This window comes from Vicugna pacos, chromosome 13 (genome assembly GCF_048564905.1).
Source record: "Vicugna pacos chromosome 13, VicPac4, whole genome shotgun sequence".
Taxonomy (NCBI): Eukaryota; Metazoa; Chordata; class Mammalia; order Artiodactyla; family Camelidae; genus Vicugna; species Vicugna pacos.
Window position 1 is genome coordinate 28,847,071 of NC_132999.1, and position 141,094 is coordinate 28,988,164.

At 49.0% G+C, this 141,094-nt stretch overlaps 4 protein-coding genes, 1 long non-coding RNA gene and 1 other non-coding gene across 15 annotated transcripts; 4 read left to right on the forward strand and 2 right to left on the reverse strand.

Annotated features, from left to right (window-relative positions):
- The first annotated feature begins 12,133 nt into the window (after positions 1-12,133).
- On the forward strand, positions 12,134-86,418 carry LRP8 (LDL receptor related protein 8). Of its 9 annotated transcripts, none has more exons than XM_072974424.1 (20): positions 12,478-12,790; positions 13,579-13,698; positions 47,653-47,775; positions 55,301-55,429; positions 58,547-58,936; positions 59,876-59,998; positions 60,696-60,818; positions 64,058-64,177; positions 64,251-64,376; positions 67,417-67,591; positions 69,590-69,817; positions 72,723-72,841; positions 73,094-73,233; positions 74,664-74,805; positions 75,274-75,426; positions 76,283-76,504; positions 78,121-78,189; positions 81,346-81,518; positions 82,450-82,626; positions 84,917-86,418. In XM_072974424.1, exons 1-20 carry the CDS (start codon positions 12,682-12,684, stop codon positions 84,953-84,955), a joined length of 3,000 nt encoding a protein of 999 aa, XP_072830525.1. In that variant the 5' UTR covers positions 12,478-12,681; the 3' UTR covers positions 84,956-86,418. The 9 variants fall into 9 exon arrangements, with proteins under 9 accessions (XP_072830531.1, XP_072830525.1, XP_072830526.1 ...); XM_072974425.1 differs by lacking the exon at positions 60,696-60,818 and adding an exon at positions 62,790-62,828; XM_072974426.1 differs by lacking the exon at positions 60,696-60,818.
- Positions 46,711-46,784, forward strand: TRNAS-AGA (transfer RNA serine (anticodon AGA)). The gene has a single exon. It is a non-coding gene; the product is annotated as a tRNA-Ser (tRNA).
- On the reverse strand, positions 47,162-49,047 carry LOC140700635 (uncharacterized). Its single transcript, XR_012079101.1, has 3 exons — positions 48,982-49,047; positions 47,684-47,879; positions 47,162-47,238 (listed from the first exon to the last, which is right to left on the reverse strand). It is a non-coding gene; the product is annotated as an uncharacterized lncRNA (long non-coding RNA).
- Positions 86,419-92,546: 6,128 nt separating the features above from the next.
- On the forward strand, positions 92,547-99,819 carry MAGOH (mago homolog, exon junction complex subunit). Of its 2 annotated transcripts, none has more exons than XM_006200505.3 (5): positions 92,547-92,715; positions 95,130-95,188; positions 96,315-96,425; positions 98,472-98,554; positions 99,579-99,819. In XM_006200505.3, exons 1-5 carry the CDS (start codon positions 92,628-92,630, stop codon positions 99,676-99,678), a joined length of 441 nt encoding a protein of 146 aa, XP_006200567.1. In that variant the 5' UTR covers positions 92,547-92,627; the 3' UTR covers positions 99,679-99,819. The 2 variants fall into 2 exon arrangements, with proteins under 2 accessions (XP_006200567.1, XP_072830533.1); XM_072974432.1 differs by having other exon boundaries at positions 92,649-92,786.
- Positions 99,820-101,991: 2,172 nt separating this feature from the next.
- On the forward strand, positions 101,992-109,243 carry CZIB (CXXC motif containing zinc binding protein). The gene is made up of 8 exons (XM_015236168.3): positions 101,992-102,058; positions 102,279-102,362; positions 105,158-105,214; positions 105,557-105,638; positions 105,851-105,882; positions 107,186-107,263; positions 108,006-108,071; positions 108,990-109,243. The coding sequence occupies exons 1-8, from the start codon at positions 102,053-102,055 to the stop codon at positions 109,065-109,067; spliced, it is 483 nt and encodes a 160-aa protein (XP_015091654.1). The 5' UTR covers positions 101,992-102,052; the 3' UTR covers positions 109,068-109,243.
- A 6,577-nt stretch (positions 109,244-115,820) lies between these two features.
- Positions 115,821-130,871, reverse strand: CPT2 (carnitine palmitoyltransferase 2). The gene is made up of 5 exons (XM_006200504.4): positions 130,562-130,871; positions 123,808-123,888; positions 122,181-122,287; positions 117,442-118,746; positions 115,821-116,463 (listed from the first exon to the last, which is right to left on the reverse strand). The coding sequence occupies exons 1-5, from the start codon at positions 130,711-130,713 to the stop codon at positions 116,132-116,134; spliced, it is 1,977 nt and encodes a 658-aa protein (XP_006200566.2). The 5' UTR covers positions 130,714-130,871; the 3' UTR covers positions 115,821-116,131.
- Positions 130,872-141,094: the final 10,223 nt, after the last annotated feature.

Consider the following 141,094-nt stretch of genomic DNA (forward strand, 5'->3'; position numbering starts at 1 on the left):
CCCCTTGCAGCAGGAGCAAGGAGACCCCAGGATGGGGTGGGGTCTTTTTCTGGGTCTGGGGAGGCAGTGAGGTAGATTTTGCTGAGGTGCAGCCCAGCCTTTCTGCCTCTGGGAGGTCATCTTGATGAACCAGGAGAGGGGCACCAGGCCAGAAAGCCACAGACATCAAGGAAACAGTGTTTACTTGTCCTCCCAGCCCCATTTCTGGGCCCTAGCTGGCTATGACCCAGCTACCAGCTAGAGGCAGCTGCCCCGGCAGGTTCCTGTGGGATCCCAGTCTCCTGAAGCACCTGATTGGCGGGGGATTGCGTCTCAGGCTATCCTGGGCACTGCAAGGGAACGGCCGAAGCTGGCGCCGAGGGTTTAAGAGATTACAACAGGAAAAGCTGATAGCTGAGAGACCTTCATGCCAGGCTGAGTGCCTTTAAGAAGTAGGCAAGACAGCCAGGAACAGACAGAGCTCGGGTTTGGAGGAAGCAGGAAACTGCCCCAGGCCTGGCCCCCCCACCCCGGGTTGCTAGACTGTAAGGAAATTTTCAAATATGTTCCCCATTTGTGCGAGGGGTGTTGGGTAGAGTGCTGCCAGCTTTGGGGCTCTAGGGTTCCTCTCCGCCCTCCAGTAAAAGCACTCAGTGTGACCACAGGCTTGCCAGTCTTATCTCTTCTTCCTGGATCCACAGCAAGACTGCATTTCTCACCTAACTTGCCAAGGTGTCAAAGGCTGGTAACTGGGAGTGTGGACAGAAGTGAGGTACACTGTTTCCAGGCCCAGCTTTAATTCCCTAATGTGACACTCTTTGCTCTTCTCTTTGTTTCCCACAGTGACAGCATATGGAAATTACATTATATATAGCAGCACTGTGAGAGGGAAGGGTCGAGGATCCCTGAGTCATCAGGTGGAGGAGAGATACTCAGAGGAGACACTAACCCACATGATACATGCGTGAGAGAGTAATAAACATTTACTGTCCTACCCATTGAGATTTCAGGGTTTATTTGTCACCTCAGCAGAGCCCAGAATTGCATGGCTGATATATTCCTCTTTGATGGATTTTATATCTTTAGGTTGTACATAGAGTTTTATTGAAGAAAGAACTCTGGCAATAAAATCCCACATCCAAGATGTCCTCTCCCAGAGTCTTCCAGCTCCAGCGTCCAGAGAGTCTGTATTCACACAGCTGTGGGCAGTGGAGGTCAGGCGGCTTGAGCTTGGTCATGTACCCTGACTCTGTGACTTTGGCAGGCTTCACACTTTCCTAAGCCTCGGTGTCCTCACCTAGAAAGTAGAGGCAAAGGTGCTTCACCCACAGGGCTGCTGTGAGGATCAACCAGGAACTGTAAACTGTAAAGGGGGGAGATTTGCTTCAGGGAATGCGCTGTCATTTTGTCATTATGCTCATCCCACCCACCACAGGCAAGGGCAGGGGAAAGAGACTTCAAGGCTTTATTTATAAGGGCGACTGGAATTTCATTCATTCAGCGGGGGGACTCACCAGCCCTGGGTGGGGTCCTGAGCCACAAGGCCAGGCTGTGCCGAGAGACCTTCCCTCTTCTCAGCTGTATCTCCAGTCTTGGAGGGGATGGTGTCTGCCCGAATCACAGGGATGCTCATTGACAGGTTACTAGTTCCTGTTCCTGGCCCTTTTTGATTCAATTAAATCTCATTGAGGCAGGTACTTTCCTCATCTTCCTTTTACAGAGTGGGGAGCTGGAGGCACAGAGAGACTGAGACGCTTGCTCAAGGTTACACAGGTAGGATGCGGGGCAATGCTGGGATCTGAACCCAGGGAGTCCTACAGCAGTGCCTGGACACAAGACCCCTGAGCTCTTCCCGTCTCTTAGCAAGTGTGGGTGGTGGATGCAGGATGGAGGACAGAAAGCTGTCAGGGCAGTGGGCTTCCAACACTAAGCAGAAGAGCAAAATCTCTGTTGCTTTGGCCCCTTCTGTCTCTCTAACTCTCTCTCCCCAATTTCCTTCTTAACCTCATTTGATACCACTCTTCCCAGCTTCACAGTTCTCTTTGCCCCACTCTAATTCTTACAGTGTCTCCTTGCTGCCCTCAGGGTACAGGCAAGATCCTGAGCTTGGCATTCAAGGATCCCAGGAGGTGCCCTTTCCAATCTTGCCTCCTGTTGTTGGGTGGCCCTGTTGTCTGGTGTCCTGTACTCTACTTGGGCTGAACTATGTACTGCCTTCCCTGAGCCCAGCCTGCTCTTTTCCAGCCCACAGCTCTCTCCACGTTCTTGCTGCCCCAAGCATTCCCCCTACTTCTCCACCTAGCTCACTCAGCTTCAGGCAGCCCACCCTGGGTCTCCAGATTGGGCCATGTTCTGTCTGTGGTGCCACAGCCTGGGACTGTCTCTGTGCTGATCCTCTGGGTTGTCACAGTCTCTCTCTCCCACTAGGGCAGGGCCTAGGCTGAGTCCCCAATGTTGCCCAGTGCAGGGCCTGACACAGAAGGGACGTCAGTGACCCTGGATTGCAGGTGAGGTTTCAAGGACTCTGGAGGGTGACCCCACACAGCGTGACATGTGGAGAGGAGGGTAGGGTGGGACCGAGGTAGGGTGGGCAGTGAGGACTAGGGTATTGGGAGATCACAGTGGCCAGAGGGGGTCATCTGAGGCCCTGAGGGCAGATGCCCAGACTGCTTCAGAAGGATGCCAGGACCAAACCACAAACATCCATTAGACCATGGCCAGGCCACGGCCCTGGTATGAAAAATTACATATATTATGTAATAATAGATTTATACAAAAGAGACATATGTTGCATTTTTATAAGAAATAAACAGTCTAGTCATATACTTTATTACATAAACCAGGACTTTCTGAGAAAAAAAAGAGATTGCAAGGAATAATTATGTGGAGCCACAGGTATAAATCAGACCTGTCCTGGGAACACTGGATGTATGGCACCCTGGGTATGGACCACAATAGTGAACACCTTTGAACCCAACTTAAACAGGAGAGCATGACTAATACCGTGGGCTTCTTCCTTATTCCATTCCCCTGCCTTCTTTACTAAAGTAAGCACTATCTTGAATTTTATGTGAATCATTTCCTCAGTAAAAAAACAAAAACAGAACATACACAGAAAAACCTCCAAAAACCTGTATCACATCTGAATGAAAACCTGAAGAATATAATGTATTTTCGCTTGTTTCTGAGCCATCTGAATGTTGGATTATGTTGTACGGAGTCTTCTGCAATAAGCTTTTCTCACTCAGCATTATGTTTCTGATTCCCCCGCATAGCCAGCAGCCGCTATATTGGTCTCATTTCCACTGCTGTATAGGATTTTGTTATATGGAGATGGCATTATTTATTAACTCATCTTCCTTCTAAGGACATTAGCTTGGTTTCCAGGTTTTTGCCATTATAAATGGCTCTACGATGAACATTCTTGTATAGGTCTCCTGGTACTTGTCTGCATGAGTTTCTCTAGCGTTTACATTCAGTGATGAAATCACGAGTTCCAAAATGGTTGCAGCAATTTTCACTGCATTGGGAGCAGAGGAGAATTCCTGTTGCTTCGTATCCTCACCAATACTTGTCACTGTCAGATTCCTTTTCTGCGGAAAAATCTCATTGTGGTGTTAATTTGCTTTTTCCTGATTACCATATAGTTGAGCATATTTTCTTCAGGTTTATTTTCCATTCATAATTCCTCTGCAGTGAATGCTTGTTCATATCTTTTGCTATTTTTTTAATTGAGTTGTCTTTGTCTCATTGATTTGTAAGAGTTCGTTAAGTATTCTGGGTAGTAATACTTTGTTCATTATTTGTACTGTAATATATTCTCCCATTTTGTGACTAGCGTCTTCGACAGTCAGAAAAAAAATTAGTTTGGAGCAAGCAGAGACTATGCATGGTGATAAACACCTTAACAGAAACAACAGCAAAACATTGTTAACATCCTCAGTGAAATCAGAGAAAATATTGCATCCATGAAAAAAGAACAAGGTACTAAAGAAAAGGAGCAGTCAGCTAACAAACAGGAGTTCTTAGAAATATAAAAGGAATAAGCAAAAAAAAAAAAAAAAGGACTCAAAAAACTCTATAGAAGATTGAAGAAATTTTCCAGAGTGGAGAACAAAAAGAGGTGAAAAAATATATAGGAAATGTAGAAGACCAGTCCAGGAGGGCTAATATTGGAATAATTAAGGAGATCCAGAAAAGAAAAAAACAGAAAATTGAGGTGAGGAGATTGTTACAGCAGTAGTTCTAGAAAATCTGAAGATGAGTTTCCAGAACACGAGGGCCCAGTGTGTGCCTTGCACAATGAATGGAAACAGACTTCCTCTAAGACACATTGAGATCACAAGCACCTAAACGCTTCCAGAGAGAAAGAACAGGGTTCTATAAATGATTAGAAAACAAAATGCCATTGGGCTTTCCAACAGAAACTAGAAGACAGTGGAGAGAGACTTCAAGATTCAGATGGAAAATTATTTCCAACTTAGAATCCTATGTACCTCATCAAACTATCAGTTAAATGAGAGACACTTTTAGAAATGCAAGGTCTCAAATATGTTACCTCAAATACCTCCTTTGAGAAAGCTATGAGCAGATGTTCCTCCAAATGAAGTAGTGAGTATAGGGAAGAAGACATGGGATGTAGGAAGCAAGAGACTCATCACAGGAAAAAAGTGCAGCGAAGCCTCCAGACGATGGGGAAGGGAGACCCACAATGAGAGCCTTGCCACTGACCAGTCCAGAGTGGAGAGTCAGAAATCTGCAGTGACTTCTCAGACAAGAAAGTTGGTAGAATACTTAATATGGGTGATTGTATTAAGAGGAGATTTACACAAATGTGGGAGAGTTTGGGAATAAAGGATGAATACAAAAAATGAAGCAAAAAATAAAACAATAAATTTTTAAAATCCATCACTAATTCCAGGAAAAAACAGTTATGCAGGAAAAAATGCTAATCATGGCATAATGTGAATAGCATTTATTTTGTTATGATCACGTAAAAATCCTTTCAAGATATGACATCAAAGCACAGGCAACAAAAGAAAAACTAAACTACATCAAAAAATAAAAACTCTGTGTCAAAGGACACAATCAACAAAGTGAAAAGGCTACCCACAGAATGGGAGAAAATGTTTGCAAATCATGTACTGCATAAGGGCTTACCATTCAGAATACATAAAGAGCTCCTACAACCTACCACCAACAAAAAAGCAGACAACCTAATTTAAAATTGGGCAAAGACTTGAACAGACATTTCTTCTAAGAAGATACACAAATGGCCAATAAGCACATGAAATGATGCTCAGCATCACTATGGAGGAAATGCAAATCAAACCACAATGAGATACCTCATACCTGTTAGGATAGCTACTATAAAAAACAAAACAAAACAGAAAATAACAAGTCTTCGCAAGGTTGTGAACCCTTGTGCATTGTTGGTGAAATGTAAAATGGTGCAACTACTACAGAAAATTGTATGGCAGTTCCTCAAAAAAATTAAAATTGGAATTACCATAGGCTCCAGCAATTCCATTTCTGGGTATACACCCCAAAGAGTTGAAAGGAGGGACTTGAAGAGATATTTGTACGCCTGTGTTCATAGCAGCACTATTCCCAATAGCCAAGAAGTGGATGCAACCCCCACGTCCATTAGCAGATGAATGGATGAACAAAATGTGGAATATATGTGTAATGGAATATTATTTACCCTTAAAAAGGAAAGAAATTCCGCAATATGCTACAACAGGGATGAACATGGAAGACATTGTACTAAGTGAAGTAAGTCAATCATAAAAGGGCAGATACTGCAAAATTCCCCTTACATGAGGTACCTAGAGTACTTAAAATCATGGAGACAGGAAGTAGAATGTGGTTGCCAAGGGCTGAGGACAAAGGATAGTGGGAAGTTATTTAATGGGTACAGAGTTTCAGTTTGCAAGATGAAAAGAGTTCTAGAGACGAGCGGTGGTGATGGTTATGCAACAGTGTGAATGTATTTAATGCCACAGCGGTGGTGATGGTTATGCAACAGTGTGAATGTATTTAATGCCACAGCGGTGGTGATGGTTATGCAACAGTGTGAATGTATTTAATGCCACTGAACTGTACACTTAAAAATGGTTAAGATGGTAAATTTTATATTATGTTTATCTTACCACAATTAAAAATAATTTAAAAAATTTAAAAACCTCTCTTAAAATGAAATAATCACAACCATTTTGGAAGGATGGGTGAGTATTGACTCAGAGAGTGTGTGGAGGTGTCTGTGTGTGTACGTGTCTAGGTGGGCAGGGGAAGGGCGGTGAGGGAGCTAAATCCTCGTCTTCAAGGTGAGGGGTCAAAAGATAGTGCCTGAAATGGAAAGATCAAGAAATAGAAATGAGTGTTATTTAATGATAGGGAAATCAATACCAAAAGAATCAGCCAAAAGATTTGAAAGTGTTTGCTTCTGGGGAGAAGGAAATGGAGGTGGGGAGCAAACGACTTAAGTTTCTCATAACAAGTGTGTGGAATGATTTGATTTCTTTAAACTGTGTGAAGTAAAACTCTGATAAGAAAAAATAAAATAAAAATTAAACCAGAACAGAAGTAAATGGAAAATTGCAGAGCCTCCCCTAGAAGGCCCTGTGACTCAGGTGGCGGGCACCCAGGGCCTGGTGACCTCCGAGTCACCTTGAGGAGGCTGTTGTCCCGCGCAGAGCGGTCAGGGATCCTGCCCTCCATCCTTTCCCCCAGACTGCACGGAGGACACAGAGCTAGAGGCCCTGAGAGAAGCGAGACGCATCTGATGGACCGAGGAGCACTGTTTATTGGAATAAGCACACATTTATTTTCGTGCGTATTGGAAAATACGATGAGCACATCAAACCTGCGATTTCATGGAGATTATTGCTTGGGGTGAAGGGAAGTTTATTAAGTGAAAGGATTTAAAGGAAAATACTAGGATAAGAGTAGAGGAGGTAAGTGAAATGGAGACGGTCATTCCTGGGGTCATGGGAAATACTGACCGGATCCAAACCCTCACTTAGGGATGGGGACCCCAAGCCCCGAGACGGAAAGGGACCTGGCCAGTGTCCCACAGCAGGGCAGCGAAGGAGGCAGATATGGCTCTCCTGAGAGCATGTGGCCAGGAGGCAAGAAGCCAAGGCTGGGTTTATCTTGCTCTGGTCTGAAACCCAGAAACACCTTCACCCTCTCGGTTCCTGGGTGTCTTCCTCTGCCTAATGAATGGGGCCCTGCAGCTAATAGAAATAATCTTCATGAAAACTGTAGATAATCCTTCAGGAGTGCTGACTATTTACCAGAAACAACAATAACCATAATAGCAAAGACGTGTATAAGGTGTCCTATGCACAGAAAACTCTTCTGAACAATTTATGTATGTTAACTTACTTCATCCTCACTAATCCTGTGAGATAGTAGGGCAGCCAGTCTCCAAGATGGCCCACAGTGACTTTTGCCTCCTGGCGCCACACTCCTTTATAGAGCTTCCCACATGGAATAAGGCTGACTGGTGAGACCAGCAGGATATTGCTGGAATGATGGAGTGTGCCCTCCCTAGTTAGGCCATAAAAGACACTGTGACTTCCTCCTTGCTTTCTCTTTCTCCCTCTTGGGTCGGGGAAGCTGGCTGCCCTGTTGTGAGGACACACAAACAATTCTACAGAGAAATCTGTGTGATGAAAAACTGAGTCATGCTGCTGACGGCCGGGTGAGTGAGCCCACCCAGACCCTCCGGCCAGTCAAACTTTTGGAAGATCACAGCCTGGACAACATCGTGACCCAACTAAGTTGCTCCCAAATTCCTGACCCACAGACACTGCGAGGGATAATAAATGTTTGTTGTTGTTTTGAGTTTTTAAGTTTGGGGGTACCTTGTTACGCAGCACTAGATAATTGATACTAGGAGATGACATTGTCATTCCCATTTTATAGATGAGGAAATTGAGGCACAGAGAGTTCAAGGAACTTGTCTCAGGCCACACAGTTAACAAGTGATTTCAACCGTGGCAGTTTGGATCCGTATAAAGTTCACGTAACTAATTAGAACTCCTCTTTTACAGGAATGAAGACACTGTGGCGAGAGAGAGAGAAGGGGAGAGAGAGAGAGGGAAAGAGAGGAATACAGAGGGATAATGACAAAGAGAAACTGGCAGTTGGCTCACAGTACAACGTATCTTCTGTAAAGTGAAGGTAGTGGACAGTGGGAGAGCTCTGCTGTCCTTGCAGCTCAGCTGTGATTAGCTTGGGGCCACTGGTCTCTGATCCTGTCTGGGTGGGTAGTGCAGCCTTGGGTACCTGGGGATGGGAATCTGATGCCCCTGGGCAGCCACTTCTCTGGGACTTTTATCAGCCTGCACCGGCACTATCTGCCCCAAGACCAGAGATCCTCAAGGGCAGGGATGGAGGCTTGTTCATTTGTGCCCCTCACCTAGCACGAGGGCCAGAGCAGGCCGGGGGAGGGTGTGTGCAGAAGGCTCTCTGGCCCTGGCCCTGGCCTTGGAGAGAATGCACACTACCCTTTAACAAGTTATCACTGGGGACACAGCAAGGACCAGGATGACCCAGTTTCTGACTTGAGCATCTCCCATTGGATGGAGGATCCAACAACGATAGCCCAGTGTGATTAGAGAGATTGGGACACACAGTGTTGTGGAAGCCCAGAGGAGGAGGAAGGACCTTGCCAGAGGGGGCTGGAGGGCTTCCTAGAGGATGAGGAATGTTAGCTGAGGCCCAAAGAATGCACAGAAGTCAGTCAGCAGAGGCCTGAGGCTCTCTTAGGGGACAGGATAGAGGGGTAGAATGTGCAAAGGGTGGGCCACTGGGCCCCTGATGGCTCTGAAGGCAGGACACAAAGACTTGGGAGTGGCAAGGTGCCACGCTGACAGCAGATAGAATGTCACCTGTTTCTATCTCATGGGGAATTCATTGCACCTGGGGTTGGATTTGAGGGTTTTCTTTGGGAATGCCGGTCTGGGCAGGGCCTGTATGCTTCAGTCAGCCAGGATAGAGAGAGAGGATGGATGAGGGCAAGAATTCACTTGGGCAGCAGAAGTTGTACCAGGACTTTCAGTGTCCATTTGATGTCTGATGTGTGCCAAGCGCTTTCTCCATTTGCCCCTCCCTGGAATTTACCAACTTATGTGCCCTGAAAAATTTCCATTCTTGACATCTGGGTGCAAACACTGGCCCTCCCATTTACTAGCAATACGACCTCCCCATTCCTTAGTTTGTTTATCTGTAAGATAGGGTCAACATAAAACCTGTCTCATGGGGGTGTTGCAAGGACTAAATGAGTTAAAGCATTTAAAACACCTAGCTGGGGCCTGACCCCCTCCTCACTCCAGCAAGTGTAAACTAAATATTAGCTATTATTATTACTTGATATGGTTTTCCTTTTAATCTTGTCAAGTATTTACACATCGTTTATCTAATTCTTGTCATATTCCAAGCCTTGTATTTATCCTCTGAAAATAGGGCTGAATAAGACATAGTCCCTCTAGGTATAGAAAAGCTGAGTGAAGGCAACAAAAAACATTGATCAAATGTGTCCCATGCCAGGGACCCAGAAATGTAGGAGAGCTGGTTCCTGGCCTCAGGAAGGTCACATAGGCTGACTACGGAGTAAGGGGAGTGGCCCAGACTGGGTGGGGACTGAGAGGAGCCTGGGGAACCTCCAATGAGGTGGCTCTTGAGAGACAAGGAAGTGGCAGCTGGTCCTGTTTGGGACAGTATGAGCAAAGATCCCCACCTTGGCTTTGGAGGGAGGTGAAGGAATACCTGAGCTCAGTCTTTATTCTTTGAGTATTAGGCAGTTATCAGGGGTTCTGAAGAGGGAATTATGTTTGGATAAAAGAACATGACTAATAGTTATTATGTACCTACTGTACACTGCGTGCTGTGCGTAAATAATCTCATCTAAAGTAATCCTCACAACCCTGTGAGGTACTGTCATCATTCCCATTTTACAGATAAAGGAACTGAGCCACAGGGGTTAAGTGAGTTGTCCAAGTTCTCGTAGCCAGGAAGGGAAGGAACAGACTTAAACCCAGGCAGTCTAACCCAGGGCCCATTCTCTGAATCTCTCTACCTTGCTGCCTCTGAACTTCAAACTATACAATCTTCAAACTAGAATGAACCTTGGAAATTGCCCATCTCCCCCATTTTGCAGAGAAATTGAGAAACTGAGGCTCACAGATGGGGATTGACTTTCCTGAGACTACAGAGTGAAGGAGGGGCTGAGCTGGAGAGGTCCGCTGCAGCTGCAGGCGGTGTTCCAGAGCGCCAGGCACTCTGCCGTCACAGCAGGCACCGTTGTGCTTGGAACAAAAACCCAAACTTCTTTCCCTCTTATGATCAGGACCTCGCTGACTCTCTTTGACCTCATGTGGTGCACCCACCTTCTCATCATCAAGCTGCAGCCCACCTTGAGGCCTCTGTCCTGCTGTTCCCTTTGCCAAGAATGCCCTTCCAACTGATCTTCCTATGGTTGGGCTCTACCTTAGCCCATATGGGCTGCCGTAACAAAATACCATATACTGGGTGGCTTCTAGACACCAGAAATTTGTTGGGATGCTAAGAAGTCCAAAATCAAGGGACTAAAAGATCAAGATGCCATCAGATTTGGTGTCTGGTGAGAGCCCACTTCCTGGCTCATAGATGACTGTCTTCTTGCTGTGTCCTCGCATGGCAGAAGGAGCCAGAAATCTCTCTAGGGCCTCTTTCATAAGGGCACTAAGCCCATTCACATCCTAAATGCCTCCCAAAGGCCTCAACTCCAAATACCCTCACAACGGAGATTAGGTTTTAACATACGAATTTTGAAAGGACACAAACATTCAATCTGTAGCATGCTCCTTCCTGCCATTCAGTGAAATATCACCTCCTCAGACAGGCCTCCTCTGATCACCTCTCTAAAGTTATCTCTCATCACTCTCAAATCATCCTATTTTATTTTTTCCATAGCAGTTATGATGATCTGAAATTATTATTATTATTTTTGTTTATTTTCTTGCTTCTGTGTGTGTCTCTCTCAACTAAGATGTAAGATGCAGGAAAGTAAAGAGGGACTTCATCTATTTCTACACTGTATCCCTGGGCAATGCCCAGCACATAGGTGCTCTAAAAGTTTTTCTTGAAAGCATATCTGCATTTCATTGTCTGTCTGCTGATGGTCTATCTCCCCACCAGTCAGGGTGGTACCATGTCTGATTCACCTTGGCACTCCTAGGCCCAGGGTTGGCACAAAGCAGGACTGGGATATGCTTGTTGGATGAATGAATGAATGAACAAAAGAAGAAGGGGTAATGGCAGGAGTAGCTGCTGGGCTCTCTGGGGTCTGCAACCCTCTCCCATGGGGTGGCCACATACATGCCAAGGAGCTGCTCTTTGTGGGAAGAAATGAGTCTCAGTAATCGGACTGCTGATGAGACAGAGGGGCTTCCAGGCCTGGGACTAACAGCTCCTGAATCCCCTTCTTCTGTCCCTCTGCCATGGAGGTGAAGGGGCAAGAAGGGAGAGGAAGGTGGATCTACACTGGGCCTAGCCACCTGCAAGTCTGTCTCTTTTAGTGGCCAGTGCCCTCAAAACTCAATGTTCAAAGAAGGCTGTGCTGGTTAGGCCTTGCTTACCAGCAGGCGACTAAAATCTAGTCCCAGACCCTAGGTCTGCTCTTTGCACCCTGCACCCTGGCACGGTTGGGATGGGGCTGAGACCTTCTGGAGGAGGGGGACTTCTCATTCATACCAGCAGTGGTGGACAGGAGCCCTGAGTGTGTGTTGTCTACTAACAGGGATGATGCATCCCTTCTGCAGGGCCCCACGGTCTCCACCCTTCTCCATCACAGCAAGGACTACCCTGTTGTCCCTGCAGGTCCCTCAGAGGATTGTTTGTCCCTCTGCCTGGCCCCATGGAGTTCAGAACGAGGATGAATGAATCAAGTCTGTGCACCAGGCCCAGGCCACCTGCCTCACATCCTTGGCCGTGGTCACATGAGAGTACATGTATAGATAAATGTGGGCACATTAACCAGCTACATGGATGTGCAATACCTAGGTTGGAGCCCTGGAGCGGCCCAGAGGTCCATTCCCGCTCCCCTAGCTTCTCTCTGATATGCAGTACCCCAGTTCCTATGCACTACCACCCCTGCTCCATATGCACATGCATAGGTCTGTGTATCGAGGAACATCTCCCTTCCAGCCCGGGTTCACTCTTAGGCACCCCTCAGCCTCTTATCTGCCAGTCACCTCCTCCAGGCAGCCTGTGCTGCTTCCCTTGGGCCATCTGCTACCTCTAGGGGTAGAGGCCTCCCCCGGTTCATTCCAGCGTCTGCAGAGCCCAGCGCGCGGCGGATCCTGAACAGGGTCACCCAGCGCAGGCTGAGGGAGGAGTGGACCAAGGGCATGAGGGAGGAGGGACAGGAGGCGTCAGAGGGAGGAGCGTGGGGCGGAGGCGGCAGCGGGAGGGTGTGCGCGCTCCGGCGGTGGCTGCCCAGGGCCGGGGCCGCGCGCCCAGCCTGAGCCCGCCCCGCCGCCGAGCGTCACGGAACCTGCTTGAAATGCAGCCGAGGAGCCGGGGCGGGCGGCAGCGGCGGCGGCGGTGGCGGGGGCAGCGGCAGCCCCGGCGCCGCGGCAAGGACTCGGCGGGCTGAGGCGCGGCGGCGGCACGGGGTGCACGGGGCGCGGCGGCCGGAGCCCGGGGCCCGCCATGGGCCGCCCCAAGCGGGGCGCGCTCCGGCCGCTGGCGCTGCTGCTTCTGCTTCTGCTGCGGCTCCAGCATCTCGCGGCGGCGGCGGATCCACTGCGCGACGGCCAAGGTGCGTGCGGCTGGTCCCGGCCCGGCTAGGCGCCGCCGGAGCCGCCAACAAAGCGTGTCACGGCGGCTGGCGGTGGGTTGTGCCGGAGCCCCCGAACCTGGGCCTGGCAGAGGGGCGCCCGGGTGGGATATGCTTCTTCGGACCCAGCTATCCCTTAGTTTACTCTCGACCCCCGGGCCCCGTGGCTCCTTCCGTGGTGGGCTCTGCCCTCCGGCACCTGGTCCTGGGGGATGGGCGCAGTGGGGACCCGGGAGGGGGCGGGAACTTTGCTGGGGGTGGTCGCTGATGGTTTCGAGTGGGCCGTGTTTTTCTCGCCGTTGGAATTTATTTGACACGCGCTCTCCACGGCGGCGATGAGAGGAGCCTGGCGACTTCCCCGCCTGACAATGCGTTTCCGGCGACCCCTGCGCTTTGCAGAGAAAGAGGGGGCTGCGTGCGAGGGGGATGTGCCTGCAGCGCCAGTGCGCGTGTCGCGGCGTGTTTGAGGACTCCCAATGGGCTGTGTCTGCGTGGATCTCTGACTATGGGCCGTGTGTGCGGTTGAGTGTTCTGAATGGGGTGTATACCTAAATCGTGTGACACAGACTGTGTGCCTGGCCTCGCCGTACCACGGGCCCGCCATCCCAGGAACCCTTACCATCCTGCCCTCCCTCCGGATCGAGGGTGCCCGAGGCCCCGGGGTCGTTGGCTCCAGCGTTGCTCCCTTTCCCTCATTCCAGTAGACCGGTCCCCGCGGCCAGGACCTCATTTTCCGAGGATTCTGCTCACGCCCCTTCTCCCCTGTGCAGGACCGGTCAAGGAGTGCGAAGAGGACCAGTTTCGGTGCCGGAACGAGCGCTGCATCCCCTCCGTGTGGAGATGCGACGAGGATAACGACTGCTCGGACAACAGCGACGAGGACGACTGCCGTGAGTGGCCGGCTGGGGCGGGAAGGAACAGTGGGGAGCCCCTTGCTCAACGCTTATGTGGGTGCAGCCGCCACCAGGCCACCTGCGTGGACCTTTACCGCCTAAGAACCGGCCCGGGAGCCGCCAGCCTCCGGGCTGGGTGGCTCTTACGGACCTGGCAGGGGATCTGGGCAGTCTCCGAGTCCTAATGGGGCCCAGGGCGGGGCCCGGCGCGGCTTGGCCTGGGAGGAAAACCCGCCACGCCCGGGTTGCTTGTTCAGAACTGCGGGCGGCGATGCGACCGTCCCTGCACGCGTCTAGCTTTCTGAGATCGAGCCCTTCGGGACTCCGGCTTTGGCCACACGGAACGCGCGCGTGTTTCAAAGTTCCACACGACTCCGGGCCTAGCCTCGCTCCTCTTCCTGTTAGGTTTTGTGAATGAATGGGCTCCCGGGGGCCCCTGATTGGCTGGGCGAGGACCACCCCATAGGTCCCTGTGGCTGGAGCGGCCAATCATGCAGCGGGCGGGGGTGCAATTTTCTGGCGCCTTGGGCACAGGGGCCCTGCCCTGGCCCCGCCTCAGTCACACCCGTGCGCGCATCCGGTGGGTAGTAGGTGCAGGGAGGGCGCTGGCGCTCGCTGCTTTTCTGCTTAGTCACAGTGAAGACTATTTTGTGGGCCACCTTGGTTAGCCAACCGTGTTGTGCCAGCCTGGCTTGGGCATGAGTCATGGTACAGAGCAGGAAAGACATCTTTCTTTGAAGCGTTTGTTTCCTGGAAGATGTGTGAGGATCCCGAGGCCAAGCGTGAACCCCTGGCAGTGCGCAGGTGGCCAGCTGCCTTTGCTGAGCGTGGTGTTTGTACACCCGGGTGCGACTGCTTTGGGAGTTCTTTCTTGAGATGCGTGCGGTTTCAGATGTCTGTAGGACCTGCAGAGGTTAGCAGGCAGTTGCCATCGTGGAAGTATAGTTTCCAGGAACAGAAAAACAAGACTCTAGAAAATATAGTCTCAGGTGGTCATTCATTCCTCCTTACTGAGTGCCTGCTGTATGCCAGGCACTGGGCACTTTGGAGGACAGACCCACCCAGGGCCAGGCAGCACAGGGTCTGTGAGAGGAGGGCAACAGGTGGACAGGCCTACAGCTCCACACAGTGGCAAGAGAGGAAGAGGGACACCTGGACAGCCATTGTCTTTTGAGTTCTGTTTTTTTCCTCCCTTTGGGTTTGCCAGTCAGACTTCAGGTTCATTCTCAGATGCAACCCAGATTTGGCTCTGTGACTGGGTGCATTTTTACCACCTATCTCAGTTTCCTCTCCTGATCACTTGGGATAATGAATCCTGTTTGGTTTTGAGGACTAGTTCTAGTAATGTAATTGAAAGTTATGAAACTAATATGTGTTGATTGTTAGCTGTGTGCCAAGCACTGTGGTAAGTGCTTATCTTACATAAAGTCCTTAAACCTTCAGAACAGTCCCATTTTACAGACAAAAAAAAAAAACTCAGGCACTGAGAATTTGTTACTGGCCCCACAACTGTTGAGCTGCTAAGTAGGGGCTTGAGTTTAAGCCTCTGACTGCAGAGTTCTTAGCCTAATTATTACCCTGACCATTTCCCAGTGCTATTGAAATTATGAAAATGTCTGGGCCAGGGTAAAATATGATAATGAGTCTCTTCCCTGGGAATTGTTCTTCTGTGGTTCCCATACAGTGAGGAGTGCTGACAATGAGGTAGGGAAGTGGAAACGGTGCATTTCTGGGCTGGTTTTACGTTGTCTCCCTGGCTTTGTATAACAACAGTTTTGAGGGTGGCTGTGAAGAGCAGAAGTTGTTTCTTGTCATCCTTGTTTGTCGATAAGGACAGTGGCTCAGAGAAGTTGAGTAATTTGCCCAAGGTCACACAGCTGAGAGTGTCAGAATTCGGTCAGGATGTCTGCCTGCCTTCTACCTCAGTGGCACTGTCTGCCGTGATGGGGAGTGTGGTGTAGAAGGACCCAAAGAAGGTGACTCGGAAGCTTTTTTATCTCCATGCCAGGCTCTGGGCAAGATGGGGGAGTGAAGTAGCAGATGGCTGGGTGACCCCGGATGGGACCAGAACCGTTCTGATGGCCACTCTGAGCTTCTGCTTTCATTCTGAGATAGATGAGGTAGAGTCACAGGCAAAGAGTTAGTGAATAAAAGCAACAGACACTGAGGGCTTGGAGTGGAAAGGCTGGCGGCCTTGCCCTTAATATTAAGTGTCGGGACTTTTCTGAGCTTGTTTCCTCATCTGCCAAATGGGGGTAACTGTTCCTCTACCATAGATTATATATGTAAAAAATCTTCACGTGGGGCTGGTGAAGAGAAAGGAATTCATACCACCAAGATCTTTAGAAAGGGACCCCTCGGAGCCCCAGAGGGAAATCTTGAAGAAAGGGGTGGGAGGTTTGGGTGGCTATGTGGGGCCAGAAGTTGGAAAATGGTCTTTTGTCACTCCTTCCTTCCCCATCCGGGGAGTTCCCTCCATTCTGGGCCACCAGCCCAAGCTGCATTTCTTTGAACCATCCTCCCTGAGCAGCCTCCATGCCTTATATTTGACCACTCCAACCATTCCACCCTGTGAGAGGGCCTGAGCCACCCCATCTCTGTACCTCTTGGTCTGCAAAGTGGGGATGACAATATGTAAGTAAGTCTTCGTGAGGCAAAATGAGTTCAAGCTTCCAAAGGGGCCAGAATGCAGACCATGAATTCTGACAGCTGATGGAGGTTGGGGGCGGGGGAGCTTGTATATGGAAGAGGCCAAGGAAGGCTTCCTGGAGGAAGGGACAGCTAAGCCAGGCCTAGAAAGATGGTAACTAATACCATTTCCTTAGGGCTTACCATTTAAAAGCAGGTGATGTGGTCCCCATATTATAGAGGAAGAGCTGGGGTTCAGAGAAGTGAAATGACTCCCCCCAAAGTCATACAGCTTCTTGGGGTTGGAGCTGGAACTCAAACTAAGGCCTTCTAAGTTCTGATCCTTAGCCACAGCAGATGGGATGTGGCCCTTTGGAGACACGGAAAGACTGGTGAGATGGGGAAGGGAAAGACTCATGCGGCTTCAGTTCCCATCTCAAAGGGCCTTCAAAGTGGAGGAAGGGGCTGGAAGCGGGAGGGCCAGGCCCAAGGAAACCCAGGGACAGCCCAGCCAGGGGAAAGGGTGGGGTTCCAGGCCCTACCTGGGTCACGTAGGCCAGCTGGCGCCTTGGCCCCAGTTTCCTGTTGCTCCTTAGTGTCTGGGGGCAGAGAAAGGGGTTCTGGTCTCCAGCCAGCCCTTTGCTCCTAGTGTAGTAACAGCAACAGCAATGAACACTTACTTAGCACTTGCCGTGGAGCAGGAGTTGTGCTGAGATTTGACACACATCACCTCATACTCTTCTATAAAATGGGGCAACTCTATGAAGTGCGTGCATTATCCCCATTTTACAAAGGCACAGAGGGGTTAAGTTACCGGCCCGAAAGTGTATGATTTTTAAGTGAAACTGCTGGGGTGTGAAAGTCGGCACCCAGCCATGGAATGTGCGTTGTGTCAAGAGCTAGCCGGTGACCTCTGTCAAGTCCTCCTAGACCTCTGTTTCCCCATCTTGAGGTGGCATTCCCCCTATACCCCTGCTCTGCTTCCAGCTCTGGGAAGACCTCTGTGTGTCTCTTTGTGGATGGGCAGCTTAGACAGGTGGCCCAGTTTGTGCTTGGGTTCCTCTATCTTGTTCAAGTTTCTTTAAGCTGCCCTGTTCTCCCAGCCCCCCCCCCCCATTCCAGGTTTAATCAAGAGTGGCCGCAGCGAGGTCTCCCATGGCTGAGAGTTCGTTAGCTGGGCGAGGCCAGGCTGCAGGAGTGCTGAGGCCTGCTGGGAAGAATCCTTGTACATAATTAAATCTTAGCCGCAGCTCCCAGCTGAGGCTGCAGCCCGCTTCAGGTCTTCAGTATGCCACAGCCCGGTTCTCACACCCCTGACACCAGGCCCAGCTTCATTTTCTTTTTTGGATGGAGTCAACTGACAGACAGGGCTGCTTTCCCTGAACCTCGGTTTCCTCATCTGACCAGGCAACTCCACCTTTCAGAGTCTTCCCAAAGCTCCCATGTACCCATGGCACAGAGTCAGCTTAGACTCCTCTGCATATGGCCCTTGAAGACCAGCTTCTGCTGCCCACTGCCCTCCAACCCCTTCCTGCTCTTCCTATGAGCCTGCAACACCAAACTCCTGTCACACTCTGACCTTCCTACTGCTTCTCGCCACCAGATCTTTGCACGTGCCTTTCTGTCTGTCTGGAATGCTCTTTCTGCTCCCTCACCTGGCTACCTTCTTTTATCATCTCAGAATCTTCAATGCAAGTATTACCTCCTCCAGGAAGCCCTCTTTGCTACCCTCTCTCCCCAGGGCTGAGATACAGAAGTCAAGAGAGGGGACTTAGAGACCTGTGTTGAAATAACTCAACGTGGCCTTGAATCAGACACTCCTGGTTTTCTGTCCCAGCTGTGATTTCATTCTAAATGGCCTTGGAGGTGGTAATAGTCTCTCCCTCCCAGAGATGCTGTGAGGATTAAATGAGATAATGTGCCTGGTAAGCAGTCGGTGTTCAGTGAATGGCAACTGAGTTTCACTGGGGTCTCTAGGTACCTGGCTGCTGAGGACCTCTTCCCACTCCTGCCCAGATTTGCTTATCGAGAGGTCTGAAGGCTCCCACAGCTGGGACCTGCCTCAGCCAGAGGGTTGCCTGGGCACAGTGGAGGTGGCCCCAAGGCCATTTGACCCTGAGGTGGACTTGGGAGTGGAGATGGGTACCTAGGGGGGGCCTGAGGGAAGAAATGAATCAAACAGGCCTGGTTGGTCTCAGTGAATGAGTGGCCTAGGGCCCTGGGAGGGGCAGAGGAAGGCTCCTCTCTGGCCGTGTGCTTGTTCCAAGGCTGGTTTCCGACTGTCTGGCCTTGTACTTCTTTCTTCCTGGCTGTGCCTGGGATTGAGCCCCTGTGGGTCTGCCCAGAAGGCCCCAGGCTTCTCTTTCCTAGGCCCCAGTCAGTGCCTCTGTGACTGGCCTCGGCAGGCCTTGGGAGTGTTTTGCTGAAGACTCTCCCGTGGGCTTCCCCACGGGTTCTCCTGAGACCAAGTTCCCCTCCGGAAATTCCTTGGGCTTTCTCAGGCCTGCTAGGGGTTCCAGGACAGTGGGCCTCAGGGCTGGTTGGTTTCCTCTCCTCAGTTGTCTGCAGGCAGATGACTTGACAGTTTTCCTTCGTTGGGGAAATAGCAGCAGTGGGTGAAGCCAGAGAGACGCCCCCAGGGACAGGGTGAGGAGAGGGAGAACCCAGCGGGTAGAGGAGCAGGCGAGCATGTACTTTCCTGTGCTGCCCTCCAGGGATCTAACTAAGTGGAGGTCTCCTGGCCCGGGGTCAGCAGTCATACCCTCCCACCAGCACCACCCGCGAAGCCAGTCCTGGGCCTGGGGAGGTGTGGGGCCGAGTTGTGGGGGCTGTGTCGCCAGGCCCTAGGGCCCTGGATCTAAGCAGCACCAGTGACACCTGCACCGCCGATGCCCACACACCCAGATCACCCAGTCCTTAAAGGCCTGGTGGAGATGCTGCCTCCCCCAGGTGGCCTTCCCTGACCTCTTGTCCTCTTGCGCCCCCAGTCCCTGAGCTCCCACAACATGTCCCTGTTCTTCCCTCAGTCTCGGGTCCTTCTCTGTATTATCTGCTCTGCCAACCTTGTGCTGAGCATGAGGGATTCCAAAATAAATAGCTCCCTCTAAGGAATTGCTACTAACAAATATTGGCTACTTACCCTCATGCCTGGCACCGTGTTGGACAATCTGCATTCATTAGCTTGGCTGCTCACAACCCTGTGAAGGCTGTTTTCTTACTATTTCCATTTTCAAGATGATGAAACTGAGGCTCAAAGAGAAGTGACTTGGCCAATGTCATGATGCTTAAGTGCTGGAGCCAGGATTTGCTTCAAGTCTGTCAGCTCTGGATCCTGGACTCTTCCTCAAGTCTTCCTCTCCAAACTCTTTCTACCCTGTTGTGGTCAGAGGGCCTGGGGCTCAGAGGGCGTGGAGGAAGAGGGTGAGTGGCTGCAATATCCAGTGATGCCACCCTGGGCTACAAGTTTCTGTCGGAGGGGAACCCTCTTCTCTGGAGACCACACATAAGGCTCCACCTTGTCCAGCCTCCCTTGAGTGTAACCGTCCACAATTTCCAAGGGCTTCCTTTCCTTTGGCCATTGCCTGTGGGGTAGTGATTTCTGTCCCCACTGTACAGATAGGGAAACTGAGGACCCAGTGATAATCTCTGATGCAGGTGATCTCAAGGAGTGTCATTCCCAGTTTACCAACCTTCCTCCAGAAAGGTCTAAGAGCCCGAGTCATCCAAAGTCTGGGCTTCCTTTCTCAGACCACCATGCAATTTCTTGGCCCTAGGTCTTCACACATACCTTCCCTCTGGATTGTCCTTCTCTGTTCCCACCCATCCTTCAAAACCCAGGGCATTGCCACCTCCTCGAAGCCCACCCTGTCTTCCTGGTGTGACTTAACCTCTCCTGTGTCTGGATGCCTGTGGCTTTGTGCACCCTTGTCATAGCCCATTGTGGGAGCTCCTGGTTGCTGGGGAGTGTCTGAGCACTTTGAGGTGGGGGACCACATGACCACAGGACAGGGCACAGAGGAGGCATTTGGGGATGGCATGTGAATGAATGAATGGACCCTGTTTTTGAGGGAGAGAATCTGATATTGATCAGATGTGGGGAACCCAGGGGCCTCTGAGAAGGCCCTTGAGGGGTCCGTTAGGCTGGAGAAGGGAACTGCATATCCCTTAGGGACCTTAGGCCACCTCTCACGAGCTGGGTCACCTGAAACCCAGAGGGCACTGGTGACATCCGCAGTCACACAGGGCCTGGGCTGTCCCCACGCACGCGGGCTTCTCAGTGCTTTCCTTGCAAACTTGGGAGCTTTTCTGGCCCCAGGCTTCAGAAGGTGAAACGGAGGCCCTAATGGCTGGACATTAGCTCCAGGTGTCAGCAGGGACCCTTTCTCAGAATTAGGGTATCCTTGGTTCCTGGGGAGATCATAACAGTATGCCTCCCACCTGCTGCCTCACCAATCCTCCATGCCCACTCTCACTTCCCTGCGGGACCAGGGAACAAGGTGTTCTCAGGCTGAGGGCGGGCACAGGCTTTTTGCACAGAAAGGGCTTGGGGCTCCCACGTGGGGAACCCTGCCTGGGCCCTGCTGCTCACCCCTGGATTGCTGGGCACTCATCTAAAATAATATTGTTAACTGTAGTAAGAGTTCATGAGCGTGCTCGCTGCTGTGGGCTTTCTCATGCGAGACCTCCCTCAGCCCGTGCCTGGAAGTGTCATCACTGCACTCCACCAAGAGCTGAGGCTCTGAGGGGTGAAGTCACTTGCCCCAGGCAGCCCTGTGATCAGCGGCAGGTCGGGGCCACTCCTGTCTGGTTGCAGTGTGACATGGGTGAAAGGAAGAGATACACATTCACACATCCCAGTCACAACTAGAGTGTGGGTGACACAAGGGCTGTGCTACGGCCTCCCTTCCTTTCCAGGTGTCCCTTTTTGCCAGCCCCTGCCAGTGGGTGTACTGGCTCCCTCCTGAGTATCTCTGGCCCCTGGGTGCCCCCAAGCATGAGCTGGGCCCTGGGTGGCAGTTTTAATCACCAGCCGTGCTCACCCTCGGTCCTCTCACAAGCTGCTGTATGTCACAGGCCCCAGGAATAGCTCCTCAGCTGGAGTAGCTCAGGAGGGGCCCTGACTGTGAGCTCCATCCCCCCACCCTCGACCTCCACGTGGTCTGACCTCTGTGTCCCTGGCAGGACCCAGGCCAGGTGCCCACAAGCTGGCTGCTTTGGGGATATGTAACCCAGTTTACTATCAGGCTGCTTAGAACACCCTCTGGTGACTGGGAGAGTCACCCAGACAGGCAGCGCCCTGGGGCTCCTAGGTCCACGCAGTTCCTATGACCTTTCGTGGCCTTCACACATCTGCCTCTTGGAAATGATAGGGCAGTCAGCCGAAAGCCTCCCTGGGGTCTGCCAGTCTGGGAGTCCACGGGAGTGCTCATGTGGCCACTGCCCTCCCCTGGTCACTGGCCTTGAAGCGCCACAAAGGACTTTTTCCCCACCACTCTGGAGACTGTTTCAGTTCCCTGCCCTCTCAGCCTGTTAGAACCACAGTATGGCCTTTTCTTGTTTATGCATCACAGCCATTCGGGGAGGGAGGTGGTGCAAGAGTTCATTATCATCCCCATTTTCCTGATGAGGAAAGTGAGGTTCAGGGAGGGCATGGGGCCGAAACTCACTGTAATTGATTTCATTTATTTTTCCACTTTTTCTGATTATACAGAAGTGATTTCATCCCTGTAATTAAAAACAAAACAAAACACACAGACAAAACAGAAGAGAGGAAGATAGCGGTCCCTCTTGGTTATCTTGCCGTGTGAGCTGCACATCCTCCCAGGGATGTCCTCACATTCTCTGCATGCGGGCTGCTGTACACAAACACGTGCATTTTTCTTTAAAACAAAACTGAACATAATGCCAGTTGTTTTCTCCCCACATCATGCATGTCTTTCGATGTCAGTAACAGTAGATTGACATCATTGTTTTAAAGGGCTAGGTAGTATTCTATTGCATGAATCTTACATAATTTAATGACAGTCTCCTATTAATAGATTGTTGAGTTGGTTCTGTTCTGCACAGTGCTGGGGTCAACATCCATACTATGCCTTTGTGCATTTGTTTGATTCTTTCCTGAAGGCAAATTCCCAGGAAAAGCGTGGCTGAAAGTGTGTGTTTTCTTCCTTGCCTTGCTGCTCTTCCTCAAGGAGACGTGTTCCGGCCTCACAGCTCCCCTATCTCCCCATGGCCCTTCCCAGCAGGTGGGCAGCTTGCACGACCTGTCTCTTCCTTGAGCACAGGGCCACCTCATCCCCGGCCCCGTGGGACAGACAAAGTAGCCAGATCCAGGCTGCACAAAGCAAAGCAATGAGCAAGAACAACTGTGTTCTGGCCCCAAGGACTCCCCACCCCCACTGAAGAAAACAAAGGAGAACAAAACCTATCATCATTCTTCTCAAGATATTTGTAGAATCCATCTCCTCCACAGCATTATAAACATTCTGCATCTGCCTCTAACTTGCTGTGTGACCCTGGGTGAGTAGCTCTCCCTCTCTGAACTTCCTTTCTCCTTTACCCATTGATCCTTGCTCCACCTGCACTACAACCAGCACTATGAGCAGATATTTTCTTCCTGGTGCTGGGCTCAGGGTCAGTCCTAGCCTGTGGCCCCCGAGTTCCTTACTGCCTGGTGAGTGTTGGTGGGAACGTAGTTGGCCTTGTGGGTGGATTCTGGATAGGCTGATGGAGGGTAGCTGGACTTCTTAAGGTCCACTTCCAGAACTCAGCCCTAAAGCCCAGGTTCCTTGGGCCACTTTCCCTCCTTCCTATGTCGGTTATTAGGTTGGATGCAGTAGAGTGATGGAGAACAATTAAGTCAGGCCACCAGCCCTGTGACCCACTAGCCGGGGTCCCTGGTGTGGGTCTTGTATTCTGAGCTTTAGATCCTTGGCCTCTGAAATGGGAATAATGAGCCCACCTCTTGGAGATGTGCTGGCTGATGTAAAGTGTCCTGCCCAGAACCTGGCCCTGAAAATGAGCATCTCCATGCCCCTTCCCAAGCCCATAATCCCTGCAAGGGAACAGCCAAGTAGAAGGGACCGTCAATAGCTTTCTTCCTCCTCCACCAAGGACACAGCAAGAGGGCAGCTGCTGAAATAGCAGGAGGAGAGATGTGGGTCAACTGGCCAGTTGGGAGGACTTGGCTGCCTGGGAGAACAGCAGCTTCTCAGGTTGGGAGGGACCGTAGGAATCATTTCATCCTGCTGCCATCTGTACTGGGGGCCTCGGGGTGGCTGCTTCCTAGGTGGTCTGGGGGAGCTGGTTAAGCAGAGAGAAAGAAGGAGAGCTGGTTAACCAACGGGGCCTGGCATAGTTATCTAGGAGGGGCCTTGGTTCACCCGTTTAACATCAGAGAGTTGGCAGCTGATGAGAGACAGGAAGGACCCGCCAGGCCCAGGTTAAGCTGCTGGAGTGAATAGCTGGAGGCCAAGGGTGGGCGTTCCTAGTGGCATGAATCCAGGGATATTCAGGGCAGTGTTCCTGCCTCCCTCCCTCTCCACTTCCTGGACCCTGAGCTGCCATCTGCTGCGCCCGTCACCCTCAGAGACATCTCTCAGCCACGTGTACCAGCACATGTGTGTGTGCACAGAGTGTGCATGCTCAGAGAGGGGGTGTGTACGAGGAGGGAGGTGACTGTTCTGGATGCACAGAGGCTGCAGGGACAAGGTGACGCTCTTCCTCCCACGCCAGCCAAGCCAAAGCCAAAGTCACCCACTGGGCTGTTTGTGGTGGGGAATTATTTCTAGCTGGAGAAGTGCCAGCAATCTCTGTTCCCAGCCTGTGCCCTGCCATGGCAGCCTCTTCCCCACCCCGAAGCCTCAGCCTACAGCCCACTGCCTGCACCCACTCACCCCCACCTAGAGGTTGATATAAATGCTGCAGCCCAGAGACCAGGCCCACCTCTGCTCTACCCCTGCTCCTTCCTTGCCAAGAGGCCATCAGTAGGTCCCTGCCCGTCTTGGGGTCTCTGCTTATTGGGAACCAGGCATCTCCAGGCCCCTCTCAGACCAATTCTCTGGGGTTCTTTTGTTTCCCCCTGAGAACCAGGGCTTTGACAGGAGCTCCGCCAGGGCCAGGCCCCAGGTACGGGGATCCAAGGAGCTGCCCCTGTTCCCTGAGGCCCAGGAGGCTCAGAGCAAGGAACGGGGGCTGTGAAATCCACCTCCTCACACAGGGGACAAGGCCTAAACCGTATATGCAGGGCAGGAACCAACTGTTTATTAGCAGAACCTCCATCCACTTGGAGGTTTCCTCCTGTTAATTTTTTTTGCTGCATCTGACCAGTCTGATTCTTTAATATCTGTAGTCACTGGCTTTATATCTGCTGCGTCTGTGACACTCTCATGTCTCCCCCCATCTTCTTCCCCAACATGCACAACTACCTGCTTCTCAGGGGTGCAGGGACAAGGGACATGTTTAGCCTCCCAGTGTCAGCTGGACTCGGATTTCCACTGCAGTCCTTCCACGTCCTAGTTGGGGGCCTAGTGCAAGACCCTTGAACCTGAACCCCAGACTCCTGCTCTGTGCACGTGGGTAGTAAGCAACTCCTGGCCTGTGTACAGTATCTGAAGCCTCATTGGGTCCCACAGAGCCAGTTGGTACTTCTTACACTGGGAACTGAGCTACACCAGGGCACAGCAGTCTGCCAGCCCCTGCTCTCTCTGCCACCCCTTCTCCTAGACCCCTCGCCCTCCCTCTCCCTGGCCTTTGGCCTCTCCCACACTTGCAGATTCTGCACTGAGTTCTCCTCCTGGGAACAGAGGCCTAAGGCCTTGTCGCTCTTGGTTAACTGAACCCTGTTGAGAGCCAGGCCCGCCCCCCACCGCAGGCTCTCAGCCCCATCACACCAGGAACCAGGTAGCCTTACCTTGTCACTGACTTGCTGAGGGACCTGGGCAAGTCTCTGCCCCTCCCTGGGCCTCAATTTTGCCACCTATGAGGACTGGATCAGGAATTTGAGTCATTTTGGATGGCTTTTGAAATTCAGATTCCCTGACCCCTGTCCTGGTCTGACTCCAAACCTCTGCTTGCTGTGTGGCCAGGTAGGAGCCATAGACATGGAGGAACCCCCCACCCCCAGGTTCCCTACCTCTGACTGCTCCTGCGTGTGTCCCCTCATCCATGAGAGAATCTGCTGTGACACAGGTAACAGCAGGCCTCTATCCAGGCTGCCTGGGGTCAAGTCCACACTTCACCGCTTCCTAGCTGTGGGACCCTAGGCAAGTTACTTCACCGCTCTGAGCACTTGCCTCATCTGTAAGATGGAGCTGTCAATGCCTAATCCTTTAGGTGGTTGGAAGATGATGTGAGTTAATTTATGAAAAGCACTGAGAACAGTGCCTGGCCATGATCAGCGCTCAATTCAAGGTTTGCTGGACTTATTTTGACCGCTTTCTCTGAACCTCCATCTCCCATCTGTCCTTCAGGAACCCCCTCCCATGTGGGGCTGCTGCACTGCTGGGTGGGATGGGAGGGGCTCGGGGGTCCCCCAGAATCTCTTTTGTCCCTGTATCTTCCCTGCGGTCCCAGGCCATAACTTACTGTCCTAATTTAGTCAGGAAGAGTCCTTCCAGGGACCTCATTAGGAAATGAGCCCAGAGCCTTGGGGACCTTCAGGAGGGGTGGGTACAGGAGGAGGTTGCATTGTGTCTGACCTTGCCCAGCCCTTGGCCTTGTGCCCCAAATGTGCTCAGGAAGATAAAAGAACTTGGTCCCTTAGAAGTGAGGCTACAGACCTGTGACACAGAGTGTGGGCAGCCAGGGCCTGCATCCTCTCTCCTTGCCCAGCTTTGGCCTCACCCCCCTGGATGGAAGTGGAGAAGTTTGGGAGAGGAACTTTCTCTTCTTCTGCTTCACCTGCCCTTGGTGCTTGATGTGCCCGGCCTGGCACAGAGCAAGCCTTCGTGACTGTGTATTGAGGGAATGAACGAATGAGTGAGCTGTGGCTCTGGGGGCGGGAGCAGCATCCTCGTTTGGCCAAAGCAAGGTCCTCACCCCCATCCCAATGCAGGAATTTCCTTAGCAGCCCCAGAAACTGGAGTTGGCGGGAGGGGAGAGGGAGAGGGTCTGCTTAAATACCTCCAGGGACAGGGAGCTCATTAACCAACCTGATAGCTTATTCTGTCCTTGGACAGCTCTTCCTGTTAGAAAATCTGTCTTCCTTTCAATCTCAAATCTGCCTCCTGTGACTCTCCAGCCCTACCCTGGTCCCAGCTCTGTTTTGGGGGCCTCTGCTCATGGACACTGGCCCCTAGCTCACCCCAAGCCTGCTCAGCATCCCTTCCTGGCCTGTGATGGCTGACGTGCTGTGTGGCCTTGGGTAAGGCCTATCCCTTCTTGGGGCCTGGTGGGCTGCACTCTCTTGGGCTCTGTAAACACTGGCTGTCTCCAGTATCTGCAGTCTACCTCCTAGGGAAGTGGGGGCTGGAGACAGATGTGCCATGCCCAGAGGTAAAGGTGACACCTTTGCAGGCAGTTTGTCTCCTGGTCAGCAGGGTGGCAGTGTCCAGACACTGTGATGACCTGCAGTCCAGCACATGGGCACTGGGGGGCTGTGCGTGGACCTCTTCTGCCTGCAAGACTAGTCCAAAGCGTGGACATCTCCTGGGCCTTAGTTAGGAACTTGGGAGTCATCGCAGCCCCATCTCCCTTACCACTAATGGCTGCCAAGGCCTGATCCTCCCTTCCCACCTGCTAGTCCAGGCCCCTTCCCCATCCCACTACAGCCTCCCTGGACCACAGCAGCAGCTCTGACCTCATCTCTGTTCTTTCCCTCCAGTCTGTTCTCCACTCTGCAGCTGAATGCTCCCAAACACATGGAGCTTGCTCAGTGTCCTGCAGTGATGTCAACCACTCACAGGATAGTCTGCTTGACTGATATTCAGGGCCCTTCAATACCTAACACACCTGGTAACTCTCCCGCTCCAGACCTCACCATCCACTTGCCCCCCAAACCCCACGGCTCTGTGCTCCGGCCACACCCCACATGAGGGTGATGTCATGTGGTTCCCTCTGCCTGGAAGCTGCTTGTCCAACCCAACTTTGCCTCAAGAGTCTCCATTTCCAGGGAGTTGTCCCACCCCAGCTGGACCAGGCCTCCTCTGGGCTTCCCCTTCCCTGTGTTTCCCTCCATCTCTGTCCTTGTCACTTTGCACTGGGATGGTCTGATTAAGAGACTGCTGGTCACACTGGACCACAGGCCTCGGGTTTGGAGCAGATGGGCCTCGCCAGGGCCTGCAAGGGAGGGGTGTGGGAGGGAGAGCTGATGGGGCTTTCTGGCTGTTCATACAGCCAGCACCCCTCCCACCCCGTACTGTGTTTTTCCTGCACCACGTGCCAGCCAGGCATGGGTGTTTCTGTGAGCCCCAGAGAAGTGCCTGGTGTGGACTGGAGCCTTCAGTCTGAGCTCCAACATTCACTGAAGGCCTGCTCAGTGCCAGTGCCCTGCTGGGACCTGGAGAGGATGTGAAGATGGAAAAGCAGGCCTTGGCCACTTTACTCGAAATGTGACCTTGGGCAGTTGGCTTCTCTGAACCTCAAGCTTCCTTGGCTGTGAAGAGGGTGGAGGACCCAAGTCCCCTTCCCCTTTTCCTCGGGCACATCTGTGCTGAAGTTAGGGTCAGACATGGCCCCACGGGGCCCCTAGACCACAGCCAGACAAGAACATCCTCTCCCTTGGGCCAAGCTTCACCGGGGTCAAGGATGATGGGGTTTTGCTGTCTGTTGTGACATGGCCCACTCCGAGTTTGCCAACACTTTGGCGTTACCAAGTGCTTACTCCCACGCAAGGTGACCAGCTCGTCCTGGTTTGCTTGGAACCGCCCTAGTTTTAAAATGCAAGTCCCACATCCAATGAGACACTTGGCCTGTCAGCCCGCACCCTGCCCACCCCTGCCGCTGCTCCCCCCCACCCCCCGCTCTGCAACAGGGCCTCCTCGTTACTTGTGGGTTCTGCTGCCAGCTGGGCAGGGCTTACTCTAAAAAAAGAAAAAGCTGATTTCTTCCACACATTTTGGGAGACTTCAAGGAGACATAGAGCCCCTTGGAAGGTCTAAAGGAGCTAGGGCTGAGCGTCCTGGTTGGTTTGCCGGTGTGGACATGGCCAGGAGGCCTGGCCTTTGTTCTGATCCTGCCTCTGACAGAGCTGTGTGACAGCTCTCTCTGGGCCTCAGTTTCCCAGCTCTGCCCTGCTCGCCTCATGTTCATACGGTGAGCATCCTTCCCTCGACGGCCCTGCCTGTGCAGTCCTGCAGCCCTTTGTAATCTCAAGGCACCGTCTGTCTGTCTGTTCTTGTCCCATGCTGGCCTCACTGCTCCGAGGAAGAAGGCGGCAGTGGGATCTTCATTCCCACATCAGACAGGAGAAGCTGGGGACACCAGCCATTTGCCTCGCACAAGGCTCTACAGTTCACAGAGCCCTTTCCACTTACTGCCACCCGGCTCCTAGTACCCTTTGGGAGGCGAGTTCGGCAGGGTTTGCTGTACCAGTTGTACAGATGGGGACACTGAGCCCACAGGCCCACAGTCTTCCAACTCCTTAGTGTATGGGAAGAAGGTAAGGGATGGAGACTGATGGGTGGCTGTGCTGTGGCCGTGCTGTGTGGTGATTACCAGTAAGTGGGGGTCACAGGCTAGCTGGTCCTCTTCCCCTCCCTACTCCCACTTGGTCAGTGTCTTCATCAGTAGGAAAAGATGGAGACAGACAGAAGGGAAAGGAAGACACAGGGGGCAGTGGGGAGAGAGAGGACGTGGGGTTAGGGGGAGTGCTGGGGAGGCGGGGGGAGGGGTCCAAGCAGCGTCGCTACTTCCTCTTGTGGTTCTCACAGTCTGTCTGCACCGATTCCTGACAGATGGAGGGAAGGGGAGAGCTGGTGCCAAGAGGCTGTCACCGCAGGCGGGCAGAGCTGGGAGGAGGCTGCTTTGTGGCCAGGGTTTGTATGGGGAAGGGGTAGCAGCTGGTGGCCTGGCTGCTGGGCCTCCTTGGAGCCTGCTCCCCGGGAACTGTAGGGGAGGTGGTTGTGGATGCTGGGAGGCAGGAAAGTGTGCAAGGGTTGAGCCCAGTACCTCCCTGGGACTGGCCGTGCCCTTGCCCCTGTCCAGGTGGAGACAGCCACCCCTCTCTCCTCCACTCCCTTCTTCCAGCAGGGCCCTCCCTCCCTCCAAGGACACCTCTTACCTACCCCTCAATGGATGTTGGGGTGGGTAGGGCTGTGGGACTGGCACTGAGCTGTGGTCAAGGTGAACCAGGGCCAGGAGGGCATGGGCACTGGGAGGCCCTCGAGATCACGGGGCCAGGGGGCGCTCAGAGCAGTGGGGCCCGACCTCATGCCTGCAGGAGCCATTCATTGAGCTGCCCTGGGTGTTCCCCAAGCCCCCTTCATAGCAAAGGGCCTCTTGCTTTTTCTCTAGGCTCTGACACATTTGCAGGGGTCGGCAGACCTGGCCTGGGGTGGGTTTGGCACCTTCAGTATCTCTTGCTGTTTTAGACTGGGTTTCTCTAGGCAGGGTTGGGTCTTGTGCTCTTTCCCAACCCCTAGAGCCCAACACAGGGTCCAACACAGAGGAGGTGCCCAGTGAATGCTTGCTGAATAAATGGATGGATCTCTTGCTTGCACACTTCCTGGGACGGAGACCTCACTTCTTTATAAAGCAGTTCTTTCTATTTCTGAAACAGTTCATTCTGATTCTGTTCTGAGAGGCCCTGTGGGTCCAGGCCTGTTTTAGGGACTGCCCGGGTCCCCCTACTGATCCTCCTGCCATAGAGCAGCCCTGTAGGGACCAGAGAACCCCGAACCCACCCGGCTCCTCAGTGGCTCCTGACAAGGCTGGTCTCCACTAACCTCTGGGCAGTCGGTAACTGCGGCCAGCACTGACTGAGCTGCTACTCAGTGCTAGGTGGTATCTCACTCGAGAGTCACATCAGCCCCATAAGATACTGTTTTTATCCCCATCGTGCAGAGAGAAAGGAGGTAGAGGTGATGAGAGGCTTCCCCAAGGTCAGGTGGCCAGTGTCTGAGTCAAGAGTTGGGGGTGGGCTGGCGGGGGGCAGGAAGGCCCCCTGGAACAGGACATTGGGGCAGGACTTGGGGGTACATGGGGCTTGGCAGGGCTGAGGAGGGGTCATGCTCTGGTGGTAGATCTGACCCTGTACCACCCTCTGTCCTCCCTGTCCCCTACACTATTCCCAGACACATTCTTGACACCAAGACTCCAATTGGGTAGTCTCTCAGGTGAGCCCTGGGGCCCTGAGCCCCTCCTGTCCCCCTGCAGGTGCTCCAAGGAGGAGCCTCAGGACCTTAACACGGCCTGTCCTGTTCAGTGATCTAAGATGTGTGCAGGGTGATGGCTGGGGGCCCGAAGTGTCGAGATAGGTGTGTGGGAGTTGGCCTCCTTCCTGCTGCTCCTTAAAGTTGGTTCTGGTCAGAGGTGTCCTCCCATTCATATTACTAATGGCAATCATTAATGATAAATTACCGCGTCCCCGCCCTGTGCCAGGGCTGGGCTGGGTGCCAGTAGCGGGGGGAATGGAGAAGAGTAGAAGGTGGGACCAAATCTGAGAGCAGGGGGTGCACCTGCCACTGCATTTATCTCTTCCCCAGGGCCTGACACAGGCCGGGCCCTTGTAGGGCAGCTTAATGAAGTCTTAGTGGTTGAAAATCAAGTACCTCTCTAATGGGACACCTACTGCCAAAGGGCACATGTCTCCCCTTCCTCCATCATTCACAGATTGATTCCACCAACGTTACTGCCCACTCAGCATGGCCCCCACTGCCTGGCCTTTCCCCTCACCTTGGCTGTTTAGACCCTTCCAGGGGCTCTCCTGTGAGCGTAGTGGGTGACTGTGGTCCCTTCACCTCCGCTGACTATCTGTGTGACCTTGGGCAAATCACCTCCCCTTTCAGGACCTCGGTTTCCTCATCTGTACAGTGGGGTTAGAGTAGTTTCTTCCTTGAAGGACTATTAGGAGGATTAAATGAGACGATGAGCATGGTGCACAGTAATCATGTAGTGACGTTTGCTCTTATGCTTATGATGAGATGGAGATCTCAGAGCACCTCTGCTCTCCCCGCATGACCTCGGGAACTCTCTGACAGTCCTGTTTGAGGGGGTGGTGGTGGTTTGTCTTGTCCCTCTTCTGATGGGGATGGTGAGGCATAGAGAGGTAGGTGACGCACCCAAGGCCCATCAGAGAATCCTGGTCTCTCAGACTCAGGGGCCCATGCCTTTGTCACTGAACCAGGCAGGGACGAAGGGCTTAGCCTGAAAGCTCCTTTGGAATTGGTGTTGCAGAGGCTCCTGGCTTCCTGTGCTGATCTGCAAACCTCCAGCCCCCAGATCCCAAATCCCTCCTAATCCTGGGAAGGAGGCAGCCCCCAGTCACGTCCGTCAGCAGCTCTGCGCACTCTCCCTGGACCTCCCACCTCCCCCATGAGCTGGGAAGCGGCAGGCAAGGGCCTGGGCGGCGAGGATGAGGGATTTCCCGACTCTGGTTGAGATCTGTCACAACATTAATGTTAATTAAGCCTCGTTAATTCAGCCCTCTGCTTACGCTGAGCTCCTGACAGCAAATTACTCATAAGTGAGGCGGTAAATTTATTGCTGTACTTTCCCAAACACTCAGCAGCAAAGAACGTGCCCCCAGGAAAGGCAGAGCAAAGGCCTGGAGGGCAAGTGCTGTGCGGCTCCTGCCAGCCTGAAGTGCGAGGGACCATGGCCCAGAGAACGGCTGGGGTTCACCAGGAGACCTGGGTGGGAATGAGCCCTGGTCCAGTCAGAGCAGGTTGCCTGGAAACGTAGTGAGCTCCCCCTCACTGGAGGTGTGTAAGCGGAAAGCAGAGAGCACTGCAGATCCCTCTGGGCCAACCCATCATCTTCCCTCCTCATTCATCTCACGCAGTGGACTGTTCTGGCTCTGCCTGTTGTTTCTTCCCAGTGCCTTGGAGCCACACAGTAGGGTTCATAAAGGGTGAGTTTCGATCTGAACGTGGGCCCTGGAACCCACCCTGGTGTCTATAAACACCTTCCCCTGAAGTGCAATCTGACAGGAGCCCCCGCAGCCTCAGCAGGGACCAAAATGTGCAGGCAGGGCCAGGCATCCCTGCCAGGGATGCTGTCGTTGTGGGGGAGGGGTTCTCTCCCTGTCCTGGGCCGTGGGGTGCTTTTAGAACCAGGATCAGGACCACATCTGGGCAGTTGACTCTTGAGCCGAGACCCCTCCGTTGCTAGGCTAGGTGTCAAACCCTCGAGGTGAGAGTGCAGCCTCTCCTGGGGGCAGTGGGAGGCCCTCCCTCTCCCTGGCCCTATAACCCCTCCCCCTAGGATCTGCTCTCCTCCTGGTTTTGGACTGGGCTATGGCGGCGACATTTGGAACAAACCCAGGCTCTGGGCACCTAGAATTTTAAAAAATTAATTAGAGCATTAAATGGTAGCCCTCTGGGAGAAGCCCACCATCTGGCTGTCACAGGAGAAGCAGGAAAATCTATGCATATCTGTCTGTGGTGTGTGAGCGGCGTAAGAAGCCACCTGTGCATGTGTGGCTGTGTGGCCTGTGTGCAGTGGTATGTGCACGGTATGACATGTGTGTCTGAGTATGTTCAGTATGTGGTACACATCTGAGTGTGCAAGCAGGCAGTGTGTTTGAGTGTATGTGTGCCCATCTGCATGTGCGTGTGCTGTGTGTGCTCGAGGGTCTGCATGTCTGCCTGAGCACATTTCTGTGCCCAGGCCCGGCTTTTTTGGGGCAGTGAGTCAAACTGGGCTGTGTGCAGAGTTGGGGCAGCCTCTCCACCCCTCCTGGCTGAGGTGATGCTCACAGATGGGTGGGCCGTGCACAAGTGGGATGGGGTAAGTTTGGCAAATGCGCAGCTGGCCTGCAGTGGGTAGGCAGGGCAGGAGTCTTGTCCCCTGTTTGACAGATGGGGAAACCCCCACCTGCCCAAGCACAGAGCCAGTGTGTGGAGAGGCTGGGGCTGGAGCCCCTGCTCTGGGGCTCCCTGTGTGCTGCTTCTTCTGCTCCAGTGGCTCTTGCCCTGGCTTTGTGCCTTAGGCATCTTTTATGCTGTTGGATTTTTGTGGCAGAGGCTCTTGAGAGGGTACCATCCCCATTTCTCAGGGTTGCTCAGGGGGCAGGGGCAGAGGCAGGATTGCACTGCACATCCTGCACCCTTCCATTGTGTGGAGGAGGCAGCCGGGCTGCTAGCCTGGCCCAGGGTGATGGTATCAGGGCAGAACACTGGAACAATGGAGGGTCCACTGACTTGCTGTGTGGCCTGGGCCCATCCTGTCTCCCTCTGAGTCTCATGGATGTTGCAAGAACTAGATGAGGAGGTTCATGCTAAGGGCTTTGTAAACCTCAAGGTTCAGTGGACAGATGAGGGCCTGGCCCAGGGATGGCCATCACACTATGATCAGGGTTCCCTCGGGAGAAGGCAGGAGATGGCAGGCAGCCTCTTCTGAAAGAGGCTGGTACCCTCTCGAGCCTGGCAGACTGTGAATCTTGCCCCAGAACCGTCTGCCCGGGTGCTGGGCACTGGCATTGTCTTCTAGCTCCAGTCTCCTACATGTGGCTCATGGAGATGAACTAGAGCAACGACGGAGCTCAGAGAGCAGGGGGACCCACCTCTCATCCAATAGGTGGTGCCACTAAGGCCCAGAGAGGGTGGTAGCAGCTCAGGGGTACACCTGGGACCAGAACCCAGGCCTCCTGGCCCCTGGCTCTGTTGTCCTTGGTATTGCACTGCTATGTCCTTGGAAAAAGAGAAAGGGGACAGAGAAAGGTTTCTGTACCTGGAGGGAAGGAGGTAGGGGTGCCAACCAACTGGAGAGAACTTGGGATCCCCTGAGGCTCCAGGCATTATGTATGAATGAAGGATTTTTAAAGCAGTGTTTTAATTATTGTTTTTACTATGTACGCAGAATGCTAGATGGTAAATATAGTTTGTATCTTGGGCTATAAATTCTTTATAGATAGAAAAGACCCAGGCCTCCAGATTGCATGTGTTCTTTCATTTATTCATTCATCATTCATACATCCAGCACCCATTCCCTAAGCATCCCCTTGGTGCCCGCCATGCAGATCTTATCCTGCCTCCAGTGAGCTGCTAGGCTGATGGGGAAAGATTTGATGAGGCTATGGCCAGAACAGGCCTCAGATCCCATGTAGGGTCATGGACAGCTTCCCAGTAGAGTGGGGGAACCCCCAAAGAATGAGGAAGATGTGCCCACCAGGCACCCTGGCCTCCCAGCTTCACATGGACTTGACCTTGGACAGGCTTATCATTCATCCAGAAATGGGCCAGCATCCCTCCCCTCCCCCATGCAGCTGTCCCTGAGCTCAGGCCCATGCTCAAGGGTGGAGCACGGATGGAGGTGGCAGGGAATGCTGGTAGCTGGATCTCCTTGTAACCTCCCCTCTGCCTGTATGTCTAGGTGGGTCAGTCTTGGCTCTGACCTGCTCCGGGTTATAATCATGGGGGGATTAGCTGGGGAGACTGCTTCTGAAATAGCTTGTCCTGTGAGCCTGGCTGGCTGCCTGGAGATAACTCCACCTGGATCTTTTTCTCCAAGGAACAGCCCTTCTACTTTATACACGGAGAAACCAAGTTCAGAAGAACCAGGAGGCCCAGGACGACAGAGGCCAGGCCTCCTGATGCCCTTTAACAATTGTAATAGAAACTTCCTGAGGGCCTACGAGGTACAGAGCCTGGGGGTTGGGGAGCAACAAAGAAAAGTTGGGAGGAACTTGTATCACAATGTCGGGCACTGATATATTAGTTATCTTACAGCCAGCTACCCTGCAAATCATGATTCAGCATCACAGTTTTAGAGGCTCTGAGAGGTCAAGTAACCTTCCTGAGGTCACACAGCAGCAAGGGGCAAATCCAGGATGTGAGCATTGGTTCCCAGCCTGCTCCTCGTGGGAGGAGGGCCACAGTGGGCAGCGGACTAGCATCTTCCAAAAGTCTGTGCTGGGTGAAAATGTCTGCTTAAAGAAAAGGTGGAGGAGGGTGGAATTGTCGTGGGGCAGTAGGCGTACTCATGGAGCAGGCTGTTTCAGAGATGGCTTCCCTTTCATTCGAGCTGTGGTGGGACCTGTCTTGTTGGGGGAACTCTGCAGGCTCAGAGCCCCGGAGTGACGGCACCCTGTTTGAGAGGCTCTGAGAAGTGGCAGGAGTCTCGGCCAGAATGCCGGTAGGATGTGAGGCTCTGCTGGGCACCTGCCCCACTCCCTCACTCTGCTCACCTCCCACAGCCACGACTGTCTGCTTCTGCCCCGTTCTGGCTCACAGCCCTCATAGCAGTCCCTGGCCCCATGGCCATTAACTCTCCCTACGCTGTCGGCCCCATGGCTGGCTGCAGAGAGGTGGGCGGTCCAGGCCAGAGCTCTGGGCTCCGGGTCAGCAGGACTAGCAGCTGAGAAATGGGCCCCCCTGAAGATCTTACCTAGTGGCAGGGCTTGCCAGCATTTAGCGGGGCTCTTGGCACACAGTAGGCCCTCTACTTGAGTTTTTAGGCTTCCAGCAGCAGAGACCTGAGACTTTGCAGTTGGAACAGGGGTCATCAGAAGCGTGGTCCTCCCAGGTTCCCTTCCCAAACCCAGGACTAAGGGGAGGCCCTATCAGCGCCTGCACGAAGCTCTCCCATAAGTGGGCTGGGGACCCCTCCGCCCTGAGCACTTGCCAAGCAGTCCAGTGGCAACGCGTGGGCCTGCCTTCTCTCCCCTACTCTGGGTAGCCATCTCTCAGGAAACGGGGAATTTTCCCTCATTCCCATCATTAGGGTGCCAGGGCAAACAAACAGCCTAATCCAGAGGAGCTCTGGGCCACAATCACATTCTCTTTGGGGGTTTTCTCTCTATTTCCAGCAATTCTGAGAAGCCTGAAGTAATTGGTATTCCACACAGGTTAATGGAACTGCTGCCTCCTCTGTATTATGCCTTAATTTCCTTTATCGCATAGCAGGTTGGAATTAATCGCCCCTCTCCTTCTTTTTTCCCACCGAAACCCATTACCAGCCTGTCTGCCGGTTAAAGTCATTCGGTGGCAGCTCTTGGCTCCTTTCCACTTCCCTAGGAATCTTTCCGACCAGAGCCAAAGAACAAGGAGGGGTGAAAAATCCATTTGTACGAAGTGAGGATCTCCTGTTGAGAACTTATTTCCCTCCCTGTTCAAGAGGAAGGAACGTGTCCAGCCTCCAGCCGTCACAGCTGACTGAGTCCCCTGTCGCTGAGAGCGTTCAAGAGGGCGGAATGGCCATATGTCAGTGGTGGGAACAGAGGATTCCTGCACTGACTGGGGGAAGGGACAGGCCTTGGCCACTCCTGGTGCCTGGATCAGATTCTGTGATTTGAAGTTTCTAGGGTTCTGTCATCTGTCTGTAAGTTTAAGATTTTCTCTGTAATTTCACAGTTGGAAAGAATCTGTGAACCTGTGGTCCTAACATTGAGCCATTTGGGTCTAAATATTTCATATTGTGTGTTTTAAGATTCTAAGATACTCTTCTGGAACTGGAGATTCTGTTCTGTGATTCTAAGGCTATTTTATGAGCCTCTTAAGCTGCAATTCTGCTCCATGACTGGGTCTTAGGAGGGAGTGAAATTGCTTCGCTGAGGCTGCCTAGAGAATGTGGCCTCAAGCCAGCCCAGGCCTTCTCTGGCCTCAGTTTCCTCATTTATGAAATGCCAAGGGTTAGACCAGATGACCTGGTCCTGACTTCCCAGTGTGTTCTGCCTGCAGCCCCTTTGGCTCTTTCTGAGCCTCCTCCACACAGAGCCCCATCTGCATTGGCCACCCCACCCCACCTCAGGGAACCCAGAAGCTTTCCCATCTGAGCCACATCCCTTGTCCACTTGCCCGCAGTCCTCTCTCATTCCACCAGAAAGCAACCCAGCTCTCCTCCAGAGTCCCAGCAGGAAAGCTCCCTAGTTCCCACCTCCGAGCTGCTGCTCCTCTGTGGCCCCTGCTGTCCTCACCCTCTCTCCATGAAGCGCCCATGCTGAGTGCCACACACGTGCTCTACTGTCCTCAGCACAGCTGCATACCTGCCTGCCCTCCTAAAGTGGGTGCCGACCCTTCGGCTCGCAGCACGCAGCCCTGCCCGCACACCTGGAGTGACCCCCGTCTGTCCCTTCCGCTCTCCCCCTGGTGGGGCGCCCAAGGCAGGCCCATGAATGGTACATGTGGAAAACCTGACTTCTTTCTCCTCTGATATCCAGATGAGGACACTGAGGCATGGGGAGGGCAAGGGACTGGCCCAAGGTCACTTCAGAGGCCAGGGGCAACCTGCAGTAGTGCCCAGGGCTCTGAGGCGCAGACCAAACCTTCTGGTTCCCCCAAGCCGAGCCTGGAAGGGCTTTCCTACAGCCAAGGGCCCAGCTACAATGGGAAGGGAAGGTTTGCCTCTCCCTGAGGCTGGCTCCGCGGGCCGGCTGAGCCGTTGGAATGACTCGCTGAGCTTGCTCTGGTCTGGTGGAGCCTCCCAGGGCCGCCCCAGGCTGTCAGCAGGGAGATGAATGCTATCCAGCAGGGCTTCAGACCTTCACCTCGGCAGTGACAGCCAGGGTGGGCGCAGCCTGGAAGGGCTTGCTGCAGGCACTGCCCCGGTCTGGCCTGCCAAAAATATGGCAGCAGAATAAGCAGCCCGTGGAGAACTGAGTTTGCCAATGTTCTGCCCTCGGTGCTCCGGGCCCTGGCGGGCCTCGGCAGCAGCTCCGCTCCTTTGGGCCTTGTTGGAGGTGGAGGGCGTTGTTTTACACCATCTACAGCTGATGCTTGGGCTGGCCTTGAGGAGTGGGGAGAGTTTTGCCAGATGGAGCTGGGAGAAGCACCTCCTGCATAAGTGAAAACACCAGGTGGGCAAGCCTACGGTTTGTCCATGACCGCTGGGTGGATGTGAGGGGGTGGGGGTAGCCAGGGGTGGGTGAGAGCAGTTAGCTGGAAATGTTCCTGAGCACCCTGCTGAGACACTTGCACATTCTAGGGGAGATGGGAATTCAGCAGGACAAGGAAAGATGGCTTCCTGATGATGGAGAGGCCGTCAGCAGGACAGTGGCTGCTGGCTGTGGGTTTCCAGCCCCCACCTGGAGCCAGAGGGATAGATTGGGAGGGCCTGGGGACCAAGCCATGGATCTCTCCCTCTGCCAGCCTAACTCTGGACCTTGTGATGGTAGCACCAAACCTAAAAAGGAAAGGAACTTAGAGATCATCTCGTCCAATCCAGTCCTGTCGTGGAGGAGGAACCAGGCACAGAGAAGGCAGGGGATTTATATAATGTCACACAGTAGAGCCAGGACCCCAGGCCAGGGGTGGGAGAGAGCCCAATGCTAACCCAGTTCGTAGTGAAATAGTCTTAGTCTCTCTCCAAATAAAAGCCAGCAGCCTTCCAGGCACGGGCCTCAGCCACTTCACAGAGCAATGCCCTAACCTTCAGGCCTTCTGCTGGGCACACGGAGGCTCCCTGGATGGCCAGCGAGGGGCTGGGGGTGGCAGAGAGCTGGTACCAGCCTCCTGGGCAAGAAGCCCAGGACCAGCACACAGAGAGTGCCCAAGAGGGGCTGCAGACCCACCCAGCCCCAGGTGATGGATTTCCCAATAACAGGGTGTCACTGCCCATTTATCACCAGGATGGCTCCATGGAGCTCCTCTCGGAAATGCTTCTCCTACCAGCCTAATTGGTGGAAGCAGCCGGGTCCAGCCACTGCCTCGTAGGCAGAGGGTGCTGCATGAACATTACTGCAGGGGCCAGTGCCCTGACTGCCTAGGGAGGGTGGGGGACTGGCCCTTCCTCAGACAAGTGAGAGTCGTCACTCCATCATTCACACCCTTGTGCCACCAGGCTGCTGGGTGGGAAAGACTGACCACCTGTCTCCTACTCCCTTAGCAAACCCGACGCAGGCTGCTGACGGAGGCAGCGTCTGCCCCTCGTGGGTTCTCAGGCCCCTCTGGCCTGGTCTCCTTGTCCCCCGACTGCAGAGTTCTGCCCAGGGAGCTCTGGGTTTCTCACTGAAGTGCGGTGGAAGCAACAGAGCCCAGAGAGTCCTGCCTGGTATCTCCCGGCTTGTTGGTGGCAGAGCCCAACTGGAATGAGACCTGGAGCCTTTCCCTCAGCTGCAGAAGTGGAGGCGGAAAAGCTATCCTTCTTCCCATCGGGGCTGGTGATGGGAGAACAGGGCCTGGCGGGCGGCAGTGTGTGTGGGGGTCCTGGTATGCTCTGAGGTCTGCCTGTGAGATGCAGAGTTGTGGGCCCCCTGCCCCCCTCTGCTCAGGTGGCCTGACTGGGGTTAGACAGGAAGGTCCCCAGGTCAGAGGAGGCTGAGTCCCCACTTGGGCCAACCGACTGCTCTTGCCTGAGCGGAGAGACAGCGTGAGGCAGGGAACCAGGCAGGGCTCTGGCTGGAGGTCATGGAGGGTTTCCCAGCCACGCTTTCTGCCTTCTAGAGGCTTCTACTCTGAGGATACCATGAGTTTCTCTCTAGCTGTTTCCTTGGGACCTAAAATCCCAGCACCAAGTGGGGGTCCCAGGTCCGGGGTGGGCAGTCCTGAGCCTGGAAGATGGGCGGGGGATGGGCTGTATTCTCTGTGCTGCTGCTTCTCTGAGCAGCACCCCTTGCATTTGCTTGTCCTTTTACAGGCACCAGCCCGGGACCCCTGCTGATCCCGTCCACCTCTCCCCAGCCCCATCCCTCCACTCCTCACAGCTGTCACTTGGTCAATACCCCTGCATCCACAAATCACTGCGACAGGAAGACCCCTTTGTCGCCTGTCCCTCGGAGACACGCATCTTCCCTGTGGCGACAGGGAGTCCCACATACTCCAGTGAGGGCTTGGACCTTCCTTGGTGACAGCAGGGCCAGAGTCGGGCAGTGTCTGAGAGCAGCTGAGATATGCTGGGGCCTGGAAGAGGGGTTTGGCTTGGGAAGCCCTAGGTGACCCTCTGGAGCACGAAGCATGGCCCAGTGGGAAGAGGTCACATGCTCTGTCAGAGGTGTGAGGCCACAGGTATTCTTTGAGCACCTGCTTGGTGTCAGACCCTGTGTGAGGCGGTGTGAGGGGACCCTGAGATGAAGCAAATGTTGGCAGGCACGGGGGCAGGTGCACCCTCGGACTGAGGACATTGAGGAAAGAGCCATGAACCAGGGGAAAGGGGGCCTGGGTTCAAGTTTGAGGGGGCCACGAAATCTCTCTCAAGTCGTTCCCCCTTTCTGGGGCTCCCTCCCTGTCCTCATAGAGCTGTCTATGAGGGCCCCCAGCTGAGGTCAGCCGAAGATCATGTGGAGATCCCATCTCTTCATCTGGGGCAAGGTGGTATGGGCAGCTCATGGGGCAACATCCATGTCTTCTGCCACGGCCACATGACACCGTGCTGACCCTGATGCTCTCCCTGTCGTCCTGCAGCTGCCACCTGAGCGCCTGCCCCTCCTCCGGGAAGAAGCTCTGTGACTGCCTCCCATCCAGCCCCAGAGTGCTCCTCCCACGCTCCCCCTTCATTCTTTCCTCTTCTCCCTCAAACCCTTCACATCCCCCTCCCCCCAGCATCTGCTGCTTGTTTCCTCTTTCTCCCCAGGTGGGATGAGAGGGTGGAAACGAAAGCGGACTCAGATGTCACCTGCTGATGGATGGTGGTGGCCTAAGCCCCGGAGCCCGCTGGGCAGCACAAAGCCGGGAGCTGAGCCCCTCCCACCACGTTCCGGGGGTGTCAGGACACTGTGGGAACGGGTTGCCTTTCTGGCACCACCCAGAGCCTTGAGTCTGACTATCAGCGTGGGCTCAGAGACACAGTCCCTTGCAGGATGGAATCGGGGTGGGGGGGCGTCTGTAGCTTGTCAACATGCGTGGCTCACGTAGTAACTGTCCTGGAGGCCCGTCATGAGGCCGACAGCGAGCAGAGCAGCATGGTGCAGTCTTGGAACCTTGGGTCCTTAGAGAGTTAGAACTGTAAACCCATGGAAACTGTTCTAAATGTTCTGTTAGACTCATGGGATCTTTAAACTGAGGGTTCTTAGGAACATCATGTGTCTGGGGAGGGGTCAGGGTCAGAGTTTAACCCAGAGCGGCTGGTGATGGGCTGTGAGTTTCAAGGCCCCACCAGGGCTGTTAAGGGAATAACAGGGGAAGAGCTGATGGGGCCCCCCCTTGCCCTGCTTCAAGTAGTGCAACTCCATTTTAATCTATTTTATCTGTTGGGGTTTCAGTTAGAAAAAGCATTCCTCTGCTTAAAAATAAAGACTACGGTTTTCTGGGCCCTGTGCTGTGCAGCTCTGTGCCAGGGCCTGCCGCCCCCTGAGAGGGTGGCTCTGGCCGCGGGTGAACAGGCAGGCACACGGGGCCTCCTGGGAGGGGGTGCAGGTTGCTCTGGGCCACCGTCTCCTCCCCCTCTCACTCCTGCTGTGTTGTTGCTGCCGCCAGAGAACACTCCGGGTCTGTCGTCCTGTTGACTGGGGTGACAGTTTAATAGTAGCTTCCTGGGCTGTCATTTAAATCTGCCTGCCAGGTTAGTAGGCCAGGGGCGGGCTGGCACGCCCCCTGCCCCCACCCCGGATCTTCCTTCTGCTGGTAGCGGTCGTCTTGGCAACGCCAGGGCCTGGTGAGCTCTGCAGAAGGGTAACTGAGGGGGGGAGCAGCCCTTTCATCTCCCCAGCCCAGCTACAAGTGGCCCAGCTGCCTTAGGGCTGGGCTGCAGGGCCAGAGCCAGGCCGCTCAGTGCTGGTCCAGGCCTGGGAGAGGGAGTGGGAACGGATGAGTCCCCTCTGTGCGCTGGTTCCAAGGTGGGGGCTTTACATCTTTGCTCTCCCAGATTCTCAACTGCCCTGAGAGGGAAGAGACCTGCCCCAGGTGGCTGAGCTGGAATCATCTTGCCTGTGGGTCTCTGCTCTACCCTCAGAGAGGGTTCCCTGGAGCCCATGACTTGTCTGCAGAAACCTGAGGGCAGACAGAGTCTGCATCTCTCTCATCTCCTTGTCCCACGTGGCCTGGTATCAATCCCCACTCCCCCATCCTGAGCTTGCCTCTGGACATGTCCCTGTTTTTAGTACTGGTGTCTCGCCACTGGAGTCCCCTCAGCTTTTCTGGGCCAAGTGCTCTGTGAATGCCTTCTCCTGTTTTTCACGGCTTAGTGGAGCTGGCCTAGAGACAAGATTGAGTGCCAGCCTCTGCTGTGTGACCATAGGCTAGTCCTTCCCCTCTCTAGGCCTCATCTTCTGAGCTATAGGATGAAAGGCTCACACAACAGCAGTGTTTCATTGAGTTTGGCTCATTGGACACTTGTTTGGAAATTAATTATTGTAATTAATAGACATGGCTTCCAAAACAGGAGTTCCTTGGCTAAATAAGTCTGGAAAGGGCTGGAGGGAACAAAATCAATCTGATACCTTTACTGTAGGCCTTCTCAGGGCCCTTAGTATGCCAGTGGGCATCATCTCCAAGGAGGAAATAATTATCCCAGACATCGGGGTGGATGGTCCCCCTGCTCTCTGTCCTGCCTTCTGCCTCTCTCTTCCTCTGCTAGGGACTCTTCACCCATGTGCGTGGCCCCACCAAATACTGGAGGAGGCCTGGGCAGCTTGGAGCAGTGGGTTTTGTTGGCTGCCCTGTGCTTAGCAGAGGCTGGGTGAGTCCCAGGGTGAGCTCAGGAAAAGCCAGGCCCCTGCACTGGGCCTCTGAGGGGCAGCCTGGTGCCAGGCGGGGCAAGTTGGCCCCTGGTCTTGTGGAGCTCCCAGGTCCGTTGTCCCTTGCCTCCTCCCAGCCCCAAATGGCCATTCCACCGGCTCCTCTACACCCCACACCCTGTTACCCCTCACCCTGGAAGGCCCTTCATTGTTCTCCTCACTCCCACAGTTTGGCTGACCTCTCTTCGCTGAACATGGTCCCCTCCTCCAAGAAGCCTTCCCTGACCCCTGGGTTGGTCAAGTGGCCCTCCCCTGGCTTTCTGGCCACGTAGTGGGACCTAGGTTCAGGTGCAGCCCTCCCGCTGACATGTGCTGTGCCTTTGAGCAGCCACTTCTCCTTGAGCCTGACTTCTGGCTTATGGAACAGGAGAGTGGCAGAGGAGACTTCAAGGCCCTGGGAGCTGACATGATGGAGCATTGTGGTTGCCAAGAAGAAGCCACACCGAGCAGCTCCACCTGGCAGCCCTGACTAATCTTTGTTTTGAAGCCCCCTGTCAGCACTGGGGCTGCGGGATGAGCGTGGGTGGGGAACAGCAGCAGGAAGGATGCACATTGTCTCAGGGTAGGATGCCTCTAGGGGTGGAGAAACTGGGAGGTGCTGAGTGATCATAACAATTTCATAAGAACATAGACTATGGGCACAAAGAGGGGCTGAGGATACACCACACCTCCACATCCAGATGAGAAGGTAGGCCCAGGTGACTGATGAGCCCAATGTCACACACACAGCAGCTGGAGCTGCTAAGTCCACATGCCTCAGACTTGCACTTTTCTGCTTTTTAGTTCATAAAGCCCTGGCACCACCCTTAGCCCATTTGCTCCTACAACTACCCTGTGTGGTAAAGCAGGGATATTACCCCTGAATGTTGATTTAAAAAGTGAGATTCAGAGACGTTGTGTAACTTGCAAAAGGTCACACAGCCCACAAGTGGCAGAGCAGAGTTCCATCAACCGTGAACATCTGACGCTATCCTTGGCCAGCGTTCTCGTTAGAAATAGCAGCTCCCACTTCCTTTGTCCTGGTTTTCCCATTCTCTCCCAGTCTGCCACAGGATTGGCCCCTCCCCGCTGCCCTTGGGAACCCCATGTCCTTTGTGGCAGCCCATCTGTTGCCATAGCACCAGATTATGATGTCGCAGACCTTGTAGACTACTGCTCCTGGGCTGTGGAGTACAGAGAATCACAGAGGTGGGCATTGTCCAAAGGGCAACTGGCATAGAGGGACATAAATCCCTGGAAACAGAGAGCCACGGCCTCGAGCCCAGCTTGGGGATCACCCTGGGAGCTGGAGCCAAGGCTGCCAAGGCCAGGAGAGTAGGGGTCTGGCATGGTTTGCTCTGACAGCCTCAAAAGACTGCCCAGCCCTCGTCTCCTGGCAGGGTGGAGGTAGCCTCTTGACGAGGGGCTATTGGGCTCTTTACACTGAACAACCTGACACCAGGATGCTCGCTCAAATCCTTTTTTGCCTTTTGACCTTGTGGCAGTGCTACCTCAGAAAGCAACCATCCCTGCTTGCCCAGAGAGGAAGGCGCTTGCCCAGGGTCACCTAGGGAAGATGTGGCCGTGCCAGGATTCAGGCTCAGCTCTACTTCCAAGTCCTTCCATATGGTTACACTTCAGACAGGGCCCACCAAGGTGTTTTAGTCTAGTCCCTAACCTGAAAATGACCATGCTGCCTCAGTTTCCCCATTCGCAAAGCACAGGTTGTCATAGGCCCAGGTTTATTCTACTATATGCTTCTAGGCGTGTTCCAGGGGAGCCCTTCATGCCAGCACCTCTGGGCTGGGGCTGATCTGCCACATTTCTTTGACCTGCAGCCCCTGGGATGTAGTCACACCCATTTGCCTCTCTGGGGTCCTCATTCATAGCTTGACAATGCTGAGGTGGCTATGGGACTTAGTACAAAGAGCCCAGGCTCTGGCAACTGCTGGATGGAATTGAAATCCTATTTCTGCCACCTACCACCTTCACCCCTTTGAGCCTCAATTTCTTCTTCTGTAAAGTGGAATTAACAACAGCTGCCAGGATAGCTGTGAGGAGTCACTGGGATATTGGGGGAAAGGTCCCAGGGCAGAGCCAGGGTGGAAAATGTCCAAACTGGTCATGACAGTGAACAAATCTGTTTCCCAAAACACCATCAAGGGACATGCGTCCCTGAGGCTGCCATTTCCTGGCCTCAGGGCTGCCCTCCAGGATGGTGATGGGGCTTGTAGTTGCTCTGGCCTCCTTGCCTGGTGCCTGCCAGGACTTGGCACACTTGGGAGGCCAAGCTCGTTCCCAGTCTCCCAGAATACCAGGGAGGAAATGGTCCCTGGAGAGGGGCTGGCTGGCTCCAGCCCGGCAACAGAGCCCCTCCGTCACCTTTGTCAAACCTGCCTTTTTCTCCTGGGGTTTGCTGGTTGTGCGCTTGTGCTGACAGGCTGGGCTGGTTTCTCTTTTGTGTGCTCAGGGCACAGATGCAAGCTTGTTGAGCGCCAAACTGAAGCTTCCATGGACTTTCCCACTTACTCTGGGCCTTTTTCTTCCACATCTGATGCCCCTGGGCATTTTGTTTGGGCATTCCCATGGTGGGGAAGAGGAATGCCTGCCTGTGAGGTCAAATTATGGCCCTGCTCCCACCTAGATGTGACCTTGGGCATGTAACTAATGCCCTGGGGCTGAATTTCCCCATGTGTCAAGTGAGGATGTAATAGGCCCTTTGTCGTGGGATTTCCTGGTCAAGTGCTTAGCACAGAGACTGGCACGCAGAATGCACTTGGAGAATGTTAGAACAGGGAAAAGATAGCATTGGAATATTTTTCTTTTTTGGATGCCGAGCTTCTTGTGGAAGGAGAACTCTGGTGTTCATGTTAGGAAGTGCCCTAGGTGCCATGGTTCATAACTACTTACTTTCCCATAATCACAGTCCGTGATTTACCAAAAGGCAGTACCATATTGGTATCTGTTCCCATGTCGAACGATGACCCCTCAGTGCAGGGCTCAGGGAGGGCTGTTTGGTGGTCCTGGGCTGGGAGGCCAGCCAGCTGGTTCTGATCCCTGCCTTTCTGAGTGTCCCTGGGCCACACCCCTTAACTTTCTCTGGGCCTCAGGCTCCCATCTGTAGGTAGACTCTGATTACTCTGGTCTCTCCTAGCCTACACGGGGAGAGGTGTTCTTCTAAGGAAAGTGTGAAGAAAACTCAGCATAGAACGCAGATATGCTGCAAGGATTCCACTGAAAAGAAAGGCAGAAATGAAACGGATTCTAGAGGCCTAGTGTCTGTCCCCAGATCCCTGTCAGGCTGCTCAGGGTCAGGAGCAGTCAGGTGGCTCCAGAGGGGAACAGAGGGCCTGTGGGAGGATTTACGTAGTCCCAGGCTGGCCACTGGGAAGGACCTTCCGGGAGAAAGTGAGCCTGGTCCTGGAGGTGTGGGAGCAGAGGCTGGGTGGCTGCGTTTCCTTTGGATTCAGTGCCCCCACTGAACTCTACCCCGAGTTGGGTCCTGTGCTGAATCTGACGCAGTCTCTATACTGGAGGAGCACCAGGCCAGTGCAGGGACAGGGAGAAAAGCAAACCACGTTGGCTCTGCGTTCTCGTCCCATTCTGCTCCCAGCTGTGAGAGCCTAGCCTGCTACGTACGTCCCCTGTGAGGGCACAGAACACCCCATTTCCTTTGCTTCTAATTAAGACTCAAGGATGGAGAGTATAGCTCAAGTGGTAGAGCACATGCTTAGAGTGCATGAGGTCCTGGGTTCAATCCCCAGTACCTCCTCCAAGAATAAATAAATCTAATTACCTCCCCCAACTAAATAAATAAATACAATTCATGGGAAAAAAAAAAGACTCAAACTATAAAAACAGCAATACTTACTGCTGTGTGCCTCTGTTGCCTGTTCTTCATATATTGTAACTTGCTGTTACTCTTCCTCCGAGCGCTTTGTTTCCTTCTCCTCATTGTATAGATAAGAAAACAGAGGCTCAGAGGTTAAGTAACACAAGAGACAGAGCTAGGATTCAAACCCCCTGTGTAGAGGCCTCCCCTCCAGGCTGTAAGCACCTTGGGGGCAGATTGATTTGGGTGTCTTGCCTGTAGATCCTCTGTCCCTCACTCTAAACAGAACACACCTCATTAATCTTGGCACTCAGTGATCATTTGCCTTTATGGTTTATTATCAGCAGCTCCCCGGTGCTTACAGAAGGGGCCTTGAATTCACTCTGGTTGAGGGCTGCAAGAAAGGCAGGTCAAGAGACTGAGAACTGACTGATGAGGCTAAGACAGCTACTGTAAATGATCAGGGAGGGCTTCCTGGAGGCTGTGACAGCAGAACTGGACTTGAGGGAAGAGAGAGGTATGACAGGGGAAGGGATCCTGTCACCCTTGTTGGACTTGAACACCTGAACTTGCAGAGCAGGACCAGGTGTCACCTGTCCCCACCTGGTGTGACATAAATAAGCCTTTCTCTCCTGTCCTCACCTCTTGGTCAGCGAGGCACTCATGGCCTGCTGGGGCCGTGGGAGGTCACGTGGTCCAGCTTGCAGCCTGAGCACATTCTGGTCACCCGGTAGCCACCTGACTGTACATCCTAGAAAAGCCTCCTGTGCCCACCCAGCCCCTCCTCACTCTTCTCCTTGCCCTGCAGCCAAGAAGACCTGTGCAGACAGTGACTTCACCTGTGACAATGGCCACTGCATCCACGAGCAGTGGAAGTGCGACGGCGAGGAGGAGTGTCCTGACGGCTCCGACGAGTCCGAGGCCACTTGCAGTGAGTCCTGCCCCTTGGGCTCGGATCGGGGAGGCTATGCTCGGGGTCTCAGTTTCCTCATCAGATCTTCCTTGTTGGGAGGTTAGGAGGCTCGGGTGAGTGATCTGTGGAACACAGCCTGAGGCTCACTTGTGCTGAGCCCTTGGGAGCTCCTGGCCAACCGTCAGGTGCCTCTAGTTGCTGGTGTCTGGTGACCTGTTTCTGGGCTTTCTTCCCAGCCCTCCTGCAGGTTGGGCCCTGCCCCTGTACTACCAGGAGCTCCAGACAGCCCCTCTGAGCCCTTCTCCCCAGTAGTTGCCGGAGCACACCCTCCAGGCCTCCCCTTGGTCTCCCTGACACATTTTTTTTTGAGGACTCTTATCATAATTCTAATAGCACTGATGGCAACTGGCGCTTATTAAGCATTCACTGTGCACCAGGCACTGTGCTGAGTGCTTTGTATGCATTAATTCATCTTACCCCACAGCAGCTGTATGAGGCATGTACTGTCACTTTCCGAATTTTGCAAAGGACACTGAGGCTTAGAGAGGTTGAGTGACTTGCCCAAGGCCACCCAGCTGGGACTTTGAGGCTGCAGCTTTTTCCTCTCCCTGGGCGGGCAGAGCCTAGGAACCTGGCCTCCACAGCAGGCCAGATGGCAGCAGAGGCAGCCAGGGGCCAGGCGAAGGCCAGGCCAGCCCCAGGCCCATCTCCCACACTCAGGCTCTGTCTCTCTGAGATTTCTTTTCCAGGCCCTAATCCTCAAAGCAAACTTACATCCGGCAGGTCATTCCGTGACATTTGTTAAATTAAAAAGGAGATGAGGAGGGGGCGGGGAAGGAGCCGGTGGCCCCGGAGGCTGAGCTTCAGCTGAATGAGCCTGAGACAGAAGGCTGAAGGGGTCTGGGGGAGGGCGCAGCACGTGGAAGACGGTGGGGCTGGAAGATCCTGTGGGTCACAATCCCGGGTCCTCCTTAGGGGTCACAGTCACCCCAGAGGCAGAGGCAAGGACAGTGGAGGCCAGTGTCCCACCTAGGGTTGTGGCTGGTGATAACTGGGTTTCCTTGTCTCCTAGCAACAGAGCTACCAGTCTCTGTGTGAGAGAAAGAGAAAGGGAGAGAGAAAAGAGAGCAGGAACCACCCCCACTGGAGGCAGGGGGCCCCCTGGTTTCCTTGCACAGCTGCCCTGCACTCCCAGCCGTGCCACAGACCCTATCCTTTCCTCACCCCATCAAGTAGCCAAACCCGGTGCTGTCCTGGAGGAGTCTGGGCAGGAGGCAGCCCAGCGCTTTGTCCTGAGCTTCTGGAGGAACAAAGCCCAGCCACGCCCACTTGCTGCTCTCATCCTCATGGCAACCTTGGGAGGGGGTGGATCCCGTTTAGAGAAAAGGAAACTGAGGCTGGGACAGATTTGGCCACTTGCCCAAGGCTGCCCGGCTAACATGGGGCAGAGCTATGTGCAGCCCCGAGTGCGTGTTTGGGGAGGGGGCTGTGGCCACCATGGCAGTCAGCCAGCTCTGCCATCCGGATCCCATGCCAGCAGTTACCCTGGACACTGGGGGCAGGGGGAGGGGTTGCCTCATCATGGTCGTTACTGGGGCCTGTCCTGCTGCCTGAGCTGTGCTCCCCTTCTCCCCACATCTCCATCTCTTTGCATTGATGCTGCTTTTCATCTTCCTCCTGCCCAGCCCTGCTCTCGGGCTGCCTCCCTTTCCTGCCTGCCCCTTCCTCCTCCTCCCTCTTGCCCTGACTGTGTTTCCCTCTATCTTCCTGGCTCTTGCTCGTCCCAGCACTGGCTGCCTGCACATCCTCTGGGCTGTGCAGGGGCCTTCCAGCCTCACGCCTCCTGACTCCCAGGCCCACTTCATGCCCGGTTGTAAAGCACAGTTATTTGACAGTTGAGTAACTGGAGGCCTAGTTGGGGAGCTGGGGGCCTTGCTTCCAAGATACACAGGTCGTTCGTGGCTGCTCTGCCTTCCGTGACAAAGGCAGGCTCTCTGAGGCTTGTCAGCGCCCCGTGGGCATCACTGCTGCACCCCGGGAGTCGGGAGGCTCAGCTCTTCTCTGGGCCCTGGTTTCTAATATTCTAGAATTCCAAAGACCATGATTCTAAGATTCCTGGACTCTTAGGATTCTGAGACCCTCTTTCTCCCTTGCCTGTCCCAGCTAGGGACCAAGGCCCAGGATCTCACTTTGTGTGCTCAGTTACATTGGTCACACATGCGCGAGGCCTGTGGATGGGGAGGGCTGCCTGGAGGAGGTCAGCCAGAATGGGACCTTGAGGATCAGTCAGAATTTGGGGCAGCAGGACCTGGTAGCAAGCTTGCTAGAGCTTCCCGACCGAATGGGAACCTGGCAGCCAACCCGCTGCCCATTTAATTGGCGTTGTCGGAGCAACCTCCACAGTCTACCAGGTTCCTGGGGACAATGCCAGCTCCCGGGATAAAGCCCCCTCCCCACCTGCAAAGAAGGATTATAGGCAATGGTAAAGTGCAGTGGGTTTTGGGTCTGATATATTTGGGTTCAGGTCCTTTAACCTGTGAGACCTGAGGCAGATTGCCCAATCATCTCCCTCAGTTTATTCATCTGTAAAATGGAGTAATGGTACTTAACCTTACAGGGGTGGTGAAGATTAAGTGAAAAAAATGCACACAGAGTGTCAGTACTGGAGTAAATGGCAGTGTTATTTTTACTATGACATTTTGACTCCAGACCCTCTCCCCAACATACACCTATTTAAAATCTTAGTCTAAGTAAGGGGGGTTTGCATGGAGAAGGAAAGGGATTTGGGAGTGGGTCCCCATTCTTATGTTCTTCCTCTATGTCATCTGCCCCTAGCTGGCTGGGATTTCTCCCAACTCTGTTTCCTTCTGGTTCTGGAGTCTGTCTATCATATTGGGCCAGGAGTCACAGTGGGAGAGCCCGGGCATTTGCCTAATGAAAGTAGCATTTCAGCTCTAATTATAGCTCACTTGACTGGGGACGTTTGTGACCCACCTTCAGGCATTTGTTGAGAGGGGTGTGGGGTGGAGGTGGGGAGGTTGGTTCTAGGTGAATGAGTTACAAATCTGGGTGCTGCTTATTGAAAATGAGGTTCTATTCATGCATCTTGGAGCCTTGCCACCTGGAGGGGGGACCTCACTGATTAACCAAGTACCCCTTCCTATTAGAGACCAGAGACAGTTTCTGAGATCACCCCACGGGTTAGGGGCTGACCCAGCTGGATGTGCTCTACCTGAGCCCGTGAGAAGGAGCTTGTTGTATCTGCCCCCTTCTGCACGGTGGGATGCTCCCATGCCGTGCTTCCTGGGGCAGCAGCTGGACACCGGCAGTTCCCACTGCCTGAGTCTCTAGTCCCCTCGGAGCTGGTGGCCCCCATTTGGAGGTTGTCTGCCCCTAAAGCCTCAGGTGACCGACACTGCAGATACATTCACTCAATAAATAGCTGTCAAGCACTTTCATTCTTTTATTCAACAGACATTTCCCTTTTTATTAATTGGTGAACTTATGAATTAGAGAAAGTACCAGTGGATTTGGATTTCTGGGGCAGGATTCTCTGGGAATTTATAAATGCCTCCAGCCACTCCAGGATGCCGTTGCAGGCGCTTGGTGATTTTGGGGGATTCCTGATGTCTGAAAGACAGTGGGGCTCACTCCTGCGTCCGGGGACTTTGCATACTTTGGAGAACAGGACAGAGGCGTCCTTTGGGGCATCTGTTTCCATGAGAGGGAGAGAGGGGGCGAGATGGAAGGAGAGAGAGAGGTGTTCAGTCCAGGGGTGGGGGCTGCATCCTGGTGGGCCGTGTGGACCCTGATACTGTGTAATGTGCATCCCTAGGGGTGAGTCCAGGGCCCTCCCATCCCTTTGCATCTGCATTTCATGAAAGAAAACAAGAGCAATGGTTTTCTGAGTTCCGAGTTTATTCCAGGCTCTGAGTGTAGGGACTTCCACGTTTCCCCACTTAAACTACTCTCCAACTCTGGGAGATTATGTAATCCCATTCTCAGATGGGGTGAGCCAGGGTACAGAGAGGTTAAGTGACTTGCCTAAGTACAGATTCCTTCATGTTAGTAAATGGATCCAGGCCTGTCCAACTCCAAAACCCATGCTCTGTCTCCTGCCTTGTGCTGCCTGGGGCCTTTGGCTTCAGTTATCCTGAAATTGGACATCAGACAGCCATCTACCATCTTGCAGACTCTGCCTGAGCAAAGGCCCAGTGAGCCTCCTGCCTCCAATGACTGCTCTCCAGCCAGAGGCACCAGGAGACTGACGGGCATACTTTTCTCATGTGCAGTGATAAATGCAGTAAGTTAAGAAGGACGTTTGGAGTTGAGGAAGCTGGAGTGGAAGTCTTCGAGCAAATGACTTACCCTCTCTGGGCTTTGCTCTCCTCATCCGTAAAATGGCGGTAATAACAGTACCCGCCTCATAAGGAGACACTGCACATCAACACTCCCCAGACCAACCTCCCGGGGCTGGGCAGTGGGACGCCTGACCCGGGAGCCCAGAGGGCGACGTCCGTGACCTGCTGTGGGGAGGAGCTGCATCACAACGGAGACGGTGAGGTTCCCAGAGAGACAGCAGTTGGAATACCCAGCACCCAGTAGCCCAGGCAGGTCACCTCCTCTCTCTGGGCCTCTGTCTCCTGTCACTCTGGTCGGTGGCTGCTCTTCAATGTGACCTCCAAGGCCCCTCATGTCCCGGCGCTCCCAGAAGGTGCTGTGGCTGTTTGAGAGTGGGAGGGCTGGTGTCAGGCACTGCTGAGTACTTGAGAGCCTGTAATTAGAGCTGTCTATTTAGGGACGCAGCCAATGTCTTATTAATTATAAAGAAAGGAAGCAGACGGATTGTTTAATCATTGTCCTTGCTGAAAGGTTATGCAATTAACTGTATAAATATTCATTAAAAGTTCAAGCAGCTGCCTGCTGCACTGGGGTATGCAGAACCAGGCCCCCTGGAGATGGTGTGGACGGTCAAGGGCCATTTCAGTCACCTGGGCTTTTGAGCGGAGAGCTTGGGTCTGGTTCTGGGCCACCTCTCTACCCAGAGGAGTGTGAGGGGCTTGATGGAAAGGGCACAGTTTACTCAAGGAAACCTGAACTCTGCCTCCTCTCACTGCTGTGCATTTTGGGCCAATTACTTGGTTTCTCTGAACCTCAGTTTCCTCATTTGTAAAATGGAGTGTTTACCTGAAGAATCACTGCCCTGCTCCCTTCCAGAGGTGCCACTGACATGATAATCTTTGTGAATGGTGCCCTTGGAGTTTGCACTCACAAGGCCTGCTTACCTGGCAGGGTGAGGGTCAGGCTGACATGGGAAGTTATCAACTCAACAGCACAGCGCAGCCTGACCCAGTGCAGTGCTCTGTAAGTGGCTCCCTGCCAGCTCCCCATGAGGTTCCATTTCCTGAGGCCTGGCTTAGGGACTTAGGGTTGCCTTGTCCCTCTAGCCCATCACAAACATACAGAATGCCTCTATTACTTTCCTGGGTGTGAATTTAAGAGATGAAATATCCTACAGGTTTTGGACTTGCAGAATGATAACGTGGGGGTTCTCAAATTGGGTGTGTGAGAATCACCAGGGGATTGGGGCTGTGGGGAGTTACTAAAGTACAGATTCCTGAGCTCTGCCCTCAGAGTCTGGATTTAGTCTAGTGTGAGCTCGGGCCCAGGAACCTGCTCTTGTAACAGCCCTCACATGCCCACCCCTTGGTCCGGACTCTGGGACACACTGGTCGCTGAGCCCCCTCGTGTTCTAGTGGACCCAGACTGGGAAGTGCTCATTCAGGTCCTGCAGTGTGTTGGTGATGGAGGTGCTCTGGGCCCCTCTCCTGACTCCCAGGCCCCTTACCACCCTGCACTACTGCTCCAAGAAGCCCTTCATAAAGGGTCTCTGGGTATCAGTGCTTTCCAGGGCTCTACCTGACAGTTATTTGTAAAGGGAAATTTCTGTAAAATGACTGCTATGAATCCCATATTCCCAACAGTTTGCCCTATATTTATGAACTGTATTCCTATGGATAATTTTGGGGTCCACACTTGGGGATCCCTGGTACTCCTCTTCCATGGCATCATGTTGTCTGGGGGTCTTGACTCAGATACCTACCCCCAACCCCATCTTGTCTGTGTCCTTTTCTCCATCTGTAGCCTCTCATCCCAGCTGTGGAAGTAAGAGGAGGGGAAACTGGTCTGAGATCAGAGAGAAAAACTGAGGGTGAGATACAGTATCCCACTGCCTCCGGGGTGCAGTGGCCTGTGCCCAGTCTCGGGATCAGACACAGCTGACTGCACCCTTCCTCCGCTCTTCAGAGCTGTGTGACTAGGACCCAGTGCTCTGTGCCCTGTCTGGTACACAGCAGTGCTCAGTGGTTACTCACTGAGCGAATAAACAAGTCTTCATCTGCTACATGTGGAGAAAAATAGTAGGTACCATTAGTGAGCACTGGCTGGGCATTCTCAGTGCTTTACAGACACTAACGTGGTCATCATTACAATCCTGGGAGGTAGGGAATAGTATAATCCCCATTTTATTGGCACAGAACTAAGGATTGTTGGCCAAGGTAGACAGGCATTGAGTGACCGTGCTTGGATTTGAACCCAGGCAGCCAGGCTCCAGAGTCCATGCCCTCAAGGCCTCGACATAATCCTCACCCTGCTGAGTTATTGTAAAGATAAAATGGGAGCGTCTAGCACTGTGCCTGACACATCCTAGAGACACTGAGTTCAGCCTCATGTACACCCTGAAAGGCAGAGGGAGCCAGCCACGGAGATCTGCAATGCATCTGCTCGGCTGGGTCTGTCACGTGGGTCATCTTGGGATGCTCAGGATGGGAGCTATCTCCAGCCATGATCAGGGTTCTCATTCTTTCTCCCAGATTGAGAATCAACCCTGGGGCTTCGGGCCCCTGATTGAGTCAGCCTCTGATTGCAGCTGCAGTAATTATAGCTGTGTGGTCCCGCTGGGCCCGGCCTCGTGGCGACTGCTCTCAGCAGCGGGCTCAGCGCCATTGCCAGGGGAGGGGCCTTGGAGGGAGCTGTCGAGGCCTCGGAGGGATCTGTCGGGGCCTCTGTGAGCCCTTCAAATCTACAGGTTCGGCTCATGGAGTCACTGATCTGGAAGGCAAGCTGAAACCCAGATGGGGCACATCGTGCTCAAGGGCACACAGCTGTGAAATGGCAGAGACCCACATAGGACCTGGTGGCTCCATGCTGCTGGAACTTGAAGGGGAGGCTTGGAAAGTTGGGAGGTAGGGCCAGTGAGGCAGGTAGGGGTTGGCTGGATCAAGGAGGGGCTTGAGAGCTGGGGACCAGGGGGCCATGAACGGGTGTCAGGCAGGGTAGTGGTGGAGTCAGGTCTAGGATTCAGAAAGTCTTAAGGGCAAACAGTGGCTTCTTCTCAGGTGAAGAAACTGAGACATGGGGCAGGAAAGTCCTGATGAATTCCCAGGGCCTCGGGCCAGGTGGCTGGAGCCGGGTGGTAGGACTGGTTGGCTCCATGCCCTGTGTCCCCCTTTGCTAAGCCATGCATGTGTGTCTGTCTCCACAGCTAAGCAGGTGTGTCCTGCAGAGAAGCTGAGCTGTGGGCCCACCAGCCACAAGTGTGTGCCCGCCTCGTGGCGCTGTGACGGGGAGAAGGACTGTGAGAGTGGAGCGGATGAGGCCGGCTGTGCCACCTGTAAGTCAGGGGTCAGGGCCCAGGGTCTGCCAAGCACGGTCAGGCCGCCTTCTGGGGAGGGGCCGGGCTCTCCAGGGGCTTGGTGGGTAGAGAGGAAGGAGAATGGTCAGGACACTAGTCGTGGCCGGCACTTTGGAGAGACATGTTCTTTTTCATCCTCACAACCACCTCACAAGCAGCCATTGTCATCCCCATTTGTGGGTGAGGAAACTGAGGCTCAGACAAGCGAGGAAAAGTGCCCACGGCTGAGTGATGGAACTGAGATTCAAATTCAGGTCTGGATAGCAAAACCATGAGTTTTTTTTTACCATGCCTGACATCTGCTCATCCATTCCATAAGTCTGTACTGATCTCCAAGCAAGGGCAGGGAGACCAGGGTGGGGGCCCTGATGAGCGATGGTGGTGACCTGGGCCAGGGCTCTGGCAGTGTCGGGGGGAGGGGCAGATTCCTGAAGAGGGAAGGACGACTGTTGCGGAACTCTCAGATGCAAGCACAATTGTCATAGGGCAGGAAGACGTTCCCGGCAGCCTCAGCAGGGACAGATGGAAGTGGTCACTGGGGCAGTTCCACATCACTGAGCTTCTAACACGGGATTATCTCCTTCCCAGGGAACAGGCCAGCAAGGCCTGGGCCAGTGGGGAGCATGGCCCGAACATGCATGTTTCATATTTGATGGGCACCTACTGTGTGCCAGGCCCGGAGCCAGGCTCTGGAAGGGACGATAAGGTGAATCCTACACAGCCTTCCCTCTGGGAGCTCATGATTAATTCAGGAGACAGCCTGGCTGTCGTAAGTAGGCTGTGGGGCTGGGCTGAGATCCAGGTGGGCGCTCGGGGGACTTTTGCCAAGCACTTGCCCACCACTGTTTCCAACCCCGCTCCCTGCACCAGCCTCTGTATTTGCACCCTAGCCGTCCTTCCTGGCCCAGGGGAAATGCCATCTCCTCTGGGGGGTTCTGAGTCACAACGCTCAGATTCTAAGCCTGGAGTTTGGATGTGTCAAAGCAGGAGCCCTCGGGATGGGGGGAGATCCTGGTTGAGGCCAGCATTTTCAAAGCCTGAGTGGTGGTACTGGCTCATTTCTCCAGCTGTGATAATTTTGTGAGGCCTCACTGGCCAGTGAGAATCCTCCTCCCTCTGTAACTCCTGAAAATCCAATGTTTCCTCAGTCATCAAGGCTATCAGCCACTGTTGCAGGGGGTAGGAATAGCTCTAACTAGGCATGTTGCGGCAGGAATGTTCCCAGTTAACTATTGGAGATGGGAGTGTTCAGAGGTCCTGTTGGGCTACTCTGCTCCAGCTCCCAACCACCAGGGCAAAGGAAAAAGAATTCTCCTTTTTTTTGTCCCTCAGAGCTTCTTCCATCCATGAATGCTGGGTGTGGGGTCTCTTGGCATAGGCCTGAGGATATAGATCTTAAAGTTGCTGTCAGCTTTGAAATCTTGGAGAAAGAAGTGCTTCCTCCCAGAACTCTCATCATAGTGAATCCTCCCTCCCTGTCTGGACAGGAGGAGGGGAGCTAATCTAGGTATCAGCTTAATCTAGAAGGACAGACATCACAAGGTAGGGTGTGCTTTTCCCACTGATGCCCCAGCATCCCAGAAGCCCAGAAGGGGGAAAAAAATGCATCTGTCAGAAACTTGATAGAGCTGTCAGCAACACATGACATGAGCTGCCTACATTGTGAAACTGAAGACATTGTCTACTTTATGTTCAATAACAATGAAAAATGACATTTTTCTACCAGAAAATAAAAACACAGACTTTTGGCGCCCCCAAATGGAGAGATATGGTGCTGCCACCACCAGGTTAACTAGCCACAGCCCCTGCATCCACATCCCACCTGGTCCCCCAGACCTGTTCTTGGCCTCTATGTAAGCAATGAAGGAGGGAAGGAGGCGGGGTCGCTCCTCTTATAATAGTTTATACTCCAGGATGGAAGGAGAAAACCAGAAAGAAAGCCGAGAGGAGTCAGACTGGGAAGTAAGAGCACCAAACCTGAGCTGTGGTTCCCTCATCACCATGGATGGACTTTGTGACCCTGGGCAAGTCTTCCCTCAGGGCCTCAGTTTCCCCATCTGTAAACTGGCAATTGGGCTGTTGGTCCCTAAGGCTCTCCCAGCCTCTGAACTCAGAGTAGCCCACTGGAGAGTGGAAACCCAGGGTCCCAGGCAGGGCCATTGACCTATGCCCTGAACTACAGATCCCTAACTCACTCCTCATAGCTGTGCTGGTGCAGCCTCCATGCACACCATATCCACTCACTGCAAGGAGCTCTGTGCTTGGCCTTCAGGACAAAAGTGGGTCAGCCTCAGAGCCCATCCCTGTGCAGTTTGTGGCCATGGGGCAGATAGAGAAGGACATGAGACCCAGACACCTGAGCAGGCTGTGAAGGGCACCCTATAGAAGAGCAGAGGTAGGGGGAACTTCCCAAGCAGAGGAGCACAAAGTGTGTTTTGAAAGAGGTAGAATAGAACTTTGGACTCTTGAAGGATAAGGACTCATCCTTGTAATATACAGAGACAGTGGTGGGCAAGAGATGGGTACCCAGGAGATGGAAGAGCATGGGCAAAGGCTGGAAGGTGGGACCATGTACAAACGGTCTAGTGTGTGATGTGAAGCCAGGATGTGTGTGAAAGTGAGGCGATGGAGCAGAGCAGTAGCTCCATGCCAGTGGCCTTGGATGCCAAGCAAAGGGACTTAGATGGGATAATTCAAGGAAACTGGGGATGGGGAGGGGCCTGAGCTGTGTTGTAAGGAAACAGGTCCAGACCTTGTTCCCTAGAAGGGTCAGCATTGTGTTACATATCATTTCCCAGAACATCACAGAGTCCTTTGAGATAGGCTGCACTACGCAGCTTTACAGACCCGCCTCGTCCCACCGTCCTGCTGGCAGCAGGATAGGAAGTCCCACTTTCAGTGACGCTGGGGAGACTCGGGGAGGGCAAATGTATTGCCCAATCATGACCCTGGCAGGGCCCAGATTGGACACTGTTCGGCCCCGGGCAGGGCTCATTCTGGCCCGTAGGTGAGGGTCCGGGCCCCTGTAGCGGGACCAGTGGCCCGGGGCGCGGGGGATGGGATCCAGCGGGCCGACCGGCTCTCTGTCCCGCGCAGTGTGCGCCCCGCACGAGTTCCAGTGCAGCAACCGCTCTTGCCTGGCCGCCGTGTTCGTGTGTGACGGCGACGACGACTGCGGCGACGGCAGCGACGAGCGCGGCTGTGCCGACCCGGCCTGCGGGCCCCGCGAGTTCCGCTGCGGCGGCGGCGGCGGCGGCGGCGCCTGCATCCCCGAGCGCTGGGTCTGTGACCGCCAGTTCGACTGCGACGACCGCTCGGACGAGGCGGCCGAGCTCTGCGGCCGCGCGGGCCCCGGGGCCACGTCCGCGCCCGCCGCCTGCGCCGCCGCCGGCCAGTTCGCCTGCCGCAGCGGCGAGTGCGTGCGCCTGAGCTGGCGCTGCGACGGCGACCGCGACTGCAAGGACAAGTCGGACGAGGCCGGCTGCCGTAAGCCCCCGCCCCTCCGGATCGCGCAGCCCCGCGCTCCCCGCCCAGGGCCGCGCATGCGCCACTGTCCGCCGGCGGGGCCGCCTGTCCCCGCCCTACTCTGATCAAAGCAATGTTTTAACGGTGGCTACGGAGCTTGGGAAAAGTGAAGTGAGCTGTGTGAGGTCACGTGGCAGGTCTAATTCCAGAGGCCAGGGTCATCACCAGTACCTGCGACCTTCAGTGATGCCCTCCCTGTCATACCTCCCACCCGTGCCCTTTCGTGTCCTAGGCAGTCACCCGCTGGTTCCAGTGCCGGAGACCCTGGTACACTCAGGAAGCCCTACACCTCCCCTCTGCTGGGCCTGCTTATCCTTCAAGGCCTCGCCCAGTTGGGCCCAGCTGCGTCAGGTCCCTGAGCTGCCCTCTCTTACAGCACATCCCACACTATGGTGCCGTCATTGTTTGCCCCTCAGCCTGGCTCTGCACTCTTGAGCTCCTAGAGGATGAGAAGGCTCTTAGTAGTCTCTGTGTCCCCTGACCCACCACCACCCGCACAGTGCCCTGCACACAGTGGGTGCTCAGAAAAGGTTTGCTGAAAGGATGAAACCATTAAATAATGAACACCAAGACTCAAAAGAGGGCTACCTGTCTGTTCCAGAGGGGTGGCCCTGGGGAGAGACGGTAGATGGAGAAACAGGAGACCTGAGTTTTAGTCCTGGCTTTCCCAGCCAGAGTGCTGTGTGACCCTGGGTGAAGCATCCCCCCTCTCTGAGCTTCAGTCTCCTTGTTGTACACAGAAAGTGCCTTGGCCAGGTGTCCTCTGCAGACTCCCAAGCTCAGCCACTGGTTGTGTTCTTGCCAGGGGTGGAAATGAGATGGGGGTGTGGGTGGAGGGGGGAAGAGAGCTGTCCCAGCACCACTTTGGCCCTGACCCTCTCCCCTTCCCTCTCCTGCCAGCACTGGGCACCTGCCGTGGAGACGAGTTCCAGTGTGGGGATGGGACTTGTGTCCCTGCAATCAAGCGCTGCAACCAGGAACAGGACTGTCCAGACAGAAGTGATGAAGCTGGCTGCCTGCAGGGTGCGTGTGGCCAGAGGCAGAGGGGCAGCATCCTCTGTGAGGAGAAGCCCTGAGGTCTCCCCTGACTTTGGAGAGAGCAGAGTTGGGAGAGGTCGCCGCTTGGCCCCTGAGACACATCGTCCCCCAGAGCATCATTTGCCCCCTAAGTCACCCAGCTCCCCTCTTGGGGGTTCTGGCAGCACCAGAACTAGTGTTTTTGTGACAGCTGAAAGAGGCTCAGGGGACTGGGGACATGAAAGATACTGCAGCAAGTCCAGCCCCCACCATTTGTCCACATCTAAGCCTCCAAGCAGCTTCCTTCACTAGTTCCTAGACTGAGCAGAGGCTGAGTCCTGCTCCCCAAAGTGCTCCCTTAATTCTCAGATGGCTCCTCTGGTCATCACCTTGTAGAAGCAGGGACACTGACTATCTGGGGAAATGGATAAAGAAGGTGGCCTCCCGTATCCAGGGCCCCTGGAGCATAGGTCCCCTGCCCACCTAGATGATCCTTAGGCATCCTGATTATCCCTGGGGTCCTGTCCTTCCATGGACAGAGCTCCCACCAGTCCTGTATTCAGCTATCTGTCCTGGGGCACCCTCTGGAGACCAGTAGGGGCTGGGGCTGGAGCTCTCCTCACCTCCCACTGGCCCGGCTCGGCCCAGCTTTCCCTGCCCAAGGTCTCACAGGTGCTGTCCACTGTCTTGTCCGGCCCAACAGAGTCAACATGTGAGGGCCCCCGCAGATTTCAGTGTAAGAGTGGCGAGTGCGTGGACGGCGGGAAAGTGTGTGATGCTCAGAGGGACTGCCGGGACTGGTCGGATGAGCCTCTGAAAGAGTGTGGTACGGTACCTGTCTCCGACCAACTGCTGGACTAACCCTCCCTGCCACGCCCCCTCCCCGGCCCTGACTGCCCCTCTGCACACGTTCTGCTTTGACCCTCTCTCTGGACTCACGTGCAGTCCTGTGGCCTCAGACAGGGCTGTCTGCCTTTGGGGCCTCTTGTTCTGCATCTCTGCAAATCTAAGGGCCTTTCCTTCCCAGTCCAGATGCTCAAAAATTATGCTTCCTCTCACAAACGCAGCCTCTCCTCATTTCTTCCACATTCAGACCTGAGTGTGTGCTCACTCTGGAACTTTCTCTCTTCCTCAGTGTTTCCCTTCTGACCTAACCAGGGCCCTGGCCTCTGAGGCCTTTCAACCCCCTGCAGGAGTCCCTGCAGAGGGAGAGATAGGGGAACAGTAGGTGGGTGGCCAGATGAGGCACATCCAAAGGCCACTTGGCTCAGGCCAGGCCCAGGTGAGGGTAGGGCAGACCCAACAGCAGAGGGTGGCACCATCGTGAACCGTGAGGAGCTTTCTAGGAGATCAGACTCACAGGGTGGACATGAGTGAGGAGCAGAATGAGGCAGCTATCCTGATGGCCAGAGCTGTCGGCGTGGGTTCCAGGCTAAAAAGAACCGGAGAATCTAGACTGTAGGTGGGTGGGCATCCCGGAGAACACACAGGAAACCCAGGGAAGCTTCAGGAAGCTTCATTTCTGAGGTCAGGGGCTTGTCCTGGGGGCGGAGCCTAGGTCAGATCCTCTGTCCCCTACCTTCCTGGCATTCCTGGTTTCTCCCAGTACCTCCCCTCCTGGGGACTCAGAGGAGCTTCATTCCCCAGAGCTCCCTGGAATAGCACATTTCTGTCCTTGTGGAAGATTAAGAAATTGATTTTGAAGATTAAGAAATAGCTCAGCCTCCACCTGAGTTTGCAGGTGACAGACTTCCCCCAGGCCCTGCCAAGAAAAGGCCCAAAAGAAGGAAGCCGTGGAAAGAGGCTAGGGAAGCAGGAGCAGCTGAGCCTAGACCCCTGCCCTACCTGCTCCGCCCCGAGACCACTAACCTGCTAAACTCTCTTCTCTCTTGTCTTTTGCATGACACACCAAAGAGACGTATGTACGCATGTGTTTGTGTCTCTGTGCTGGTGAGAGGCCAGTGTCTGTGTCCATGGCTCCTTCTCTGCGTAAGGCAAGGGAATTGTATCACATGTCTCTGTGGCTCCCACATCTGTGTGAGTGTGTTTGTGGAGCCCATGGGCCTGGCCTGTCTGTGCTTTTGCACGTCAGCTGGTGTGTGTGTTTGTATGCGGGTGTGTGCATGCAGGCGGGCGCGCATGCTAGGGGAAGTGACGCTGCCCCTTCCCTTCATGGCGAACCTCGCATGCTCCTCAGGCTTCTCTGGACCACCTGCTCCTCTTCTCTCCTGCAGACCCCCTAGCAGAATCACCTCCAGGCGAGACAGACTTGAGAAGGCCCAGAGACTCCCCTTCAGCCTCGGCCTCGGTGCTGGCCTTCCAGGACAGGGTTGACAGGGATGGCAGGTCCGGACCCACTACCCATTCTCTTGCCCTGACTCACCTGTGCTCTGGAGGACTCTGTGCCTTCCTCTTTTATAAAAGCCCAAGTAATGTGGGGCTCTCCCCTTCCCCCTTCAGAGCCATCCTACATGAGCCACTCCATCCAGGGCTTGGTAAATGCAACAGTTGAGTTGCTGCTCCTGCAGAAGGAGAGGGAGGAAGTGAGTGATGCGTGATTGAGGCTTTGAATGAGTGGGTGGACAAGTGAATGGATGGCACTGAGGGAATAGAATGGTATGGGAGAGGTCAGGGAGGGCTTCAGTGTCAGAAAGATTCCGGGAGGTGGTGCCCCACAGAGACCACCCCAAAGCTACCATGGCTCAGCCCACCTCAAGGAGCTGGGGCTTCCCAGCTGGGCTCGGCTGAGTCACCCCAATCCCCCAGTCATGGGGTTGCTGTGGTTTTGTTGTTTCAGTTCTGCCAACATCCTGGGGAAATAGGAGGCGGCCCAGGGGTAAAGGGGAATATTCCCTAAGCATGGCTCGGGCTGGGGGTGGGGCACCCAGCTGTGCATGGCGGGGTGGGCAGCTCAGACCAGCTGTGTGCATGGCCATGGCTGGTTCGGTGCAGCTCTGCTTGGCTTGGCTGGAGTGGTGGTGCACGGGCCTGGTGGGCAGAGGGTGGCACAGCACCTTCCCTTGGCTTGTGGAATTAACTCTCTGTGATTCTAAAGCCCAGAAGATGCTGTGAGAACTTGGTGAGCCTTGGTCCTGGCCTCCCTGACCTCCACTAGTACCCTGCCAAAATGTGTTGAGGGAGTGGAGAATGGGGGAACCAGGTGACCTCCTGAAATCACTTCATCCTTTGCAGCAGTTGGTAATACTGGGACCAGACCTGTGACTGAGTGTAGGACAGGAACAAGGGCTGAGAGGAGAGGCGATGAAAAAAATCCACTGTAGTTCATGGTGGGAGAGAACTGACTTAGCAACAGCTCCGTGTAGAAAGAGTCCTGGCAGTCTTAATGGACCAGAAGATCAGGAGCGGGCAGCCTTCGCTGTTCAGACCCCTCTGGGTGGCAGACTAGCCCTGCGCCCTGTCCAGAGAGGGACACAGACAGATGGAGTATATCCAAGAAAAGCACCTGAATGTTGGGAACCAGAAGTCAACACTTTAAGGAGATTCTGAGGGCGCCCTTGGACTCTGGCCAACCTGACATGGCAGCGCCGGGTGGGGAACAGGAGCCGCAGGGCAGCCCATCCTGTGGGGGAGCCAGCCGCCTCAAGAGGGAAGTGGGCTTTCCGAGGCTGTAGGTGTTTCAGCAACGGCATTTGAGAATGGATTCGTCGGGTACCTGAGGGTTGGACGTGGCCCCTTCGACCCCGAGGTCATGAGGAAGGAGGAGCCATAAGAAACGTGTTTGTGAAAGGAAAGACCTTATATCGCCTAGCTGCCTCCAGCCTGGTGGTGGATGGAGGTCTGGCCTGGGAGGCAAAGGACCTGAGTTCTGGTTCCACTCTGCCCTGTCTGTGTGTCCAGCTCTGAGCAGGGACCTGCTCTCTGAGCCTCCTCTCGCCCAAGCCACCTGGCCAATGAGGCAGAGGCTCAATGAGGCTCTAGGGGAGGCCCGCTGCCCTGAATCTCTGCTTCAGCTCTAGGCCCCATCCCTGCCCTGCCCCCACCCCCAGTGCTGCCCGCACCCCAGCCTGGGCTCCTGGACCCTCAGGAGCCCACATCCCTCCCCAGGGCTGAACGAGTGTCTGCACAACAATGGTGGCTGTTCCCATATCTGCACCGACCTCAAGATCGGCTTTGAGTGTGCGTGCCCGGCGGGCTACCGGCTCCTGGACCAGAAGACCTGTGGCGGTGAGACCCTGCCCTTCGACCCCCAAGCGAGACAGCTCCTCCTGCCCATTCTGACCTCTGCTCCTCCCCACAGACATCGACGAGTGCGAGGACCCAGACGCTTGCAGCCAGATCTGTGTCAATTACAAGGGCTACTTTAAGTGCGAGTGCCACCCTGGCTATGAGATGGACACCCTGACCAAGAACTGCAAGGCTGTTGGTATGGGCACCCTGAGGTGGGGGGCAAGGGAGCGGCTCTGAGGGACTGCAGGAAGCAGTGTGCTTCACGGGTATGTGGGCTGGACGTGGACACCCTCACACACACACACACACACACACACACAGCAAGCAGGTTGCACACAGTGCTCAGTGTGTAAATACACAGCACTGCACACAAACACCCACTAGAACACCCATTAGAAATAATCTCTCAGCCTTCCACTCTTCTTCAGTCAACAAGGGTTCAGTGACCAAGATCCTGCGTAAAGCCGCCTGGTACAGCCCACAGAGATGGCACAGTGCCAGACACAGGCTGGACTGCACAGAGTACTCACAGCGTAGGCAGCCCACACAGCGCAGGCCATGTGCAGACCTAACTAACGTCCATCAGCCGACAGAAGGCACTCCTTTCACTCTGTTCTTTACACCTAACATTGTTGTAGGCACTAGGGATTCAGCAGTAAGCAAAACAGACATGAATCTTTGTCCTCATGGGACTTATACACTTGTGGGTAAGACAGATAAGACATCAGAAAAATAAATAAAATACAGTGCATAGCAGGTGGTGATGAGGGTTCAGGAGAAATATAAAGGGAGAAGTCCAAGAGGGCAGTGGCTTTCAGCTTTAGATCAAGTGGTCAGGCACGCCCTCCCTGAGAAGGTGACATTTGAGTAAAGACGTGAAGGAGTGAGCCATGCCTCGCCTGCAGGAACCGCAGAAAGCAGAGGCCGGAAGGCAGCAGCATGCCTACTGTGTTCAGACGACGACGAGGAAGCTGGGGCAGCTGGAGCAAGGAGAAAAGGAGGAGATGAAGTCAGCGAGGTGACTCTCAAGGGGAAGGGAGACCTTGCAGGTTCTGAGTAGAGCGACTTGGTGCGCCTTACATTTCAGCGGGCTCCCCCTGGCAGCTGTGTTGAGAATAGACAGTCGGGGTCACGGGAGGAAGTCAGGAAACCACTGAAGAGGAAGAGGGTGTTGCCGTAATTAATCCAGGAGAGAAGAGTTGGTGGCTTGGACCAGGGCATTGAAGTGGAAATGATGAGAAGTGGACGGTATGAATATATTTCAAAGGTCAGGATTTATTCTGAAGCAAGGGGTTTGCTTATGAATTGAATGTAGAATGTGAAAGAAAAATAGGAGTCAAAGATGATTCCAAGGCTTTTGGCCAACTAACTGGAAAAATAGGATTGCTGTTTATGGAGTTGGGAAAGATGGTGAGAAAAGCAGGCTTGGAGAAATATTAGATTGATTGGACATGTTAAATTTAAGGAAACTATTTAGACATCTAAGCAGAAGGATTGAGTAGGCTGTTGGATATGTGAACCTGGAATTCAGATGCACAAATATAGTATCACTCTATAAGTTATAACATTACAGCGTCTACAGTAATTGACATGGAGCCCGTAAACCCAAAACACGTACCACCCAAACTGTACAGCGTGTGGCACATTTATTAGCACATCACATGTAGCATGTACCTGTTCTTCCCCCACACAGGACGCGTGTGACACATAACATGAATTATATACGTGCAGCGGAGACAACACACAACTGCCTGTGTATACACAGACCCCCACAGATGAATATCTAAAGTGCAGTTACACAAAAACTCAAATCACAAACACATGGGCTGTGAGGGCTCTCGTCACAGTCACAGCCCCCAGTAAAAGTAACCTCATATCTGGAACCCAGCTCCTACCTTCGGGAAAATGAAATGTCTTTGCTCTCACTTTGGGGTGAAGAAAACCAGTTTGTCAGTGGTAGAGTCAGGCCTTGACCCCAGCTTTCTTCTTTTCTCCTTCCTGTGCTTGGAGCCCTGTTTTTCTGTGCCCTCTGTTCATACCACACCCTCCCTGCCACCCGCCCTGCTTTGAAATAGTCTCTATCACTACCCACAGGTCACATACCCAGCCCCAGGCCCCACATAGCTCTGTGCTGGTCCCACTCTGCCCTGAGGGGGCACATTAACCTGGCACAGATGCGCAGTGACAGGGAACAGGTGGCCTGCAGAAGTGTCAGCTGGAAAACAAGACAGGGAGGAGGCACAGGCAGCTCTAGGGATAGACGCTGCCACTCAGATAGTGCTGGTGCTGCAGAGTGGCCGTTACGTCTAAAACAGGCTGGAACAATGGCAGCCTGTGCTATGTGCTAGGCCCTCATAGGCCTGTGGGACAGTGACCCTCCACATGGAGTAGCCAGGATCGTCCAAATCTGATCCTAAATCTGAAAATGGGCTGGCATGGTATACACAATGGTATACACTACGTGTGTTGCCCCATTGCACATATAATCTGTTATATTACACACATCCCACCCCTACTTCTAGCTCAGAATAAAGTGGAAACTCTTCACCCTGTTCACAGGATCCTTTGTCACCTGGTCCCTAACAGCATCTGCAGCTTCATCTCTTACCATGTCCCCAGATACACTCTGTATAAACTAGAGACTCACAGTGGCCTCCTTGACTCTCATCCCTCAAGTCTCACCCCCAGCTCTGACATCTGTGTTCCATCCCGCAGCCTCAGCCATCTTTCTGATGCACTTACTGCTCACATTGTCCCTTCTTGAGCATGGCAGCAGGGCCCTAGGCAGAGGAGGTAGCAGCCTCTGGGAGAAATGCGTTCTAGGTAGAGGGACAACCTGAGCAAAGACCCCCAAGGCAGCAAGGCTCTGCCGCTGGGAGGCAATGACAGGTAGTCTGGTGGCCGGAATCATGGTGTTAGAGGGGTGAGGGATGAGTGGGACAGGGAGCTGGGGGTCACACTGTGGAAGGCCTTCTGTGCAGGCCAGAGGGAACGGAGTCATAAAAGACTTGGGGGAAGTTTATGTCTAATAAAAAGAATAAAGATCCCTCTGTAACGCCTGGCACTTTGCATCTTATCCTTCTAGTACCTATTTCATCTGCTTCTCTAACCTACAAGGTAGGCATTGTCACTGCTTTTTACAGGAAGTGAGGCGTCCCCCCAGCAAACCAGTGGCAGAGCCGAGATCCCCTGCTGCTTGCACTGACCCTTTCTCTCTCGACCTCCCTGCATGGCAGCTGGCAGAAGCCCGTCCCTAATTTTCACCAACCGGCACGAAGTGCGGAGGATAGACCTGGTGAAGCGGGACTACTCGCGTCTCATCCCCATGCTCAAGAATGTCGTGGCGCTGGACGTCGAAGTTGCCACCAATCGCATCTACTGGTGTGACCTCTCCTACCGCAAGATCTATAGGTGAGCAGAGGCCGGGGTCCTGCCCCCAGGCCTGGGCTGGGGCGGGGCTGACAGAGGAGGAGAGGAAGGGTGGCCTCCCCACCCTCTCTGCCTCTAGGATTCCCCAGGAGGGAGCCGGGGCTTAGGAAGGGATGCAGGATCACAGTGGATAGGGAACTGCCAGGACTTCTCCACCTGCTGGGCAGGCCTATGCTGAGGGCTTCGTTGAACAGCTTTGAGCCCCACACATGGGGCTTTGACTGACCTCTGGTGGCCTAATGGGGCTGTGCAAGACATAGGAACTTCAGCCAAGGCAGAAAGGAAGAAATCTCTGGGTTCGGTGAGGACTTTCAGAGCAGCTCACATATCTGTGTGTTGCATCCTGGGGACTCAAAGATGACTCAGACCTGGTCCTGCCTGGAGGATCCCCACTCAGAACATAGTGACATCCATTGTGATGATCATGAGGGAAAAGCATAGAGGAGGCCTCTGACCCAATTAGGCGGGTGGAGGATCTTCCTGGGTGGCACTGCCCCCAGTCCAGCCCCTCACAGCACAGCCAGTGGAAGGCTCTTCACACACACGAGAAGGATCTGTCCTAGGTGCTTCTGCATGTGCTCAGGCCCCCTTTTAGTAGTCATGTCCTTTCTTTGTCCTGAGATCCACTAGGCAGGACTGGGTAGACTATTGAACGAATGGTGGGCTGGCTGGCTGGACGGAAGCAATGCCAAGTGCTTCTCAGTGACAACTTGATGCCTGCCACACCCCCCATTACGCACAGACACACTCAGTCATACTTGCACACCCAGAGACAGCTAGAGCAGTGCCTGTCTCATAATTGTGACTGAAAGAGTCAGGATTTGATGATGGACTGAGTATGGGGCTGCTGGAGAAAGAGTTCCCAAGTTCATTTTGGGAGCTTTAATTTCTGGCTTGGGAGGTTTTGTGGACGGTGGTACTGTTCTCTGAGATGGGAGCAGTGGAGGGGGAGGTGGGGGCAGGTGGGCAGTTTGGCTGAGAGGAGAGGAATGGAGAGGAGCAGGTTGGGATGTGTTGGGTTCAAGGTGTCCAGGGGACATCAGAGGGGGGCCAGTTGGCCTTACAGTCTGGAACTTAGGAGAGTGCTCAGAATCAGAGAGTCAGTTATGGATGGCGAGGGACAATGTGGAACTCGTCACCCAAAGAGAGGGTATGGGGAGAAGAAAATCTTGGGGAAAATGGCATTTGGGAGACGGAGAGCCCTGCTCATGTTGCCTCCTGAGTGTCTGCTGTACTACAGCCCCTTCTCTCCATTCTCAACGCCACGGCCCTCCTGCAGACCCTCTTCGTCTCTCACCTGGATGAGGTCACAGCCTCCTAACTGGTCTCTCTGCCTTCATCCCCTCCCCTTCCAATCCATCCCATATTCCTCAGGTGCCTCAGTGATCTAACATGCCTATCTGACCATGCCCTCGGACGTGTTCAGTTACCCCTCAAGGATGAAACCCTGACCCCTCAGCATGGCATGCAGAGCCCGTCGGGATGTGGCCCCTGCCTACACTTACTTCCAGTCTTACATCCCACGTACCCGGTTCCACCCCCTCTGGGTATCTCACTGTTCCAGAACACACACCATGGCATCTGCACATGCTGTTCCCTCTGCCTTCTGTTCTTTGTGTTCCTGGTGAATTGGTCCTCCAGGGCCAACTACAAAGCCTTCTCCAACCCTCCAGGATGATGTAGTCTCCACTCTCCTGCTTCTGTAGCCTCTGATACTTTCTGTAATCACATTGCACTGTTGTAATTATCTGGCTGTAAACTTCTGTCCCTACTAAACTGAGCTCCTCCAGGCCGGAGACTGTGGCTGACTCAAGCCTGTATCCTTACCCTAGTGGCCCAGAGAACGTGTTGAATGGAAATTAGCCAAGTTCCTTTCAAACCCACTGCTATGGCCCAGAGGGAAAAGAGAGAGGGAAGGGCAGCTCCAGATGGGCCCCAGGGCTGGAACGCCTGCCCCATGCCAGCCCCGGTTGCTCCTAGTGCCTACATGGACAAAGCCAGCGACCCAGCAGAGCAGGAGGTCCTCATTGACGAGCAGCTGCACTCTCCAGAGGGCCTGGCAGTGGACTGGGTCCACAAGCACATCTACTGGACTGACTCGGGCAATAAGACCATCTCAGTGGCCACAGTTGATGGTGGCCGCCGACGCACTCTCTTCAGCCATGACCTCAGTGAACCCCGGGCCATTGCCGTCGACCCCCTGCGAGGGTGAGTGTCCCCACCCCGAACTGCCCATTCTCCTCCCACAGGCGCTCAGTCCTCGTGTGTCTGTCCCAAGAGATATCTTGAGGGCTTTGGAGGCCCTGGGCCACTCAGACACAGACCATGGGGAAGAAAGGCCACATGGGCCCCCCAGGCTGTTAACCCCTGACCAAGGTTTCCTTGGGTACTGGTCGCCAGGGCTCTCCCAGGGCTCTGCTACTCACTCATCATAATATAGAACCAGGGCTCTAGAGATGGCCTGGTAGACACTGCTGGGGCAGGAAGTCTTTCCTCAGGCTGCTACATGCTACAGATGGGCATCTGGCGGCCCCCACACTTCCAGAGACAGGAGCTTACTACTTCTCACACAGCCTGTTTCACTTGGGGGCAGCCCTGCCCATTAGAAAGTGTTCTTTTGCTTGTTTGTTTCTCGTATTCCCAAGTCTGCCTCTCTCTGACTTCCTCCACTGGCCTCTGGAATTACATCAAACATGTTTACTCCCTGCCCTGTAGGGCAGCCAGCAAGATTGGAGGGCTGAGATCACTGGGTCTGCTCTGCTCCAGGCTGCCCTGCTCTGGCCAAGCCTCTATATCGGGGGTAGGGATTCTGAACAGAGCAGGGCCCCCTCCCTCCGTCTAGGGATGTCCTGAGATGGTGTGGTTTTTAAGCAGCTGCATCATAATAAGTTTGCCAGGCTCACCAGCTTCTTCCTACTGCTGTTTCCTTAATTGTTAAGCAGGCATAAGAAAACCCTCTTCCAGTGAGGGCAGCTGGGGGCGGGGCTGGTCCCCTGAGAGGGTGTGCATGGCTGTGGGAACTGACTGATAGTTGCTGTTTAATAAGTGTGCACAGGTGCATCCAGGACAGTACCAGGCACTCTGCAGACACCAAGTCATCTCATTTAGTGCCCACCTCAACCCTGTTCCCTGTCTACTGTCACACAGACCTGGGCTGCACCTGCCACATCCTCCAAACCATATAATTACACCCAGCCCATCCCTTGTCCACTGGGGATCTGGCAGGGTACCAGCAGGGAACCCACTGCATATTCAAGATAAAATTTAAGGCCGGTTTAATAAAGGGACTATGTACAAAGGAGCAGGTAAGGTCTAATGCACCATCCTGGACTAAGAACAGGGAGCAGGGAGGGTTACCTGAGTTTGGGAAGGACAGAGGGGTAGAGAGGGTCACCTTTAGAACATTAGCCAGCCAGAGACAACTTTGTAGGGGGCGGTCAGGGGAGTAGACATCCTGACCTCAGTCTCTCTCCTTCCCCCTCCAGGATTTTGCTGAACACAGCTGGAGGCCAGAAGGCTAGGGAGCCATGCCCACTGATGTGGTTCCCACATGAGTCAGCTTTTCGGTGTTCAAAGCAGAATGGAGATGGGGAGAGAGTAGGTTCAAAGTGGCAAATGGAAGGTGGCCAGAACAAGCACTCAGCCCCCTAGTCTTGAGCTAGCCTTGGCTTGATGCCAGGTTTCAGCAGCGGCATTTTGGGGAGGATTAAGCACACAAGCTTTAGACTCCAGCTTGAATTTGAACTTGAATTTGAAGCCTGGCTTCAATACTTTTTCACATTGTAATCTTAGGGAAGTCAGCCCCTCTGAGTCACAATTTACTCATCCCACACAAGTGGGACTAATGATTATACCCTTCTGGGGGTGGTTGTAAGGCCAGAATGAAAACATTACTTTGTTCAGCAAGTGGTAAATAAGGACTCTATGCCACACATGAGCTACCTGCCAGGTATAAAATGAGGAATAAGGCAGATGAGGAGCCTGTCCTCAATGGAGCTTATAAACTAGTGGGGAGAACAGACAGTAAACAAACACACTGCACTGCATGTGTAAATAACCAATGCTGTAGTGCTACAGAAGGGAAAAATGGGGTGCTTTGAGAGTTGATAACAGGGAGAAGTTACTTACGCTGAGAGGTCAGAGGAAGATTATCTACTCGAAAGACATTTATTCTAAATAGCGAGAGAAGGGGAGGAAAAAGGCTCTGTGAAGGCTTTGGTGCCCTGAAGGACCTAAGAGAAGCCCTGCAGGGTAGGTGTGGGGTGTGTGAGGGAGGCGGGCAGTGGCTGCAGGAGAGACACACAGAGCCCTGTCAGCTATGATAAGGATTTGGGATTTTATTTTAAGGTCAATAGGAGAAACCACCATAAAGTTTAAAAGCAGGAGAGTAATAGATCTTAAAAGTTCTCGTCACACAAAGAGTTTGTTAGCTACGTGTGGTGCTGGATGTTAATTACCTTATTGCGGTGATCATTTTGCAATATGTACAAGTATCATTATGCTGTACACATGAAATTCATGTAATGTTATATGTCTTATATCTCAGTTTAAAAAAACAGGAGAATGACAACTTCTACTTTTAGAAGCTCATTTTGCCTGCTCTGTAGGGACTGGATTAGAGAGTGCAGTGAACACTACATTAGTAAGTAAATGAGGTGGGACTATTCACCTAGTAAATACTCAAGAAATGTTCAGGATGAAAAAGAGAGGAGCCCTGGACAGAGTTCTAACACTGTGACCCTGGGTAGGTCGTCCGTGTTCTCCTCTGTTGACCAGGAAGGTAAGAGAGGGTTGGCAGGCCCTTGCCTTCCCACTCCGGTGCTCTGGGGCTCTGGTTCAGCTGCTGGAAGTGGGAGAGATGGGCTCACAGGCTGTTTGGCTGAGGTCAGGTGGACTCTCGGGGAATACAGGCTTCTCCAGGCACTCAGGTGAGATGATGGCTGAAGTGCCAGCCAGTTCTTAAGATTTGCTGGTTCCAGTGACCTGCACAGGTCTTGCCAATCCCCACTAAGCATCGTCTTCAACATTCCGAAGGCCATTGAGCCTTTGTGACCCAGACCACTCCAGTTGTGTCCCCTGACAAGAAACCTAGTTGGGTTCTTCTCTCTTCTAGGTTCATGTATTGGTCTGACTGGGGATACCAGGCCAAGATCGAGAAGTCTGGGCTAAACGGTGTGGACCGGCAAACGCTGGTGTCAGATGGTATTGAGTGGCCCAACGGAATCACCCTGGGTGAGCCCTGCCTTCCCTGGACTGGGGGCCTGTTCTGGCACCTGGTCCTGACCACTGCCTGGAGCTCCATGGGCCTTGTTTCTGTTTCCCCTCATCGTGCCAGTGCCTGTGTTTCCTGATGGTTGCCCGGGGCTGGCCTCCTTCTGAGGCCTAGCCTGGAGATGTGGGCAGGGGAGGGGCACAGAGGAGCAGAGATCCAGGCTGCCGTCTCAGGCTCACAACCTGACCCACCATCCCCTTTCCCTCCCCAAGATTTGCTGAACCAGCGCCTGTACTGGGTGGACTCCAAGCTGCACCAGCTGTCCAGCACTGACTTCAGTGGAGGCAATAGGAAGATGCTGATTTCCTCCCCTGACTTCCTGAGCCACCCTTTTGGGATAGCCGTGTTTGAGGTGAGACCTGTGAGGGGAGGCATGGCCTCATCAGAAAGCCGGAGACTGGAAAAGGCTGTTCAAACAGGACGACTCCCTGAGACTCATCCAAGTGGAAACAAAGGGACAGGGAAGCCACCTGACTTGTTTGTACACAACCTGTGTGCTGCCTGCAAACAGAGGCTTTGCAGCCTGTTGTCCACTTGGCAGCCTTTCCTATGCTCCCTCCCCAAGGCCCCTCCCTCAGAGCACTTCTCATAGGTAAGTTTCTAGACCATGTATGTTTCCTCTCTGTACCCCCAGCACCCCCACTGTACCCACATATACAGAAGGTACCCGATAAAGGGAGGGAAGGAAGAAGGAATACACATTTTCTTAGTATCATTTACTGTTGGAAATGGCCTGAGAGATGCTGTTTAACTCAGCACACTTACTGACCTTTGCTGGACCGTGGGATCATAGAAGTGATTCAGACATCATCCCCATTCTCAAGGCGCTCACAGGAGGGTGCAGAATCAAGATCTTCCTGTGTTCTGATCCTAACAACCTTTCTTCTTGGGGAATGAGGAAGCCAGAACCAACCAGGTTCTCACACACATGTACCTCTTCCCCAAAACTAACTCTACCACCGAGGGGAGGGAAAGCAAGGGGACACTGATCTGTGGAGGGCAATGGCAATATTTACTTGGAGTGGCATCACCCAACACAGCTCTGAAATTGTGGGCAAAGCCCCACCTCCCAAGTCCAGCCCCTGCTTCAAAAGACAGGTGTGTTCAGACATGTGTATGAGTTTGTGCATATATGTGGCATGTATGTGTATGTGCATGTGTATACATAAATGCATTAGTTTTAAAATGTGCATTCCTGTATGTGCTAGTGCTTGTGGGTATAAATACGTATACCAGTACTTAGACAGGTGTTCATTTAGGTACCAGTGTGCCTTTGGGTGCGTAGATGAGCATGAGGGTACGTGTCTGCATCTGTACATGAGGCTGCACGGTTGCACCTGTAAATGTGGATTTGCCTACAGAGGCACATCCAGGCTTGTATGACTAACCATTGCATGTGTATGTGTGTATGCCCAGAGGCTGTAGGAAGCCCAGTAGGGATCGTGCTCACTGGATCACACATCCTCTTCAATCTTGGTCCCAGACCCTAGTAATGGTGACAGCTATAGAAACCCCACCCTGGGTTTTTGCTGAACTCCAGGAAGCAGGCCTAGCTCAGCATTAATGAGCAGGCTTCAGGCCAAAGCACAGAACCACTGAGTAACCCTCTGAGACAGAAGGGAACCAGAGCATATGCCACAGATCAGAGCTGAGAATCCCACAATGAATCTGGACAGGAGAGCTCAGGGCAGTTCTTGTGGCTGTATTTTCGGGCTGAGCCCTCAGACTGAGGTCATGGCTTTAGGCTCTAGGCCTCTCATCCTCTGCCTCTGTACTCCACAGGACAAGGTGTTCTGGACAGACCTGGAGAATGAGGCCATTTTCAGTGCAAATCGGCTCAATGGCCTAGAAATCTCTGTCTTAGCTGAGAACCTCAATAACCCACATGACATTGTCGTCTTCCATGAGCTGAAGCAGCCAAGAGGTGAGCCTTCCCTGCCCTTGTACCCTCCCTCCACGAGGCAGGCTGCATTCACGTTCAGTGCAGCACCCCCAGAAGTAGTGGCAACAACCCCTCATTCTAACTATAATGGGAAGGGTGGGAAAGCAAAAAGGGGTAAAGAAATAAGATTGACGCCTGATTCTCGATCTAGAAATTTAAATAAGAGAGATATATGGCATGTGACAGAGAAAAAATCATGGACTTTGGAGTACAACAGACGTCAGTTCAAATTGTCTCTAAAGTTACTAGAGGTGTAGCTTTGACAAGCATTAAATGAAACTGTGGGGGTAAAACACCAGGCACAGTGCTGGAAGGTGCCCAGTAAAAGCAGTAGCGAAACTGTTTTGAGTAAGCCCAGTGGGGAGGGCCCGGCCCTCGGAGGAGGGAGAGCCTGGTAGGCCCTGTCTGCGCCCCAGCTCCCTCTCTCGCTCCGTCTCTCTGTGCCACTAGCTGCAGACGCCTGCGAGCTGAGTGCCCAGCCCAATGGAGGCTGTGAGTACCTGTGCCTTCCTGCTCCTCAGATCTCCAGCCACTCTCCCAAGTACACGTGTGCCTGTCCTGACACCATGTGGCTGGGCCCTGACATGAAGAGGTGCTACCGAGGTGAGCAGAGCGACCAGGAGGGATGGCCCCTGGCAATGCTGGATCCCATCCGCCGAAGCCTTCCATGACTTCTGGAAAGGCACATGCTCCTGGTTTTCCGCCACCTTCTCTGGCTGGCTCCTTGTTGCCTCTCAGGCTCCTCTTCTTTACCTACCTTGAGTGCTGGTGTCCCCTGGGGTCCCGCCAAGGCTTTCTCTTCTCCCTTTCTCACCCAGAAAAGTACACATACACGTACAACATTTCAAATTCAGTTTCAGGGGAATCTGGAACCCCCTGAAGACCTTGAATTGAAAAGCCTTGATCCCCATGGCTTCAGTCACTATTTATATGCAGGTGGTTATGAACTTGCCCAGAACTCAACACACTGCCCAGATGCCCCTTTGTGATGTGATTGGAACTAACAGTCAGTTAATGCTTCAACCATGTAAATTTATATCCACCCCCCAGTCCTGATGAAGGGACACAGCCTTTTGAGTGTAAGTCTGCTGCACCATGTGTGATTTCCAGGTTCCAGTGTTTAAAAGTGAGGTGAGAATTTAAACCTTACAGTGTAACGATGCGTATGTAAAATCCTTCTAGATTTATATGATTTCCACTCTTCCCAGTCTTTTTTAGTGGTCTTGCCCACACCTAATTCTCCAGCACTGTTCTAATGACTCATCTTTATCAAATCAAAGTGCAGTATGCTTGGCACCCAGCTAAAGAAAAGATCATAGCCCATCCAGGAGGATCAGGGAAGGAGTTTCAGCTGAGCCATGAGGTTGAGTTCACAAGTGAACCTCCCAGGGGCAAAAATGTAAGCGCTGAAACAACAAAATTCTCCATCCAAGTGACCTTCATGATATTTCCCCTTCAGCGCCTCAGTCTACCTCAACTACGACGTTAGCCTCTACCACAACGAGGACAGTAGCCGACACCAGAGCCCCTGGGACCACCGTCCACAGCACCACCTACCAGAACCACAGCACAGAGACACCGAGCCTGGCCGCAGCGGTCCCAAGCTCAGTTAGTGTCCCCAGGGCTCCCAGCACCAGCCCATCTGCCCCAAGCCCTGCAACCAGCAACCACTCCCAGCACTGTAAGGAAATGAGTTCTGCCTTCTTTCATGACATGGGCGGGTCCTAGGGAAGCCAGGATGGGGGGAGCTGTGGGAAGAAGAGGCCATAGCAGCGCTGAATACTGGATGTCTGCACAGGGGGAGCAGGGGGAGGTGAACGCCAACCTGCACTTTAGGAGTCCATAGGTGCTCTACTGTGTAGAGGGTCTTGAGGGAAGCCATTTCCTGTCTCTGAGCCGTAGTTTCCTCACCTGCACGGTGGGATAATAATAACCCTTACCCTGCCTGCTTCGCAAGATTGCCATGCGACACGGAGAAGGCCGTGTAAACAGGAGTACCTGCGGGCACTGGCAGTGTGTCCATGTCACACGTTACTGACTGTACATGAGGGAGCGTCCCTCAGATTTGGAAACTTCAAAAGCTCTGCTCTCAGTTCTCAGCACCCTTAGTTGGTTCCCCAGACGGTCATATCCGTAACTATGGTCCGTTCATACCTCTCTGCAAACCATGAGATAGAAATGATTAAGTTCACCACTTACGACATCACTGGGCCCTGGAGGCAGAGGACAGTGGCTTTTCCACAGTAAACTTTGTAAGCACTGCAGCTCCTTTCTCCCCCTAATAATTAGGTTCCCTGAGAGTAACCCGGGGAAACACACACAGGGAGAGGATAGCATTTGGGCCATTGCCAGAGGACAGTCATCTCCTCTCTTGGAGCAAATGTAGACGTTAGCCCTTCTTCACGCCTCAGAGGGCTGTCCTGAGGATCCAAGGGAAAGCTGCTATTTAAACTAAAAAGGTCCATGCAGATGTTACAATGAAGATGAGTGCAAGCGTGAAAAAGAGGACACAACTTCCTTTTAAAAATATATAGTACACTTTCCCAGCACTTGTCAGTTTAGAGTGTGTTTTATAGACCCTATTCGGGCTACACAGCAACCCCTACCCCACCCCCAGCCCTCTCTGAACTAGGCAAGGCTGTGCTGGGCACTGTGCTGGGGAGGCATTTTGCATGAATTATCTCATGTGATCGTCACAATATCCCTAGGAAGGAAGTATACCATTATTCTCATTTTAAAGATAAATAGGCTATTTTAAATATATAACAACTTGTCCAAGGTCATACAAGTAGGAAGTAGTAGAGCCGAGATTTGAACCCAAGAAGTCTGACCCAGGGGCTTGTGCTCTGGATTCTATTTATACTATTATACTGTGTCCCATTTTAATTACTTAAAATGGACAAGAAACAAGACAAGCTAAGCATCAGATCCTGGCTGAAAAAGGCAACTGCCCCAGGCAGTCAGCCACATAAAGATCTAAGGGCTACCCTGCCACACCAGCCCCCAGCTTCCTACCACCCTCATACTATGGAAAGGCTGAGGGACTTAGGCACAAGTCCTGGATGTGAGTACCCGCTCTGCCACTTGTCCGTGAGTCCCCCAAACCCCAGTGAGACTCAGTTTCCTCATCTGTGAAATGGAGATGACTTCTGTCCTGATAGGATCTGGAAAGACTAAATGATCAGACATTAGCCAGGATCGTCATTTTGGAAGGAGGGCAAGAAGCAGTTGGGTAGTTCTTCCTGCTTGAGACCAACAAGGACTTGGACTCAGTCAGCAAACATTTGTGTTTTGCAGATGGGAATGAAGGTGGCAGGATGGGCTCAACAGTCACCGCTGCTGTCATTGGGATCGTCGTGCCCATGGGTGAGTGTGGCCCCGAGTCACTGGGGAAAAGAAAGAGACCCTGCCCAGGGTCTAGGAAAAAGCACTAGAAGGACAAAGTACTTAGTGCCCTGACCTGTCTCACTGACTTTTTCTGCCCTGGCAGCCTTCCTGCTCACCTCCCAGTCCTGATTTAGTTTGATTTCTCAGCTTGGCACACAAGGCTCTCCAGACCTGGCCCCAGGCAACCGTCCAGATGTTTCCCCCATTGCCCCTCATTGACACTCTACACACCAGCCATGTGAAGCCAGACTGTAGGCTCCACGGGGACAGGGCTGTGTCCCTCTTTTCACCACTCTCCCCAACTCCTAGCAGTATCTGGCACACGGGAGGAAATATTTGTTGAATTAATAAGTAGAGTGACTTGCACCTCCTTTAATAAATCATGCTATCTTGCTTTCTGCCTGTTTGGTTTTTCAACAAACATTTATTAAGCAGCTACCATGTACTAGACTCTGTGATAAGGGGAGGGAAGGTGGTTAAAAATGAGTAAGACATGGTTCCTGTCCTCTGAAAGTTTATAGACTTGTCAGAGAGACACACATAACAGATATTTGATTCTGACATAGTAAGTCCTAAAATGAAGCAATATGCAGTTCAGTCAAAGTGCCAGGACGCACTTAACTTGGACTTGGGAGAGAAGAGAAGCGGGCAGGGGAGGGTTCCTAGTGGAAATGATATTTGAGCCAGTGGAAAGATATCAAGAGAAACCTGAGCAAGCGAAGACAGCCTGAGCAAAGCCAGGAATGGGAAATGGTGTGTGAGGGCAGGAGCAGGTGGATTTGGAATACGGCCAGAATATGACATTTGGTTAAACCTCGGAGCCTGCCCCCGGGGCTGATTCATTCTCTCTCACCTGATGTTCCCACAATATCCTGCACGTCTTTTCTCTCATGTCAGTCTCTTCTCTTGGTGGGATCTTTGAATTGTGATTGTCCATTCATGGTTCATCTCCCTTCCTTACCCATGAGTACCTCAAGGACGAGGACTTTGCCCTTTTATCCTGGGAGTCGCCAGTATGGTGGTGAGTTAGTGAGTGAAAGTTTAAAAAACTCTTAACTATGCAAGGGACTGTCCCAGGCACCAAGGATCCAGGGAAGAAAAAGATAGAAGACTTTAAGAGCTTTCAGTGTTTAATCATAGAAAGAGTGATACAAGAAAGGTGTGAATACATATTATTATGGCCTGTAATAGAGGCACGATGCCCTGTGGAGGAGAGGAGGTGGCTCTTCTGGAGAAGGTGGCTTTTGAATTGGCCTTGAAAGGCTTTCGTCAGTACAGGTGATGGTGAGACCATTCCAGGCTCACTTCGAGTGGAGCGATTGGAAAATACTCAGCATTGTTTAGTGAAAGAGAAATCAGCTCTTTTGCTGCCATCCTCTGCTCTATAGAAAGGCACGTGTATGTTGTTTTCCCTGATATAACCTGCCCTTTCACCCCTCAGATTAGCAGAAATTTGTGTCTTGCTTAGGAAGGTCTGCCTCATTCTAAATTATTAAAATATCTCCCTATATATTTACTTTAAGCATTTTTTCAGTATTTAGATATTAGTCCATTTGGAATTTAGAGGGTAGGGTGAGGTTGAGCTTTAACTGGCTTTTTGGACACGCCTTCCTAGTTTTCACAAGACCATTATTAAGTAGTCCATCCTTTCCTTCTGACATGACTTGTCATCTTTATTATGAACTACATGCCTAATACGTACTTTGATCTGCTCCTTCACCAGTTGTCTCTCTATTCCCATTTACTAGAAGCACAACTTTGAGATATATTTTAATGTCTAATAGGTCATTATTATTCTCGAAACATTTTCTTAGCTATTTCTATTCAATTTTTCTTCTAGATGAACCTTAGAATCATCTTGTTAATTCTATAAAAGTTATGATGGAATCTTATGCTTTGAATGTGCAAATTGATGAGGGGAGAATTTACATTTTTACAATATTGAAGCTTCCCAGCAAGGAAGATGACATATCTTTCTGTTTATTTCAGCCTCTTTTTGTGTCCTTCAGTAGCATTTTGTAGATCACATAGAACTTGTACATTCCCTGCTGGGTAATCCCAAGTATTTTACAGGTTTTTATTGGGTTGTTATGCATGTGTTCTTATTCCATTCCACTTTCTATTTGATTATTGCTGATTAATAAGAAAGCTATTGATTTTTTTATGTTATTCTTGATGGACTAAAATTATTTCTAATAGTTTTTCTAAGATTATCTAAACATACAATATCTATTAATAATGACAGTTTGGTTTCTTCTTTCCCATGTGTGCCCTTCAGTTTTTCATCTGGTCTTACTGCATAGCTAGATCTCTGGGACAACAAATAGTAGCAGCAATAACAGGCATCCTTGCCTTGTTCCCATCTTTAAAGGGCACCAATTACTGTTCATTATTACAGTCTTACCAAAGTAGAAACCCCCTCTATAGCATCCGGGATAGCTGCCACCCAGCCTCCACTTGATTGGCTCACTGTCTTATGAAGCTGCTTGCTCCGTTTTTGCCCAGCTCTATTTAAGAATGTCCTCCTTTACTCATTAATATATTCATTTATATATATGTTATAACTCATAGCCTGAATTCCCTGCTGTGTCCGCTTCTAGAGATGTGCCTCTCCTTGTAGAGTCCCAGCTTTGGAAAGAAGCACCCCTCCCCACCCTCTATCCTCTGATTTTGGGAGAGAATGGTTTTCTTAGAGAAATCCAGGGAAGCAGCAGCATTAGGGCAGAAGTGTGGTGAAGAAATTCACTCATTCAGTCAGCACGTTACTGAGCTCCAGTGCTAGGCACTGGGCATAGAGAGATAAAAAAGACACAGTCCCTGCCCTCAAAGAGCTCAGTCTCCTTGGGGGTACACATATATAAGGTATGACACTGTGGACTGGGACACACGTGAGGGAATAAATGACCATACTGCGAGAGGTTGAGAAAGGCTTCACATTTGAGCTGGATTTTGAAGGATGAGTAAGTAGGTAATGAAGGAAGAGCTAGGAAAAGGGGTTCTCAACAGCAGAAGAGAAACCTGCAGAAACAGAGCCTGAGGAACATTGTCACGTTGTCGTGGTGGCAAGAAACGCACTACTGTTTGAGCAATGGGTGGGAGCCTGCTGGATGTTCAGTATCACATGTCTTCCTCCAGCGGTAATAGCCCTGCTGTGCATGAGTGGCTACCTGATCTGGAGAAACTGGAAGCGGAAGAATACCAAAAGCATGAATTTCGACAACCCAGTATACAGAAAAACAACAGAAGAGGAGGATGAAGATGAGCTCCACATAGGGAGGAGTGCTCAGATTGGCCATGTCTACCCAGCAGTAAGTACTCCTTGCTGGAAGAACGCCTTCCCTCCTTTCCTCCCTTCTTCCTTCCCTCCCTTCCTTCTTCCTTCAAACATTTACCAAGAACGTACCATGTGCTAGGGGGACACGGAAATGCTAGGGCAGGTAGTTGGGGTAGAAGGGTATCAGGACCACCCTAAACCTAGAGGCTCTTCCTGGTGTAAAGAAGCCAAATGTCTGTCTATGTGCTGAGTACGTTTTCAGAACCTTTGGCCTAGAAAGGTAACTGGCCATTCATTTCAGTAAACACTGTATGCCAGTTATGTGCCAAGTACTGCACTAGATACCAAGTGTTTAAGAGTAAAGAAGGGACATACTTGCTCTAAGGAGTCGGAGGGGGAGTTATAGAGAGTCACTTGCTATTGTAGAGCGGTGTGCTGAGTGCCATGGGGGGAGCTCAGGAGTCCCCTCTTCTAGGAAGCTTTCTCTGGTTTCTTTGTCCTCCCACCTCCTCTCTCCATCACAGCACCTGTCACATTATAGTCTACTTGTCTTTTTACTCAGTGGTCTCCCCACTAGACCGTGAGCTCCTTGAGGTAGGACTGTCTAATTAATCTGTTTCCCTGGTGCCTAGCACAGCAGAGTTGGCTCCCAGTAAATAGGTGTTGAACAAATGCTATGGAAACATCAACAAGGGAGCTGTTAATTCTGTTTGGAAAATCAGGCAGGGAGTGCCTCGCAGAGGAGGTGACAGATGAATAGTATCCTTGAAAGATTAATAGCAGTTTTCCACATAGAGTGGAAGAAAATGGCATTCCAGAAAGAAACATGTGCAAAGGCTGAGAGGCACAACAGGCATGGCTTGGGGGAGCAAGGACCACAAAGTGGCTGGAGCAGATGTCATGGTTGTATAGCAGAGTCGGGCTGAGTGTGACCTCATAGGTCATCCAGTCCATCCCCCTGTCAGGCAATCAGCAGCTTTGATCACCCACTGTGGGCAGAGCCCTGCCTTGGGGAGACCAGAGAACTGGAAGACCCAGCCCCTGCCCTCAAGGAGCTTTTTGTCTTGCCGGGGGAACCAAGGTCACAGCTGCACCAACTCCCGAAGAACCCTCTTTCCGAGCTGCCTGTCGTCAAGTGCAAGGTAGGGCAGTGCCACTCTGAGTCTGAGGGGCTGATGAGTGAGGGTGTGAACCAGGCAGGTGCAGCCAACCCTAGAAGGCTCTCTGGTTCTGAAAGGCTGCAAATTGTGAGCTGGGTGTTGGGGCAAAGAGGGAAAATGGGTTAGCTGCAGACCGAGGAAATGGCATGTGGGAGAAATGATTGAGTATGGGGCAGGGCAGACAGAACTGCTGCCGAAGCTAATTGTGAAGGGGAGACGTGAGAAATGAGGTTGAGCAAGTGGGGAGGATTAGTGGATGGCCCTGAGGATCCTTAACCTTGGCCAACCCAAGCAAACAGTTCTTAACCAATTTTTAGAGATCAGAGAGGGCACAGTGGAAGAAATGCTGAGCCTGGAGTAAGGAAATGACTCCCAGGTCCTCTGTTCCACAGTGATCTCAGTCATTTCTTTGCTCACTTTTATTCATAAAATGGAAATAACATCCCCATTCTCTCTGCCTCCTAAGTTTATGAAGTTCAAGCAAGACAGCACATGTGAGAGTGCTTTGCGAGCTGTGAAGCACTCTGCACATGTAAAGTGTCACTGTTTCCAGAGAAGGAAACAACCCCTCAGGGGGAGCATTTCCTGGTGAATCTAAGGCCTGAAGAATAAGCTCCTGCCAGTCGCAGAGAAAGAGAGGAGGAGAGGGAGGAAGTTGATATTTAGTAAGAACCTACTGTGGATCAGACACTACTCAGTGTTTTATGTACGTTTTCTTGTTTAGTCTTTACAGTAACCTATGTAGTTGATATTAGCCCCATTTTGCAGATGAGGAAACTGAAACTCAGAGAAATTGAGTAACTTCCCTAGGATCACAACTAGGAAGTGGCAGAACCAGCATTCAAACTCCTGTCTGTAGGTACACAAAAGCCCATGCTCTTTCCACTGTATCATAGGGTAAATAGCCTTGAAGCTCTGGAAATCAGTATTCTTGACAACCTGTTCTCTCCCCTGTCCTTTCTCTGGTCTCACTGCTGGGGCCTGCTTTTGGCCTAGAGATCTGTCTTGGGGAGGGTGGGAGGGTAACTGGGCTAGAAGAAGATAGTCTCAAATACCTGTGCTGCTGGAGCAAGGCCATGACATTCATGCAAAAACACAAATAATCCAAAGATGATTCAAAAGGCAGTGGAGTTACTTTTTATTGTTTGAAGACTGTCCAGAGATGGAAAACTAGTCTGGGTCTGTTTTATGCTGGTTAGGTTGATTTAGAACCCTAAGCCCTGAGTGTGTGTTAGGTACTATATTAAGCACTCTCCATACATGATCTCATTTGATTTCCCAACAACCCTGTGAGGTAGGTCCTATTATTATTCCCATTTAACAGATGATGAAACCAAGGCTCCGAGAGGTGAAGTGGTTAGTCCAAATTCATACAGCTGAGACAAATCTTGAAACACTAGGGTCTGTTCAAAGGAGGATATCCAGGAAATGGAAGAGTGGGACATGGGATTACATCAGGACCAATTGGAGAAAACTAGAGATGTAGCCTGGAGACGAAAACACTCAGAAGGAAGGAGAGAGAACTCAACTACTGTCTAAAACTTTTCACGGGTCATCTGTGTAGAACTCTTTGAGTCTAAGAGATAGAATCAAGGAACATCAGAAGATATAAAGAAACAGATTTCATGTTAGTACAGGAAAGAATGAAAGTCCACTGTCCACAGTGGAATAGACTGGCTCAGGGGTTGTGGGCTAGTGGTCAGCTGTTTGTGGCAGAGGGAAGTCTAGTATCTAATGACTAGAAAGTAGGGGTGAGGGAAACAGTGATTGAATTTCATTCACCTGCATTGCCTTCCAATTCTGGGTAAGTAGTTGAGAGGGATGCAGCCGATTACCTTTCTGCTTGTGATTAGCATGCTAGAGACAAGAGGCTAATGACCTGGGATTAAACATTTGCCAAAGCGAACCCACTGAAGTTGAGCAAACCTAAAATCCTGTAAGGGAAGATGGAGAAAGTTTAGATCTCTGCAGCCCTCCTCTTTACAAAGAGGCAGAACAGAATGGTGAAATAAGCCACAGCTCTGGATTCACATACATCTGGATTCAAATTCTTGTTCACCTGCTTGCTATGTGATCCAGGACAAATGCTGCTTAAGCTCATTGAGTCTCAGTTTTCTCATCTGTAAAATAAATATGACAAACCTGTCTCTTGAGGTAGTTTGAAGAGTATGAGCTAATGCCTATAAAATGATAGAATTTCTGGTATCTTGTCGGTACCCAATACATAGCTCCAGAGGGTCTAATGATGATTTCTTTGCTCTGTCTTCCCTAGCGAGTGGCATTAAGCCTGGAAGATGATGGACTGCCCTGAGGATGGGACCACTCCCTTCGTGCCTCATGGAATTCAGTCCCATGCACTACACTCTGGATGGTGTATGCCTGGATGGAAGGGTTTATATATATATATGAGTCTGTGTGTCTGTGTGTGTGTGTGTGTGTGTGTGTAATTTTTTTTAATTTATGTTGCGGAAAGGTAACCACAAAGTTATGATGATCTGCAAACATCCAAAGGATGTGAGAGTTTTTATATGTATAATGTTTTATACACTTTTTAACTGGTTGCACTACCCATGAGGAATTCATGGACTAGCTACTGCTGAGTGACTAACACGATGTACATAACCAAATGGGGCCGATGGTACAGTAGCTTACTCATCATTTAAAAATTATATTTACAGAGAGTATTTGGTTTGGGGGGCTTTTTTAGGTTTGGGAGTTTTGTTTTTTTGTAAATAAAATGATTATGCTTTGTGGCTATCCATCAACATAAGTGAAAAAAAAAGGAAAAAAAACCCTTCAACTCCCTCCTCCATTTAGATTATTTATTAACATATTTCAAAAACAAGGTTAGTTCTATAAGTAATTTAGAGACATATGAGAGTATTTATTTTTGGTATGACTGGCCCACTGCACAGACTCTGTGTGCATTTATGTTTATGTGTGCGTGTATGAGAGGAAAATCTGTAGAGAAGAGGCGCATCTATGGCTGTTGTTCCAATACATAAAGATAAATATATTTTAAAACAGTCCACAAGAGGGGTTTTCAGAAAAGCCTTTGTAAATCTGGCTCAGAAAACAGGTACCATGGTTTGTGCAAACATGCAGTGGACAAGGCAGGTCTTTTCTACCCCTGGAGCCCCCGTCAGTAAGGAGAAGCCCCTCAGCTCACCCGTGGCTGCTGTGACTCTCTCCTGGGCTTTCTCTCCGTGGCCAAGGCCAGTGTACAGACTTCACAGAGCACCAGGAGTTCTCGGGAGCGCAGGTGAGACCGAGCCTGAACCTCGGCTACTCCTTGTTTTAAAGTTCAGCATTTCGAGTAGCTTCGTTTTTCTTTAGGACATGTGGGTTGAATTCATTAGGTTTCCTCTGAAGCACCCCGAGGGTGCCATCCTTACTTTTACAGAGAGCTAAGTGGAGATGTTTATAGAACAGCCCGTGTTTACTCTAGGGACTGGCTCAGGCACTGACCTCTGAGTATGCATGGGTGAGGATAAGGACGGTGGGGCAGGTGTCATTACATCTCTACTTCTCCTTGCCCCTTACTCTACCATTTCCTTTAGGTGGGGAAAACAATTTAAAGTAATACATCGGTTTGTTACCATCATGTATTCGTATAGATGAAACTAATTTTTGGCTTAAGTCAGAAAAAGTGGCCAAACCTAAAGTCCTATTTGAGGGGGAAATGGCATATGCAATACTATAGTCAATTGATAACATATGTTCACATAGGGATTTGGTTTACTGCTTTGTGAATAAAAGGAAAAACTCTGGGTATATGTATAGATTTTTTTTTTCATGGTGGACACTTACTTTGCTTTTCCTGGGCCTTGGGGAGGTGGGGAAAAGTGAGCTTTTCTCTTTGTGGGGGTCTCCCATTGAAAACATAATCCTACAGTCCCAGAAGGAATTCAGTCCCCACTGGCTCTTATCCAAGGTGTGGTTTTTTCTTAACTCTATTGTTCTGCCACTTCACTCCCACTGGAAAACCAGGGACAAGGTGTGACATGGAAGTGTTTGGCTTAAGTAGGAACAGAGGACTTGTATCTAACCTTAGCATACCTGGAGCTTGACACTTTTAAGCAAATTCCTCCCCTCCACTCCCCAGCTGCCCCCAACTCAGAAAAGCTTGGATGTCTTACCAGCTTGATGTCCTCTGAATTTCCAGGCAGACGTTCTGGAGTTCTGTCACCTGTTTTGTTCCTCGGACCTTTCTCTACGTCACTCATGGTCTTCTAACTTCTGGGAAAACAACTATGTTCTGGAGCCTGGGCACTGTGCTTTGCATAAACAAGCAATTTCTTCATGTGTTGATTGTCCTGAAGCATTCATCAAGAGGCTAAATGCAGTTGACCTAGAATGACTAATACCGAACAGAATTTTAAGAACAGGTGGCTAACTCTTATTGAACTCAGTCACTACTATTCTTTCAAGGATGGAAAGTGAAATTATTTTTTTGACTGATGAAATTATAAGAAAAATGATGAAATTTATACAAAGCAAACAACTTTTTCTGTAACCTGCCTCCAAAGAAACTGAATTTCCTGGAGGAAATGATAACTGACTCATGCAGAGTCTCTAAACTTTCAGTCAGATCCTGGCTTTCACAGGATCTCATCCTGAGACCTCAAAACGATGGTGAAACACAACTTTCTGAGCTATTATCGATGTTTCCTGCATACGCTACAACTACAGTTTGAAAGAGGCAGCTATGGGAACAACCTACCAAAAAAAAAATCTGCGGAATACTCACGTGTTGAACGTTGAATGGCAGTAAATTGGATGAAATCTGAGGGGTCAGGTCCATCCTCCCCTATTCTTGGAGGCATTCTGAGGTGCAGTTGCAACTCTGTTGCCTTTTCCCCCTGTGCCATCATCTGTCTGCAGTCAATAATGGATCATAGAGTCATTGGACTACAGGGCCGGAAGGAAGCTTAGAGATAAGATCAGGAGGGCAGAAATTTTATCAGACTTTTTTTTCAATTTTAAAAGAAACTAGTCCCAGTCCTTTTCCTCCCTTTCCTTTCCAGGAGACTACTTTGGGCTGCCCAAACATTGTATCAGACCTGCTACCAATCTTAGAGCCTATCTTTCCAGTGGAATTATGAAGGTATTGGCAGAAATGCCTTTCAGAAACGGAGAAAACTAAAATTTTATTTATTTACTCTTGATAGCGTGATTATTTATAAAACAGATTGAGGTAACCTGTAACCTCAGACTGAGATTGGATTTAAACTCAGCAGTAACTACTGTCTCTCCCTCCAGATCTATGTGATTGCAAAATGTATGTTTATTCACTGAAACAATTTGCTAGGTACCAGCTAAGTGCCAGGGACTGCAGGTGTACAGGTCAGTCATATTTTCTGTCATTACGAACTCACAATAGCAGTAGAAGAAGACATATGTGCAAATAAAGAAGGAATAGGTTCTTTTGAGAGTACTGTCTGGGCACAAAGAGAGAGGTCGTTTCTGCCTGAGGAGATGAGGTCAAGAAAGGCATCATAGGAAAAGTGACCTTAAACTAAGTCTTAAAAATGAAGTAGGGGTGTTCAAGCTGCTTCAGGCAGAGGAGACACTGAGTTAGGACACAGAAGCATGAAACAGCATGGCAGCCTTAAGGAACTGTGTAGAATTCATTGCAATGAGCAAAAGGCTCAAGGGGGGCTTAGCCAGAAATGAGGCTGGATGGAAAGACAGGTTCAATATAAGCACTTTATAGAATATTTCTATTTAATTTCTGACACAAATAATCAAACATTTCTTGGTCATTTATTGTGTACAAGGCACCAAGTGCATCACAGAAAATGGATCAGCACTTTGCAGGCATGACAGTCTTCAGCCTCAAGCCTACCAGTGGCCAAAGTGAAACTGACTGCTTTTCATATATTTGAGTCGAAGCTTTTTGATATGGTCAGTGAAGACTAATAAAGGCAAAGGGATTTTCATAAGCATTCCATGTTGTCAGGAGCCTCTGAGATTTTCTCAACAGTAGAAAAGAAAACTGGAAATTTTGAAGACATGGAGAGGGGACCACAAGCACTGTCCAGTCTGGTGCTGGTGGGACTGGGGAGAGGACACAGGAATGTGAACCTCTCCACCCCACTCCCTCACCGCAGACATACATTCATCATTTCACAGAATATACATGAGTTATCAGTTAAATGCTTCAGAGTAAATAATTTTTTCCCGGCAATGCATGAAGATAAGAGTATCAGAGTCTTCTCACACTATTTTTAGGGTATTGGGGATTTTCAGGATATGGAGAACTTAGAGGTGGAGGAATTACAGCTTCAAAATTTCAGTTAATATAAGAAGTCAGGAAGTTTGTTCATTCAGGCTATGCACCATGTGCATAGTCAAGAATCAGCAGAAATCCTCTGCGTTTGCAAACACTTTGTGCTATAAAAAGTAATTTTAAAAAGCCACCTGTATATGTATATATATATTTAAATACATGAAGGTTTTGATACTTTTTTACAAAAATTACAAGAGAAAACAAGTATCTGTACAAACCATGTGTTTTAAAATAGCATTTTGTTCTCTACAAGCTGTTGTTGTGGCAGTGAAGTACTGGTTTGCAAACTCCATCACATGGTACCCAAACAAATTTCCCTTGTTTGTCTCCCCCTTCCCCTGACACCCCCACATGACCATATGTGATGTAACAGGCATGTTAGGATGTTGGGTCACGCCAACCATTTCTGCTTTTGTCTTTCCGAGTTCTGTTAGTTTCTATGCTCAGTGCCCCTTGCAGTCTGGTTTCTCTTCCAGCGGCAAAGGGTGGTGTGCTTCATCTTACTAGCTGTACTGACGTCTTCTTGGTGAACTAAAAGCCAAATGTGGACATTTGTAAAATCAGTGCACTGTTTCTAGAGAGACATTAAACTCATTTTTTAAAAATCTGAAAGTACTGTTTGTGATGCTTTAATGAAGGCGGAGTGAACGATCTTGCACGATAAAGACTATAGGTATTATCATTCCCATTTTAGAGATGAGGAAATGAGTGAAGGAACTGCCCAAGGTCACACAGTTATGTTTAGTGCCCCCAAAGTACATGTAGTGCATGCAGTGCTCATGCACATGTGGTGCCTAGATTTTCCTTCTCTGCTTCGTCTAGATAACTCCTATTTGTCCTTGAGTACTTCACCTAGAAAGCCGTCTTTGTTCTCTCATTCTCATACCTAACTCACAGGGTTAGGTAACTACACTTCTATGCAGGTTTTGCGTACTTGTATCCCAGTACTTCTGCCCTGCCTCTGACTCTCATGCCACTGAGGTTGCTTGGTCACCCAGGGTCTCCTTGATTATAAATCTCATAAATACTTTCAGTCCTTATCTTCCTTGACCTGGAAGCAGTGTGTAACAATGTTGGCGCTCCTTTCTTGAAATATTCTTATTTTGGCTTATATGACACAATACTCCTGGTTTTCCCCCTACCTCTCTGGCCACATCTTAATCTCCTTTACCTACCCCTTATGTTATGGCATTCCATCTTAGATCCATCCACTTTTATATCTCCATTGCCACTATCCGAGTACAGGCCACCATCATCTTGGATTATCACCACCATAGATTAACAACTACTTATCTGAGTTTCACACTTCTAAACTTTCCATTTTCCCATCTAGTCTACAACATTGCAGCCAGAGTGGTATTTCTAGAATGCAATAGATCATGTCACCACCACCCCTTTCCACTTCTCTGCTTAAAGCCCTTCATCCATTTTCCTTGCATTAAAATCCAATACCCTTGGGTTTTAGCCCAAACTCCTTAATATGGATGGTAAGGTCTTCATGATTTGGCTTCTGCCCCTTCTCCAACCTCATTACTATTTTCACAACCTTATTCTGTATTTGAACCACACAGTTCTGGGCTCTCTGTCTGGAACATTTTCTTCAGGAAGACTTCCCTTAGGCCCATAGACTGGATTAGGAGCCACTCCATGTGCTTCCAATAGTGTTCTGTGCTTTCCCTATTTGTAAATTTTAACTAAATTGATTGTTTGCATGCTCCTTAATTGCCTCCTCTGCAAGTTCTATAGAGGTCTGTGTTACTCACCATTGTATTCCCAGCACATGACACTTAGTAGATGCTCAGTAAATTATGCTGAATTTAGGCACATCAAACACACAGATCATGCATGTTCTTTCAGCTATGCTACGTTGTCTCATACTCCAAAACCTGAAATCACCTAACAGCCTGATTGGAGTTGAGCGTCCTTTAATTTTCTCAGCATTTTTGATATTTGCCACATCTGCAGATGCCCAGATTCACCAATTACATTATAATTTTTATAATTCCACTCTTGGAAAATAACCTTATGGTCATTATCCAATGTCTCTAAATACTTAACTCCAATTACCACCTCAAGATTGTTGTGAGGATTCAAAGAACAAGCACTTGTAAACATACTCAGCCTAAGGGCTGACCTGTTAGTGGCCTAATACCTTGTGGTTTCCTTCTCTTTTATACAAGTCCCTTGTTACCACTCACATCTGGTGTTTGTTTTTTTTAAATAAAATGCCTTATAGCAATTTACAGTTTTCAAAGTATTTTCCAATTTCCAAGACATTATTTCTTATCTTTACAACAGTTATGCCAGATGTATAATATTATTATGCTCATTTTAAAGAAAAGAAACATGAGGTCCAAAAAGTTCAATCAGTTCAACTTTGGTCACAGTAACTAACTGTCACAAATGGGGTTAACACAAATCTCCAGTGGCTTTTCCACCCCATCACACCCACTCTACTACCAATGCTATTTCAGGGAGAAAAGTAGTAATGGCAAGACTGGGAATGAGAATCAGAGACCACTAGCCTGAATACAGAATAGTACAGTTAGAGCTGCCAGGCCACAAGAATACCATCTCAGCACCAAGAACCAATTCCATTTCCCCTTTGGCTGGAACTCAGATGAGCTAAATAAGGCAGGCTTCTAATAATGAGCAGTTTGGTTGCCCTTGGCCTAATCAAGGAATAAAAATTTTCCACAGCCAGAAGGCCTTCACAGATGTCAATCACTTCAGCCTGAAAAAGGCAAGGACCTCTTGGGCAGTTCTCAATCTTGACTCAACTGGGGAGCTCTGCAAAAAGAAATATCAATGCACAGATCCACCGTGGGGGATTTTGATTGAATTGGTTTGGGGTGGGGCCCAGGCACGTTTATTTTTTAGGTCCTCCGAGGCGATTCAATTGCACTGCCAGGACTAAGAATCACTGCTGGGTAAGCAGTGCATAGATGACAGAGTAGGAGATCAGATATTCAACTTAACTCCTACTCACAGCACCTCATATAGAGTGCAGTGAGGTAGAAAGGGAAATAAAAGGTAGAGCTTAAGTGGGGGTAAGTGTGGGCGAGTTAGTTGCAGGAAAATGGCAACCTCCACTGTGGAGTCAGGGAAAGCATCAAAGACAATGGTTTCTGGAACTGATCCTTAAAGGGCAGAGTTCAGTCGGAGTCAACATTAGACACAAGTACCCTCGTGTGCTGCGCCCTCCCGTTAGGTAGGGTGCTTTAACTTCATTTTAATGTTGAGAAGACCTAGGTCTCAAGACGGTGAAGGGCCCTGTCTGACTCACATAGTCAGGTGTCCTAAATGGAGGTGGAACCTGGAGGGACATAGTACTCGGGGTATTCAGCCCAAGGTCTCCAAGTGCGCCTCCAGACACACCACGAAGCCCAGACGCCCTCAGGAGGCTTCTAGCCTCAAGACCAAGAGGACGCTAGTCTATCAACCTCAGCTCGGTTCCCGCCTTGGACTAGCGAGGCGGGGCTGCCCCCACCCCGCATCCGGCGGAAGAGACTCCGTTCCCGCCCGGAGGGGCGGAGCCACCTTGTCCCCATCTCCGGACAGGGTAGAAAGGGATCTGGCCACGACCAGCTGCGGCGTCGTCTGACGTCACTTCCGCGCGCCGCCGTAAACGTCAGTATCGGGCGCGTACGGCGGTGGTGTGGTTTGCTGTTAAAGTTGCCTTTCGCGAGCCATGGAGAGTGACTTCTATCTACGTTACTACGTGGGTCACAAGGGCAAGTTCGGCCACGAATTCCTGGAGTTTGAGTTCCGACCCGACGGTGAGAGAAGCCTCGCGTCCCTGGGGAGGACTAGTCCCGGGGGCGGGCGAGTGAAGGAGGCTGGGAGTCCGGTATGTGCGAGGAACTGCAGGAGGAAGGGACTGGTAGCCGTGAGGCGCTGATTTGGAAGGAACGATCCTGTGTCTGCCCCGCTGCTTTTTTCTTTGAGCGTCCAGGGACTCCTGTTTAGTGACGTTTTTGACCATAGTGCTTTATTTAACAAACATTACTTGAACGCTTGTTTTGTGGCAGGCACAATCTAGGGTACAGAAGTGAACGATAGTCAAGCTTCCTCTCTCGTGGAACTTGTATTCGAGTTCTGGGAGAGAGATCGTGAACAAAAAAGAAGATTCCAGAGAATGAAGAGTGGTCAGAAAATAAAATAAAATGATAAATAAAATAAAACATAATAATGCTGGTGGGCTGCTTTTAGAAAGGGTGGCTACTGGAGAACTCTGGAAAGGAGCCAGCCTTGTCACCATCGGGAAGAAGAGTATTGTAGATGGAGTAACAAGTGACAAGGCTGTAGAGCAGGAATGAGCTAGGCGCATTTCAGGTGGCCAGTGTAGCTGAGGAGTAGTGAGCTCCGAGGAGAATAGTAGGAGATGATGTCGGCTAAGTAGGCAGGGGTTACACCACGTAGGTCTTTAATAGGCCATGGTAGCGTTTGGATTTTATTCTAAGTGCAGCAGGAAACAGTTGGGAAGTTTTAAGCAGAGAAGAGTTGTAACCTGTTCTTGAAAAAGTATTTTAATTATTAGGTGCAGAATAGGCAAGGATGGAAACAGGGCTACTTATTAGGAGACAGTTACAACTGCCAAGACAAAAGGGATGTTGATTGTGACCAGAGTGTTAGTAGAAGGATTTAGAATACTGTTGGAGGCAGAACCAATAGGACCTTGTCGGTTGATAGGATTTGGGGAGGGACCAGTATGGCGAAGGAAAGGGAATCAAAGATGACAGACAACCTCCACGAAATGGGGGCACAAAGATAAATCTGACAAGCCCCAGTTGTAAAGGATATAGAGCTGTTGACAGTGACAAAACAGTGTATTAGGTGCTGTAAGAAAGAAACAGAAAGGACTCTAGGAGCAGAAAGAAGGCACTTAACTTAGCCTGAGGGTCAGAAAAGGCTTCCTGCATAAAATGACATGGGGAAGGGTGTGTGTGTGTGTGTGTGTGTGTCTCTTTAGTAATGTCTAGGAGTTGGTTAGGCAGATGAAAGTCAAGAATGCATTTTGGACAGCATTAACAATAAAGAGGCTGAAAACCAAAAAGTGCATGGGATGTTTCAGGCAGAGACCAAGTACATTTGACCCTTAAACAATATAGATTTGAACTGTGTGGGTCCACTTATAAATGAGTTTTTTCCAACAATAAACACTATAGTACTGCGTGATCCATGGTTGGTTGAATTCTAGACTGCAGAACTGTAGATGCAGGAGGAACTGCAGATGCAGAGGGCTGACTCTGTTATACCCGGATTTTCGGCTGTGCAGAGTAGGCTCCCCTAATTCCCACGTTTTTAATGGTCAACTGTAGTTTGATTAACTCCAGCTATGTGAGAGAGGACTATTGTAAAAGTGAGCCTAGAAAGGAGCTTAGCTTAGCAGTAAGCCATGCTGAGGAAGTTGGATTTTATCAAAAAGGCAGTGGGAAGCCATTGTCTGTTTATTAGAGTAATCTAATCAGATCCATCTGTTACTACATCGCTTTGTCTACTGTATGGAGAATGAACTGAAGGGAGAGAGATGCGGCAGAGAGGCAGTGTAGTGAGGCATCAGTTGATTTGGCTCTTTTTAGTGTGTCTTATATTCTACAGGGAAAAAAAAATCTCTTCCCTTTTATCTTCTCTTTTGTATCCACCATATATACCCAGGTTAGTCTGTGGAATGCACATATGCACAAAGGGCCTTGTATACCAGGTGTGCTCTATAACAAAACCACAACTTTTCCATCACAGGAATAGATCATAGTGTTGCACAGTCACATGATAATATATGTAAACAGCATTTTACAGTTTTCAGAAATGCTTTCATAACTCATTTGAGCCTCTGGAGGCCATGTGTGTATTAAGTTACCAATTACTAGTCCTGTTTTCAGCTGAGGACATTAACCTGCAGAGATATGATTTGCTGATGACAAGAGTCTGTTGTTTTATCACACCTGAGCTGCCTTTTGAAGGCACTCTAATTCAGTGTCAGCTGTATTTTTTATTGGAAGGCTATTTAATAGGCTAAAGTGAAAAACTGAGAAGACTAATATTGTTGGAACACCAAAGGTGTAAACAGTAAATCTGTTAGATACTTTGAAGGAAAACTTAGGATACATTTTAAGCAACAGTTGATAGTCTTGCTAATGATGCTTTATTCATGTTTTTATTATACACTGAACTTGTTTTTTGCCTCTCACAGGGAAATTGAGATATGCCAACAACAGCAATTATAAAAATGATGTCATGATCAGAAAAGAGGTAATGAGCCTTCTGAGAGCCTTTCATTTACTACCACTTAGCCTTTTGTCTTGTTTTTGTTCTTTCTAGGAGTAGTATTGAAAGATAAAGACTAGGGAAGTATAGATATGTTTGTAGACAGCTTCTAAGATTTTTGTCAAATTTTTTTTTTTAGTTTCTACTTTCTTTCACAATGCTGAATCAGTTACTGGTAATCGTTTGAAGTCTTGCAGATTTCGGGTTGAACCCTGAATATGCTGCTTACTAATCATGTGACCTTGGACAGATTTCCTGGTTGAACTTGATAAGTCTCAGTTTCTTCATCTGCAAAAACAGGAACCACCTTCACCCCTCAAAAGTTTGCTGTATTCCCTGGAACCCAGCACTCAATAGAGGTCTTTTAATTTTTATTTGATAGGGGGAAAGCAAGCATGAAAAAGCAGTTAGCATCATTGAATGCATGTTAGATGCCAGGCATGGCATCTGTGGTCTTATTTAACCTTTATTGTAAGCCTTTGTGAATATTATATACCCTTTACAGACAAGACAGTGAAGGCCCAGATATTAATTATGGAGCTTGTTCATAGTTACCCCTGCTAGTAAGAGAGCCTGCCTCTGTCAAGCCCATGTACTCGATTTTGGCATGATTTCTACTACACCATTAAGGCTTTTTCCTTTTAACCACTTTGTCACATTTGAAAATGTCTTAACAGCCAATATATTTTCGTGCTATTTAATTAGCAGTCAGTTTTATGCTTACCCACACATGTCAGCATACTCACTTTTTTTTTTTTAAACAGTGGACTAATATGTAAAGTGTATTGTAAAAGAAATGTCTACTCTTCAGAAGGATGTCATTTAGTTAAATATAACCAGGGTTTCTCACAGATTTTTGTTTGGGGCTCAGGGATGAGTTGGGTAGGTGGGCAAGGAGTAGGTCCACGTGAACAGGATGTGTGGGACTGAGATGCTGTCATTGGGCACTTCTGACCCTGCCCTCTTGGCATGCTGCGGTCAAGCTGGAATGTCTTCCCACTTGCAAAGCTGCCAAAAACGTGTTCAGGAGTAGTAGTCTTTATCTTTCATTACTGAGTCAGAATGCTGCTTAGGGATACAACTTAAATTCTGCTTTTTAACTTGCTTTCAGGCTTATGTACATAAAAGCGTGATGGAGGAACTGAAGAGAATAATTGATGACAGTGAAATTACCAAAGAGGATGATGCTCTGTGGCCTCCTCCTGACCGAGTAGGCCGGCAGGTGAGTGTTTTGGCAACTACCCACAGTGCAGAAATCTTACAAATAAGGTAAGGTTTATTGCTCTGCATATGACATTGAATACACACAGGTATGTGTGTGCGTTGTGGAGCCCCGCACAGAGCAGATTGCCAGTACCTTGGTCTAAGGAAGCAGTAATCCCACAGGGAGGATCAGGGAGAGCAAGTGGTGCTGCTGACCACCTAGAGCCCAGCTCTGAATTTTTTCTTATAACCCCTTCCCACCTTTTCAGAGTTTTTGCTGCCCATGTCACCTACTGAGTAACTACTATGGACAAAGTAGAGTGAGGATACAAAGATAAATAAAACATAGTTATTTCAACAATCTAATGGGAAATCATGCAAGCAACCAAGTACATGTGTTTAAATTTGTGGCTTACATGTTTGTTCTGAAGACTGTTATGGTGATTAAAAAATAAAAGCCACTGTCATGTTTGACTGAATTCACAGGGAAGAGTCTTCTCACCACTTCAGTGCTACCTTTATAGTCTAGACTTCTGATTGATTTCATTGTTTCTTGTCTTATCCCTTATAGCCCATTTTTCCATCCTGAAACCAGAGTAACCTTTAAAATGTAAATTTGGTTATATATTCCACTGATTTTAAACTCTCCAGTGGCTTCCCACTGCATTTAAAATAAAATCCAAACTCCCACCTTATCTTATCATTCTCATGATCTCTCTTGGTTCAAACCTCACTGGCCTTACTTCTGTTCCTCCTAGGTTGTTCTTCATTTAGGACCTTTGCATTTGCTTCATGTTGCCTGGGGTAATCTGTCCAAGCCTGTCTTTATTATTGAGGTTTTCAGATGTCACTTCCTCAGTGATGTCTTGCCTGTCCATCTGATCTAAAATGCCTTCCCCATCATTTTTTTTTAAAATAAGATCTGATTCTTACCTTCATAGCATTTATCATTGTCTGAAATTTTGTTTGGTTTTCTTTATGTATCCCTCTTCCTCCACAACAGATGTATATATACACATAAAAACTCCTTCAAAACGAGGATTTTTTTTTTTTGCTGCTGTATCTGTAGCGACTAAGATAGTGCCAGTGTATAGTAAAAGCTCAGTGATAAATCAATGTGAGAACTCATGTAAGTTTATTCTAATTAACTCAAAATGATGGACCAGCTCTTGAGGAAGAGTGAAAAAAATCCCATCCTCAGTACTTACTCAAGTTAGATTATGTAAAATCTTAAGAACATACTACCAAAACCATGAGTGGAAAGAATACACCTCAACTTCTGGGGATGCAGGAAGGAGAGTGGAACAGGAGCTAGGCCTAAACGCTATCTGTAATATTTTATTTCTTTTGAAGAAAAGTCTCACACAGATATGACAAAATATTAACATTTTCAATTCTGAGCGTTGAGAACATTGGTCTTAAGAGTTTTCTCTATTTTCTGTTTGAATTCTTTTCATACTGAAAAACTAAAAAACAGAAAGAATGGGGAGGGAGAAAAGAAAAGAAGTAGGGCTCTAAAGTCCCACAAAGGCAGAGATCTTTGGTTTTGCTGATCTGTCCCATAGCACCCCTTCTTCCCCGCCCAATTGATTGATTGATCAATTGAAGATTTATAGTACTTGTTTCACTCTAGAAATGGAGGTACAAGGGCATACAGCTAGTAAGTGACAAAGCTGGGATCAAACCCAGGATCTAGAATTTTTTGCCTTGTCCCACGTTGTCCAAAAAAGTTAGATTCTTAGTATTTGTAAAACATTTAGACATGTTACTCCACATTGTTAACAATGAAAGCTAATATACAGAACATGATGTAAATTCTTCCAAGTGGTGGAGCCTCACAGACATAACTTCATCTTAAGAGTGTGAGCTACTCAAGGGCTAACTCAGTATTTAATTATCTCTTTGTTTTAGTCCCCAGCACGATTTAGTGCTCAGATTGAACTGGTCGTGTTCACGTGGCCTTCTGTATTAGAGTTTGTGTGATTTGACAGATGATGAACCCTTCTTCTGCGTGATTGATGAAAAAATCTAATTCAGCTTGTCTTACTTCTTCTAATGTTTCTAGGAGCTTGAAATCGTCATTGGAGATGAACACATTTCTTTCACAACATCAAAAATTGGTTCCCTTATTGATGTCAATCAATCCAAGTAGGTACACGATCCTTATAACCAGATGTGTCTGTTTTAGAGCAGATTGATGTGAAACCTTTAACCAAATTGGGACCATTATGGTAACATCTGGTATAAGTGCAAGACAGAAGGGGCCAGCTTTGTCCCCTTCAAATTATTTTCAAGGGCTTGTTCCTATTGCTTTTGGTATGCTATTCAAACACTGCTAATAAGAGCTTCTCAGTGTTTTCAAAGATTTAATTCTGTAAATACCTTAGGAGCAGCCAGAGTGGGTAAGAATCTAGCCAGAACAGAAAATGAAATACACCAAAACAAGTGAAAGTCTGACTTTGGTGAAACTTTAAATGACTTAGAATATCAGTTTAAAAAGTCATTTTGTTAATAGGATAAATTATAAAGTTGAGACATGAGCCTATATGCCACAAAGAGTCCTTAAAATTTGGCAACCTCTTTGGCTCTTGTGCTTTGAGGATTTAGGATTAGATACGGCTCACTTTTAGTACCTATTGGGCATGATTGTCTTCCTTTGGACAGTCTACTTGTTCTTAGCCAGTTATGCCATAATATTTGGCCTCTGGGTCCAACTTAGTACTACATCTTAAAAGAGAAGTTTTCCTAATTCTGAAAGTAATGCATGCTCATAGTAGAAAATACAGGAAATGTAGAAAAGTAGAAAGGGGAAAATCACCCATAAACTGCAATTAGATAACCATTAATCTTTATTTCTTGTCTTTTTTCTGTGCTTTAAAAAAAGTAGTCTTTTAAAAGCACAAAAAAAGTAATTGAGATCAACAGTCTATTATTTTAATCATGATTTTTTTCCACTTAAAATGATACAAGCATTTCCTCATTTTAAAAAAAACCTTAACATTTTAAATGACCTCATAATATTCCATTTTCTTCTTTTTGGACACTTGATTGTTTTGAAAGATTTAATTCTGTAAATACCTTTATGAAGAATATTTGGTATGTAAATAACCTGGGTTATTAAATGGTATTTTTTTCTCAGCTTTTAAAATATTTTTTTCCTCTTACATTTTAGGGATCCAGAAGGCTTACGAGTATTTTATTATCTTGTCCAGGACCTGAAGTGTTTGGTCTTCAGTCTTATTGGATTACACTTCAAGATTAAGCCAATCTAAATTGAATATTGGTGTGTGGACACAAGGGGGAGGTGGGAGTAGCTGCTTTTAATTACCATTATGAGAACATTTTTGTGTATATCAGGGCAATTTTTTAATGAACTATAAGTGAATGTCTTTAATAAAAACATAACAAAAGCAGTTTTTATTGTATTTAAAGACCTGAACATGTAAATTCTTCTCAATTACTTTTTAACACTAACATCCTATGTGAGGTATTGCCAAAAACTGAATCAACTCTGTACACATAACCAGTTTATAGGAAATAAGAAAACAGAGAAACATGCTAAAAAAATACAGTGGAAATTCAATCAGTATCCAGAGAAAACTCCAGGACAACGAATCTGATTTCTTCAATAAATAAGCTGCAAACATAAAATAAATGGAGATGGAGTGGGAACCTGCACATTAAAGGAGATTTGAGAGACATAATCAGTACAATGTTTGGACCCTATTTGGATCATGATTTAGGAAATGTAAAGTGACATCATTAAGGAAATTTGAACACTGGATGTTTGGTATTAATGAAGTATTGTTAATTTTTTAGATGTGAAATGGTATTGTGGTTAGTGTCTTTTTCTTTTTCATCCAGTTTTATAGAGAGATAATTGAGGTTGGGTTTTTTAAGCACCTTCATAGCTACAGCTGTAGCTACTTCTGTATGGGGTAAAATACTTTGGTTTATTACACTGTAAGCAATAAAATACCTGGTCTCAGAAAATTTTTCCAATAACTCATTTTAAAATCAGCATGCCAACAGCCATTAAGTGAGACATAGTTGGTACAGAGTGGGAATTTGTTCAGCAGGTAGATTTGTAGGAACTTTTTCTTGCTGCTAAATTGCATGGCTTCCTTAGTGAGGCAGATTGCTGAACACATTGTGGGTGCTGAAATGAACTGGGTCTTGGTAAGTCTCATTTGACTGAGGGGAAGTGATCAGGCTAAACTCACATCCTGCAAGACCAACTTGGGACAGGTCGTATGTCATGACTCCTAGGCCAGTGCTCTACTTTGCCTCCCTCAAAGATTATAGGGCAGTAAGTTAGGTGTGCCAACTAAAAATTGTCACTTGCCATCTACCTCTACTTGGATAAAATGAGCCGCTGCAGCCGCTGACCTTCACTCCCTAAAAGTTCAGAGTGGAGAGCAGGAATGAGGCACTCTGTGCTCTGGGAAAACTGGCTGAATAGGCCTTCAGGTAGGTATTTTCAGAACATTTTATGAGCCCAAATTCTTATGTGTCCTCAAATCTAGAAAAGCACTACATTAATGGTGACATCTGCTCCTTAACGACTAGCAGCAAGGCTCTGCCTAAGTGTGTGTTTGACTGTATGTAACCACTGTCCACTAAAATCATGTATGATACTGAGTTCCTTCTGCCTCTTCAGAGCAGTTACTCAGAGCTATTTGAAATGCTGTCTCCCAGGCTGTTGTCCTCATTTTACCCCAAATAAAACTTAACTCACAACTCTCAGTTGTGTGACTTTATTTTGGTCAAAAGGTGCAAATCTGGGACCTGAGATGTCAAGGTTCCTGACTCCAGTGCCCCCTCTGCTACAGAAGGGTACTTGGGGGCAACGAAGTAAGTTTGTGGTAAATTAGACATCCTAAGGAGTCACTCTAAATTTCACAGAAAGTAGATCTCACCAGGCTATAAAAGACTCAAATACGCTGTTCCTTGTAACATGCTCACAGCTTCTGTATGCTCTCAAATGTGCCCTGGACAAGACCACAGGTAAAACAAGGCTCAGTAAATGTATAAGAATAAGCCAAGGACGCAGAAAAAAGCCTGCTGAAGGGAAGTGTTCAGTCTTGGGGACCACAATGCGGACTTGCACACGGGGCAACCGTCTGAAAGGTCTCAGGGAGGAAAAGAGTAAGGAGCAGTTTAAAAAAGAAAAAGGTCCCATCTCCCAAATTTGTGAAGCCGGCCCCGGGCAAACTGAACGGACGTGGTCTAAGCCGCAGAGGGGCAGGCAGGGATCAACCGCGAGGTTGGGTGAGGGAAGGCAGAGTCGTGAGGGGCCAGGAAAAAGCCCTGGCAGAGGTTTCCGGCAGGGACCGTCTTCTTCGCTGAGGTATCCCTCAGACTAGCTTAGTGCTGGCACAAGATCGGTGTTCAGTATCTGGAATTACCGATTGCTGGAGGCAGCCTGCCGCCGGTCTGAGCATCGAGTAATTGCGGACTCCGCGACCTCCACAGGTTCACTTTGCCCAAGACAAAAAGCCAGATGCGCGGGAGAGGCAACAACTCGCGGAGACCCCCACCCCAAACCCCGCCCCGAACCCGCACCGAGGGTGCGCAGGCGGCGCCCGCAGTTTACGACAGGCCGGAAAGCAGCGGCCGCAGACAACGCCGCCGGCCCGGGCCACTATGGGGGTAAGGCGGTGGCGAACCGCCTCCAAGGCAGGGGCTGGGAGGTGGCGAGGACCTGGAAGGCAGGCAGGGGCTCGCGCCAGGAGGAAATTAGGAGAGTGGGCTCGCGCTGAGAAGTAGCGGGGAGGCAGAGCTCGAGCGGGGAGGGGCGGGGCAGGGCAGGGGCTAGGCCTGGGGCTGCGCAGGCGCTGTTTGATGCAGTCGCCCTGGCATTCCTCCTCAGAAAATCGCGCTGCAGCTCAAAGCCACGCTGGAGAATGTCACCAACCTCCGGCCGGTGGGCGAGGACTTCCGGTGGTACCTGAGGGTAAGGCTGGAGGGGCGGGGCTCTAGACGTCTAGGCTGTAGGCGCTTGGAGGCTCCGGGTAGGGGCGGGCCCGGTGAGGTTTTCCCATCCTGATCTCAGTAGTGAAGGGGAGCTTTCTCTCCTGCAAGACGAGAAGTGTTTGATTATTAAATGTTCTCTTTTCTTCTGGGTATAAGTTTATGTTTGCTTTATTAAGCTTGTTGGCTTATTCTTAACTGGCAGTGTCTTGGGATTCCTTTTGTAATTTTTCCCTCCGTTAAATATTTCATGATATGTAAACACACTAAAAGAGAGGCAACTTGAAAGAGAACTTGTGATTATTTAGTAAAAATAATTTCACCTTCTCTTTTACTTGTTGATCAGGTTTTATTATTGTGAGGTGGTTTAATTGTGTACATGGCTCCACCCTTACTTCCCCATCCAGTATTGGAAATCTGTGTCCATTGAAGAAAATACACAACCTTCAAGTTGAGAATTGTTTTATTCGGTGGACATTCTGAGGACTTCAAGCCAGGGAGGCAGCTTCTCAAATAGCTCTGAGGGACTACTCCCAAGAGGTAAAGGAGGAGCCAGGATATATAGGAGTTTTGCAACAAAGACCAGATAGTTGGAACATCAAAAGATTACTGTTAATTAAGGAAAAACAGATATCTCAAGATAATTTAGTTCTTTTCTATGTATGGGAAGACGCAAGTCTGGGCTCATTGATTTTTTCTTTTTCTTTTGTTTTATTTATTTTTATTGAAGTATAGTCAGTTTACAATGTGTTAATTTCTGGTATACAGCACAGTGGTTCAGTTATACATACACATATTTTTTATGTTCTTTTTCATTATAGGCTATTAGAAGATATTAAGTATAATTCCCTGTGTAGTACAGTAGAAACTTATTGTTTGCTTATTTTATATATAGTAGTTAGTATCTGCAAATCCCAAACTCACAATTTATCCTTCCACCCCTCCACTTCCCCTCTGGTAACCATAAGTTTGTTTTCTATTTCTGTAAGTCTTTTTCTATTTTGTAAGTTCATTTGTGTCATTTTTTTTAGATTCCACATATAAGTGATATGGTATTTTTCTTTCTCTTTCTGGCTTACTTCACAGTCTCCATGTCCATCCATGTTGCTGTAAATGGCATTATTTCATTCTTTTTTATGGCTGAGTAGTACTCCATTTATCCAGTCGTCTGTTGATGGACAGTTAGGTTGCTTCCATGTATTGACTATTGTAAATCGTGCTACTATGAACATTACAGTGCCTGTATCTTTTTGAATTAGAGTTTCCTCTGGATATATGTCCCAGAGTGGGATTGCTGGATCATAGAGTAAGGCTATTTTAGTTTTTTAAGGAATCTCCATACTGTCCTCCATAATGGCTGCACCAAACTACATTTTCACCAGCAGTGTAGGAGGGTTCCCTTTTGTCCCCACCCTCTCCAGCATTTATCATTTGTGGACTTTTTAGTGATGGCCATTCTGACTGGTGCAAGGTGATACCTCATTGAAGTTTTTGATTTGCGTTTCTCTTGTAATTAGTGTTACTGAGCATTTTTTCATATACCTATTGGCCATTTGTAAGTCTTCATCAGAGAAATGCTTATTTAGGTCTTCTGCCCATTTATTGATTGGGTTGTTGGTTTTTTTGTTACTGAGTTGTGTGAGCTGTTTGTATATTATGGAAATTAAGCTTTGTCAGTTACATCATTTTACAAATATTTTCTTCCATCCCGTAGGTTGTCTTTTTGTCTCATTTATAGTTTTCTTTGCTGTGCAAAAGCTTGTAAGTTTAGTTAGGTCCCATTTGTTTATTTTTGCTTTTATTTCTATTGCCTGGGTAGGTTGCCCTAGGAGAACATTGCTAAGACTTATGTCAGAATGTTTTGCCTATGTTTTCTTCTAGGAGGTTTATAGTGACTTGTCCTATGTGGGCTCACTGAAATCATTCCTTTGATATGCATCTTAGCTATCTAGAGCCAGTGTCTTGTTCTTTCCCATCCTGATTCCACCCACCGTTGAGGGCGGCTGCAGTGACTGAGGGCTTGGCACCAGGCAGCCTATACATCTCCATCCTCAGTTCCCTTGGGCTCACTGCTGGGGCGGTGGTAGTGGCTGTTGGCTTGATGGCTGCAGCAGCCTTTGTTTGCTGATATGGCAGGCAGTGGTTTTCTTTCACATCTGGTATGCTAGTGGCATGGTCTTCAGAGGTCCTCATCGTAACAGAGCAGTTTGAGGCCCTTCACTCTCCCAGATCCCAGAGCTTCTCTGTTTTCCTTTTAGTCTAAATCCCAGCATTCAGTACCTGACAAAAGCCTTATCTTTTTTAGGAAGCCTTCTGCCCACCTTTATTGCCAAATATTTTGAAGCCTGAGTGCCTGGGCTTTTTTGAGGAATTGATATTATTTGGCTTAAAAAAGCACAGTCTAGAGAAGAAGACAAAGAAATAGAGTAGCAACAGAGTGATAAATACTTTCACAGCAAACCTACAGGGCCTGTGAGAACAGAGAGGAAGCTCCTAACTCCACAGGGATGGGGGGCTTTGAGGCCATTTCTGTACTGCATGAGCACTGAACCCCTGGCCAGACTGGGCACTTCTTACAGGAGGGCGAGCACGCCAATGTAAGAAACACTTTGACCTGTTCTTTGCCCAAAGATAAGTCTGGTTATGTCCTTAGTGGAGCTGGTTGTAAGACTGCTGACAAGGTTATAAGCTTGCCCACCTCACACTGTTCTTACCCTTCCCTCGGCATCTGCCCAACTGAGCCAACTACTTTACTAACACTTCTTTTCCTCCCCTAAGATGAAATGTGGCAACTGTGGCGAGATTTCTGAGAAGTGGCAATATATTCGGCTGATGGTAATTGCTCTCCCCACCACTATACCCACACCCAGACACACACATGCTTCTGGGGAGGGATTTGTGGCCCTAACCTCTCTGATCTCTGCCTCTTGCTTTTTGTGGTTTGGGAGGGCAAGCATTGGTGTGTTCAACACTGGGAAGTGAGGCAGAATTCACAATCAAGGGGATGTCCTTTCCTCAGCCTCAAGAAGCCTCCCTAGGATTCTTGTCCTAGCAAGTTGCTCACCCCTCTCTAGGTCTTGGTCTCTTCAACTGGATAATAGGTGGTAGGATTGGGTCTCCTGAGGATCCTTGTATGTAACTGACATGTGACTAGAGGTCCTGTTTACTCCTTGCCAGGATAGCGTGGCACTGAAGGGAGGCCGTGGCAGCGCCTCTATGGTCCAGAAGTGCAAGCTGTGTTCGAGGGAAAACTCCATCGGTAGGTAGGCCGTGCATACTGGGCTCTGCCAGGCTGGCCCACAGCTTCCTGGTATCAGAGCAAAATCAGGCTCATGTTACCTATGGTAGACCCAGACCTGAGGTACTCAAGCTTCTGCGGCAGACTCTTTCTTTCCCAGAGCCACACTTGGGCACCTGGGTAGGGCCAGGGTATGAACCCAAATCAACTTTGTCTTCTCTTTTACCTTACAGACATTTTGAGCAGCACCATCAAATCTTACAATGTAAGTTTCCGGCTGCAGTGGCAGGCACGGTGGGATTAGATCGAGGCTGGGAACTAGGAAGCCTGGGTTCTAGAATTATATTTGCACCAGACTGACCCGCCATGGGACTGACTTACATCAAGTAGTTGTTCATTCATTCACTCCATCAGTCGTTTATTCACCTGATACTGACTGAGTGATTGGGTAGGAAAAGGACTCATAAACAGACTATAGTAGTGCCTTCTTATAATTGCTGGGCGGTGGGAGCTAGAGGGACTTCTGACCCAACTTGGGCACTCAGGCTCCATCAGTGGAAGCACTCACCTTGTCTGTGTCTTGGGGGACTAGTAAGCCTTCTCTGAAACCATGGGTGGGACAGTGCTTTGAATGGTGCATGCCATCCTTGATATTGTTGATGTTATTAGGTATTTATATGTTACAGCATAATAGATTAGTCCAGAGGTGAGGGAGGGAGTGTATGCTTTGGGTCTGTGTGTTTAAAGAAAGGCAGTTACTTGTATTCATCCATTCCTTATATGGTATTTTTGAAAAATGTCTGATTTATGCCAAATCCTCAGCTTTGTCCTGAAGTTAAAGGGAGAAATCACATAAGGACTTGCCCTCAAGGAAATCATAATCTACTGTAGAGATAGACTAGCAAACAGAAGGCAAACCGGACCAACAGAGAAGTGCCCCCGCCCCAGCCAGGCGCGTGGTTGGTATGCAGGAAGCATGACAGAAGGGGAGTGAAAGTGTGGGTGCGGTCCTTGGCATCTCTGGGTCCAGGCTCAGGCAGGTGTGAATTTCCTAGCTGTACCACCCTGCTCAGAGGTGAGCACCTTCCATGAACAAATCCCATTTCAAAGGCTAAGTCAGCCCCTGCCTTGACAGGCTGGCAGATGGTTAGCCAAAGGCCACAGCTAAGTGTACTGGGACCTTTTGGGTGATCTTTGTAGCTTAATGTTAAAGTTACATAATGGTAATTTTATCTACCATTCATTGAGCATAGTGTTGGGTCCTTTAGACCTAGTTCAGATTCTCACAATAAACGTGTAGGAAACAGAGCTTCCTCAGCTCTGTTTGACGATCTTAGGCCCAGGGAGGAAGAGCGACAGAACTCTGTCTGAGGTCACATCCAGGCATCCTGACCCCAGAGTCCACACTCTGTTCTCCAGCATCCATGTCTCATAGTGAACAGGTGCCAAGGCAGGCTTCTTCCAGAAGGGGATGAGTTGCTCCTGAGTCCCATTCTGGGCTTGCAGGGGCATTGGGATCACCCTGACGGCCTGGTTGGGCCTACCTCCTCAACACATTTCCTTTCTAGGCTGAAGACAATGAGAAATTCAAGACGATAGTAGAGTTTGAGTGCCGAGGACTTGAACCGGTCGATTTCCAGCCCCAGGTGTGTGTCTTCCTGGGGAACCTGTATGTTTGGGGAGGGCATATACGAAGTGACAGCAGAACTTCGCTTCCTTCATAGACCACAGACTAATAGTTCTCCTTTCTAAGAATAATTACTATTTATTAAGCATTTAACATATTTTGGCACCAGGCTCGTTACTTTTAACGTTACCTCACTTATCCTCACAGTATGCCTGTGAAGTTAGTTATTCATCCTATTTTTCAGATGAGGAAAGAACCCTAGAGATTTTGCACCTTGCCTAGGGTGACACAGTTAGTAAGCGGGGAGCTGTAATTTGAACCCAGGTCTGTCTGTCTGACTGCAGAGCCAGTGCTCCTGCCCTCGTGCCACTTTATTTGTGTAGCGTTTTCACCTCGCAGCTCTGTGAGGTAGGCAGAGGAGACAGTATTGTCAGCCCCATTTCATAAATAAGAAAACTGAGATCCAGAGCGGGAGGTGACATGCCCAGGATCGTTCAGAAAATCAAGGGTAGTAGAAGGATTTACCCCGCGTCTCCTGCCTTCTAGTCCAGGGCTCTAATTTGGAGAAACCACTCTAGCCCCAGGGCAGCTCAGCCTGCCAGGCCTTGGAAGCTCAAGTCATTATTCCAGAACAGCGGCCCACACTGCGTCTCTGTCCCCCATCCCACAGGTGTTGTGAGAAGGACCAGTTCACTGGCCAGGTCTGGCATGCCAGACCCTCCTTTCCCTCAGATTAACTGCTGCCTTCCTGTCACCTGCAGGCCGGGTTTGCTGCCGAGGGTATGGAATCAGGGACAGTCTTCAGTGACATTAATCTGCAGGAGAAGGTAGGGGACTTGGGGGGCCTTACAGGGATCTATAGGGTACTTGGTGGAAATTACCTTTTAGGTGAACAAGGCTCTTCAGTAGGAAGCTGACTGTGCACTTTTGTGCCTTTTGTTGGTGGTTTTGGCGTCCAAGATAACCCCAGGTGTAGTGCTGAAGTGCTCCTAGCGTCCCCACGCAGGAAGGCCAGGACGTGCCTTATAAATATATATTCGATGAGCATTGTTCAGGCATAAGATACAGTACTGTTGGCCATGAATTTAGTATTAATGAATCAATGCATGTATTAAATAAGGTGTTTTTAAACAGAAACATACATGAAACAAAGTTATGTATTGATCAGTTGAAGAAAATGTGATCAGATGCTCCCAGGAACCTAACCCTGTATTTCTCCGGGAGCAGTGTTCACTGATTCAGTGTTTGTGGGGACTTTGTAGAACAAAACTACCGTGAATAACAAGAATCTACTGTATTCCTGGACATGTTACTGCCTTGCAGATAAGGAAAGCTGTGGTTAGACCTCGAAGGAAGGAAGGACAAAAACATTTGATTTGCATAGCACCTAGGAGTAACCTAACTGGCTTTACTGAGCTCTCATAGGCGCCTGGCACTGTGCTGAGTACTTTTACATGTGTTACTTCATTTGATTCTTTCAATATTCAACATAAAACGTATTGTTATCCCTTTTTTTTTTTTTTTAATTGAGGACAGACTGAGGCTCAGAGAAATTAGTGACTTACCCAAAATCAGAAAGCTAGAAGAACAGGAATTTAGTCCTGTGCAGTCTGGCTCTGCTGTAGGTCAGACATGCTCGTGAAGTCTGAGTCAGAGCCTGAGCTGGGCCTTAACAGTCCCAGTTCCCCACTCTCCGTGCTGTCCCAGGCTGCCTTGTGAGGCTAACATTTTTTTTCCCCCCACAGGACTGGACTGACTATGACGAAAAGGCTCAGGAGTCTGTGGGAATCTACGAAGTCACCCACCAGTTTGTGAAGTGCTGAACCCTCTTCCCGTACACTTGCCTCTAGGAACTGAAAAGGGACAATGTGCCCTAAGTAGCAGAGGCTGGTCCCCTCAACCCTCATCCCCTGGCAGCTGTCCAGGCCCTCACAGCCTGCAGGCTGGGCTCTGCCACAGCTTCCCGTTCCCTACCAATAAAGCTCCTGTTTGTGCTACACTGGTGCCTGCACAGCCGCCCCCTTCACAAGTTAGAATGCATGTTGGAGGTCTCTGACGGCTTCGTGGCACCTTCCCACAATACAGGATCTTAGCATGATCTAATTTGCAAAGTATGCAGGAGCACAAAGCCCCTAAGGGCTCTCCAGCACTTGAGTGCACAGGCCAAACCAGGGGACCAAGGGTGTCAAGGCCAGTGGTACAAAGGGCAGCTGAGCCTGTGGGACGATGCCATGAGCCCGTAGTCCTGAGCCAAAAGGTCGCATTGACCATCTTGGCTCTCACGTAATCCCAGGCATCTCTGTTATCTGGTGTCACTTCATACTCCAGGGCTAGAAGGGACTTTGGAGGTCAGCAGTTCCGTCCTGGCATAAATCTATACAATCCCTGCCAGATGCACATCAGGTCTTTGCTCACTTGTTGTGATGGGGGCAATCCTCTACTGTTAGGATAATCCCTATGAAAATTCTTCCTTGTGCCAGGTCAGTCTCTGTGCTCCCTGTAGCTCTTCCTGATGGTCCTGGTTTGTCCCCTCTGTGGTCACACTTCCGTGTTCTGCCCCTGGACAGCCCTGTAGAGATGTGAAGACAGTGGCCTCTGTGTCTCAGAGGCCTAGTTCCCTGGGTCTTAAGATCCCCCTACACAGTGGACAGAGTTGTTTAGTGCACAGTCAGTCAGTCATGGGCAAGCTCATGTCTTCACACCAGTGACTCCACCATGTGGAAAACCTGTTACAGGAGATCTTGTTCCTCCAGTGTTTTCCTGGAGTCTGGAATTCTTTGGAAGTAAAAATTACTCTCTTCATTTTCTGAATGGCCCACTGGGAACGGTCTACCTGCTTTAAGGTTTGTTGTGGGGCTCTAGGAAGGGGACCCTCAGATTGCAGGTAAAGCTGGACATGTCCAAGGATGGGGAAGAGGTGCCTACCTTGTCCCCTCTGCAGTATGGCAGCTAAGTCACATGTCTTCTGGGTTCCCCGTGTTCCTGGCCCCTTGGCCTGTGCTTTCTGCACCTGACAGCCAGGCCTCTTTGGCCTCCCTTGGCCAGCAGCTCTGCCAACCCCCACCTGCTGGGAATGGTCCACTGCCCAGCCTGAAAGCAAACGAGGGGCCATGAGGCTGGGTAAGCAGCTTTTCTGGGTTTCAGTCTCCATACCAGCCAGTGTGTGTTACAAAAACAAGCACTAAAAGGATCTCAAGGTTTCCTTTATACTGTAAATTATTTTCTCATCTTTCAGGGGGTAGAGAAACCCAAATAATCAGTAACAGATGGAAAACTAGGTTATGTCAATAAATGTAGAAAAAGTATTCAACAACAAACCGTAGAAACCCTTAGCAAACTAGGAATAGAAAGGAACTACCCTTACCTCACAACGGATATCTACAGGAAGTTCAGAGCAAATGAAATATTTGAAGTATTCCATTCAAGACTGGGGTGAGATGAGGATAGCTGGATCGCTCCCTTCACCATTGTGCTTGAGCTCCCCATGTCCCCAGCACAACAAGACTGAAAAGAAAGAAGGTGAAAGGACTAGGAGGAAACAATTCACTTTTCACAGATTGTGATTTTTCCAAATTACCAACTCCAAAAGCACTAACAGGCATGGGATTTAGGGTTGATAAACAGAAGTCAAATGCATTTCAGTACACTGGCAACATATAATGAAGAAAAAATACCATTTGCAATAGGAACAGCAACAAAGTTACCCCCAAAAGTAACATAATTAACTATATCAAAGATGTTCCTGACCGATGGATAGATTGGCCAAGATGGCAGGGTCAGAAGGACCCTGCTGTTACCTCCTCTCATGAGTACACCAAAATCACAACTTTGTAAAACTATCATCCATTAAAAAGATTGAAACCTATCAGAAACGATCTATAAAAACATAAAGAAGGAACCACGAAAACTGGTAGTAGGGGTGGGCCCACAATATAGTTAGGTGGGCAGCCCACAAATGGGAATAATTACATTACAGAGGTTCTTGCCACAGGAATTCCTGCACTGGGAAGACATGCCCTGGGAGCATTTGGCCTTAAAGGCCAGAGGGGCTTGATTCTGGGACTCCTATAAGACTAGGGGAAATAGAGGTGTAACTCTTATTAAAGGGCACACACAAAAAACCTAGGCAAAAGCAGTAATTTGGTAGGCGCCTGGGCCAGACCTATCTGCTGGTTTTGGAGAATTTTCTGGAGAAGTGGAGGGCAGCTGTGGCTCATCCTGGGACACAGATGCAGCAGCCATTCTTGGGAGATCTCTCTACTATATGGATGCTGGTACTGTTGGGTACCAGTGTGGAATCCTCCTTCTAGCTCATTAGCACCAAGAGCTGGCCCTACCCACCAGCCTGTAGGCACCAGTGCTGGGAGCCGCCCACCCCCCCACCCCCCATCTCGGACCAAGCAACTAGCTGGCAAGGACACAGCCTCACCCATGAGCAGACAGGCTGTCTAAAGACCTCATGAGCCCACAGCTGCCCCTGGACAGCCCTGTCCACCAGAGAGCCTAGGGCCCAGCTGCACACACCAGCGGACAGGCATCGGTGCCAGAATTCCATGGGCCCCAACTCTGTCCTCCATGAAGCCTGCTCTAGCCTCTGGACCAGCCTCACACATCAGGGGGCAGACATTAGGTGCAAGAAAACTACAATCCCACAGTCTGCAGATCCAGTCTTCCCAGAGCAGGCCAGACCTTTAACCCTGAGACCAGGTGGGTGGTGGGCCATGCCCATTAGCAGGCCAACAAAAACTTGAGGACACCCTGGACTTTATACCCAACTGTGTCAGGAACCCCTTCCCCCAGCAACCTGACACCAGTTCTGGGATCCCTGGGCCCTACAACCAGACTCCAGGACACTTCTCTGCCTGATAGGAGTCTGGCCCTAACCTCAGGACCTGGCTTCACCCACCTGTGGGCTGGCAACAGCCCCAGAGTCTTCTAGACCCTGACTCTGCCTACCAGTGAGCCAGCACTGGCCCTGGGGCGTCCTGGGGTTCTACAGTCAGCAACAGCCTTGCCAAGCAGCAGCCAACAGCCTCCATGCAAGGCAGGGTCTGGCAGCCAACTGTACTGGGAGCTAACCAAGCCCACCAGACCACCTACATAGTCTGCTGCCAAACAGAAGGACCCCACACAGCCTGCATAGTGGGCACCCCTGGAGTATGTGGCTCTGGTGACAAGAAGGGAGTGCACTGCTGGGATGCAAAGGATGTCTCCTAAAGGAGGCCACTTCTCCAAGGTTGGGAAACATAACCAACCTACCAGACACATAGAAATAAAAACAGCAAGTTAGGCAAATGGGGCAACAGAGGAACACGTTCTGAATAAAGGATCCCCTAGAAGAACTAAGTGAAGTGGAGATAGGCAGTCTACCCAGTGAAAAGTTCAGAGTAATGATTGTAAAGATGATCAAAGAACTTGAGAAAAGAATGGATGCACAGAGAGAGAAGTTAGAAGTTGTTAACAAAGAGTTAGGAAACATAAAGAACAACCAAACAGAGATAAAGGATACAATAGCTGAAAGGAAAAGTACACTAAAGGGAAGCAACAGTGGACTAAATGATACAGAGGAACGGGTCAGCGAGCTGGAAGGCAGAGTAGTGGAAATCACTGGTGCTGAACAGAAAAAAAAAAAAAAAAGAATGAAAAGAAATGAGAATGGCTTAAGAGACCTCTGGAACAACATCAAGCATACTTACATTCACATTATAGGAATCCCAGAAAGAAAAAGAAAGGGTCAAAGAACATATCTGAAGACATAATAGCTGAAAACTTCCCTAATACGGGAAAGGAAACAGTCATCCAAGTCCAGAAAGCAGAGAGTCCCATCCAGGATTAACCCAGAGGGATACACCAAAATAAACTATAATTAAAATGGCAAAAATTAAAGAGAGAATATTAAAAAGCAAAAAGCAACAAATAACATGTAAGGGAGCTCCCAAAAGCCTATAGTTGATTTTTCAGCAGAAACTTAGCAGGCCAGAAAGGAGTGGCATGATATATTTAAAGTGATTAAAGGGAAAAACTTACAACAAAGAATACTCTACCCAGCAAAGCTCTCATTTCAGATTTGATGGAGAGATCAAAAGCTTTAGGATGACAAGCAAAAGCTAAAAGAGTTCACCACCATCAAACCAGCTTTACAAGAAATGTCGAAGGAACTTCTCTAAGCAAAAAAGAACTAGAAACATGAAAATTATGAAAGAAAAAGCTCACTAGTAAAGGCAAACATACATTAAAGATAGGAAATCATCCACACACAAAGCTAGGAGGAAGGTTAAAAGAGAAAAGTTGTAAAATTGTCTCTATCCACAACAAGCAGTTAAGGGATATACATTAAAACAATTAGATATAAAATATGATCTCAAAAACAGTCATTGTGATGGGAGGAGAGTACAAATGCAGGGCTGTTAAAATGCATTTGAAATGAAGAGATCAGCAACAATCATGGATAGACAGATAGCATTATATAAACCTCATGATAACCACAAACCAAAAGTCTATAATACACACATAAGATACACACATGAAAAAGGAATCCAAATATAGCACTAAAGATCATCATCAATCACAAGAGAAGAGAACAAAAGAAGGGGGGAAAAGACCTACAAAACAAAACAAAACCCCAAACAATTAACAAAATAACAAGAACATACATATCAACAATTACTTTAAATGTAAATGGACTAAATGCTCCAATCAAAGACACAGAGTGGCTGAATGGATACAAAAACAAAACCTGTATATATGCTGCCTACAAGAGACTTATGTCAGATCTAAAGACCTACACTGACTGAAAGTGAGGGGATGGAAAAAGTTATTCCATGCACATAGAAATCAAAAGAAAGCTGAGGTAGCAATACTTGTATCAGACAAAACAGACTTTAAAATAAAGGCTGTTACAGGAGACAAAGAAAGACACTACACAATGATCAAGGGTTCAGGCCAAGAATAAGAAATAACAATTGTAAATATATATGTACCCAATTAGGAGCACCTAAAAACATAAAGCAAATATTAATGGACATAAAGAAAGAATTCATCAGTAACACAGTAACAGTAGAAGAAATTAACACCCCACTCACATCAATGGACAGATCATCCAGTCAGAAAATCAATAAACAAACACTGGCCTTAAATGACACATTAGATCAGATGAAATTAACTGATATATAGAGCATTCCATCTGAAAGCAGCAGAATACACATTCTTTTCCAGTGCACATGAAACATTCTCCAGGATAGATCACATGCTAGGTCACCAAAAAAGTCTCAATAAATTTAAGAAAATTGAAATCATGTCAAGCATCTTTTCTAACCACAATGCTATGAGACCAGAAATCAACTAGAGGGAAAAAAGTGCAAAAAACACAAACACATAGAGGCTAAAAAATATGCTATTAAACAACCAATGGATCACTGAAGAAAACAAAAAGGAGATCAAAAAATACCTAGAGACAAGTGCAGACAAAACATGACTATTCAAAACCTGTAGCACACTGCAAAAGCAATTTTAAGAAGGAAGTTTATAGTAATACATGTTTACCTCAGGAAATAATAAAAATCTAAAACAACCTAACTTTTCGCCTAAAGGAACAAGAAAAAGAAGAAAAAACAAAACCCAAAGTTAGTAGAAGAAAGGAAATCATAAAGATCAGAGCAGAAATAAATGAAGTAGAAACTTAAAAAAATAGAAAAGATCAATGAAACTAAGAGCTAGTTCTTTCAAAAGATAAACAAAATTGATAAACCTTTAGCCAGACTCATCGAGAAAAAAAGGGAGAGGGTCCAAATCAATAAAACCAGAAATGAAAAAAGGAGAAGTTACAACTGACACCACAGAAATACAAAAGATCATAAGAGAGTACTGCAAACAACTTTATGCCAATAAAATGGACAACCTAGAAGAAATGGACAAATTCTTAGAAATATACAACCTCTCAAGACCAAACCAGGAAGAAATAGAAAATGTGAATAGACCAATTACCAATAATAAAATTTAATCAGTAATTTTAAAACTCCCAACAAAAGTCCAAGACCAAATGGTTTCACAGGTGAATTCCAACAAATATTTAAAGAATTAACACCCATCCTTCTCAAACTATTCCCAAGAACTGCAGAGGAAGAAACATTCCTGAACTCATTCTATGAGGCCAGCATCACCTTAATACCAAAACCAGACAAAGCTATCACACACACACAAAAAGAAACTGTCCAATATTACTAATGAGCATAGATGCAAAATTACATACCAATTATTAACCTTCATTTGGCTGGAAGAATAGGGAAACAGCACCCCCTAAATCCATGGGTCTAGTCTTTATTGCACAGGATTATCAGAGTCAAGCAGAAGTTTATGCCTTAAAAAAATGAAGAGGATTTTTAAAGAAAGGATACCCCAGGAGAGAGAAGCATGTCTACAGAAAAGATGAAAGAGCATTTCTGACCATCACCTGAAGAGCCAGGAGCCAATGGGAACTTACTATTACCTGAACTTACTGAACTTAATGCTGGAAAGTTCTTTGGGATGAGGCAATTAGGTTAAAACAAAATAAACAAAAAAACCTAAGAGGAACCACCTCCAAGCAAGAATGAAATTTTATTTCTGCTTCAACAATAAATATACCTAAGTTGTTTTCCAAATCTTACCTCCTGATCAAATGTCTTTAAAAGTGAAATTTCGTATTATCTTTAGTTGTGATCTGTCCCACTTGGAAATTAAATATTTATCTTTAAAACCACAGTTTTAAAGCTCAAACCTTGTAGCACTGAGCACTGGTGCTCAGGCACCTCATGATCAGTTTCATTAGTCACAGAATAGCACCCACTGGTTACAGAGGCCCCACTTTTCACGATGATGAAGCAGTGGAGGCTTTTCACCCACCCAGAAGCTAAGTTTTGATGGCTTTGCCTTCTAAGGCATCAAACATGTCTTCTAAGGCCTTCTCCACACACTGGAGAAACTCCCGGGCATTGCGGCCTGGGTAAGAGGAGACGTTGCAGCCTATCCAGTTGTCATGAACAGCATACCCAATGCCAAAACCATCAGCGACCACAGGCGCAAAGCCGCCGAGGTTCACTGCTGGGCTGTTCAGCGTGCTCGTGGACAGGATGTTGTGGTTTATCCGTCCATATGCAGGGTCCAGGTACAGCTCCGGCAGTTTGATCCCTTTGGCTGTTGCCAAGTACCGCAGAGCAAACAAGTGTCGATCAAAGCCCTGGCCTGTCAGAGACAAGATGGAAAATCAGAGTCTCAGAATTTCAGAACTGAAAAGGACCTTAGTAAAATCTCCCACCCATGGTAGGAATACCCTTCACAGCATCCTGGAGAGTGGAAGAGGGGTCTGTCTCCCTCTATATGCACACCTCCAGCTTACTAACCTCTGGAGTTCATTCCAGAATATTCCTTTTAAAAAAAGCCATGAACAGCTGAGCTAAAAATCATCCTAAAATGAACATGATTTTTAAATTTCTGAAACTGAATCAGTTTAGTCAGTTAAGAAAAGTAGGCAGACAGCACACTACGGACTCAAACCCCAAGATAAAACCCCAAGTCCAAGTCAAGTGTAAAAAACAAGATTGAGTCAACGGAACAAAATGGAAAGGGTATTTGACCAGGGTTCTGATCTCAGCTTTACTGCTAATTTGCTGTGTGAGCCTGGGCCAGTGGCTTCAGTTTCCTAGACCTATAACATAGAGAATGATGAGACCAGAATACTGAGCTACATGAAAGGACTGGATTATGTGAGCCTCCAGATCTTGAATTTTACCACGAAGAGCAAAAACAGATGACACTTAGGTTGGAGAAGAGCTTCTGAGATGGCCTATTTACAGGGAGCCAACACACTACAACTGAGGTGGTATAGGAGGGGCCACAGGCTTAGAAATCCTACATTGTCAAAAGCGAGTTTGATGACCAGTAAATGATAGACAGCATGTGCCACAGCTGAAAGTGACCTTAAATGATGGTGAAGTTAGATGCACTTCCCCATCCCTGCTTCAGAGCAGAGAATATTCTGATCTCTAGTGGCTAGTCTGGCTGTTCAGACTGCTTAAGGTAGAAAAAAATAATCATCAGTTGGCCAAAGGATTAAACCTAGTGAAGGGGTGGAAATTGGATGTGGAGTAGAATATTACTGAGGCTTACCCCCAGCTCTGAGGGCAACAAAGCCCAAGGGCATGCTCCCCACCCCCGCCTCACCCATCGCTGCTTCCTTGGTCAGCTGGCTGTGGTACTTGGAGCACTGGGCCATCATCTGCTGAAGCTCTCCAGCGCTGTGCTTGGAGGGCTCCCTGACAAAGGCCTCAGAGCATCTCTTTGTGAAGGTGGAGGCCGGGCGGATGGTCTCGGTGCGGCCGTGCTTGAATGCTGCTGTGCTACAGGACTCATAGGTGGCCACTGTCTGCCCATACTGCCGCAGAAAGGCCATCTGGAAAGCCAGCTGAGCCACCGAGTCAGGGCTCAGCTTCTGCTTTTTCAAGAATTCTTTGCCTCCTCTCTGAAACTGGATGCAGTCAATGGTGAGAGTTTTCATGGTGGCATCAAACTTTTCCTTAGCAGCACTAATGCCAGACTTTAAAGCATCATTCAGCTTGAAGTGGAGTTTCTGTACGGCGACAGGAGAATCAGTGCTGGCCGGCTGGCTCTGTGGAGTGACAGCAGGGGCCTGAGTGCTGTCTTTAAATACTTCATTAAAAAACCTGAGCACTGCAACTCCATCGCCCCAAGCATGCTCAAAGTGGACCGCAGCAGTGCCGTCCTTGGCTATAATGAGGTTAAAGGATTTATCAAACCAACGGTTTGTGCCGTCACCATGCAGCATGTTGTGGGACAAGTGGACAAGGTCCTTAATGGGGAAGTCATCCAGGCAGAGACAGAACACAGCAGAGTCCACTTTCCTCAGGGTCTCCTCATTGCCACTACTCACCAGCTTCTGCCTGAGCTCTGCCCAGATGTCCCGATTCTCAGTGGTCAGATACGCCAGTGGGAATTCAGGGGCCAGGCTGTTGTCCGAGAGAATGTACTTCAGATGAGCCTGGATTTCAGAGGTGCTCACAATGTTCCCATCTTGATCTAGGACATCAAAGACATAGAAATGTCCTTTTCTTAGGACCAGGAGGTGCCTGGCCTTATCATCGGTAAAGAGCTCATCTCGACTGGGTCTGGGTAAACGAGTTGAATTGAAAAGCCGAAAATACTGGGACATATCCAGGGGATATGCATTGACCAAGTAGGCACCGTACCAGGACAGAGAGGAAGGCACAAAGCGTATGAGTCTCTTGAAGGTATCAGTGTCACTTTTGACAGGGTTCAAGTGGAATATTTCTGGCTCCAAAAGGTTCGCTCGAAGAGTCTTCAGAAACTTCATGGCAGAAACAGTCATGTTGGTTGCCCGGGTGAGCTGGTCATTGTACTCAGACTTTGGGTCAGGGTTGAAAGCCACAAATGGGTTAAAGTTTAGGACAATGGGGTCTCGAGCAGCTAAGTACATATCAAACCAGGGGCCTAAAAAATAAAAATTTTAAAAGAACAACATAAAGAGTTAATGTAGTCCCTAAAAATAAAATTTGAGAAAGAAAAAAAAAGAAATCAAGCATATGCAAAAGAAATGACATTAACCTCCAGAGGGTAAAATTTTCTGATTATTTTTTGCTCTGCAATAACTCATGCAATATAAATGGTGAATGGGATCATACAATACGTGGTCTTTTACATCTGATTTCTATCACAATAATGTTTTTGAGGTTCATCCATGTTATAGCATGTATTAGTTCTTCATTTCTTTATTTGCTGAATAACATTCCATTATACAGCTATCCCACGTTTTGTTTACCCATTCATCTGCAGTTGAACATCTGGGTTGTTTCCACTTTTTGGTTATTATGAATGATGCTGGGATGCACAAGTTTTTGTATGGACATAAGTTCTCAGTTCTCTTGGGGATAGAGTTAGGAGTGGAATTGCTAGGTCATGTGGTAAGCCTACATTTAACCTTTTGGGGAACTGCCAGGGTGTCTTCCACAGTGGCTGCACCATTACCAGCAGCAGTGTACAAGGGCTCCAATTTCTCCACATCCTTGGCAACATCTGTTATTGTTACTGTCTTATTTGGTTGGAGCCATTCTGGTGGGTAACCATCATTGTGGGTTTGATTTGCATTTCCCTAATGTTTATTAATTGTTTTTTCTCCCTCATTCTGTTTCCTTTCTTGACACTTAAAGGAATAAAAAACAGTAACACTTCACTTGCATTCATGCTTTAACAGAATAATTGTTAATTTCTACCCCATCTGCTTAGGTTTCTCTTGCTTCATCTCCTTTCAGGGATGACATTCACACAGAACTGTCTCCATAATATGGGGAAGTCTTCACCATCATTCTGTGTACCATGCACATTCCTGCACTCCCTCTTTTAGGAAATGCTTGAAAAGCAATTAGAAATAACTATCAGTGTGTGGGAACCACTCAAACTAGCCCTCTGTATTCCTGTGGACATTTTGCTTGTCAAAATTCCAGAAATTTTATCAGAAAATGTGCCTTCAAGAGAAGTTCCTGCTGTGGTTAGCAAGCATGGGTGAACTCTGTAAATTAGGGCTACTCTGCATGGAGGAAATATTTTTTACACACAAAGTGTTGAGGAAAGGATTAATGGACACAAATTTATCTACAATTCATTTGTTGGTCCATTCATTCCACTTCATTCCTTGATCACTGCTGTGCTGGGCCCCTGGCCCAGGGGATACAGAGAGGAATAGCACATGGACTTTGACTCAGAAGAACTCTGGTGAAGGAGACAAAGAGAATCAAAACATAATACCCTGCACTAAAATGGGGGTAAGATATATCTGATGAAAGATATGAATTTATGCTTCTGATCCCTTCAGTAAAAGAACTTTAAAGAGACATAAACCAATAAGGCAAAGAGAATGAGAAAGGAGGAAAAAGCAAATACTGGAAACTGGAAAGCATCCAGGCAACTGGTAATGACTAAAGCCAACTCAAGAAAGCCGACCCTAAGATGGCAGCAGAGAAAGCCAAGAAATAATATGAGTTACACAGCAGAACCCCCAGAGGGCTCAGGAATTGGCAGCCTAGATATATCTGAATAAAGAGCTGTTTAATTAGACCCCCCACCCTCATCTGACAGATTCCCTCCCCACTCCAGTAGAAGACCTGCTATTCACTAGAGAAAGTAAATTGGGGGACACAAGTCACAGAGCTCAAGCTTTCTTCCCTTACCCAACTCCTACCACAGCAGCAACCAGGAAAATACCTTTTGGCAGTTTACAGGGAGTCTAACCCAAAGACACTAACATTAGGGGCACCCGAGGAAATGGTTTAGCCAGGTCACATTACAGCGAAGCTGTGACTGACAAGCCCACCCTCATCCACAGAGCTTCCCACAGCTTTTTACTATCTCATTCATCTCTGAGACAACAAAGAAAGATTATGAAACATCTGAAGAAAGAAAAGAGGGCAAAAGAAACAGGAAAAAAGCAACTTGGAGATGGTCTATGAAGATGAGAACTTAAAAGAAGATTCCCAGATAAATTATCAAGCATATAGGAAACAACAGAAGGTATAAGATAATTATTAACTTCAGAGAACATGAAGTTTGTATGCGAAAGAAAAAACAATCCCACTGTGCTGCATGACTCAGCTGACAGTAGTGTTTACATGATCATAACTGTAAATAAATACTGGGTATTGAGCTAGCTCAAGTTACAAAGAACTATACTGTGACAATGAGGGGATAGGAAGTGTGCATGACACTCAGGTATGTGGTGAGGACATTAAGAGACTGCTAAATCCTTATCTTCTATAGTGAGAGGTCAGTAGATAATGCCTAAAACTAAAAAAGTTAAGATGTATCAATATAAGCAAGTAATACAGAGAATGGAGGGAAATGAGAAGTGAGAAATTAGGGAAGGATCAGGAAATTGCTGTTTCTCCAAACAAGTCTGAGAGAACTATTCGATTCTTTAAACTATTTGCATGTATAACCTTATTAAAATATAAACTAAGTTAAAAGAAGTGGGAACAGAGGTGGAAGTTCCATCCAACTCTGAATTGAAAGGGGGAAGGACTAAAAAGTTTCACAGAAAAATCATCCTACCTGGATCTTTTCTTTTTATCGAGATGTAACTGACATATAACATTATATTAGTTTCAGGTGTACAGCATGATTTGATGTTTATATATATTGCAAAATGGTCACCACAGTAAGTCTAGTTGACGTCCGTCACCATATATAGTTACACAATCTTTTTTCTTGTGATGAGAACTTGTAAGATCTATACTCACAGCAACATTCAAATATACAATACAGTATTGTTAACTACAGTCACCAGGTTGTACATCATATCCCCAGGACTTACTTATTTTATAACTAGAAGTTTGTACCTTTCGAGTCCTTCAACCATTTCACCCACGCCCTCTCTACCCCCTACCTCTGACAACCATATTACCTGGGTCTTAAAGGAAGAATTTGCCAGGTAAAAAATGGTAGTAGATGGATAAAGCAAAGAAGAATGAAAGGCTGAGGGAAGGAGTTGTTCAGTTTTGCTGAAGCATGAGTGTGTTGGGAGAATACTAAAACACTGGCCAGAGGGGGCAGTTGGGTCAGATCGCGGAGGACCTAGAATGATACACACAGGACACAGGACTAAATCCTGCATCCTTTTCAGACAACTGATGATTAGGTTCTGTCTTGATCCTACCTACAGAGCAGGCAAGCCATTGCTCTGGAGCATGGACTCCAGTCAATACCTCACAGAGGAGGAGCTCACTCAGCCTTAACGTTTATCTCAGGAAGAGAGGATGAGACATGACTCAATGCTGGTTTCACCAGAAATAATTCTCAGACCAAAACAGAAGATGCCATACTTTCCATTATGGGGGGCTCTGGAAAACATCATGCCCACAGCCCTGCCTACCCACCTGAGATGTAGCTTGTGTGTTTATTCTGCTTGTCCTGAGCGACCAGCTGCTCATGCAGTTCTTTTCCAATCCCATTTGCAAAACTCTTACAAAATTGTTCTGTTTTCCTGAAATGCTCAAGAAAAGATAGAATCAAACCATGGCAGGGAATACACGCTTTGTAGATTCATGGCCAAGGACTCACACACAGAGCTTTGGGTCGCCAGTAGCATATCCCTAGAACCTGGGACAGAGATCAGAAAGTACCTCTGGTCAGAAGAACAGGAATCAATCTAAAACCGGTAAGTCTAGGATATCTTCTTAAAATGATTGGGAAAATGAATCCACATCTCATAAAACAATGTGTAATCTAAGAGACAGTCTGGGATGGAGAAAAGAATGTAAGCTTTGGAGTCAAAAAGAGCTAATTTTGAATTCTAGCTCTGTTATTTTCAAACTGTGTGATCTTGGATAAGTTACTTGATCTCTGAGTCTCAGTTTCCTTATATTAAAATAGAGATAATATACCTTATGTGATTTTGAAAATATTTATATAGCTAAGGATTTAGGATTATCTGAAACAGTACTTAGTAACAGGTAGCGATTAAATCATTACCATGTCATGAGAAGCTTCAAGTGACTAATATGGGATATTTAAAAGCAGAGGATTACATTATGAATAGTTCATCTGTTTTTTTCCATCATTGTCCAGTGAAGGACTCTGTGATTCTGTGACAATGCCAGTTATTTGCACAACAAATTCTCATTGTGGGAAAAGAGTACTACACCAGGATACAAGAGCTTGATAGAATCCACTTTGTGACAATATCCAATATTATTTTCCAATTCCATGCTGAGTTAGTTTCCTAGGACTGCCACAACAAAGTACTACAGACTGGATGGCTTAAAACAATAGAAATGTATTCTATCACGGCTCTGGAGGCTAGAAGTACAGAATTAAGGTGTTCACAAGACCATATTCTCTCTGAAGACTCTAGGGGAGATCTTATTCCAGGCCTTTCTCTTAGCTTCTGGTGTTACCAGGTGTCCTTGGCATTCCTTGGCTTGTTGTCACACACCAATCTGCCTGATCTTCACACGGCTGTCTCTTGTCTTCTTGTAAGTACACCTGTCATAATGGATTGAGGACCTACCCCACTCTAGGATGACTTCATCTTAACTAATTACATCTGCAGCTACCTTATTTCCATATAAGGTCACATACTGAGGTTCTGAGAAGGCAATGAATTTTGGGGGGCATACTATCCAACCCAGTACATATGCTCACCAAGCAGACTTCTGGTCTGTCATATGCTCTCCTCGTGAACTCCCATACCAAGAGCACATGCCCTCTGAAATGACCAGTATCAGCTAGCCTACCAGGTAACACCTGCCAAGACAATACAAATTTGGCATTCTGGCTGATAAACCATTGCCTATTGCGTCTAGTTAAAGAGATTCTCACCTCAGCGCTTGGTCAGTTGTTCATGAGTGAAAAAATCTATCTCCTGAATTTACAAATGAAAGACTCAGTCGTAGGTGCCTGGTGACCCAATCAAATCAGATACTTCCTGAAGCTTGATCCACCACCACTTGCCAGCCTCTCTTAAATCACCTAACCATGGTCATTCCATTTCTCAGCATTTACCTGAACTGGTCATCGTCCAAGAGAGGCTTCTGTGCACTGAGGTATCGCCTAATGGTGTCTTCAAGTTTGGGAATAGGCAGCCTGGGAAGAAAGCAAAAACAGTGTAAACGTGACAATATGTGGGAGAGGTTAACTAGCTTCCCAGCCCAAACTAATAAATAATTACTGGATAATTAAGTTCCTTCCCCAAAACCAACAAAGGGAAGCCACTGACAATTAAGAATAGATGCATTTAGTTATCAGTGAATAGATGAAGTATCAATGGTAGCTCTGTTTTTAAGTAAAATGATAATTTTTAACGTATTAATGATGAATTTCATAAGCTAAATTAGGAAATAAACTAGCAGATTTAAAATGAGGAAAGCAGAAGCTACCCAAGGCATTCCTGTTTGCTGGACACAATTCTAACACCTGTGCTAACCCTGTATTGACACTGATTTTAATTCTACCCCTAGTTGGAACAACTGTCTTTTTTTCCCCTAAGATGATAAAAAAACAAAAGTTCTATTTTTAAATTTTCTGTTGTATTTTATGACAGAGAATAATACAAAATGGAAGTACAGGTCTGTCTGCAAGCCAGCCAACCATGGGATCAACCAGCAAGCCATGCTCAGCCCACCAGGAGTCCTATGAGGAAGAACCAGACCTTCCTCTGTGCTTCGTCATCATTCTCTACCAGTGGATTCCCAAGCACAGCTCTGGTGATGAAGTTACTGGTCGACAGTGAAATGAAAACACATGGGCAGTATAGTGAGGTATACTTTCTTTTTCATGTTAATGATTTTATTGAAAGACATATTCCCTAGTACCAAAACTTAATCAGAATGTTATGTTACCTCTGCCAACTCAAAGTTAACACATTGAAAATATCTAAATATAGCAGCCATTTAGGAAAACCAAAAAGTTATCCATAACATAGTTTAAAACCTTACTCTAAGACATGTTCTTCAGTTTATTTTTCAATGTATGTTTACCCAAAACATGATGTCAAAAATAAATCTGAGTTATTTACAGCCATCATGGACTTAGGCTGCACGGAGTAACCACTCAGAACACTTTCACACTGCAGATCTCTTTACATTCGTGAACTTCCACAGAAAATCCCCAACCGACCCCAGCTGAATTCATAATTACAAAGTTACCTACTTACCTTTCTCAAATTTTATTTTGATACAATAGGGACATAAATGAACATTAACCTTTTTAAAAAAATTCTAAATTAGAAGCAACGGCAGTTTTATAAAGACAGTCCTTATTTAAAAGCTTCTGGGGTATTAACTCTAGCCTGAACTTCCTTTACTGGGGTAGAGCAAGCTTTCAGAGTGATTATTTATTTTGGAGTTGTTAATACAATAGAAAGTGAATTTTCTCAATAGAACTAAATTAAGGCAGTATAAATTCTATATAAAAATTTTCATCACAGATGTAAAAGTCACCTGTTTTCTATAAAATATTAACAATAACTTAACAAATGTACTAAGCTTACCAAGTCTGGTTTTTTTGCCTTATATAACGTACCCTCAACGTAAATGTCAAATAACAATACAACCCATATGACTGGGATTATCTGATACTTGCAGGTGACGGCCATGGTTATGAAGTTGTTGGTTCACGTATGGAAAGTACAGTGAGCTTTTCACAAAGCTAAATTCGCTTAAGTGAAAAATCTGTCCTTAACTCTGAGATTGTCCCCCTCCCCTCCCTTTTTTTGGATGGCAGTCATAAAAGGTCTTTCTTTTAAGTAATAATGTTGATAATATTTTCCCATATAATATAACAATATTTTTCCATATATCAGACTCCATCTTCTGCCTATGAGTTGGAAAGAAGAACTGCCTCACAGACAAAGATAAACTGTAAGCACAGGGAATATAACCAATAATTTATAATATGTATAAATTGAGTATAATCTTTAAAAATTGTCAATCACTATGTTGTACACCTGAAACTTATATTGTAAATCATCTATACCTCAACTTTAAAAAGTGTGAATTTTATGGCATGTGAATTTATCTTGATAAAGCTATTAAAATTATTTTTACCAAGTCACTTTTCAATTCTGGTGATCAATTTTTTCCTCAGTAAGATGAAGGATCTAAAAAAGACAGTTTCTAAGGCTCCTTTACAGTCTGTGACTGCAACCTCAGAAACCCAGGCGATTCCTCCCCTTGTAGAGCAGCAGACCTTCACAATAGTGAAGAGGGCAGACTCTGGCTTCACAGCTCTGTGACTCTGGGCACGCCGCCCACCCTGGACCTAATTTTCATCATCTATAAAATGGGATGATATTAATATGTACTCCTAGGGTTCTGTGCAGATTACATGAGCCAATGCAAGTCACTGACTCACAATAGTGCCTGGCACATAGTAAGCACTCAATAAATAATAGGTTTTATTACCTACTCAGTCATCAAGTCCTGTAGATCCCAATTCTGCCACTAGACCGGTCATGACGCTAGAGAACTACTAGCTCATCATCTCTCTGTCAGCGCCCAGCACAGGGTTTAACCATTTCTGTTGTTTTGCCTGCTCCCGTCCTTTCTCACTTCTGGTAACAGCACCTCCTCCTATTCAAGTCCCTGCGGTTCAGGTGGAGCTCACTACACGCCCAGCTCCCATGGGTGGGCTTACAGCTTACTGGTTCAGAACCAATAAGACCCAGTAAGAACCTATAAGACTTAATTACAGGGGTTTTCTTTCCAACTGTTAGGACAAGGGAATCTTTGATAGCCAGGTCACTAAGAGATGAGTGTGACTGCCACTTTGTCACCATGAGGAGAGAACCTACTTGAGAATGGAGTCACACAAATGACGAGCTGAGTGGAAAGGCAAAACAGAGTCTTGATGACATCATTTGGTCCCCTTAATCCAACCTGGATTTTTCAGGTCTGTTGGCTTAAGCCAGTTTAACTTGGGTTTCTATAGCTTGCTCCCACAAAGGCCCTTACTGTGGCCTTTTCAGTAAGTGTTTACTTACGGTCAGCATTTTTTCTCTACTCTTAGAAATCAAGCTGCGAGGTCACCTCCAGTCTCTTTGCACTACCCTTTCTCCACAGTTCCTCAAAGAAAACCCAAAGTGGGTTCATATGCTCACCTATAGCTCCTTGAGCTCCTTGAGATATAATTCACCAGATGCCTTAAAAGAGGTAGAGCTAGGGCCTTTGAAAGATTCCTGGTAGGTCCATTTAAACCATGGGGGTTCTCCTTCCCAACCCTCTAGCTAAGAACCCTATCCCCATCTAAACAGCATCTGCTAAAATAAAGATGGAAGAAAAGTTATCACTACCCAGATTTATCTCCTGTGTAAGTGATTCTATCATTACCCAGCCAGTCTCCAAGCAGTAGACATTTACTGTTCTCCCTGCAAGATTACAGCTGTAAAACACAGCTTTCATATTTTTACGCAATCTAGTTCTTATTTAGATAAAATCATTCTGGATATCAAGATAATCTGCAGAACATGCCTTTGGGGCCCAGAACATTACTGTTTCTACCTGTTATCCTCCACACCCTGGAAACTCTGGCCTCGCCTGCCTCCCAGGTGAATTCTAGAAAAGATGTCTATTATGTCTTGAATACCAGTTATCATCTAAAGTTAAGAGAGGTTAGAAGAGAAACAACAGATAATTGACAATTACTGCAGATCAACCATAGGCCTAAAATAGTGACCTGGTATTATTTTTTTTTAAAGACGCAATGCCCCTTCTCTGAATCTTTCTTACTCTCCCAAGCACTAAGTCACTCCCATCCCCACACTTATACAACACAATATGCAACAAATGTCTGTTTAAGGTAGTTACAGTACTTGTGAATACATACTGGGTACTTACCATGTGCCTGGCTTTGTGCTAAGTGCGTTATATCAGGGTATTTAATTCTAACAACCCTGAGAGGAAGGTATTATCAGCATCCCCATTTTTAGTTTAGATGATTTGCTCACAGCCATGCAGCTAGTAAAAAGCACAGCTGGATTAAAAATCAAATCTGTCTCCTGTCTCAGGATCATAACCACTATGAGATGCTGCTTCCCACGTAACCATTATATCATAACTATCTGTTTACCAGTCATATCTCCCCCACTATTTAGTAAGCTCCTCATCATGACTGACTGGTCTCCAAATCCATAAATGTTTATCAGATTAATAACATGAATGTGTAGGTCTGGCAGATCCATACTTTGTCTCCCTGGGACTTGCAGTTTTACATTCTGAGGTTAACTGTTCAGTGTATAAAAATATATAAATATAATCCTTAAAAAAAACCCACCTAACTGAAATGTACACCTAATAATAGTTTAAAAGGTAAATTTTATGTTATGTATGTTGACCATGCTAAAAAAGAGCAAAGAAAAAATATAACATCTAAAAGCCAAGCAAATGATGGTACAAAGGTTCCTAGAGGAAAGCAAGTCCAAAGTCACTTGATTAAAGACAGTGATATGACAGAAAAAAGAAGAGGGAAGGGGTGAAGGGAGACCCAGCTGGACCAGGTAATACTAAAGGAATAGTCCTTCCCATGCCAACTGCTAACGACTGTTCCCTATTTTGGCATCTTACCTCACTCTAACCTCCCAACAGCCCCATGAACTCTGTGTTCTGCTCCTACTACACAAGTAAGAACTAGGGCTCAAAGAAGTTCCCTGGATTGCCTTAAGTTACAGAGTATCATATCTGGAATGTGAAACTAAGTTCTACCAGATTTCAAAGCCAGGATTTTTCACCTAGTGTGACAAAAAAATGAGTGTGAAAGATAATACACTTTACCTCTCTAGACTCTTGGAGATAAAAGGAATCTCATCTAACCCCCAACTTGGAGCTGAGGTCGTGGTAGACTAGGTGGAAGATGTCCTTTAAACTTTCACGTGGATGATAAGTGTTACTGTTTGAAGCTCCAAGATATTTGTGCTGTGAATTGGAGGAAATGATCTTAAATATTCTTCCCAGCTTTCCAATTCTAAAATGGAGAAAATCCCTCTGATCCTAAATCTGGGGTGGGGCCTGGGCCTGTCTGGAAGTTAAAGGCCATCTGACGCTGGGCTTGGCAAAGGAAGACAGGCTCTGTCACTCCTCACCTTTCCCCCACATACTGGCTCAGCTCATATCCAGGCTGTCAAAGCTTATCCCACTGGCACAGAGACTTTTTTTCTCCTCCCCGTCTACCTGTCAAATTTATTTTTATTTATTTATTTTTGAGTACAGGTAGATTTATTTAGAGAGATACATACTGCATAGGGTGTAGGCTGTTTCAAAAGGCAAAAGAAAGGCCACGAGATGTGGGGGTTGGGTGCTCGGGTTAAAGTAAAAGTCGGTACACACTCCACAGACAGAGTGCGGGGCCGTCTCCAAAGAGGAGGGAGCAACAGAGGAGGGAGCAAGAGAGGAGGCCCCTCCTGCCAAATTTAAACATTGAGACTGGGTCTAGATAATCTTATGTTAGTTCATTTTAGATGTCTGCCCATTATAGTTTCACAGGAATCACCCCAGATGATATTCTTGAGAGGGTGGGGGTGGGCAGTGATGACAGTGGGTTAAGGGTTTCCTGAATGTAGAGGAAAAAAGGCAACCTAGTAGCTGGGGGTGATGACTGTGACAACCTTGGTTCTCTTCATGGGGTGGGGAGAGCTGGTCTCCAATCCCTGGACTGGGAGAACCCTGATGGCAGCTTGGTTAGAAAGGAAGTAAAAAGGGTCTTTGAAACAAATTTGGAAATTGACACCAGGAACTAACTGGTGAGTAGCTCAAGAAGTTAAAGTCTGATTTTAGAGGATGAAGGAATTGGGGAAAATTTTTAATATTGGAGGAGATTTGGCAGCTTAGATTAAGGCTGGGAGTTACAAAGACTGGGAAAACTGGAAGCTGAATTAAAAAAAATACTGGGTGAGGGAAAGAGAGGAAGATTTACTGGGGCTGTGTTAACAAGGGAAGTAGATTCTGGGAGAAGTGTTTGAAGGTCGGGGGAGTAGCGATGGTGAGAAGGCACAGAGAGAATTTGGGTAGGCCCTGGCTCTAACGTGAATAAGATAAGATTTTGAGAGTACTGAGGGTGGGGTCTAGAATTCTGCGAGGGTGGGCTGAAGTTGCAGGGGGTAAAGTGGGTTAGGGAGGATATTTTGAGGGAGGAAGGAGAGGCAAGCGTTGAGGAAGGTTTGGCAGGGGTGAAAGGTTTCCAGGTGAGGACTGCTAGGGGGAAAGGCAGGGCGCTAAAACAGAAGAGTCCTGGAGGCACAGGGAGTGAAGCCGAGGATTCTGAGTAACAGGCGTGGAGAAGGTGGAGTGCTGGGAGAAGCTGAGGGGGAGTAACTATTAACGACTAGGAAGCTGAGGGGGACTGACTATTAATGACCAGGAACTGGCCGTATTCTGGGAAGGAATGTGGGGGACACCCTAGTTAAGGGGTAAGGACAGTGTTGGAGATATGCAGGTTGGACATTTTTCAGGGAGAAAGGTGAGGGACCAATTAGGTATCTGATTGGAAGCTGGGTTATCGGAGGAGTTTGAGAAGAGTTTGAGAGAAAATCTGAGAGAACAAAGCAGGGGAGTAGGGGGTGGGGTAGAGTTCTGAAGAGAATTTGAGCGTTCTGAAGTTCCTGTGCCAGGAGATCCCGAAAGTCACAGGATTTTCAGACTGGAGGATGCGGCGGTGTCCGGGGTCGGAGTTTGGGGCGGAAGAGGGTCAGTAGGAGAGCCGTGAGTGACTGAGGCTGGGGCCGATCCCGGCTGGCGGTGGGCGGCGGGGACCGGGAGGCCGGGCTCACCTGGGCAGACTGTCCTGGTAGTGCATAGTGGGCACGATGCTGCGCTGCAGGTACTGGCCGGGCTCGAAGCCGGCGCTCAGGGGCCGACAGGAGCCTCCCCGGCCAACGGCAGGGCTCCGGGGCCAGGCGCGCAGCAGCAGGCGGGCCACCATCGTCCCGGAAGGCGGCGGCAGCGAGAACGCGGAGGGTGGGGAGCTGTGGCGTACAGAGACCAGGACGCTGCCCTCAGTGTCCCGCGGCGCAGAAGCCGGGACGCGGGATCAGTCGGTGCTCGTCCGCGGACCACTTCCGGCCACGGCCCCGTCCACGGAAGGCCCAACCCACGGAATGGCCCGCCCACAGACGAAGCCCCGCCCACACAAGCCCTGCCCGCCTCTCGGAGGGTCCAGCCCACCGCCTGGCGGGCCGGGCTGCTGCCTCCCGGCTGGGCTGGCCTCCCTCCAACTCTCCAGGCGGCGGGAAACGGACCTCTGAAGCCACTCCTTTCTCCTGTTGTGGAGCAAGTTAGAAACTGAAACTGAAGCAAAAGAAAAGCCGAAAAAAGCTTTTGGAATCTGATAGCCTTGATCCAGGCTCTGTCCCTGGGATATAGTGGGAAAAAATTTTAAACCTCTGTTTCCTCATCTGAGAAATAGGGGTTATCATCATTGCTATCTAGGAACGCACCTCTCAGGTTCCTAGATAGGAAACGAGATCACTTGGTATATATATATTCAGTGCCTGGAACTACAAGCAGGAAACGGTAGCGGTTGTTGTTACTAGTCACCCGTGAAATCTGCCCACTAGAAGACTTTACAGACCATGGTTAGCACCACACAGTTGCCCTGAGAGCTCACTTGAACCAGTATTGGAGAATATGTGTGCAGAAGCCACAAACCATGGAATCGCCTCCCCTCCAGCCACCATTTCTGTGCAGAAAGCTGCTTTAGAGCAGGATCCCTTCTGCTTGAACATCCTTTCTCAGCTTGAATATTTCCAAAGACAGGAAGCTCTGCCTCTGGCTCTAGAGAGCCTTCCATACTCAGTGGACTACATGAGGCTGCCTGTCCCCTTGGATCACCTCCATGTTTCCTTCCAACTCCGACTCCAAGATTATACAACTTGAATAGAGACCCATCATCCCCTACCCATCGCAAAACAACCCCACCACACTCCCATCCCTGCTTTCAGCTGCAGCTGAAGGATTAAGTAGGCTCTGCTCCCATTTTACAGAAGAAAGGGAGATATCAAAAGACATAAAAGCATGCTATCTGGCTCGAGGTACAGAATTCCACTGCAGCAAGAGGGACTTCCCTTATCTCCAGCTCTCACTCCTGGCCCTGTGGGTTTGAGGTAGCCCAGTACCTTTCTTCTGCTCCGTAACTGACTAACCAGAGCCAGAAGCTGGAGCACACCGGAAAGAGCACTGGACTGGGAGTAAGGAGACCTGAGTTTTGGTTTCAGCTCTGTCCTTATCTAGTTAGGTAAACGCCTGGTTGAACAGGAAGATCACTAATCAGCCTATGCTCATTCAGTGGTGACTACAAATCCCTAAGAACTGAACATGAAACGTAGAAATACTGAATATCTAATCTGCCTCCCTTGAAGCGAGAACAGACAGTCTAAAACAAGCCTAAAACATCAGTGCCGCTTGCCTGTAGTGTACAGGGCCAGAGGGGGAAGAGCAAACCCTTTCTGAAAAAGCTCACTCCAAATCCAGACAGTTACTGAATCCTTGAAACCTGAGGCAAATGTCAGGAGCTGTGCAGAGCTAAGAGGATTAGAGGACCCGGGAGAAACAGTGCACCCAGTAGAAGAACAGCGGCTTAATTCTAGAGACAGAGAGCCAAGGGATAGTGCCCACCCAGTCTGACAGCGAAAGAGGGGCTGAAAGCCTTGCGGAAGTACATGGCTGATAGTAACACATCTAACCTCTCAGGCAGGTGTCCCAGGCCGCTTTCTGGCACCCAGCTGCTTCTCCACTTCCCGTTGTGTCATCTTAAGTACACTCTGCTGTAACACTGAACTGCTCACCACTCCCAGAACTTCTCCCTACTCCATGCTTTTTTGTTTTTTTAGGTATGTCTACTGTGTGGAATGTTCTTTCCATGCATCTCTGCACACTGACATCCTTTAAATGCCATTTCAAAACTCAACCTCTGTGAAGTCTTCCTCTATCCACTCGCATCCTTCCCACAAGAACAAATTCCTCCTATTCCACAGCACCTTTCACAATCCTTTCCTGTTATCTATGGAAACATAACTGTATTATGATTAGCTCATCTCTCACAATAAACTCTGAGCTCTAAGGCAGGGTTCTTGTTTTCATTTATGTGCTCCAGCATCTCACATCCCAGCTTCTCGCACAGGGCCTATCATGGGTAGGTGCTTGCCTTCTTTTGCTTTGGGATGGCTCTGAGACCTGTACCACATTAAGGATAAACAAGAACTGGAAGACCAGAAACACTGTATTTTGCTGTATAAGGGTCAAGAAAGCTTCTCTACTCAGAGAAAAATTCTGAAGAATAAATTGTTTGTACTGAAGTAATCCCAGAATTTGGCTCTGTTTCAAATTAACTATAAGAAAGCAGAACATGATGGCCAAGTTAAGGTAATATTCTTATTCAAACTCAAGGTCCTTAAAAACAATACACATTTTTTAATTAAGGTATAATTGACATTATATCTCAATTGACATAACATCATGTTAGTTTCAGGTGGACAACATAATGATTTGATATTTGTATATACTATGAAATGACTATAATAAGTCTAGTTACCATACATAGTCACAAAAATCTTTGTGTGTGTGTGATGAAGACTTTTAAGATTTACTCTCTTACAACAACAAAAAACAAAAAGAAAAAATTTTAATGAAAAAAGAAAAAATAGGAAAAAGGTTTTCTCTTTAACAACTTTCAAATGTGTAATACAGTATTATTAACTGTAATCACCATGCTGGACATTACATCCCTATGACTTATTTTATAACTGGAAGATTGTACCTATTGACCCCCTTCACCCATTTTGTCCACCCCTAACCACCTCCCCGCTGGCAACCACCAATCTGTTCTCTGTATCTATGAATTTGATTTTTTTTTGTTCTGCTTTGTGTCTTGTTTTTAGATTCCACATATAAATGAGATCATATGGTACTCATCTTTTTGTCTTTTTTCATTTAGTGTAATACCATCTAGGCCCATCCATGTTGTTGCAAATGGCAAGATTTCATTCTTTTTTTTATAGCTTAGTAGTATTGCATTGTGTGTGTGTGTGTGTGTGTGTATGTGTGTATTTATATACCACATCTTCCTTATCCATTCATCCATCAATGGACATTTAGGTTGTTTCCATATCTTGGCTATTACAAATAAGGCTGCAGTGAACATAGGGGGGTAATACCTTTTCAAGTTAGTGTTTTCATTTTCTCTGGATAAATACCCAGAAGTGGAATTGCTGGATCCTGGGGTTGTTCTATTTTTAATATTTTGAGGACCCTCAATACTGTTTTCCGTAGTGGCTTCACCAATTTACATCCCCTTCAACACTGCATGAGCGTTCTCTTTTATCCATATCCTTGCTAGAGAATATGGCAGGACTGAGATGGGGTGACCCTTTAAAAGTGGGCAAGTCTGGAGCAAATTTGAAGGCTGAGAGGGAGGAGCTAGTGGGAAGGCAGAGATTAAAGAGAGGTGGAAACTAACTGATGGAGAAAGTCCTGGAGGAAATGAGAAGGAATGGGTTGGAGAAAGGGGCAGGTCTTTAAAAGAGAGAAGGCAAGGATGGGCTGAGATAACTTCACCACTCACCTCTGCCATCTGCTCCTCTATCTGCACTTCTGCTACTGCTGCTTTGCTTCTGTTGTCCCATCAGCTCCAAGACCATGTTGGGAACAGCTGGAAGCCACATCAGGGTACCTCTCAAAACTGTCTGTGAATCCTCGTGTTGGGAGCTCCAGTTCCTCCCAAGTTCCGTAATTGAGAATATAGAGCTAACAGCAGCAAGGACTGGACTCTGGGTCCCTTTGAGGCCATGCCAATCCACACACCAACTAAGAGGAATGATCTCAACTTTCCCAGTGCTCATAGAGGGCTTTAGCCCTCTGCACCTGTGGGCAGAAGCAGGAGTACCTGCTTGGGAAATCAGGTAGACCAGGTTCTCCCATGTACTTGTCAGGTGACCTTAAACAAGTCTGTTTATTTCAGATCCTCAGTTTCCTTTATCAATGAAATTGGACTACTCTTCACACTGACTTCTTCTCAAGTTTGAATGTGAAAGGAATTTGCAAACTGTTCAGGCAGGTATGAGTTTTTAAATTATTGCAGGAACCCAGCCTTCTAAGTCCTATAAAATCTGCCTCCTGCCTGTCTTACCTATTCCTTGACTGCTTTACGGTATTAGTTTGTGACCACCTGCCCTGTTTCCAGTCTAGGTCCCCTCCAGTCCTCTCCATCGTGCTGTCAGTATGATCTTTCTAAACCACAACTTGGCATTAAGTAATAATAATAATACGATAATGATCATGATGAGGGCTAACATTTATTGTGTATTTGCTATTTGCCAGGTTCTTCTTAAAACCTAAGACTTTGTAACGAAGGTCAAACTCCCTAGCCGAGCACTCCTTCATGATCTTCTTCTTAATTTCTTCTCTAACCTAATTACTTGCCCCTCCCATAGGTGAACCTAAGTCTTTCCTAACATGTATTGTTATTTTATACCTCTTCTTATTGTTCTTACTTGGTCCTACTCATCCTTTAAACTTGGTCCTAACTTCCCCTCCCACAGAGAAGCCTTCTTCGCCCTTGTCTGAACGGTTGGGCTGGATCCTCACACCCCCGCCCCACAGACAGCTCTTCATGGTCCAGCATGTGTCATGCGCTTTGTTGCTGCTGTTCTTTTGTTTGCCTGCCTCACCAAGTTCGATGCCTGGCACAGAGCAGAAGCTCAATAAGTATCAGCTGACTGGATGAATCAGAATTTGCTGGAGAACAGATTTAAGAATACTAGGCCTTAGGCCAGTGGTTCTCAGCCCTGGCTGAGCACCAGGATCACCTGGGTTGTTTTACTAGAAATGCCTGAGCCCTACTCTTGCAAATTCTTACTAGTAGATCTAGTGTGCGCTAAGCACCCACACTTCACAAGATCTCATTAGGTAATTCTAATATACGATCTGGTTAAGATCCCTGTTCTATACCTTTGCTATTCAAAGTGCAACCAGTGGATTGGAATCACCTAAGCTCTTGTTAGAAATGCAGAATCTCAGGCCCCACCCCAGACCTACTGAACCAGAACCTGCATTTTAACAGGATCGTCAAGGGACTCTTAGGTACACTAGCATTTGAGAAACACTGGTCTCTTCCACTGGGCAGTACGACCTACCTCATACAAACAACAAACATCTGTCAATGACATTTGTACTCTTGTCACTTTATAATTTACAAAGCACATTTCAAACAGTAAAAGGAAAACCAATGAAATATTATTAACTGCCACCCTCTGCTGTCAGCTGTGCCAGTGTTATGTTGTTTCATCCTTACAATCCTTTGACATAGGCATGGGTCACAATGCCCAGAACTCTCAGAGTTTAAGCAATGAAATCTGTCCAGGATGGGTTCTCAGATCAGAGAGATGTGAAGACACCCTCCCGAGCCAGCACAAGTTTGTGACTGTGATTAAATTGACACGATTAACGTGTACCTTCCTGAAGGGTCACCATACTGTCATTCATATTTCTTTCAGCCCAAAGAACCCTAGGTTCGTTGGTTCAGTTTCAGAGTGTCATTTAAAATCAATCTGTCACCATATTTTTGAGGACTTGCCAGATAGGGTGCAACCAAGGCCCCTCTGTGATGCACCTAATGTTAGGTTATCAGAATTCCCATATACCTCTCAGGTCTTCTTTAATCAGCTGAACGTGACAAGAGAAGGAGTCCTGAACTGTGACCTATAGGTCACCCAAATTGTACTTTATAGGCTCCATGATAATTTGAAATAGTGTGATAGGAGATGCTAATAAAGGCTAACTTTATGCGTACCACTTTAAAATAATGCAACTCTCTTGAATTAAAAAATTTAACCAGGACCCACAGTTTCAAAACTGTCTATTCAAGTCCATCATTAACGCTGCCTACATTCTTACCACACGGTGGCGCCACTTTAGCTGGTGGACAGAAATCCTTGTCGAGTCCTGTCAACATTGTCTATACCAAACTGTGGGTTTACACGCTCCAGAATTTCTTTGAGTAACGGTAGTGACTTTTATTTAGTTTTTGTGTCCTAAAATCTCTTTGAGTATCTTATAATAATGTTATCTAAACATTCCATAAGTGGTAGTGCTGCTGAGAGTGCTGGAAAACACTGCTGAAAATCAGTTCCAGCGGAAGGGAGGTTAGATTTGATAAGACTGCAGGATAGGCTGTGCTGTTCAGTTTGCAGAGAGCGGGCCAAAAAATAGCAGCGATAATACTGAGAGTATAGAAAGCAACAGTGGCTACAGTGGCTATAGATTGATGCCTTCCTGGAATGCATTTCCCTAAGAAACATTCCCAAGGAAAAGTGAGCACTGAATGATGGGCACTTGCATTCCTGCCCTGAGTGGAGAGAATTTGTTTATCTTGCATTCTCAGTCACGTGCTGCAAGATCCCTAAGGAACAGACTATGGTTTAGCTGCTGTTTTGATTAGCTGGTAGGGCCATGGACTCTGGAGTGAGACAATCTGGGTTCCAAGCCTGCTCTACCATTTCCCAGAAGTGTGATCCTGGGCAAGGTGTTAACTCTCTGCATCTTGTCTCCTCATCTGTAAAATGGGCACATGACAGTGCCCAGCTCGTAGGGTTGCTGTGTGAGAACTAAATGGAGATAACCCAGAAGGAGCTCAGCACGGTGCCTGGGACATGGTATGTGCTCTTAAATGTTAGCCATCCATCTTGTCAGCTCTGCCTGTGCTGAACCCCCAGGAGACGGAGAGTTCCCATTGCCGAGATAATTCTTTCCCCTTTGTCCCTCTTTATAACTGATCATGCTTGTCCTGGAAAATAGTATGTTTACTCGGTTCTTGGCCAACCTTCTTTTGAAATCCATGGGGAACTTTTGAGCTTTCCTGAAATCATAGGAAAGGCTATTCTAGCCCTGTGAAGCAAGGCTGGCAAGACATTGGCAGAGTCTTCAGGGACCTGTCCCTCCCCTTTGCCCTGTCCAGCTCTCCTTCTCTGGGCTACTCTGACCACCTCCTTGCTTCCCTGGGGCCGTCACAAGGACCTGCTACCCCAGACACAGTGCCCTATGAGCTGCCCAGAGTTCCCCCCACCTTCTCCATCACATCCCACCAAACTGGGCTCTTCAGAGACTCACTTACTCCTCCTTTTCCAGGGGACCTCTTGTCATTGGGGGAAATAGGATATCTTAGGGGTGATGATAAAGGCTAAAGGGGACTACAGGGACAGTTCTCCCTCTCCTTGGAGGGGCATTTAGGTGGTGAGATTTGAGGGCCAGCTTGAGGGCTGGGGGTGAGGTTGTTTCTGATTGGGAGACTTTGACCTGGGATCACTCAGGCAGCTGACCGGCCCAGAAGGGGAAGACCGAGAGGGTGACTCCTTAGAGCTTCATCTCTGCCTCCTGAAATGTTTTAGCTACCAAACTGCATTTTTAAAACAATGCATGAGTTCCTGTCTCCATTAAACACACACATGTGCACACACACACACACACAGAGCTGAGTGCATAAACAAGGAAGGGGCCGCGGGGACGACTGTTAGGGTAAAACATATGACAGGAGATACAAGCCTTCCAGAGGTCTAGGATTCAGAGGTGCTGACTTGGAATGCTCTGGAAAGGGGCCTGGAGACCAGGATAGCTGCCCTTACCTCTGTCACTAATTTGCCATGTGACCTTGAACCTGTCACTTCTTTCAGCCTCACTGTGGAAAGTGAAGGGGTCTGACACATGACATCTATGATCCCGGATGAGGGTTCCCTCCTCCTGATGCTGTCACGTCCCCTCTGCCATTTCAGGTCCCTGCAGGACATGCAGTCTGTGTCTCTTCTGTAGCCCCTTGCACCGTGTCCAGCACAAAGTAGACACTTGGTCCATTATGTGTTCAATGAGTGAAAGACCAAAAGGGCTGCTATTTCCAGAGCATCTACCGTGTGCCAAACACTGTGCCAGGGGGTCTTATGGACCTTGTGTGTAATTCTGACAGCACCTTCAGGGAAGGATTTTTTTAAACTTTTGATACAAGAGATCAAGTTGATCATACTCTTGGTTAATAGCCTGTTATTGTCATTTGTCTGTGCAATCCTCTTTTCTGGCTTCATTTTTCCCCCTTATCACCCACCTCCACTCATAGGCATCCATTCTAGTGCATTTGATAGAGGATTGTAAACATGCATGTATCCTTGTAAAATGCACTCTCTTGTTTCACCTGTGCTTGTGTTTTGCATTCCTGCTCATGGTATTGTGATACACGTGCTCTTCGGCTTATGTTTTTACTCAGCATTGCTTTGAAGAATCACCCATGTTGGTATATATGTGTCAAGTCCATTGCTTCCGCATGCTCTCAGGATCCGGTAGCTGTGTCCACCACAGTTTACTTATTCTTTCCTTTGGTGGTGAAAACCTTCGCCCCCTCTGCCTCCTGCTACCACAGACACCACCACGGTGACTACCTTCCAACATGTCCCCTTATACATCTGGGAGAGAACTTCTCTAGGCTATAATCCAAGAGTAGGATTGCTGGATCACAGGGCACATGCAAAGCAGAGATTATAGTCCCAATTTTAGAGCCAAAAAAACAACACTTAACTCACACAAACAGAAATTGGGGGATCTAGGATTCGTTTCCAGATTTTCTGCCTCCAGATCCTGGGTTAGTTCCAAAAGGCCTCTATAAATAACCAAATCTGGTCCAATCAGCTCAACAAGTAGTCTTTCTGTTGTGTGGCTCTCAATAATGAACTCAGATAAACTGACTGGGTTGTCTAGACATCTTGGCATTTGCTAGTAAAGGCGTACTCACCAGGCTGGGTACATCGCCCTGAGACTGTGGCTTGAGGAACTTTCACTTCTTTGATTACTAACAATCTCTCCCATGTTACAGCAAAAAGCAGTTAAAAGTATGTCCCACGTGTATCGTCTTTCTTCTTGTTAATAACCCCATGAGGTAGGAACAATCATCATTTCCATTTTACAGCAAAGGAAACTGAGTTTCGGCATCATTTAGCTATCAAGTGGCAGGGCTGTGAACCAGACTCAGGCCTCTGAGCCCAAGTCTGGTGTCATTTCCACCACCCCAGAGCTGGTAGCCTAGGAAATCCAGCCCACTCCCCACAACCAGACATTTGGATGAAGTCACAAAAGCTCAAAACTTTGCCAATCCTGTCTGCAAATGTTTGGCTTTCATCAGGGCCAGCTCCAGCCAGGAGAAACCCCAGCTGGTACACAAAAAAAGAGGGACATGGCACCAGGGAGAGCTTCCCTGGTGCAGAGTTCCTTGCTGGGTCAGCTGGTGGCAGCAAGGTGCTGTGACCTATACCAACAAGGGAACAAACTGGCTTTCCTCTCCAGCCCTCTCCCCAGACAGTGAGAATTGTCAGTCGTGGTGAAAGAGGAACAAAAGCTCTCTGGTTCTGAAGCCTTTCCTGACAAAGACCTCTAGTTTATTTTATTCGATTCCATTCAGCTTGTAAATCTGGGCAACTTTGAAGAATGTCGTTCCATTTTACATTTACTATCTACTCTGTGCCAGGCAGTGTGCTCAGCACTGAGGTTTTAAATGACTAAGTTTATGAGCCATGAGATGCTGAGCAAGGTACTTAACCCCTCTCAGCCCACAGAGATTCCGTGGTACCTGCCACACAGGGTGGCTGCAGGGCGAGCACATGCTCAGCACGGAGTGAGCACTCAGTGAGCAGTGTTTGGTGGTATTGCTCAATGTGGTAAATGAGCAAAGTGGTGAATGTGAAATGTGAGGGAGCCCTGGAGAGGGAACAGCGAATGGTCTCTGGAGAGAGCAGTGGAGGCTACAGTTGCTCTACTGAGCGGAGAGATGATATTTAGCTGGGCTGACATGACACAGAGCTGCAGGATAAGTTCACTGGGGAAGGGGTCCAAGGCAGCCGAGAAGACCATGTGTGAAATTATGATGTCTCTGCCCTCTGCAAAGTGTCTTTATCACGTGTTTCTTGCCTCCCCTCTGTGGCCTGTACAGATTTCTCTCGGGGCACTGCCAACCCATGGTCACACTTATGTGTTTCCAAGCCTGTCTTTCCCCTAGACTCTGAGCTCCTGAAGCCTGGAGCTATGTGGCCAGCCCTTAGCATAGGGCCGAACACAAGGTCAGTCCTCATTAGAGATGTGTTAGATGAATGACAAACACAGAGGCGTGAGAGAGCATGGACCACACGAGTCACGGCAAAGAGTCTGCACAGCTGGCATGTTGAGCCAATGCTGGGAGTGGCAGGGATCAAAGCGGAAGTTCACAACAGTTAGGCTGTCGAGGGCCCTGTGTGGTGGGCTGGGTGTTTCTCTGAATGGCTCAGACTAGGGTGGCAGCAGTA

Excerpts from the sequence above, each read along its gene's own strand:
- LRP8 (XM_072974424.1), top strand. The coding sequence starts at position 12,682 with ATGGGCCGCCCCAAGCGGGGCGCGCTCCGGCCGCTGGCGCTGCTGCTT. Across the intron at positions 58,937-59,875 it reads GTCGGACGAGGCCGGCTGCC|CACTGGGCACCTGCCGTGGA; the intron begins GTAAGCCCCCGC and ends CTCTCCTGCCAG. Across the intron at positions 64,377-67,416 it reads CAAGAACTGCAAGGCTGTTG|CTGGCAGAAGCCCGTCCCTA; the intron begins GTATGGGCACCC and ends CCTGCATGGCAG.
- CZIB (XM_015236168.3), top strand. Across the intron at positions 105,639-105,850 it reads TTCGAGGGAAAACTCCATCG|ACATTTTGAGCAGCACCATC; the intron begins GTAGGTAGGCCG and ends TTTACCTTACAG. Across the intron at positions 108,072-108,989 it reads ACATTAATCTGCAGGAGAAG|GACTGGACTGACTATGACGA; the intron begins GTAGGGGACTTG and ends TTCCCCCCACAG.
- MAGOH (XM_006200505.3), top strand. The coding sequence starts at position 92,628 with ATGGAGAGTGACTTCTATCTACGTTACTACGTGGGTCACAAGGGCAAG. Across the intron at positions 95,189-96,314 it reads ATGTCATGATCAGAAAAGAG|GCTTATGTACATAAAAGCGT; the intron begins GTAATGAGCCTT and ends ACTTGCTTTCAG. Across the intron at positions 96,426-98,471 it reads CTGACCGAGTAGGCCGGCAG|GAGCTTGAAATCGTCATTGG; the intron begins GTGAGTGTTTTG and ends TAATGTTTCTAG.
- CPT2 (XM_006200504.4), bottom strand. The coding sequence starts at position 130,713 with ATGGTGGCCCGCCTGCTGCTGCGCGCCTGGCCCCGGAGCCCTGCCGTT. Across the intron at positions 122,288-123,807 it reads TTGGACGATGACCAGTTCAG|GAAAACAGAACAATTTTGTA; the intron begins GTAAATGCTGAG and ends TGAGCATTTCAG. Across the intron at positions 118,747-122,180 it reads ACACACAAGCTACATCTCAG|GCCCCTGGTTTGATATGTAC; the intron begins GTGGGTAGGCAG and ends TTTATTTTTTAG.